The following is a 109,681-nucleotide window of genomic DNA, read 5'->3' on the forward strand; positions in this document are numbered from 1 at the left end:
GTGTACGCCCAGATCCAGTCAAAATTCAAGCCGTGAAGGAGTTTCCTCTTCCTAGGTCGTCGAAAGATGTGCGCAGCTTTGTCGGCTTGTGCTCGTATTTTCGACGTTTTATCAAAGATTTCGCCGGCATCGCTCGCCCCCTCACCGACCTTCTTAAGAACGACACCCCCTTTATCTGGGGCCCTGCTCAAGAAAACTCATTTTCCTCCCTCGTTCATTTGCTAACCTCTCCGCCCATCTTAGCCCATTTTGACCCGTCGTCTCCCACAGAGATTCGCACCGACGCCTCCGGATATGGGATCGGTGCCGTGCTAGCCCAACGTCAACAGGGCCAAGATCGCGTCATCGCTTATGCCAGCCGCCTACTTTCCGCCGCAGAGCAAAATTACTCCATTAATGAGCGCGAGTGTCTCGCCCTTATCTGGGCGGTCGCTAAATTCCGCCCGTACCTGTTCGGCCGCTCATTCACTGTCGTCACTGATCACCACGCTCTCTGTTGGCTGTCTTCACTAAAAGATCCCACCGGTCGCCTTGGTCGCTGGGCTTTGCGCCTTCAAGAGTATTCATACTCTGTCGTGTACAAGTCCGGTCGTCACCACCAGGATGCTGACTGTTTATCCCGACAAACTGTGGAGCCACCTGACCTCGACGACGCTGAGACCCTACCCTGCCTCTTAGCTATCACTGCTCTCACCGATATCGCCAACGAACAGCGCAACGACTCATCTTTACAACCTATCTTTGATGGCCTCCGCTCTGCAAACCGATCTCCGTCTCTTCAACTTTATGTGCTCCAGAATGGCATTTTATATCGCCGCTACCTACGCTCCGACGGTCCTCCGCTGCTCCTCGTCATACCCCAACATCTACGTTCTTCTGTCCTTGAGGAATTGCACGATCTGCCGACAGCCGACCACCTTGGCGTGTCCCGCACGTACGCTCGAGTGCGGCACCGCTTCTTTTGGCCTGGTCTGTATCGTTCCGTCAAGCGTTACGTTGCCGCTTGCGACCTGTGTCAACGCCGGAAAAGGCCCTCCACTTTGCCTGCCGGTCTTCTACAACCCATCGACGTACCTCCGGAACCTTTTCACCGTGTTGGCCTCGACCTTCTTGGTCCTTTTCCCACGTCCCTCTCCGGTAACAAGTGGATCGCTGTCGCAACTGATTATACGACTCGGTACGCCATCACGCGTGCTTTGCCCACCAGCTGCGCTACCGATGTCGCCGATTTTCTTCTCCAAGACGTAATTCTTCACCATGGCGCCCCTCGTCAACTGCTCACCGACCGCGGTCGTTATTTTCTGTCCAGAGTGATTGATGACATTATTCGTTCATGTGGCACGCAGCACCAGCTCGCGACAGCTTACCATCCACAAACCAACGGGCATACGGAACGGTTCAACCGCACGCTCACCGATATGTTAGCAATGTACGTCTCACCGGACCACCGCGATTGGGACGCAGCCTTGCCTTATGTGAAATTTGCGTACAACTCTTCACGGCGTGACACAACAGGCTATTCCCCTTTCTACCTTTTGTTTGGTAGGCACCCCCTATTGCCTTTGGACACACTCATGCCGCCTTCTTCAGTCCCCACCACTGCTTACGCTCAGGACGCCATCGCCCAGGCCACGCTGGCTCACCAAATAGCCCGTAGTCGGCTCCGTGCCTCTCAAGCTTCCCAGAAGTCCGCCTACAACCGCCGGCACCGGGCCGTCGAATATCACCCCGGATCACTCGTCCTTCTCTGGACGCCGTCGCGCAGCGTCGGTCTCTCCGAGAAGCTCCTTTCTCACTACCGTGGCCCTTACCGTGTGGTGCGCCGAGTCACCGACGTGAACTATGAAATTGCTCCCCTTGCGTCCTCGCCATCGTCCTCTGGCCCCTCTACCGACGTCGTCCATGTATGCCGCCTCAAACCTTATCACGACGCTCCTACGCCACTACTCTAACGCCGAGACGGCGTTTCATCAGCCGGGGTTCCTGCAGCGGGTAGACGACGACGACGACATTGAGCGAGTGAACGAGTGGACGAGGAAGAAGACGAGAACTCATCTCTGGCTGTGTTCCGAGTGCCGCCCGTAGCTGTTCATTCGTTTTTGTAAATAACTGTAAATATATTCTTTCCCGCAACAATATGAATTATGTTAGTGTTGAACTGTTGTATATGAAGGCAGTGAACTGTTAACGGCTTGCATGGCTGATTTTAAGTTATAATTGCTGTGGCTTGGAGCTCGGTCCGATGGTTTTGATAGGTTACTTAAGTGTTCCTTCATTGAATCGCTGAAAATTGGACGCTGTAATTCTTGACTCGTAGCCGGTCTTCTTTGCTTTACTCGGTTCTTATGAGTGTTGTTCTGGTTTCCCAACTCAATGTAATTTTGACATGAATAGTTCGTTATTATATTTTGGTCGTGTTATTTGCTGTTTTTGTATTTCTGTTATCATATATTTCTTTTTCCCCGTGCAAGTGTGCAGGTAGCTCACCTCATGACCGCTGAAGTTACTTTGGGGATATAGTTTAAAATTCGTGTTGTGTACCAGTGTTGTTTTGGCCTTTTTTAGAATTGTTTGCGTAGCATGTATTTCTCTAGTAGTCGTTTTTCTTATATTCTTGTTGCTCCATGATTGCAATGTCATTTTAGATTAAGCTTTACAATATATTTTCATTTTTTTTCTACTGTCTTTTTCGGATACGTCCGGCAAAAGAATAACGTGTACCGATAGTCGTCATTGCGGATACCCGAGTTGCCACATGCAGTCTTCACAGTCCTGAGCACTGTGCGGTTGGCTGCGGATTCATATGGATGTAGATTGTTTTTTCCTTCTTTTCAATGTCTCTCTAACGAAGACCTTTCATGTTTAGCGTTTTTTTCTTTCTTTGAAAGATAACTTTCCAGTAGTGACTCGTTTCATTTCACTTTACAACCATGTCATTTCGTCACTCCTGATTCAATAGTGGTATGGTGCAGGTCCTCCATCCTAGACCACATTTACAACCTCTACTGGTCCGCCATCTCTGTCAGCAGATCAGTGAACTTCCGGAAGCAAATCACATCGAGAAATTGAAATTGGTGCGTGTTAGGAAGCAATCTTTGACCGTGCACATGAAATAGCAGGCTTTATTTCACACCATCGCTCGTTAGATCTTTTATTTCCTTCTTTTTATGCGTTTTCTTTTGTGACGTACGCGGCCGGCTGTGCTTCCTCTCTTTCGTTGCCGTTAAAGCCTTAGCTGTGATTGCAGCATTATTGCAGCGCCTTGCCAGGCTGCTTGAGGTTATGGGCGCGGGTCGCTTCGCTTCTGGTTACCTGCGAGCTCTCAGAGTTGTTTATTTAGCTTGCATGACCTGGCTCTCGGAAGCTGTTTAGAGAAACAGACTGAAATTTTCAGTGTGAGCCTGGTTTTGCATAAACTCGGAATAGCGTGTCTACGATGAGTAGAGTTACAGCAAAAGGAAAAAAAGTCAGCCATCGTTAGAATTCGCAAGTCGGCGGCAGTATTCCTAAGAATTTCACACAGTGAAAGCCGCGAAGCAAGCGCTAACCCTTATTTACCATATAAAAAAGGGCGGCCTCAAAATGGAAACTGGGATGTACACCAAACCATCACGGTGAACACGATGGTACCTCAGCCCACAAACAAAGCACTATTTGCGAAAATTCCATGCGTTGCACACCTGCTTAATTGCGTAAGAAGCGCCAGGCTTCTCTCACCACATCTGCACAGTTCACATTTTAATTAAACCTCGGCGCATTGTCTCGTCTCCCGTACAGTTTTTAATTTGCAGGTAGAAAGGCCGCATAAACTTCCACGGTGGTCAAATTTTGCGACAGGCGTCCGGTACAGATGTTCGATATTTCAGCATTAACCACATGAATTTAGCTCCCGTTTGCCAATTTTCTTACCCGCTTAGATGTCTCCGACGCATTGATGTTATTCTCTTAAGATCAAATTTAGCGGTTTCAATCTTAACTTAGCAGCAATTCAATGGAGGCGAAATGCTGAGGAGTTGATCTGAAGCCCTCAAATAGAGCGCAGCTTGTAGACCACATCACCTTTGCTATCGCACGTAACAATTAATTCGCCATTAACCGCCTCTTTTTTTCCCCACATGCATAACCCCCTAATTCTTTCTTCCGCTCTGCGGTGCTGCACCTGGCTGCCGAGGCCTGCATAGCTGATGGCGCGCGCCGCGTCCTCGTCGTACAGCGGGAACGAGAAGGCGTACGGCAGCAGCGTGAAGTCGCGCTCGACGACGGCGTACAGGGAGAGCGACTCCACCGCGGACACCACGGACGCCACCTCTCGGGAAAACATGGCGGCTGGTTGCGCCTCGGCGACGCGGCGCCAGTTGTCGACCAGGGAGTCGCCCATGTCCGGGTAGCCGGCGTCGACCTCACTGCCGTTGTCAGACTTCTCGCTGCTCGTGACGTCGATGGCCTGACACGGGGAAAGTGGACAGGGGCAGATATACTTTACTTTGCAAAAAGGAACCCACTTTTTACCTTAAGATATGTATGTCGTAATTCGGGCGAAAGCATGTAGACGTCGCCGTCCGTGCTCTCCTACCTCTCACTCCTTTTTATCCTCGCCCCTCCCTCACTACGTCTCTCAAGCCCACCCACGCCGGACGCCCGCTTTATATGGATGGATAGGCGACGATGGGCGGTAGGAACATGCTCTTTGAAACGGGGCGATGGAGGGCGCCACCAGGTTTTCAGCGCTTCAATTTGATTAACCTAAAGCCCTATTCTTAACCTCCACGATCATTAATACAATTAACAGTTCCTTCAGGTACAAATCGCGATTAATTTTAGGCTACACTGATTTTGACTCCTACCCGCCGCGGTGGCTCAAAGGTTCTGGTGCTCAGCTGCTGTCCCGAAAGACGGCCGTGCCGGGCAAATTTCGATGGAGGCGAAATTCTAGAGCCAAGTGTTATGTGCGATGTCAGTGCATGGTAAACAAGCCCAGGCGGTCGAAATTTCTGGAGCGCACTAAAGCCTCAGCTGTCCATCAGTTTTCCTTCACATTCCTCATTCGTTCATCGGGCCAGATTTTACTGTGCGCTTCTCGGGCTTCAAAGGGTGTCCATCCAATCAGCCCCTGCACTACCTCATTTATGTTGTTTAACCGTGAGGGCTTTGTGCTCATCTTCCAGCTACTATCGCTTATTTCTAGCCGTGCTCACCCTTCTGACCTTACACATGTTTTAAATCTATTCTGTCCCCTCAGAGCTTCATCGCTAGGGCATGTCTCTTTCCTTTTTCTCGAGTAGACAGTTTGCGCTTATCCATGTACCTTTTTTTATCCGTAATTCGAAATATCCGTACTCTCCTCCACAAGCTATTCCATAACCTTGCATTGTGAGCGCTTTGGAGGGGTAGCGTTGAATGTCAAGCCCGATATCTTGAGGCTCAATTTAAAGCCTAGAGCTCCAACTGAGTCTTCACAAATTTTCGCGTGAGTCGGGATATTTTTGCCTGACAGCTAAAACCAGAATATTATCTGCATGGGTTAAACTCGGGAGCAGCAGCTGCGCAGCCGTTCCGCTTGGAAAAAGAGAGGCTGCAGTATCCTAACTTACTTTCTTGTAGCTTGTTTTCCATTTTTTACTACGTAAATTAGGAATAACAGCAGCACTAACATGCAAGCGTGGCTTCATCCTCTTCATCTTCACCGTGCCACCTTTGCTTACCCAATTCCATGCAAATGGAACTGCTATTATTTCGGAATCGTTTTGGCAGCCCTCATTCCCCATTCCATCTTTTAGTACCCTGCATAGGCGCTTCCTGTTTACATTGCCGTACACATGACTGATGTCCAAAAAACTATTTAGAAAACCATGGTTTCCGATCTAGGTTTTTTGTGCATTACGTGGGCGCGAACAAGCTATAATTTCTGCGCCTTTACGTTCTTAGACCCCACTCTGAAGTTTTCCCAATAACCGAAAATATTTGTGGCCATGCCTACACATTGCCACGTACATTGCACCGCGCTTAGCCGAAACGACGAAGAGGCAGTTGGCTCGGAAGGCGCGCTCGGGCTAGGCCTGGCTCTGGGATTAAAAGGATAGCCCTCATTCTTGGGTTCTCCCCTACGCCTACCTGCACGGCCCTCCTTGGGTTGCAATAATGGCTTGCACTCGCAACATTGGCTTCCAGCATTGGCTTGGCTTGCACTCGCAACAAGTAACCATGGTCGGCAGAATTTAACACTACTCGGAACTCACTGTTCTTTGTGGATCAAAATGATTTTACTGAGTCGTAGCTTTCTGGAATTTTTCTGTGCATTATGAGTTTTCTGTGTTTTATGAACCTTAATCGGGTTACACACTTCTTTCTCTTCTGTTGGGTGTGCATTTTAAGCAGATTCGTTCGTCTGGTCGTTTTTTTTTCTTTTGATAGGCTAACAACAACAACAAGAAACCTTCTTCAGAAGCACTGCGAGTATTCCGTCTGGCCCTCGTCATTGCCTCATGCCGTACAATTCCCTCGCTGTCGCACGATCTACAGGTCGGCGCTGCAGTTGGCGAGATTTGAATAAGAAGAAATGAAACTAAGTGCCACTGTTTGCTGAACCACATGCAATATGGATTAGAATGTGGAACTGGTCGTAATTTTCGTGGGGTGCTTTGCGCAAATAATACCCGCCACAAACACGCACGAGGCGCCGCAGTGCCTCGGCCGTCAAGTGCGTGCCGCAACCACTGCTTCGTTTTTCGTGGCCTCGCTGCTAATTGTTTTACGCGCTGTGGGTAAAGCGATGCAGGCAGCAAGTTCGCCGTACTCTGAAGACGACATCCGTCGCGGTCCAGTCGGCAACGAGCGTGCCGTTCTTGTCTTGGTCCGTGAGTGTCTTGCGGAACTCTCCGCGCACAGCCCTCACGAGGGCATCCGCGTGGGCTCTCGCGTCGCCGCGGAACAGTTCAGCGTTGTAGCCGGCGAACAGCGAGTACCCAGACAGGCGGTAGGCGCGCGCCAAGCAGTGAAGGCCCTGCACGATGGGGCCATGCCGGTCACACCCGTAGAAGCCCGCGACGAGCCGCCGGCTGGCGAACAGGGCGGCCACCTGCACGTCGGTTCCAGAGTAATAAGACAGACTCATTTTGAAGTCCGTGGTGTGGTTCGGTATAATAAGGCATAATATGGTGTATGGTATGGTATGGTATGGCATGATATGGCATGGTGTGCTATGGCATGGTGAGGTATGGTACGGTATGCTACGGTACGGTACGAATTGCAACGGTATGTATGGTATGCTATGTGGGGTTTTATATCCCAACGCGGTACATGAGTTATGAGGGACCCCATATTGGAGGCCTGGGGATAAACTGAAACCATTGGGATTCTTTACCAGGCGCTGACTTCGCGGCGCACACGAAAGTGTTTGCACTTTAGGGTGTAAGGCTTACTTGCTCCATGGAGGGAAAACCCGTGCGTGCATGTGTGCGTGCGCGCGTGTGTGTGTGATAACACTCGATGGTGTCTGATAGTAAAAGATGGCGTCATCATACACCTGGCAGGTGGCTTTTAAAATAATGATTTGTCACGCGAGGCTGCTCGGGACCACCTGGTTCGCGTAAAGCTCACCGGCGGCAGCAACTGCCATCCCAAGGCAGGGGCGCACTGCTTAATACTGCACATATGGGCATTAGCCCATTGGCTACTGTGTCAAACCCTTTAAGGGGCCCCGAAACACATTTTCAGTGCATTGTTTTGCGTGTTGGTTGCATAGAATGAGTTATAGTGATGCTGTTAGCATCGGTCGTACCGCGTATACTGTGGCATTTAATATTTTAATTAGCTTGCAAAAACCAATTTGTGGCGCTGACGGTGTCACTATCCAGTGGCGGTTTGAACAGCGGATATGACATCACTTTGTGCGAGCTTGATGATTGGACAAACAGTAAATATACTGCAAATTTGGTTAATAACAAGAGATACGTTTTGTCATGTTTCTGTGCTTTAAACTACATTAACAAAACCAGATTTTTTGCCCTAGATAAACTCCCTATAAATCATGTAAAACAAAAGAAAACGCCACCAGAGGCACGTGCTACTTTTTGCATCGAAGGACTTTGCGCCTCTGTAAACATCCTACGACCTAGCACAAAAACACTTATGGCTACTCTATATGTATCTGAGAGCGGCTTTGCGGAATCGATCCGATCGAGCCATTGCACTCTATAAGCGTTCGTTTCGCTCTCAAGGAGGGATGCGTTCGTTTCACATTTAGCAGGCAGTGCGCATCGTCAGTTTGTGGAGAATCACCGGGCGGTGGCGCCAGATGGCGCCACGTTCCCGTCAACCGCGCGCTCTCCTTGCTCGCCGTGGCCAACCAGCGCGCTAGCTAAATATGTCTGATATCTTGCGCCGGCGGTCACACCGTCGCAGTATCTCCCGCACGAGTTCGGATTCATAAGGGAACGTCACTGATCAGTGTTCCCTTCTGCGCCGTCGACGTGACGGTGAAGCATCTAAAACAGAACAGCGCGCACTTTGGCAGCGACTACAGGAAGACACGACACAGACGAGCGCTGACTTGCAACTGATGTTTATTGCTTGGAACGAGGCATATATACAGTTCCAACATAAAGAAGAAAACACACACCCATTCATAGATTCAAGTCATTCAAACATGCTGCACTGAACAAGGACGATAACTAAGATCATCATTCCCCCCCCCCCCCCCCCCCCCGCTAAAAATGCCAGTTTTTTGGAACCAATCGATAAAGTGGGGCTGCTGACGCAGGCGTCTTTGGCCAGGCGATGTGCGATGCTTCAATTATAATATAATAATATTATATTCAGTAAGGCACAAACCACTGTAGTGCCTTACATTTAACCGTTCTCCCAAAGATTAAAGAAGATAGCAAATAGAGCACGTGTCAAAGTCATTTTTTCGGCTCCGGAAAAGCTTGGGAAGATGTGCAAAATGATTAATACCAATTTCGTTCCTAGAGAGTGCCACATCAATCGTGAAAATCAATTCGTACCCTGTGAAGCAGGTGCAGTTTATGCCATTCCCTTGTCACGTGGCAAGCTTTACGTGGGTCAGACGGGGAGACGCCTCAATGAACGCCTGAAAGAGTACAACAACAATGCGCATAACACTGTAAAAGGGCATCTCGGCATCCACTGTAGAGACTGTTGACACCAAAACTTGCCACCCTGACTTCATTCGCACACAAGTTTTAAGCAAGCACAGTAACCAACTAACAGGTGAAATAATTGAAGCAGCGCACATCGCCTGCTAAAAAGACGCCTGCGTCAGCAGCCCCTCTTTATCGATTGGTTCCAAAGATCTGGCATTTTTAGCGGGGGGAAATGATGATCTTAGTTATCGTCCTTGTTCAGTGCAGCATGTTTGAATGACTTGAATCTATGAATGGGTGTGTGATTTCTTTTTGTTGGAACAGTATATATGCCTCGTTCCAAGCAATAAACATCATTTGCAAGTCAGCGCTCGTCTGTGTCCTGTCTTCCTGTAGTCCCTGTCAAAGTGCGCGCTGTTCTGTTTTAGAATCGCTTACCAACTCGCCCAAGCATCTGTTTTGGTGCAGCATCGCTGGGTCAGCTGGGCGTGCACATGGTTGTTGTAACCATGCAAACGGTGCTCCCAGCCTTGTCATGAACGAGTTACAGAGAACAGGCAACCATGGAGTGCAAACTTCTGCCACGTGCTAAGATAGGCTGTTTTGATTGGTCGCCCTGCGTGTCGTCATTTGCAGAGTGAAATGGGAATGGGAAGCTGCGCGAAAATCGATTTGAGGGCAGCGTTTTGTTTGCTGGTATTTTGAAATTTCTTCATTATAACTCCCGTTCCTATGCATCGATTCTCGTAATTCTTTTTGAGTCAGCATCTGCGTGACATAAAGAACCAATTTGAAGCGTAACCGGCATCTGTTCAAGTGGTGCTTCGCAGCCCCTTTAAGGCGCAGAGCGGACCGCGGTACGGCGGAGACTGGCTTCACGAAGTTAATGCGCAGACCAGGAGGGGTGCGTCGGTGTCGTGGCGGCGGCTACTTAGAGTCATGCAGAGGTAGAATTGCGAGATGGCACCGGGTTACACCACTCTGCAGCGCGTGGCGACTGTGTTCGCAAAGTGAGCGGGCGGACTTATATGCCTTCTCACACGTAAGTCGTCTTAAGTGTCTCTGGCGACAATCGAGTGACACGACTTTTTGTATGCGGATGTCATTGTAAGTTTTGTGTCCTGCCCCTTTCATGTGCCTATATATTCCGACCTGTCGGCGCTTCTAATAAACGTCAGTTGGAAGTTAGCGCCTCTTATTCGTCTTTCTTGCGTCCGTGTGTCTCTTTCTCGCTTTTCGTCTTACAATGCATTAACAACTAGCCCGCACCCACACCTTACGGAGGCAATTTTTCATTGATCGAAATACGACTGCCGAGGTCAGAGTTAGTTCCCGTATCCTTGGGCTCTGCAGCCAAACAACGCAGCCACTAATGCTCTAAAGCAAGACGCTTCTCGGAACGCAAGCAACGCTTTGCCCTGTTGGTCATTGCAAGGGGACCATTTTCTGGGTGTCCCTAGAAGGTTCATTATTATCGTAAATAAGGACAGCACAGCGAATACCTTTACATCCTGAGGTATCGAAATCCTGCCAGGCAACTAGGACTGAAGCCGAGGCACACAGGCGAAGAGCACGTAAGCAGTTTGTTTTTTATAGAAACTAACGCCCCACAATAGAGAGATATGGCTGTGGGATCGCGATACATTGTGCTCACTGGAGGCTGCCGCCAGCCAGGGGTTCGCGCGTCTTCCGGCCGCTAGCTGCAAAATCGTGCGAAGACATTCCAGATGATCCATCATAATGAAAGGCAGCATTCAGTGGCCCCTGAGGTTTGCGCGCATGTGTCTCAGTAGAATGTAAAAGGGAGCGTAGTTGACAGCGGACGAAGTTTAAGGCACGCGCTTAAAACATTGCAGAGAAAGGTGAAAAACGAAGGCCTCGAGCCCGAAGAAGTTGGAAACACGTGATTCCCCGGATTTAATGCCCTTTTTTATGAAGAGGCACCGCAAGTTCCTTTTTTGGAGACATCCTTGCTCATGTAGGCACGTATTACTTCATATTTTCGATCACGCATCAATCTGGTAATAAAGAGCGGTGCACAGTCATGTCTGAGACGGGGACGCTCCATCGTCTGCTCACTGTACGCGACGATAGTCGGCCGCAGACGTAATATCTCCATGCGTAAATCTATGTGCTAGAAATTGGTTGGTTGGTTGGTTTATGGGGTTTAACTCAGGCTATGACGGACGCCGTAGTGAAGGGCTCCGGGGATTTCGACCACCTGGGGTTCTTCAACGTGCACTGACATCACACAGTACACGGGCCTCTTAACACTTCGCGTTCATTGAAATTCGACCGCCGTGGCCGAGATCGAGCCCGCGTCTTTCGGGCCGGCAGCCGAGCGCCATAACCACTCAGCCACCGCGGCGGCTGGTTATTTCCCTTTTGAAAACAGGAGCGTTAGTAAGCGCTTAAAGGGCGGGGTAACGGCACAGCTTTTGTATTGCACCTTAAGTGATGTCCATGACATGCTTGGACATTTCGGGAGTCGAGAATTGTGTTCCCTCAACTCTATCTCTCTCTCGCAGTCACCGCGGTAACTGTGCCGCCAACCATGGCCAACACACACAGAGGATTTGCTCGATTCAGATACCCCATCCTGTATGACATCGAAAGTGACTGAGTGCAAAAATTCTGAAAGAAATCTCCATGTTCCATTTTTACGCACGAAAGTAAGGGTATGAAACAAAAATTTGACCATGCATAATAATGTATCTTGAAAAACAATATTTTTCACCAGACAGAAAGACAACAGACAGAATTACACACAAAGTCAGACAGAAAGTATTTTGACTAACTCAAACACACATGATGACACTATATAAAGCAGAAAATATTACGAAAAAAGGGTGAGACTGTGCTCATTTTGACGTGATGTAAAAGGAAACTGAAGTTCTAACACGCTCTCTAGTGTGGCGATGATTCATGAAAGAGCTGTAAGCAACTGCCAGTGGACAGATTTGCGGTCACATTTTACGACATTATAAAACCAGTCCAGAGGAGCCGCGTAGGCAACTTGAAAATATTTAATTAAACGAATCATTTGCAAGACGGGCATCGGAATACGGGAAATGTGAAAACTTCACTGGATAAGACGTGCATAGGCATGTATATGATGTAAGACTATTCTAGAGATGGAAAATTTTGGGTTTATGCAAAACCCTGGACAAGCTGGCACCTGTTTTGTAATTATACTCCGTCTCACAACATGTTTGCAGCACTACGAAAGGTACAGCTCTCTCGTCCAATCAGGATGGCGCGCACTACATTAGTGTGTTCCTACGCGCCTGTGGCTTGATCCACCTGATGTCCAGGTGGCTTCTTTCTACCTCTATCTATAGTGAGCACGCGCTGATTGGTCCCGATACGGCAGGCTTGCGCTTTGCTGCTGGGCACCTGGCGCCATCTGGCGCCCTCAGAGCGACCTGCGCCTCCACACTTAAAGCCTCCGAGATTATAAGCGCGCGCTCGCTATTCATCGGGTGATCTCGGAGGCCATAGTTTTGCCGTCGTCTTGATGAGCGCATTTGCACTCCAACTGCCCCCGCACTCGACGCGAAGCGCTTCAAGAACATTTAAAGCCACCTGCTTCGCCTGCTTGGGGAAACAGCGCACTGTCGGTGTAGAGCACACAGGAGACACAACAGACTCGTCCGACGCCATGTTGGAAAGTGGCGACGCATCACTACCTCGCAGCAGGCCTCCGCAGAGCTGTGTCCGTACGGGCTTTGTCTGGTAATTTCACCAGTGATTGAAACACTCCCTACCATTTAAATATACCTGTCCAAATCATGTTTTAGTTGCAATGCTTATTGTTTTGATTAATAGTCATACACTCCTCAAATATTCGAGGGACTATTTTCTGCGTTTCTGCAGCCCTGATTGGACGAGAGAGCTCTACCTTCCGTAGTGCTGCAAACATCTTGTGAGACGAAGTATAGAGAACGCAGACTCACAGTGCGGCGCATCGTCTACTCTTGAGATCCTGTGTGTTTCTCTGCATTTTCTAAGTGAAAAAAAATCTTCACAAATCTTCACAAAACTTGATGATTAGCAACAGAGAAAATTGTTTGAGTCCAGTATCGAGGTGAACTGCCCTTAAGAGACATCCAAAGCGCATGCATACATCGAGCCGCTTTCAAATAAGACATAACGATGGACCCTAACCTGAATCGTGCACCAGGATACGAAGAGATGCGTCTTCTCTTCGCCCTTCGCTTCCCACAGGGCGAAGAACATGCGCACGAAATCGCCATCCTCGGTGCGCAGAAGCACACGGTGCCCCCCACGTATGCCGTACCCGGCCATGGCGTCCCGCCACCGGTCCTCCAGCGCACGCCATCCCGCGAAGAGCTCGCTGCCCTGCACGGCTTCCGTGCCTCGCGAACGCTGCTCGCCAACGGTGCTGGCCAGAGGAAGTAAGAAGTCGGCGTCCAATCGCTGGACAGCGTCAAAGGTGGTGGCCTGCAATGACCAGCCCGTGTTACAAACAAGCTGGCGACAAATACCTGAGCGCTACTGGTAGGCAAAAACGTATCTCCTCACGAGCCTCGGCAGTGTCGTCACGCGTTACTGCGCGGCAATTCACTTCACGATCAAAGCGGCATCGGCATATGCTGCCCCATGTTATCAATGGCAGAATGTTTCGTCCATCAAGCAACATCCACTTGCGCGAGTAAAAAAGGCTGGGAGACGGTTATTAAAGATTATAACTGGGCCTCCTGTCTAAAATAATTATGAGGCAATGCGGCAGTGAAAGTAAAGCAGCACGGAACATCCCATTTGCATAGGACAAATGGTGAGACTGGATCCATAATATTTTTTTTTAAATTATGTCATCATCTGCAACTATTTCATTTTGAACTACCGTGCCCTTTGAAATGAAAACCATATTATTTCTTACATGTTTTCAAGAATAAGCCGAATGCTTTTATTGTGAAAAACTCATGTTTTATTTATTTTGCTTATTTCTCACTTCAGTTTGGGGTTATGGGTTTACAGGACATTAACGTCCCGAAGCGATTAAGGCTATGAGGAACGCTGTAGTTTGGTTTGGTTTGGTTTATGGGGGTTTAACGTCCCAAAGCGACTCAGGCTCTGAGAGACGCTGTAGTGAAGGGCTCCGTTAATTTCGACCACACGGGGTTCGTTGACGTGCACCGACATCGCACAGTACACGAGCCTCTAGAATTTCGCCTCCATCAAAATTTTTCTGCCGTGGAACTAGCATCTTTCGGGTCAACAGCCGAGCGCCATAACCAATTTGCCACAGCGGTGGCGTTATAGTATTAGTACCAGCGTCATTATGAAGTTTGCGTTTCTGCGTGTTATAGCTCATATCCTGCTTCTTCTAATTTGTAATAAATTTGCTTACCTTGATATCACTTTAGTTTGTATAATCTATCGAAGGTATCGGTACAGTCTTTTGACTTACTTACAATGTTTAGGATATTACAATTCATTAAACCTTGATTTCTTTAAAAATATCTACGTATCTGTATCTTTAAAGCCAGATTGATCCGCTTCCATTTTGACCAACTCTAAATACTCTTCGGGTGTCCGCTGATTTTGATTCCAGAACTGATACTAGAACATATCATTAAATCAGCGTCTTCAGGAAAATGTCAAGAAGGTAAGATGTAGACGTATGGAGTCCCATAAGGTGTTTTAATAATGAGTTTGTTGTATTCTAAGATGTGGTCACTCGTTCTGCAACGAACTCTGCATGTTGGCAACAAAATATTTACCTGTGGTCAGAAAGGTCACGTGTAGAGCTGCTGTGGTGGCTGACTGCTCTTGCGTGCATACCGCGAAAAAGTAATGCCATCGAGAAAACGCTGACGCTTGACGGATGACGCAAGGGAACGCAACGCATCTGGCTTGCTGGTAGCGACCACTGGAGGCAACGAGAGCGCAAGAATTGTACTATTCAAATTTCTACTACCTCAGCAATGAATGCTAGTGCAATGGGACAACGCCGACCGTTGGCAGCGTACATGAAATGGCGCGTGGCTAGATGCTTCTTCGTAGGTTAGATAAGCCTGGAGTCGGCTCATTATTCATTAATATGCAAGGCACGGCACCCTAAAAAAAAAAGAACTGCATCATTTACAGAAAAGCAATGTTAATATAAAACGATTCTCGGTATCAATCCTTCTAGCATGAAATAATACATAAATGTTTTCAATTAAGTGCAATTACTTCATTTAGCTGGAGCACCCACTGTACACTGACATGAAATATAGGAAAACTTACGAAACCTTTAATATTTCTCTGCACGATACCTGACAATCATGGTATTTATACGATGGTAAAAGACCGCCCTTCCTTAGTGCGAAAAATTATTGTAGGGAGTCAACGCTGTGTGTGTCCGTCTTTCTCTGTCTTGGTCTTTTTTGCGCTACGTTCTTTCTCTGGTAGAGGAAAGGCTGCTACTATGATTAACTCACATAGGGGACGGATGTATTGGCCGAGGTTCAGAATATTAATGCATTTTTTATTTAAGGTAATCATTCCCTCATAGCCTGAGCCGCTTTGGGATGCTAAACCCCTATAAACCATTAAAACTAGAACAATCAGCAGCTTAGTGAAGGTAAAACTTGTACTTAACTATTTTCGCAGAAATATTTCTTCTTCAACCGCTTACAGTTTTAACGGCCAACCATATTAACTTCTCACCAGGTCTGGTAGGTTTTAGAGTGCCTTGGAGCTGCGTGTTAGGTGTTGTGTTGCTTCCATACACATTAACGAGCTGTTTAACTGTGGGACTCCTAAGCTGTTATACAGAGCCCCCATCATTGGCATATTCAGAGCGTCGACTATCCACATTGTACACATTAAAAATCCAGTCACTTACTACCGGCCATGTGTCATCGTGGTGGCTAGCGCCCCCAACCTGACCATGCGCCCGTTGTGATGATTGCGGTGGCCACGTTTGCCACGGAGTGAGCACTTCTTAGATATAACTGTTGGTCATAGTCATTAGGAGACGACTGGCACCAGAACAGAGACACCGTTCACTGAGTTTAGCGCATTACGAAGAAGAGCATGAGCATTCGGCCATTTTTGTGGGAACCATTCCCGTTTTTAATGCCCTAGGCAACCATGGTAACAAAACAAGTAAACGAAAGAGCCATATAGCCCAGCCTTCCGCATTCACAAAACCTCCCAAAAGTGCACAAGCGCTTGACAACGTACGTACCCAGTTAAGTATGTACCCAATTAGCAGTTTGTCAGACGTCACTGGTACAGTACAGTAAGAAGCGCTGACTGCAAAAGGAGGAAATGTAGCTTTTCTCCCTGGGGCGGTAATAAATACCCAATGCAGCCACCGCGGTGGCTCAGTGGTTATAGCGCTCGGCTGCTGACACCAAAGAGCACAGGTTCGATCCCGGCCGCGGCGGTCGTATTTTAGTGGAGACGAAGTGCTTGAGGTCTGTGTACTGTGCGATGTCAGCGCGGGTTGAAGAACTCCAGGTGGTCGAAATTTCCGGAGCCCTTCACGACGGAATCGCTCACAGAATGAGTCGCTTTGGGACGTTAACTCCCATAAACAAAACCAAATACCCAATGCAAGTTGGGCTATAGTTGTGACAGCTCAAGATGAGCATTTAGTCCAGCATGAAAACCAAGTGACTAAAGACGACTCACTATAGGGCGCGCACAAACAGGAAATTTTGTTAGGAATAGGCAATCAAGCTTTTATGAAACCGTTTATGTCGTGAAAAATTTTCCAACTGGCCAGGGGATGGATCAGGAACAGTGGTATGGCATTCTTTCGTTCTCATCATTAGCCCTAGAAAATACTGCTCCGTAAAATGAAGTCACATCCGTGCTGGTCGCAAATACTCTCGAATAAACTCAAAAGTTCCCGCCATCCCCGAGGCTGAAAACCATAACTGAAATCCCTAGTGCGGCTATTGTCGAAAATCAGTCTTATTTTTTCCTGATTAATAGCTATGAGAATGCCTAATATACCGTTTTCTATCGTATTAAATTGCTCCATTCTCTTCGTGCATCCATAAACCGGTACCGCAGTCTCAAACATCTCTTGCTCTATTATTCGCAGGGTAAATAAACTTGGAAAGGTTGGGGTACCGGACGTATCGGCGAAGAGTTTCACGAAACAAGAGCAGTATTCCGAGACGTAAGGAGCACAGTGAGCTAGGTACAAACTGCAATGGCGTCTGAAAGGCTGGCTACTCACCGCAGAAGCGTCTGCACCCCCGAGTTCTCGGCTGAGCAGGTCGAAGTACGCTCTGCGTGCAGCAGGCGTAGCCTGCTGAGATACGTACTTCCTAGCCAGCATGCCGAACTCGCGGGAAGGCGTCAGCATGACGGTGTGCGACGCTGCGTTGCCGTTGGATACCTTGCTGCCACCTGAAGACGTGAGCAAACCGGCACCACCACGCCATCATCAAGAGGCCGAAAGCACGGTAATATTTAAGGGACGAGGGATCTAGGGGTGTGGCGAAAGGACGCCTAGACGTGTCTGGTACACAGCAACTCTGCGTCAGAAGGAGCGGTGGCGTGCTGCAGATAACTCAGTCGCAAATGATAGCTTCCCTGTAGACGCTGTTTCACACAGGCAGCACAGCATCGCGAAAGCACTCTTATAATAAAGCTGCGTTTGAACAGACAAAGGACTAGACAATTAATAGAACACCGGCACAACAGATACTCTCACTATGACTGTTTCTGTGGGCAGTTCTTGAAACACGGAGGCATCCTTTACCAAGCAGGTTACCACAGGAACTCAGTACGAGCACAGTGATCGTGCGGCTGCTAGCCTAAATGATAGTTTTGTTCGAGGGAAATTGTTCTACATAAGCCTTTTTTACCACCATGTATGCACTGAAGCCTCATAAATATGTCAGCGCCATGTTAGGTCGCTCAGCATCAAGCGAAAGCTCATTCTTTACGAAATAGAAGTCATATTTCGAGCCATTCAGTTGTAATGAGAGCACGAAGGGGTAGTGTTTGTATCAGAATACTGGAGGGAAGTGGGGCATATATAATAAATCCCCCAAATATTTTTTAATAGAAAAGAGACCTGAAACGAGACGTCCTTAAGAGCAAAAACTGTTACACACTGCGGGACCCTCCAAACCGTAGTGTGTCTCACTATTTTATGTTGCTTTCTTTTAAAAGTTGTTCTTGTATGATTTCCACATGAAATCTAGTCGTTTAAGAATCCCGTTTTCTTTCTTGCCATGTAGTGCGCCTAGTATTCTGTATGTACTGCACTCTACTCTTCATCTCTTGCTGAGACCGAGACAGTATGAGAATTGCTAATGAAGAGGGCCTGTAGCCTTGTAAGCTGGCTTTTCGCAGCTTTTTCTGTACGCTTCCTGTGTGGTGCTATGATGCAAAACTGCCCTGGCATTATATTCTATACAATGAATGCGGAAGTGTGCTAACGGGGATAGCCGCCAAGTCTGAGGGAGAGTCCCACAGAAGCATTCAAGGACCATGACTGACTGTCCTGTGCCTTTTTATTTCTCAGATTGTCCCATTATTTTGCGTTCAAAGGGCTCATGAACGATCTAGTTCTAACCAAAATCGAAATTTACATGGCGGCTATACATTCAAGGCCTGCTCGCAAGTAAGCACAGTTTACGGCCGGCAGCGTGGCTGCTACTTCGTCCACCTTCCGCATCGGACAGCTTCGTACGGGTGCCAGTCGATTCTGAAGTGCTGTTACGGGAGCGTGGCTCCAGTGAAGTGGGTCCACAAAGGGCTTAAAGGCAGCTGTACACGTCTGCTACAGCGAGCGGTATTTTCTTTGCGCAAAATGCGGGGGACCTTGAGGCAAAAAACAGTGTTTATGGGTTATGCTGGTGTCGGAGGAGGACGTATCGACCAAAGCTTCTGCGATGACACGAACGCAGTTAACACCACGTTGCGCTGCTCATGCAGTACGTTTCGTTATTGTCGGCCCAGTTCCACGCAGAATGACAGTCATCAGAATCTCCACAACTTAGCTAGCACAAAAGCTGAACATAAACATTGTTTCGCAATCGTCGGTTTGCATAAGGGAATAAGCATTGCGAACAGCTTAAAGTTATCCTCTTATACAAATAATCTATAGAATCTTTGTACACCTACTCAGGCCATATTATGAATACTTTATTTCATGTATAGATAACCTATAGGCAGTCTATAGACCAAAGTTTATAAATATTGCCGCGAATCTTTGCACTGTTTCTTCATGCTTCAAAGCTGTCGGCACGCCGCTTTATCTCTCTGTTTGCAATGCAAGCCGCGACTAGATTTATCTCAATTTCTTGGAGCAGGGCAGAGCTGATTCTACGTTGTTCCAGAATGTTCCAGTAACTTCGCACGCTTTATCTTCAAAGTTGGCTATCAGCTTTAACTTCAGCACGGCCGTCGGCGGCGGGCAATCGGTTTGACGACCGTCGAGCACGCTTGTCGCTTCGCCGCCGCCGAGTGATTCAGTCCATGTGGGTGCAAGTCAGCCCTTCGAACAGTACTAGATGCCATCAAGTCGTCTGGCCTAACCTTGAAAGCAGTGAAGTGCGACTTTGCCTACGAAGAGCTGTTGTTTCTAGACAACATCGTTAGCAAGGAGGGAGCACGCCCAGACTCGCAGAAAACAGCTGCTATTGAAGACTTTCCACCGCAGGCCGATAAGAAAGCAGTGCGCAGATTTCTCAGACTGCGAATATTACCGGCGATTTGTGAAAAGCTTTTAGCGCATCGCCGAGCCCCTGACCCAACTGACGAAGGCAGACGTGCCGTTTAAATGGGAAACGCCACAAGCGGAAGCCTTCAAGGAATTTCACCGTTATTTACCGTCCCCACCGTTCCGCGTGCATTTTGATGAAAACGCTGATACTGAAGTTCATACCGACGCAAGCAGCGTGGGCTTAGGCGCCGTCCTGGATCAAAACAGCGACGGGCTGGAGAAAGTGATCGCATAAGCTAGCCGTTCCCTCTCCAAGGCCGAGGCTAACTATTCGACAACTGAGAAGGAGTGCCTTGCCATCATCTGGGCTACGTCAAAATTCCGCCCCTACCTATACGGACGACCGTTCAAGGTGGTGAGCGATCACCACGCGCTATGCTGGCTTGCCAATTTGAAGGACTCCTCTGGCCACCTTGCTCGATGGAGTCTGCGCCTCCAGGAGTTTGACGTCACCGTCGTTTACAAGTCCGGACGGAAGCACTCTGTCACCGATTGCCTCTGACGAGCCCCTGCATATGGGCCGCTGCCGGACGACGATGAGGACGCCTTCCTGGGACCCATCAGGCCCACCTCTTTTGCCTAGCAGCAACGCTCGGACCCCGACCTAAAACGCCTTGTCGAGTACCTGGAAGGCTAGGTTTCTTCACCCCACCTCATTCAAGCGAGGACTGTCTTCCTTCCATGTACCGAATCATGTCCTCATGAAGAACTTCGCAGCGAACAAAACAGTTCTTCTTGTAACTGCTTGACTCCGCGAAGTTTTACAGGCTTGACACGACGAGCCAGCAGCTGGATATCTCGGGTTTACTCGCACCCTCCGCTGCATTCAAGAAAAGTATTACTGGCCCCGACTGTCCGCTGATGTCGCACATTATGAAACCTGCCATGATTGCAAGCGACGAAACACCCCTCCCACCCGACCACCCGAACCCCCTTCAAGGCCCTTTCTGCAGATCGGCATGGACTTGATTGGCCCTTTCCCAAAGTCAACATCTGGACATAAGTGGATCATCATAGCGACCAACGACCTGAACCGCTAGGCCGAGGCAAAAGCCCTACTCAACTGAACAGCAGCAGAAGTCGCCAAATTGTTCGTGGAGTGCATTCTTCTGCGACACGGCGCCCCCGATGTGCTCATCACGGACAGAGGAACAGCATTCACGGAATAACTAACGCAAGCCATCCTGCGTTACAGCCAAGCCAGCCACCGGAGGACAACTGCATGCCATCCGAAGACCAAAGGATTGACCGAGTGCCTGAACAAAACCATCGCCTTATGATTTCCATGTATGTCGATGCCGAACACAAAGCCTAGGACGTCATCCTGCCTTACGTCGTCTTCTCCTACATCACCGCAGTGCAGGAGACCACCCAGATGACGCCTTTTAAGCTCGTCCATGGCAGGGAGGCCAAGACCACGCTAGAGGCCATGCGGCCCAACGTTCCCGAAGAAGAGAAAGTCGACCTTGCCGCCTACCTTCAACACGCAGAAGAACCTCGAAGGCTTGTCCGATTACGGATCAAAGACCAGCAGCGCACCGACGCCAGACGCTACAACCTACGAAGACGCAACGCGGAATACAAGCCAGGAGACAAAGTCTGGGTTTAGACGCTCATCCGTCGCCATGCATTGAGTGAAAAGCTTTTGCGCCGCTATTTCGGCCCGTACAAGGTTCTTCGTCAGCTAGGTGAACTGGATTATGAAGTCATCCCAGACGCAATGACTGCGACCCAGCGACGCAGCGTACAACCAGAAGTTGTCCATGTCGTCCGTCTGAAGCCCTATCATGCGCGCTAAGGGACGTTGCATTTCCAAACTCTGTATTTATTTTCGCACGATCCTTTTTATTTGTTGCTATTCGCATTAATTGTTTTCACGCATCGGGTCGATGCTTCTTTGAGAGAGGAGTAGTGCCAACAAACTTTGCAGTGTTTGTTCATGCTTCAAAAGCTGCCGGCACGCCGCTTTATTGCTTTGTTGGCGATGCAAGACGCGACTACATTTATCTCGACTGCTCGCATCCATGCAGAGCTGATTCTACGTTGTTCCAGAATGTTCTAGTATCCTTGCACGCTTAATCTCGAAAGTTCGCTATCAGCTTCAAAGTGATCACGGCCGACAGCGGCGGGCATTCTGTTCGACGACCGCCGAGCGCGTTTGTCGCTTCGCCGCCGCCGAGTGATTCAGTCCATTGTGGGCACAAGTCAGACCAAATAAAGTTTTCCTTTAGAAGAAAATTTGTACGTCTTCATCCCTCCTGACTGCCGTCACCACTTCGTGACATATCTCCCAGCCAGGTGCAACATTAACAAACTTGTCGATGCTCGAACACCTAAAGTAATAATTCATAACTGCTTAACACGCACAGAAAGGGAAATGTCTGCAGTCTAACTACAGCTCTTGTTAACCGGGCAGCCTTAAACAAACGAACTCAGAAATGGTCATACAAATGTGGCTGATTCACGCACGGTATTCACCAACTGCAGTTGTAAATGACATGTTCTGAGACGCTTCATAAACACAGGAACAAACGGAGTAACTTCACACTTGTATTTAACGACAACACTCATATTCAAAATCCTTACCTTACCCGTCAGATAGCTTCGGTAAAGAAGCCACGGTGTCATTCTATAGGCGCATGTGTACAAGTGTGATATATAATGTGAGCGTCGTTGACTTCGATTATGCGAACGCAGCTAAACTTAAGCGGTGTGTCTGATGACGGATCCGGACCTCAGCAAGCCTGCTATTTCCCGCGTCTTCTCAGTTTGCGACGACGATGATCTCCTCTACCAGCAGTCAGTCGACCCTTGCTCTTAGCCTCCGTGTTGGACGCGATTCTGCCTCTCCATGTGGCCGTCTTATGCACCAGCAACTTCAAAGAGTGTTTGACGGCACATGCGAACGCGCGTGAATGCAACTCAGCCTGGCGAGTCCTGTGTCGACGTTTATTGCACCTCCATCCCTTCTTGTTGCGGTGCTTTCTACACCTCGCGTCCTCATTACGGATGCAGTAATCGATGTGTTTCCTTTCAGCGTTCTCTTTTCGAGGATACCTTTCCAATTACTAAAACTTCACATGTTGCCTGGGAAAGCTCCAAAAACTAATAGACCAGACTCGCTTTCAAAATACCGTTGAGGATAACAACCTGTTACCCCAACCTGTCGGCGCCCAGGACGCATTCCTACTCTTTAACGAAGGGATATAAACAGTAATTGCACAAGAAGGCGAACACTTATCTTTGAGCTCGATTTACAGGGTGCATTCGGCAATGTCTTGCATGGGGCGATCCTCCAAAAACCTAATACTTTAAACTGCGTGGTGTGAACCTTTTATCATGTCAAGCCATTTCTATCGCAATGCGCCGCTACAATAGGAATTGAAGAGACCCGATCTGTTAAGTTTAGCATCCCCACAAATGTGCTCCACAAGGGGCTGTTATAGCTGCGCTCCTCTTTACATTGCAATGTTTACACTTGCCGGTGACCTTAAAAACTCCCGAAAATCGGCTACACTTTGTATGGAGATGACACCATTGTTTGGGCAAGTAAGAGCTCGTTAGCATGCAAGTAACAGTCTCTTCAAACAGCCGCTGTAACGTTGGATATCTTCACAGGAAGGAGAGTACTGTTTTGTGCACCCGAAAAATGCCAACTAATTAAACTACACGGCCGTAACCACAAGTCGTCTGGCCCTATTCACCTCTATATTGAAGTCCAGAAGATCACGGAATCGGCCAAAGTTTGGTGCTAAGGCTTCGGATACAGAGCAATATGAGGGTTTTGCACAGAACTCATCCGCAAATCAGGTACCACCCAGATCGCTCGCATGATCAGGCGCATCACTCGACACAACACGGGCATGAGAGAAGAGGACACCCTTGGACTGGTTGAACCCTTAATTCTTAGAAGAGACACCTAGGTCTCCCGTACAACACCGTCAATAGAAGTGAAGAAGCTCAATCCGGCACAACCACCAAAGGAACCTATTAAATGGTGCTAGGCCTCCCCACCACCACTTCAAGCGAGGTGTTAGAAGCCCGCGGCGTTCACAACACCTATAAGAAACTCTTAGATGCGATCTTCGTCTCTCGAAAGACGGGGTTCTAATCCACGGCAGCAGAGAGAGCCATCCTTCACACCAATAGCACCCTGGGGGATTGAAGTGTTTTGGAAGCCAAACAAACATTATCGTAACACATTATCAAATTTTTAATACTTGCACAAATGCGTAAACGTATTCACCATGAACTGCAAGTGGTAAACAGCAAGACTCGAGTGGAGCATCTGCGACAGACTTGATAATGTCTTTTATGTCACACGTGGATTTTGCGGCATATCCGGATAGGTGCGTATTCCTGATAACTGCGGTAGTCCACGTATACAGTCAACTAATAACAGTTTCCATTAGGGCAGAAAGCCCTGCCATAGCTTAAGCCATAAATGGGCCCTAGCTATAGCTGTGGTCGACGTTATCACAAACTCACAGTGAGTCACCCGGGACTATACAGCCCGTAGACCACAAAAAGAGCGGCAGGACTTGCTGCTGATACCCTTTTAGACAGACATCAGCGAGTTACTTGGATACCGGGTCATGCTGGGTTAGAGGGGAACGGGACGGCTCATAACCTTGATCGAGCGCTAATTAACGGAGCGGGACCTTCGCAACCCACTCACACCAATTTCATCCGCATATAGCGGACGACTAGAAACACTACGCTTTAACCCCAGGAGTGCCCTCCACCGCACAAAACGCTAAGCACGGAAGATGCTGCAGCTTGGCGGCGAATACAGGCAAGCTTATTTGAAAACCTACATAAGCCAAATGTATTCTATTCAATACCCTGACGTCTGCCCCTGGTGTAACGCAACTGTCCCACATTTTTCACGCTTCGTGTGCGTGTGCAGACAAGCCTAAAAGATTAAGGACAACACATGCACCTTAAGAACAGTGGGAGGCCCAAGTGACCTGCGTATAGGCTACTTGGGAGATAAGTTAAAACCCATCGACCAGGTTCGTGAAGCAGGTCGGGCCACTGGAATTCCTGAATGAGGACCCCACCCATCTGTATATCAAGCAACTGTGAAAACCTGCTTCTCGATAGAGTTTATTTTCTTTTTCTTGCTGAAGTACGTGAATTTCTCTCATTGGGATAAAAGGTGTTGCTTGCTAAAAGATTCGAGATCTTTGAAGAATTCCCTGAGTTTAATTCGCTCCCCTCTGTTTGAACACCATGTCACCTCGTGCTTTCATTTTCAACTTTGTCCTCTGCACGCAGTTATCAGCACCGTGAATAGCGTAGCCATAAAACACTGGTGATTACAACCTCCACTATGGCTAAGTGTAAGATGGCTGTGAAATTGCTTGCAAACAGTTTTTTGTTCTCCCAATTCTCCTGAAACTCCGAGCTCAGCAGTCCCGGACGGACACCCATCCAGTGCATCTCCACGCATTGTGCAAAAAACAGTGTATGTACTGCTCTGGTGCACTGGCGCACCTTTCAGAAGATCTGAATCACGTTAATTTGCCAGTGGCTTGCGTTGCACGATGTATTTGAGCATTCCGCCCAACAGAGGAATGTCACACTACGGCGGCAAACTGCACGACTTACTGCATTTTATGCAATCAGGAGGCTGCGGCTCAAGACCATTAGGTAGTACTAAGACGTTTTGAAGCAATAGGAAACCTTCCTTGAGGCTGCAACCTGATCTCATGAATAAACGGCGTGCACAAAGCACGACACGACTAGCGCACTCTTTCCAAAAGCTTCAAGCCTACATTGCCCACAGCAGGCGCTGCTTCTTTACACAAAGTGCTCTGATAGAAGTTGAGGCACTGGTCCGCTGCGTTTATGGGCATGGATCACGTGGCGATGTAGCCGGTGCGCATGGATTTTCGAGCTCCCTCTTTCAGGCAGCTATTTTAAGCTTTGGGCCTTCATTTTCGGTTCTTGAGCTAGACGCGTCGTTTTCAATTCAGCCGCTACAGCAGCCCTTTGGCATGCTCGCTCCTTATACATCCACTCTTACAGGTCAGCACTAGACAACTCCGGCTGCTGTCTCAATGTGGCAGAATTTCAAGATACCTTGCCCCTCTAAACTGTGTGCGTGAATGGGGGTTTGGTTGGGTGGCTCAGTACTCTCACTCGCGGAATCGTTGCGCGCTTGGCAAATAATTGTGGTGTTATCAGGTCCAAATGCTATCAGGAGCTCCGGAAAGAGACAGGCCAAATTCGCGCACATGGGATTTGTTTATCTGCAGGAGGAGCTGTATTTTGATGTGCTACACCGCTGACAATGCTACCCTGAAAAAAAGCGATACTCTAACTCAAAAAGCCTATTTCTAAAAATTGTGTAAAGTCTTACGTGAAACGCCTTGTATATTAGCTGGCAATAAATATTTGATAGATTTATTGATCGATATATTGAATGATTCATTTATTGGTTCATTTATTGATTCATTGATTTGTTCCCCTATATGCCCTTGGAACTGTTGAAGCAGCTAGTATCCACTCCATTAACTTTTGCCAAAACCCGATGAAAGGCAGAGTGAGAGAAGCGTCTCATAGCCATCGGTTAATTAAGTGACAGGGTAATGTTTTGAGAGAATCACCCAAGGTGAAGTAGATCTGGAATATTTGTTTGCGATGATATATGCCAAATATTGGCTTGAAGATGCTTAACAAGCCATTTCCAGGGAACAGTCTAAATTCTTCATTCACCTTCCCGCAGAAAACGGAAGAAAGTGCGCAATATTTGTTTGCGATGATATAGGCCGAATATTGGCTTGCAGATGCTGAACAAGTCATTTCCAGGGAACAGTCTAAATTCTTCATTCACCTTCCCGCAGAAAACGGAAGAAAGTGCGCAATATTTGTTTGCGATGATATAGGCCAAATATTAGCTTGCAGATGCTGAACAAGCCATTTCCAGGGAACAGTCTAAATTCTTCATTCACCTTCCCGCAGAAAACGGAAGAAAGTGCGCAATATTTGTTTGCGATGATATAGGCCAAATATTGGCTTGCAGATGCTGAACAAGCCATTTCCAGGGAACGGTCTAAATTCTTCATTCACCTTTCCGCAGAAAACGGAAGAAAGTGCGCAATATTTGTTTCAGATGATATAGGCAAATATTGGCTTGCAGATGCTGAACAAGCCATTTCCAGGGAACAGTCTAAATTCTTCGTTCACCTTCCCGTAGAAAACGGAAGAAAGTGCGCAATATTTGTTTGCGATGATATAGGCCAAATATTGGCTTGCAGATGCTGAACAAGCCATTTCCAGACAACAGTCTAAATTCTTCATTCACCTTCCCGCAGAAAACGGAAGAAAGTGCGCAATATTTGTTTGCGATGATATAGGCCGAATATTGGCTTGCAGATGCTGAACAAGCCATTTCCAGACAACAGTCTAAATTCTTCATTCACCTTCCCGCAGAAAACGGAAGAAAGTGCGCAATATTTGTTTGCGATGATATAGGCAAATATTGGCTTGCAGATGCTGAACAAGACATTTCCAGGAAACATAATACATGCTTCATTCAACTTCCCGCAGACAACGGCAGAAAGTGCGGCAGAAAAATTCCAATTTTTTTTACTCCAGAAATAATCCAGGTGGGGAGATTGCGGAAGTTTTACAGCCAAAATGTGGTTCTGATTTGAACATATTTTTATCTGTTTGTTGCAAACAGATATAGCGAATTTCAGCCCTGAAGCAACATTCCGGTTTTATCAGCCGACATAATTAAGGTATGGTACAGGGTGAAATAATGGCCTTCACACTGTCACTTCATTCTGGAAGACCAATGTTTGGAGCCTTCATGGTTTCTCTTTATATTTTTTGTAAAACACTGAACGTTTTGTACGTCTTTTTAAAGTTTTCTTTTGTGCACCACCTAACCGTTTTCCTGTCTTCCTATTATAATTATATTTTCAGGGTCATATAACTTAAATTGAAATTATTTACTTGCATCTTTGAAACAAAATTAATAGAAAGCACGCGCACGAGTGTATCTTGGGGAGAGGAAGACGACGAAGCAAGCGTCGCGACGACGTATGACTGGTGAGTTTAGCAATAGTAGGCGGGCTCTCATTACAGGAGCAGGCAATGCCGGGACATCAGGCAGCTCCTGAGTCGACCACAAGCTCCGTAGAAAAGTGTATTAGGCCGCTTTCCCGGCTTGTTTCCACTTGATTCCTTGCTATAGTAACGATAACTGAAACTTCCCCAAACTTCCTACGGGTTTACAAGGCCGCGGAAACCTTGATATATTATGCGTGGCTTCGCTTATAACATTTACACTGCTAGTTCCAAAACTACGTCCTTCAATGCCAAAATTAGAAAAGTTGCTGATGACCAATGATGTTGAAATTTAGATGTTGACATGGTTACCAACAAACATGCCAGAGTTGTTTGGAGGCTGAAAAAGTTATACTTGTTCTGGGGAATTTTACCATTCCAATCTGCACCTCTCGTATTAACACCTCTCGTAGTAGTCCCCTTCACGAGAAAAGCCATCGTCCATCTGTGCCACAATAAGCAAATGACCCACCCGTCATGGTGGGCTGGTGGCAGTCCACCAACCGGCGTGTGTGCAACTCGGGAAAAGCGACCAAGATTAAGAAGCTTTGCCTGTGTCACGTTTTTTTTTTCACGCATCTCATCTGCGAATTTGTGTTGAAAGTCGTGTTGTGAACACCTAGATTATTTTTTGTTTTTAGTTTTTACAAACCCTATTTTCAATGCCGTGTCCTAAAAACGTATAACGTCTGCTACTTCTAGTTTCAATTTACATTCGTGTGTCTACATGAATTTCAAGGGCGACATACTGGTAGATTAGTTTTAACAATCCTGTCTGCGCTCCCGACCTCACAGGAAGATGTTAAACATCGTTTGATTCCTGCAAGCTTGTTTGAAGAAGCATTCCCGGTATTTAACAGAAAGGCAGCGTTAGTGAGACTGCAGATGTGAAGAAGTCTCGCGGCTGATGAGCGATGCGGAGCCACAGTCCGTTACAATGACGAAAAAGGGCAAACATGGTAACCATAACAGTGATGCTAATTCTATCTGTGATCACATGACGCAAAAGATTGCGGTAAATTCTACCTCTAATATTGTGAAAAGGGTGTGTCGCAGTTGTATGGGGGCCGGAGTGTGCATTGTACTTCGTCACAGTGCACGCAATGAAAAATTCTTGCTTAAGTAAATATTCATGTTAGAACCTTTCCTACTTGAATGATTGAAACACAGCGGAGATGGAAGGTTAATACAGAATGCTATTTAAGCTCGGCCGACTGTGTGCTCTCATCATGCGGGCCCATACAGGGAAAAGACTGTTAGAATAATTTTGCGCTACCTCAGTCGTTTCTGTGGCGTGGAAAGAGTGCAGAAATGAACACATTCATAAAAAGCTGCCCCGCTGAGCATGAAACGTTAACTCTGCACTGAATAATGGCTATGGTCATCACAGTGTTTCATAGTTGCGCTGGAGATTTCGATTTGAGCTCCACGGCTGAATAACAATAACAAACGCATTTTTGGTATTTATAGGTACCTAAGAACAAGAAATGCAGCAGTTCCAGTCCCAAAAAGTCCATTTTTGAAGTATAGTGTTTTCATTTGTTGATAATGAAGGCGTTAGTAAGCCAGGGAATGCGTGCGAGATTCTGTTCAGGGTAAGCATTTATTCGTGCTCTTGTGAACGCTCTCAGCATACGGTTCCGGCACTCGGACTCTGCATACATATCATTCGTTACGCAACAGGAAACTTTCACTATTGTGAAATGGTGCGACACCTAAGCAGAGCGCACCCAGTTTTTCACTGGACGTTAAAACTGGCCTGAACAAAGTGTTCCTCCTTCTCCGCCACCTGCTACGGCACGGTACGCAGAGAGAGGTGGAAGATACTAATGTTCCCAGGAGCGGGATCAAGCCGGTACCACCGACGCACCCCGAATGTCGACGCGCAAGATGGCCTCCCAGCCGAGGCGAAGGGCGGCGAAGAGTAGCGTGTGCAGAGCGTCTGGCTTCTGCCGCTGCGTCGTCGTACGGCCGGGCCACAACACGTGGGCCTCGTCCAGGGCGCTCCTTACGCTGAGCAGTTCCTCCCGCTCGCCCCTGCAGAGCAACCGTGCGTTGAAGACATCAGACTGGACCGCACTCTCGCTTGGTCAGTCTACTGATCAGCCTTGTGGCCAATAGCACTGCAGTCCAGAGCTCCTTGATCATACCAGGTGCTAAACTGAACCTCGAATCCCGGCTTTTGCCTGTGGCCACATACGTGTGTGCCCACTTAACTGGTTGAGATACGCTGGCGCCACCTATGAATTGAGCCGCCTGCGGTGACTACAGCCCTACGACCTGCATTTGTTTAAGCGTGTACATGTTTTGAGCAGCAATGAGCAGTTCTTCTGAACAGCCCATGTGGCGGGCATTCTTCTCACCTACTATTTTTGGCCTAAGCAGACCACCCGTATATTTAATACATGGACCCATTGGGAGTTTCGCAACTTGTAATGCCAAATAGCTCTGACTGCAGTTATTCACGAAGCATTCCAAATGAAAGTAGATTAATTTTTTTCTCTCTGTATTTCGCTGATTTGGCAGCGGAATTAAACAAGCGGTCCAAGCAAATTGAGGGGTCCGCTGTAAAGCCATCAGCACGCGTTTTCATGCTTGCCTTACGCAAGCTAAGCTAACATGAGTAATCGCGCTGGTTAAGCCTACCGCTAGACATTAATAACAAATCAATACCATCATTTGCGCAGTACAGTATTTAGTTTTACACGTTACCTCGCTTCCGCCGTACCCTTCCAATAACCGCCAAGAAAAGTAATATGTTGCAGAGTGACACGATTTTCCGTGCGCAAAACTTTCACACGTTTTCCTCCGTTGCACATCAGCAGTGAAACTGGGTAGAACACCTAAGGAGACTCGTGACTAGCAACTTTTCGCTCGGTTCTTCATACTGACCACCGTCCTGAGTGGCTGACCACGGCGGCAACGAGAGCAACGACATATGAAGGGTGTAGGTAAGGAATACAATCGTTCTGCTTTCCCCAGGCTTGGAAACATGGATTGCTTGACCGCGGCGCCGTTGCGCCAAAAATGATATGAAGGATGAGTGTAAAGTAGAGAATGACTGCTTTTAGAAATCGGCTTCCGGTTCTTGCCCCGATCATACATTCCCCTTCAATGATAAGAGATTTTACAGGCTAGCACGCAATTTGATGTGCCAAATCTGCCTAAGCAGGTGCCGTTTTAGTTCTCTGGCACTAAAAAATTGGAAATGAAAGTTTGTTTTGAGGGTAGCAAATGGCGCAGTAATTGCCTCACATATCTCGATTGACACCAACGGTGAACCGCGCCGTAAGGAAGGGATAAAGGGAGGGAGTGAAAGAAGAAAGGAAGAAAGAGGTGCCGTAGTGGAGGTCTCACGAATAATTTCGACCACCTGGGGATCTTTAACGTGCACTTGCATCGCACAGCACACGGGAGCCTTTTTGCGTTTTGCCTCCATCGATACGCGGCCGCCGCAGTCGGGTTCGAACCCGGGTACTCCGGCTCAGTAAACGAACGCTATAACCACTGAGCCACCGCGGCGGATAATAGCTCCAAAACCCCCAATCGGAGATTTCGCCGATGTTTTGAAGTGAAGAGCTTCACTACGCGGGTCAGAGCCGAGCTTCGCGTGAGCCGAACTGGTGAGCTATGCGCATGCGCGAAAACTAGTGACGTCACGCGCCGCGCAGGTGGTCGCTCCTCACCGCTGTCGCCCGACCTTGCGGCGCAGCCGCGCGCTACTGCACATGTGCGTCATGTGCATGCGCAAGGAGGCTATATAATGCGCGTGAAAGAGAATAGGCGTGCGCACTCGACATGGAAGGGAAGGAGAGTGCGGCTGCTGCTAGACTACGCAGAAAAGCTGAGAAACTAAATTCGTCCGATCCAGAAGTACTCGCTTGGGAGTTGGCTGCACTACAGCGAAAAAATGATATAGCCAAAGCTAAACGTGCAGCCGAAACGCCTGAACAACAGGAAATACCCCTTGACAAACGACGTCGGAAAGAAGCCGAAAAACGTGTCTTGGCCTCATCTTCAGCCAGCAGCAGCCAAGCGAGTGAGGAAGAGGAAACAAGAGAGTCAGAAGAGGAAAATCCCAAGACTCGCCGTTACAACGACCACGTGGTACGACTTATTGAAAGTGCGAGTGCGACTAGGGTGTTCCACTCTCGACGTCTTCCTGTGTATACAATACCAGCTAAGCAACGAAGCATAACCAGACGTCAAACCAAGCATAACTGAAGCTTTTCGCTTATATATCCAGGCTTAACCAGAGCTAAGCCACTGCTTATTTTTTTCTGTCCGAAGTCTCTCTGTGACATTGTGTTAGCTCGGGAAGAGCAACTTGAGTCTCCCACGCCTCAACGGTGGCAACACTTGCCATCCAAGGGCAGCGGTGTATAGCTAATCCACTGCGCGACTGCGTCAGGAGTGGTATGAGGACTGCCATCGATCGATGAATGTAATCAAGAAAATGACCGATTTTGGCATGTATGGGTAAAAATCCATTAGCGCTACCGCATCATACCCTTAACGCGGAGGTTTAATATAGATTTCGCCTATCTTTTTTGAAGCCATGCTTAACCTTAAAAACCAAGTTTCGAACCAAAACCGAAGTGAATCCACAAGTGGTAAGGCACCTGGCCTATTCGTATTTGCACTAACCACGCTATATAACCACATTCGCTTTGGTATTTTATAATAGCGTTCTTTGCAAAAATACATTTCGTAGAGAAAATGGCTGACTGTCGAAAAGACGAGGAGCTTATCTTGCCAGCCTTCGCGAACATAAGCAGCGCGCGAGCGAACGAATCAAAACTGATGCAGACGACAAGTCCAAAGCACTGCAACTCGAGAAAGTGGAAGTTTAGCACGCGACGCGAAAGGCTGCGGCGAAGGCTGAGAGGTCTTAAGCCAAGCGAAGCAAATCTGATCTGCTTTTGTCGCCGCCGCTTCGAATCCCTCTTCGCTGAGGCTTAGACTTTGTGTGCACCCCAGAAGCCGGTGTTTCAGAAAGGATGGAACGGCTGTTAATGCTGTAAAAGTATAATACTACTGCATACAGTCATTGCCTGTATTGCAAATATGGGCCTACTACGTATAGTGATTTGGAAAGCAAGAAAGCAATATTCCCTTCAATAATTCATTAATCACATAGTTAACATCGCCTACGCAGCGTAGGATGTCCTCTCGTTAAGTCCAGAGAGAGCAGCGTGCGTAGCTGTCAGAAGCAACCTGAACGACGATTTCCGCGGCTTCGGCGGTGCGCACCTCAGCACGGTGTCGCAGCTGCGATAAAGGGCGGCGCCGCGCTGCTCGGCGCTCTGCGGTCTCGCGGCGGCGCGGCTGACAGAGCGCGTGAGTCGGGAGAGCCGCGCCAGCGCAGTTTCCAACAGGTTCAGGTGCTTGCTAAGGATGTTCTGGTCGTTCCAGCCGGGGCACACGAATCCCTCCAGGCTGTCGCACGGGTCGACGGACAGATTGAGCGACCGCCGGAGGCGCTCGGAGTACTCCAGGCACGAGTGGCTGCGGCACACGTCCGGTGCAGGAGGGGTCGGGATGAGCATCTTTAGGACCACGATCATCGCAGTCACGATGAGCATGCCGATGACGGCCCGCAGCATTAGGCTCAGTGCTACCTTGCGGCACAAGGCATCCTGCGAAGTAAATGGCCGGTACTGGATTTGGCAATTAAAAAAAATGGCTGTAGCTTAACTCGGCTATGCCAGGATATACGTAGCGAGAGGTACGTTTCCCTGGCTGAGCTTGTTGTGGTCCCTGTATGTTTACCAATGAGAGACATTCGGTATACACACCTTTCATTCATTTTGCTCCACAGAGAAGAAAGACTGCCCGATGGTTTCCAGAAGCCAAACACAGCAGACTTCGCCATTATTCCCCGTGATCGAACGGAGATGTCTGACAGCGGTGATGCCCTGTTTCACGTACACACAGACTCCAGCATTGTTATTTGGTTCAAGCCAACTGCCAGGCGACAACCTCAAGATCGGAAGAGTTAATCTTCTCTTGCCTATACCGCCGTTTAGCAGCGGCTGGACTCTCCTTATCTGCACGCATGTCAAACGTCGTGATACAGACGCCCACTACATCTCCGCCTTTCATACGCAATGCTGCGCATGCGACGCGGGGTTCGGGCGATAGAGCGGCGTGCGGCGGGGCGGCGACGAAGAACGCGGCGCAGCTGTGGCGTCTGTCTGGTTACCATGGTGTCGGCGCATTAGCACAACTGCTCATCCGCGTGACGTCACGCTCGGCTTTGACGACGGAGCGGGCGCGCGGCCACGGCGACGGCTAAGCGCACGCCGCTATTTGCTCATCCTCATTTGCTATGGTGACGGCGCATGCACACAACTTGCCTCTCCCATGTACCGCGAAATGCTCGACTGGTAGCCCAGTGTAGCTCTCGCTACAAAAAGCTCACAGGACGGTTACGGCGGTATAACGCGCGATTCAGAAAGAGCTGTTAAGGTATTTATATTTTACCATGTACTGAGGTAGAGAATATGAGAACTACATAAATCTACAGTTATACAGCGCTCTTTTCAATTTTGCACACAAAGTCGGTGGACACGAGACTGGGCAGCTTATACACATGAGGGGCTTACTTAAGAGTCCCCCTTTCTCAGGCGACGGGTTTCGCAGAAGTCGCAGCAGATGGGCCGGGCTATATTCCTATGGTCTCGCCTTACTCTCCCTCCTCCGTCCACAGTAACAACTCTTTTGGTGTGCTTCCGGTGACAACCACCCTCAATTTTCTCATTCCTAACACTCGCCATTCCCTACTTCCCGCACTGTAATCCCTCTCTTTTCAGCGTAACTGCCCTCCGGGTTATTCCGGTGGCAAACCCTCTCCTGTTACGCATTCCTGCACACTCGCCATACCTTCTCCTTGAACGTAATCTTCCTCAGAATGGTTCCTTGGTAATCAGATTACGGTTTCGAATTCGGTGCTCTTGTCAAACCTTCTCCTTCCACGGTTACCGTCTCCTCCTCTTACCGGGGTAACTACCTCGTGTGGTCGTGGCAACCACTTTCCGTTTGCATCCTCTATACGCTCAAGCCATATCCGCCTCCTTCCACGTATAACCACTCGCTGGTTATGCATTCCTCCGCTCTCTTGATACCTTCCTCCTTTCCCGGTGACCACGCTCCTAAAGGCCCCCATTCCAACGCGCCCGCTGGCTGCGCCAAATATACTACTACTACTACTACAACGACTACAGTAACGCAAAATCCAGGAACAGCCGCGTAACAACTGTCGCTGTAATAAAAAGCAAGGCACGCAGATAGAGGAAGTCGGTTCTTTTCACACAATATTCTACATACGCGCCTGGTTGCGCCAACTATACTACTACTACTACAACGACTACAGTAACGCGAAATCCAGGAACAGCCGCGTAACAACTGTCGCTGTAATAAAAAGCAAGGCACGCAGATAGAGGAAGTCGGTTCTTTTCACACAATATTCTACATACGCGCCTGGTTGCGCCAACTATACTACTACTACTACAACGACTACAGTAACGCGAAATCCAGGAACAGCCGCGTAACAACTGTCGCTGTAATAAAAAGCACGGCACGCAGATAGAGGAAGTCGGTTCTTTTCACACAATATTCTACATACGCGCCTGGTTGCGCCAACTATACTACTACTACTACAACGACTACAGTAACGCGAAATCAAGGAACAGCCGCGTAACAACTGTCGCTGTAATAAAAAGCAAGGCACGCAGATAGAGGAAGTCGGTTCTTTTCACACAATATTCTACATACGCGCCTGGTTGCGCCAACTATACTACTACTACTACAACGACTACAGTAACGCGAAATCCAGGAACAGCCGCGTAACAACTGTCGCTGTAATAAAAAGCACGGCACGCAGATAGAGGAAGTCGGTTCTTTTCACACAATATTCTACATACGCGCCTGGTTGCGCCAACTATACTACTACTACTACAACGACTACAGTAACGCGAAATCCAGGAACAGCCGCGTAACAACTGTCGCTGTAATAAAAAGCAAGGCACGCAGATAGAGGAAGTCGGTTCTTTTCACACAATATTCTACATACGCGCCTGGTTGCGCCAACTATACTACTACTACTACAACGACTACAGTAACGCGAAATCCAGGAACAGCCGCGTAACAACTGTCGCTGTAATAAAAAGCACGGCACGCAGATAGAGGAAGTCGGTTCTTTTCACACAATATTCTACATACGCGCCTGGTTGCGCCAACTATACTACTACTACTACAACGACTACAGTAACGCGAAATCCAGGAACAGCCGCGTAACAACTGTCGCTGTAATAAAAAGCACGGCACGCAGATAGAGGAAGTCGGTTCTTTTCACACAATATTCTACATACGCGCCTGGTTGCGCCAACTATACTACTACTACTACAACGACTACAGTAACGCGAAATCCAGGAACAGCCGCGTAACAACTGTCGCTGTAATAAAAAGCACGGCACGCAGATAGAGGAAGTCGGTTCTTTTCACACAATATTCTACATACGCGCCTGGTTGCGCCAACTATACTACTACTACTACAACGACTACAGTAACGCGAAATCCAGGAACAGCCGCGTAACAACTGTCGCTGTAATAAAAAGCAAGGCACGCAGATAGAGGAAGTCGGTTCTTTTCACACAATATTCTACATACGCGCCTGGTTGCGCCAACTATACTACTACTACTACAACGACTACAGTAACGCGAAATCAAGGAACAGCCGCGTAACAACTGTCGCTGTAATAAAAAGCACGGCACGCAGATAGAGGAAGTCGGTTCTTTTCACACAATATTCTACATACGCGCCTGGTTGCGCCAACTTTACTACTACTACTACAACGACTACAGTAACGCGAAATCCAGGAACAGCCGCGTAACAACTGTCGCTGTAATAAAAAGCAAGGCACGCAGATAGAGGAAGTCGGTTCTTTTCACACAATATTCTACATACGCGCCTGGTTGCGCCAACTTTACTACTATTACTACAACGACTACAGTAACGCGAAATCCAGGAACAGCCGCGTAACAACTGTCGCTGTAATAAAAAGCAAGGCACGCAGATAGAGGAAGTCGGTTCTTTTCACACAATATTCTACATACGCGCCTGGTTGCGCCAACTATACTACTACTACTACAACGACTACAGTAACGCGAAATCCAGGAACAGCCGCGTAACAACTGTCGCTGTAATAAAAAGCAAGGCACGCAGATAGAGGAAGTCGGTTCTTTTCACACAATATTCTACATACGCGCCTGGTTGCGCCAACTATACTACTACTACTACAACGACTACAGTAACGCGAAATCCAGGAACAGCCGCGTAACAACTGTCGCTGTAATAAAAAGCACGGCACGCAGATAGAGGAAGTCGGTTCTTTTCACACAATATTCTACATACGCGCCTGGTTGCGCCAACTATACTACTACTACTACAACGACTACAGTAACGCGAAATCCAGGAACAGCCGCGTAACAACTGTCGCTGTAATAAAAAGCACGGCACGCAGATAGAGGAAGTCGGTTCTTTTCACACAATATTCTACATACGCGCCTGGTTGCGCCAACTATACTACTACTACTACAACGACTACAGTAACGCGAAATCCAGGAACAGCCGCGTAACAACTGTCGCTGTAATAAAAAGCACGGCACGCAGATAGAGGAAGTCGGTTCTTTTCACACAATATTCTACATACGCGCCTGGTTGCGCCAACTATACTACTACTACTACAACGACTACAGTAACGCGAAATCCAGGAACAGCCGCGTAACAACTGTCGCTGTAATAAAAAGCAAGGCACGCAGATAGAGGAAGTCGGTTCTTTTCACACAATATTCTACATACGCGCCTGGTTGCGCCAACTATACTACTACTACTACAACGACTACAGTAACGCGAAATCCAGGAACAGCCGCGTAACAACTGTCGCTGTAATAAAAAGCAAGGCACGCAGATAGAGGAAGTCGATTCTTTTCACACAATATTCTACATACGCGCCTGGTTGCGCCAAATATACTACTACTACTACTACAACGACTACAGTAACGCGAAATCCAGGAACAGCCGCGTAACAACTGTCGCTGTAATAAAAAGCAAGGCACGCAGATAGAGGAAGTCGGTTCTTTTCACACAATATTCTACATACGCGCCTGGTTGCGCCAACTTTACTACTACTACTACTACAACGACTACAGTAACGCGAAATCCAGGAACAGCCGCGTAACAACTGTCGCTGTAATAAAAAGCAAGGCACGCAGATAGCGGAAGTCGGTTCTTTTCACACAATATTCTACATACGCGCCTGGTTGCGCCAAATATACTACTACTACTACTACTACGACTACAGTAACGCGAAATCCAGGAACAGCCGCGTAACAACTGTCGCTGTAATAAAAAGCAAGGCACGCAGATAGAGGAAGTCGGTTCTTTTCACACAATATTCTACATACGCGCCTGGTTGCGCCAACTTTACTACTACTACTACAACGACTACAGTAACGCGAAATCCAGGAACAGCCGCGTAACAACTGTCGCTGTAATAAAAGGCAAGGCACGCAGATAGAGGAAGTCGGTTCTTTTCACACAATATTCTACATACGCGCCTGGTTGCGCCAACTTTACTACTACTACTACAACGACTACAGTAACGCGAAATCCAGGAACAGCCGCGTAACAACTGTCGCTGTAATAAAAAGCAAGGCACGCAGATAGAGGAAGTCGGTTCTTTTCACACAATATTCTACATACGCGCCTGGTTGCGCCAACTTTACTACTACTACTACAACGACTACAGTAACGCGAAATCCAGGAACAGCCGCGTAACAACTGTCGCTGTAATAAAAAGCAAGGCACGCAGATAGAGGAAGTCGGTTCTTTTCACACAATATTCTACATACGCGCCTGGTTGCGCCAACTTTACTACTACTACTACAACGACTACAGTAACGCGAAATCCAGGAACAGCCGCGTAACAACTGTCGCTGTAATAAAAAGCAAGGCACGCAGATAGAGGAAGTCGGTTCTTTTCACACAATATTCTACATACGCGCCTGGTTGCGCCAACTTTACTACTACTACTACAACGACTACAGTAACACGAAATCCAGGAACAGCCGCGTAACAACTGTCGCTGTAATAAAAAGCAAGGCACGCAGATAGAGGAAGTCGGTTCTTTTCACACAATATTCTACATACGCGCCTGGTTGCGCCAACTTTACTACTACTACTACAACGACTACAGTAACGCGAAATCCAGGAACAGCCGCGTAACAACTGTCGCTGTAATAAAAAGCAAGGCACGCAGATAGAGGAAGTCGGTTCTTTTCACACAATATTCTACATACGCGCCTGGTTGCGCCAAATATACTACTACTACTACTACAACGACTACAGTAACGCGAAATCCAGGAACAGCCGCGTAACAACTGTCGCTGTAATAAAAAGCAAGGCACGCAGATAGAGGAAGTCGGTTCTTTTCACACAATATTCTACATACGCGCCTGGTTGCGCCAAATATACTACTACTACAACGACTACAGTAACGCGAAATCCAGGAACAGCCGCGTAACAACTGTCGCTGTAATAAAAAGCAAGGCACGCAGATAGAGGAAGTCGATTCTTTTCACACAATATTCTACATACGCGCCTGGTTGCGCCAAATATACTACTACTACTACTACAACGACTACAGTAACGCGAAATCCAGGAACAGCCGCGTAACAACTGTCGCTGTAATAAAAAGCAAGGCACGCAGATAGAGGAAGTCGGTTCTTTTCACACAATATTCTACATACGCGCCTGGTTGCGCCAACTTTACTACTACTACTACTACAACGACTACAGTAACACGAAATCCAGGAACAGCCGCGTAACAACTGTCGCTGTAATAAAAAGCAAGGCACGCAGATAGCGGAAGTCGGTTCTTTTCACACAATATTCTACATACGCGCCTGGTTGCGCCAACTTTACTACTACTACTACAACGACTACAGTAACGCGAAATCCAGGAACAGCCGCGTAACAACTGTCGCTGTAATAAAAAGCAAGGCACGCAGATAGAGGAAGTCGGTTCTTTTCACACAATATTCTACATACGCGCCTGGTTGCGCCAACTTTACTACTACTACTACAACGACTACAGTAACGCGAAATCCAGGAACAGCCGCGTAACAACTGTCGCTGTAATAAAAAGCAAGGCACGCAGATAGAGGAAGTCGGTTCTTTTCACACAATATTCTACATACGCGCCTGGTTGCGCTAAATATACTACTACTACTACTACAACGACTACAGTAACGCGAAATCCAGGAACAGCCGCGTAACAACTGTCGCTGTAATAAAAAGCAAGGCACGCAGATAGAGGAAGTCGGTTCTTTTCACACAACATTCTACATACGCGCCTGGTTGCGCCATCTATACTACTACTACTACAACGACTACAGTAACGCGAAATCCAGGAACAGCCGCGTAACAACTGTCGCTGTAATAAAAAGCACGGCACACAGATAGAGGAAGTCGGTTCTTTTCACACAACATTTTACATACGCGCCTGGTTGCGCCATCTATACTACTACTACTACAACGACTACAGTAACGCGACATCCAGGAACAGCCGCGTAACAACTGTCGCTGTAATAAAAAGCAAGGCACGCAGATAGAGGAAGTCGGTTCTTTTCACACAATATTCTACATACGCGCCTGGTTGCGCCAACTTTACTACTACTACTACAACGACTACAGTAACGCGAAATCCAGGAACAGCCGCGTAACAACTGTCGCTGTAATAAAAAGCAAGGCACGCAGATAGAGGAAGTCGGTTCTTTTTACACAATATTCTACATACGCGCCTGGTTGCGCCAACTATACTACTACTACTACAACGACTACAGTAACGCGAAATCCAGGAACAGCCGCGTAACAACTGTCGCTGTAATAAAAAGCAAGGCACGCAGATAGAGGAAGTCGGTTCTTTTCACACAGTATTCTACATGCGCGCCTGGTTGCGCCAACTTTACTACTACTACTACTACAACGACTACAGTAACGCGAAATCCAGGAACAGCCGCGTAACAACTGTCGCTGTAATAAAAAGCAAGGCACGCAGATAGAGGAAGTCGGTTCTTTTCACACAATATTCTACATACGCGCCTGGTTGCGCCAACTATACTACTACTACTACGACTACAGTAACGCGAAATCCAGGAACAGCCGCGTAACAACTGTAGCTGTAATAAAAAGCAAGGCACGCAGATAGAGGAAGTCGGTTCTTTTCACACAACATTCTACATACGCGCCTGGTTGCGCCATCTATACTACTACTACTACAACGACTACAGTAACGCGAAATCCAGGAACAGCCGCGTAACAACTGTCGTTGTAATAAAAAGCAAGGCACGCAGATAGAGGAAGTCGGTTCTTTTCACACAATATTCTACATACGCGCCTGGTTGCGCCAACTTTACTACTACTACTACAACGACTACAGTAACGCGAAATCCAGGAACAGCCGCGTAACAACTGTCGCTGTAATAAAAAGCAAGGCACGCAGATAGAGGAAGTCGGTTCTTTTCACACAATATTCTACATACGCGCCTGGTTGCGCCAAATATACTACTACTACTACTACAACGACTACAGTAACGCGAAATCCAGGAACAGCCGCGTAACAACTGTCGCTGTAATAAAAAGCAAGGCACGCAGATAGAGGAAGTCGGTTCTTTTCACACAATATTCTACATACGCGCCTGGTTGCGCCAACTTTACTACTACTACTACAACGACTACAGTAACGCGAAATCCAGGAACAGCCGCGTAACAACTGTCGCTGTAATAAAAAGCAAGGCACGCAGATAGCGGAAGTCGGTTCTTTTCACACAATATTCTACATACGCGCCTGGTTGCGCCAACTATACTACTACTACTACGACTACAGTAACGCGAAATCCAGGAACAGCCGCGTAACAACTGTCGCTGTAATAAAAAGCAAGGCACGCAGATAGAGGAAGTCGGTTCTTTTCACACAACATTCTACATACGCGCCTGGTTGCGCCATCTATACTACTACTACTACAACGACTACAGTAACGCGAAATCCAGGAACAGCCGCGTAACAACTGTCGTTGCAATAAAAAGCAAGGCACGCAGATAGAGGAAGTCGGTTCTTTTCACACAATATTCTACATACGCGCCGCGAAATTCTGTCCCAAACTTAATGGCGATAACACCTGCTCTAATGCGGACCATTTGCGGCACCTTGCTCGCAATATTGTTTCCCAATCGTCGTATTTCTTTTACTTGCTGCTGCAACGCCGGCCGCCGAGATGGGTTCTTCCGGTGCCCATTTTGTAGACGTTGTGAATCCCCAATACAGTTGTGAGACTACTATCCGCATCATGCTGAGCTTGCCACAGCCCAAGCTGCCCGTGTCCAGAAGTCGGGACATTTCCGGCGGGTTCGCGACTGGGCACATGGAACGCGGTGTGCAACCCATCAAAAATTTGAGAAGTGCAAATTGACTACGCCGGATGACTTCCTCTCAGTGCGAAGGGCGCACCACACAGTCTCACTGCGTTTGCTTCAGATTCCGAGGAACTAAGGTCATCGAGGAAGCAGGACGGCTGGGAGAACCAAGCCTGGGGTCTGGGGAAGTCGTCTTTAGCCCCGAAGTTGAGAAGAATGGTAGAATTATTAGCTCTTTAGAGTTGCCAGTAAATCCTAAAACCTGGGAAAGCCCTGCGATCTGTGTCAAATAAGGGCTCGTAAGTCAGACGAAAACGCAGGACACCACACTTCGCAAACGCCTGGGGCGTAAGCCACTCAGTAGGTCCGCAATTTGTGAAATCCTTATATCAATTAGGACGCAAGCTGTTGGAGTGTGGAAGCAGCCCTTTCCGGCACTATGTCGAAGATTAACATCGTGGAAGGGTTCCTCCCGTGTTTGTAACTACACTCCAAACACAAATATGCCTCTATGGGAGTAAGAAGGGACTAAGCTGTACTCTAGCGCTCTTCTTTTTATAAAGGGGAGTGGGCTAGAGAACAGCCTACTACTGCATTTTTACTGTTTTCTGCTAAGAGTGTAACTTTGAGAAAGACGCGAAGCACCATTAGGGTGCTGGGAAAACTCTCGGGTGGCGGAACCTTCTATAACCCCGCCATACTTCCATAACCCTGCCTAACGACCAATATCCCAACCCGCAAATGCTATCCGTACCCGCTGCTTCCCATGACAGATTTGGGGAGTCTTCCCAGGAACCCTTCTCCTGCTGTGGAGCGCCGAAAGTAGCCGATTCTCAATTAAGTTATCTTTACCTTCCGGTGTTACCCGCCGCGGTTACTCAGCGGTTAAGGGGCTCGTCAACTGAGCTGAAGTACCCGGGTTGGAAACCGACCGCGGCGGCCGTGTTTCGATTGAGGCAAAACGCAAAAGGCGCCCGTGTGCATTGCGATGTCAGTGCACTTTAAAGATAACCAGGTGGTCAAATTTATTCCGGAGACCACCACTACGGCACCTCTTTATTCCATTCTTTCACTCCCTACTCTATCAAATACCTTTTGGCGCGGTTCGGGTGTCCACAGAGATAATCGAGAAAGTAAGTGCGCCACTTCCTTTCCTCAAAACGAAATGTTTACCTTCCAGTGACAAAATCCCAATCACTCGATCTCGTTACACGCATCCTTTATAATATAATTTTTGGGGTGGCTTCCTGGTCTTACGGGGTTGGGATATGAGCGCTCTCGCACATAATAATAATAATAATAATAATAATAATAATAATAATAATAATAATAATAATAATAATAATAATAATAATAATAATAATAATAATAATAATAATAATAATAATAATAATAATAATAATAATAATAAATTTTTTTTTATTTCCGCATTCCAATACAAATGCGGGCGTGCCAAAGCCTTAGAAGGCTTGAGTGGCAGCGCCCGGCAGCAGACGGCACAAAACTCGTGCACCGAGCACACAAACAAAAAACAAAAAAGGGGGGTGAGAAAACTAAAATGAATTCGAAAAGCGCGGACGCAAATATGCACACAAGCGAAGAGAAAACAAACAAAGAAAACGAAGAAAAATGTAAAATCATAGTTTCAAAGCAAAATGCTGAAGCTAAGAACGTAATTTGTCAAGGCAAGCTTTCACTATTTTTTGAGTTAGCAGGAAACATTTCTTTAGGTAACCGGTTGGGAACAGAAAGACCATGATGTTTTCGCAGACGCTGGCCGTACCGGGTTCGCAATCTAGGCACGAAAAAACGATCAGGAGTTCGCATTTCTTTGACCGGAATATATGGTGTACAAAAATCGCTTGTCCAAATGTGCTTAAAAACTACTGATTCAGAAAAAAGGCGAGAGAAGTCAGGCTTGTGTAAAAGTTCAAAAACGCTACTACCTTCATTTCGCGCCTTACCATATAAAACTGATTTAAGGATAGATTTCAGAATGCTGTCGACCTTCTTTCGCCAAAAGGCGGAACAGAAATAAAAGCAGCAAATACCATAACGTAACACACTGTAGGCTAAGACGTATACAATTTGCTTGCGTACAAACATAGGGCAAAGGGTCTTAATAGGAGGCATCCACCGATGCTGCGCTACCAGACGGCTCGAGCGTCGTCGCGGCAAGCGCGCCATGTTGGCGGTCGTTTCACGCCATGCAGCTCGCGCAGTGACGCACGGTACGCCGTGAGGTACCTGGCCTGAATTGTTAGGGATCCGTATCATCTTTGCACGTTGTTCAGTACCTTGTGGAACGCGTATTATGCATGACGCTTGAAATCAGAATTCCGTGATATAGCCAAGCTGCCTGCCGCAACTTGGCAGCAAAGCTGGCCGGCTGCACTGCAAGCAAGAGTGTACGAGACTTGCAGTTTAATATCTCTTGATAGCTGTCAGCTACTCATGCAGGACACATCGTGCACAGCACACGATCAGTTACCGAAATTTCAAGACTGGCACCGCGGAAAATTCGTACTTCCAGCACTGTAGTCCGCGAACTGCCGAAGCTTCACAGACGGTGTTTCAGCACGAAAGCAAAGCCTCATAGCTGCTTTATTTATATAACAGAACGGCCCAGAAAATACTGTCATGCACTCGCAGCACGAAGGGTAGACCTAGCGAGAAGGTTTTGCAGTTTTGGTTGCAGCAACGTAGCGCTGCTTCGAATGCGCAAAACCTAGAATCTAGGCCGGTGTGCAGCGATTCGGCTAGGTTGCAATAGAAACGCGTCATTTTCAGCAGACAGAAATGACAAGTTGAGCTAACTAAACGAACAGACACGTTTATTTACTCACCTCTCCAAAAACGGCACTTCGGTCGTCGCCTTCCTCAGCACGGCGCTTGCGCTCTCCCGCTTGTCAAGCATTTCCACCCTCGCATAGATTTGTACGCTTTAATTTCTTGGCCTATCAGCAAACTTAAGCCTCGCAAAAGTCTGGCCTCGCTATCGGTGAATTCAATGCGCGACAGCAGTCCTGCACGTCGCACACCACGCCGGCGTCTCAGCATTCCTACGGGTCCATGTTTTCCCAAAGCGGAACCTCTTCAGCCTTCCCGCCCTTTTTCAGCTGCTTTACGCAGTTCACGGCATATCCACTCAGCCTCTTGGTGTTACGGGTTGGTGAGAAATTATCTGCGGCGAGAGGCGAAATGCACTCCCATTTCACATATCATCAGCGAGTTAGATGCTGCGAGTGGCCGCGGCGGGCGCGTGCGCGACCACCAACGTGGCGAATGCCGCCCAGGCCGCTAGCGCCCCCTGCGGATGACGTTATGTAACTACGTCATGTATGTCACATTATCACTTCATTCGCTGGGCATTTTTCCCGTTCTGTTGCAGCATTATCGCATTTGCCTGCGCATGGTCTCTGAAGGGAGTGCTTTTCAATTTATTCGGAAGAGCTGGTCTGCCGCGCTATTGTGAAAACAACGTTTTTTTAGCAAAGCGCTACTATGACCCTCCGCAGCACATGCGACAGGTGTTGGCATTTGCCTGCCACAGTGCAGACTGCGTGCCTGAAGTAAAGCTTTGCCGAAAGCGAACTTTCGCATTCGCAGGCCCTACAAGCAAGACGTACTACCTTCGTTAACGGATGTAAGAACAGCGTAGAAAAATTGTTTCAACCCGACGGCTAATATCCCTGCCGTTATTTTTGTACGATAAATTTGCAGGATCGCCTTCCTTGGAAAATACCTGAAAGCACTCATAGCACAACAAACTTCTGGCTCAGACGGTGCTCATGGACCCTTTAAACGACGAAATGCGTGAAAAGAACGTCGGCACTTTTGGGGTGTTAGACCTTCGAGAGGGCAGAACCAGCGCCTATCGCGAGGCGTGTTCAGCTTTGGTGAACCCCACAGCAGCACTGTGCGGGGCTGTCCGAAGCAATGTTGTCGCAAGCTGCGAGTTGCCCTAGAGTTGCTGTAGGCACTTACACAGTAGCTCTACCTTACCCGGTCGTGTGGCGCCCCTGTCGGCCCCTCCTTGGCGGTCGTCGCCCTCAGCCGCTGCTGCTCGGAGTAGCGGCGCAGGAAGAGGTTCGAGCCAGCCCACGTGGCGGGCGACAGCGCCATCGAGGAGGAGAAGGAGGAACGGAGGGAGCGCCCCACGTCGCGGAAGCGCCGGATCGTCGACAGCCTCCGTGTCATCCGCTCGTTGGGGCCACCGTCCTGCGCAGTTCGGTTGAGGAGCAGCAGAAAAAAAGGAACGGGTCAAAGCACCAGATGGGCTCATTAAAGGTGCAGCGTATTTATGTCAATGAGTTAGACAGGCAGAGCAGACCGATGGGTCTAAAAATTAACATGCAGAAAACCAAGGTAATGTTCAACAGCCTAGCAAGGGAACAACAGTTCACAATCGGCAGCGAGAGCCTAGAAATTGTGACGGAATACGTCTACTTAGGGCAGATAGTGACAGCTGATCCGGATCATGAGAGGGAGATAACTAGAAGGATAAGAATGGGGTGGAGCGCATATGGCAAATTCTCGCAGATCAAGAGTGGCAGTTTACCAATTTCCCTCAAGAGGAAAGTGTACAACAGGATAATCTTACCGGTACTCACCTACGGGGCAGAAACGTGGAGGCTAACGAAAAGAGTTCAGCTTAAGTTAAGGACAACGCAGCGAGCCATGGAAAGAAAAATGATAGGTGCAACGTTAAGAGATTGGAAGCGGGCAGAGTGGGTGAGGGAACAAACACGGGTTAATGACATCCTAGTCGAAATCAAGAGAAAGAAATGGGCTTTGGCAGGGCATGTAATGCGAAGGCAAGATAACCGCTGGTCCTTAAGGGTAACGGAGTGGATTCCAAGAGAAAGTAAGCGGAGCAGGGGGCGGCAGAAGGTTAGGTGGGCGGATGAGATTAAGAAGTTTGCAGGCAAAGGGTGGATGCAGCTGGCAAAGGATAGGGTTAATTGGCGAGACATGGGAGAGGCCTTTGCCCTGCAGTGGGTGTAGTAAGGCTGATGATGATGATGATGATGATTTATGTCGAGCAAAAATAACCTTTTGCGAAGAATGTTCGTGTCAGCCCCTGTAGAAGTTGTGCGCATTAACAGTAGTAGCCTTACCGCATTAAAATGAATGCGAAGTGAAAATTTTCTCGCCATCTCAGGAGAAACACATTTCAAATAATATATGAGTTCTAAGAGTCTCTCTCCCTCAGTTTGCTTACGAATAATTTTAGCGTATAGGTGAAGGGATCGTGCTTTCAACATTTTAATAGTTTCACCAAAAATGGATATTCATAAAGCTCTTTCGCTTATGCTTATGGCACACGTCTTTGTGCACCCGGACTGACCTGGCCTAAATAAAGAGAGGACACGAGAATATGCTTGACCAAAGAATGAAACGAATAACTTCTTACTGGTTACTCAAATTGGCGCCAAAAGGGAAGACCAGTGGTCCGCACTAAGAATCATCCCATAGTGGCAGTGCCTGCCTTTGTGAGTGCCTCCGATAGCCGCAATCAACAAAATACAATCTTTTGTGGCAGATAATCCAGAGCCTTTCTATTAGTGACCAGCAGTTTCTTGTTTATTTTTGAATGCCGATAGGCCCCTACTGATTCCCCCAAGTCAAGTTGTACCCCAAGTACAGCACTTTTCGACAGCCCACACTTTGGTATTACCACTAACTGCCTTGAATTCTTTGGGCATTCAGTGAATAATCCTTATCATGCAGCGGTTTTATTTAACGGTAGTTTTATCATCGGTGGCATCAAGACGACAAAGATGGTAACGCTACACAAATTTTGTTTTTAGTAAAAATAAATTTTATGGCTTTCTGTTGCTGCGTCAATATTTGTGTGACAGTAAAGAGCCATTATTTACTAAAAAATTACATCTGAAAATATAAATATTTGCCCATCATTAGATTACTCCTGATGACGTCAAAACAGAAAAGAACTCCGTCAACACCGTTAGAACGCTAATGGCAGCTGAGGCTAGCTTCAGTTATCATTGCCGCGAAAATTCGGTTCCTGTCGCTGCATTTTACTTGCGAAAACGGCCGCTGGCGGCTACACCTGCAGAGCAGTTTTTGACTTTCACTACTTATAACAAGGCTGTTTTCAGTGTAAATAGATTCTATGTCATTGGCAGCCGCTAACAATCTGCACATGTCAACCTCAAATTATCCTAAGTAACCTCTAAATGTCCCTGCCATTCTTGAACTCCAGGCATAATGGAAGCGAACAGAGAGTTGAACCGTAATATTGCAGTAGTTAGCAATATAAGCCAGCTGCGCGTCACTTTTTGAGCCTCGTAGAACACGTATATTCGCTGCAAGAAATAAATCAAGAGTAATGAAAGACGTTGGACATGCTGGTACCTTGAGGATATTCATGTGACGTCGCCTTCCTCTAATGAGGCGCAGTTCTTGAGAGTGAAATAAAAATAATAATAAAACAGCGCTAATCAGGACAGCATCCAAGAACAGCTCCCACCACGAGAACTAAATACAAATCCAGTGGAGCATCTCTTTCTTACCATGCTCCGTTTTCAGAAAGTCAGAGAACAAAATTGAGATGTTCTTAACGAGGGGAAGTGCTCATTAAATTCCGCTTGCACGGTAGGCAACCGTGAGGAAAGGTATGAAGAAAAGAGTCGAAAAAAGCAGGTGGAAAGAGGTACAGTGGAGGGGTAGTAACGCCTATTGTTGGGCAAATAGGCGAAACATTTGAAGAAAAAATTAGCCAAAGAACGCGGGGCAAGGGGTTCAGAGCAACACGAACGCAATTCGTCCTTCACTCTTCTTCCCTTGTCCAATGGATTTTGCGCAACGCTTTCCTTGAATTAAAGGAACACCTCAGGTACCTCAGCGTGCACTGTCATCGAACAGCCAAACTGTCTTCTTAGCATTTCGTCTCCACCAACCGCGGCTGCCATGGCAAGGTTTACTGATCACGACATCATGGCAAGCAACACAACGCCCCTGGAAACAAAGCCGTCGCAACAAGCCGTAACTGCTGTCGTGGATATGCCTGTTGTGCCGCTTCCTGAGTTAGGGTATGTATACTCGCCTGATAACCGGCACGCAGCGCCTCTTCGGCCCCACTCATAGGCAGAGTTCTGTCAGACCGCCATGATCGGATAAGGCGACCGGCCATCGGTTCTTCCCCTGCGGTCCGAGTTCCCTCAGCGCTCGGAGGCGCTGGGGTCATCGGACCAGTGAGCTCTTCACCGGGCCCCTCTTGACGCTGCTCAAGGTCCTTGTCGGGGGCTGCATTGACGTCCTCATATGCTATCTCCAGGGAAAAAGGAGATGGCACCACGACGGGCTCTTCGACGACCAAGGCGTTTTCGTCGCTTGTGTAAGCAGTGGGCTGGCAGACGCCGTCGAACATGGCGGTGATAGGTGGGGCTGCGTCAAATAAAGTAACAAACATATTACATTGCTTCGTGTGCACGGGTTACCGCTTGTGTAGACTGATTTCCCATAGTGACCAGTACACACAGCAGTTTAAATCACGCTGTATGTTTTGTTTGTATGAGAATACATTGGCAGCTCGTCAGTTGAACTAGTACATGAGTTTGTTACGGTTGTCGCAAATTTTGAAAGCCTGCTCAGGCTTGGTGCTGAAAGCCTGCATGCAGTAATATCATTAGTCTTATCGCGTTGTTTACGGCCCTGCGCACAACACTAAGCTCCCCCGCCACCCCCCGCCTTCGAATAGCATATTCCTTTAAAAGTTCGGATGGTTGTCGCTGTCTAAAGTGATATAACCAGAGATGGTCATCCTCACGAGGGTAAACCCTCATCAGCGCGTCCTCAACCCACCTCATGAGGATTTCAGTCGGTGAGGGTGAGGGAGGACGAGGGTGAGGGAGGAAAGACATGGTGAGGTGGGGGCGAGGGAGGGAAAACATGCTGAGGTGAGGGAGGGTAAGATACACTGTCTGGGGGGGCGGGGGGGAGGGTGGCGGCGCGCACCGTGCTCCAGGCTAATGCTTTTTGTCTATGCAGCCCGTTATGAATGCCCGTTTTAAAACACTATTTTTTATGGTGAAGGTTCCTGGAAAAGACGTGTAGCTTCTGCATTCCGGAGGTACACGAGGCGAACACGAAAGGCAGGGAGCCGCACGCCATCTCCGTCGCCGCAATGTACTACTCCGCTGTCATTGCTGTGCCGAAAAAAGCTTTCTTCTTACTCAAAAGGCCTTTTTTTAGCAACTGTGTAAAGGCTTAGGTAAAACACTTTTCACAGTGCGCTCACAAGAGGGCACTAGCCGGCCCGTGAGGGTGGCTGCCAGTCCAATGGGAACCGTGGTACCGCAGCCAACATTTTCATTAACCGCCCCGAGTCTGTCAGATGATCAGAGTGTAGAGTAAAACATGTAAAAATTATAGCTAGCAAGACCATTGAAATCCCAAGTTCTAAGCCTTGTTTCCCGGAACTAAGCCCGATTTCAGCTCAGTGAGGTTTCAAGGAATTGACAGCAGCGCAAAAAATGCTTCTACGAAATTTCACTCTCAAATCGAAGCCAGTTGGCAGCGTTGGTGTAGATTTTTTTCATTCACACTACGAGTAGTTAAGCATAGTCGTATCTCCTTTCTATTTTCGCGGGAATTTCGGTATAGGAAAGCGGTGCTCAATGGGATGGGCAAAGCCAACCACTGTAGTGTTACCATGGAAATAAAGCAGAAGCTTAACAACCTTGGTCTCAGTCATCGCTCACTTCGCCTTGCATTGTGCGATGAGCTAAAAATGAAAACGTTGTACGGCGCTCCAAATAACTGGAACATCTCTTTGTTTATTTCTGTCCCTCCATGGTGAGACGTGTGACCACGTAATCGCGCTTCTGAGTTTATGAGCCAAATTTCTTGCAGGCATGGTACGGAATTGACACTTCAGCGTTTGGGTGATGTGTAGAAGTGCAAGCAAAAAAATCATAGGCGGTTTAACCTGGGGTTAACCACGAATTATCGTGCCCTAGCAGAATCAGATCAGGTATTTCAAGGTTTATCTTGACTTTCTATGCTTCTGCATGACCTGAACATGCTTACTTTTGTTGATATATCATATGACGTAAGCCTGCGTGATATTGCATCATTTTAGACATGCACTGCGGTAGAATTGGTCAATCTATACATTCACATATCTTTGGGAGTCCTGATTCCGATCCTGAGCAGAGGTGTAAAGGGCCACTGCCCTGCGATGGCAGGTGCTGCCATTGGTGGGGCTTGTGAGACCCATGTGGACCCTGAGCAATATCTCGCGACTAATCACTAATTGAACTGCCACGGTGGGCAGCTTGCTCGCAAACCGATGGGCAGCTTGTGATGACGCCACGTCACGTGACCAAGGTGGCCCACGTAGTAGAAGCAGGCTTTGGACATAATGACAACCACCTTTCGACGGAGTGGAAGCGCTAGGACACTAAAATGGCAACCACAGGAATCGTTTACTCCATACTCGCTGAGTTAGTGATTACCATTATTCGACCCAAATGCTGCATTTTAGCGACCCGTTTGATTTTCAAGTGGCCTCAATAATGTTTTATTTTAAGCAGCAGCATAAGAGCTTCCCAGCAGCGGAAAGCCGGCATAGCATTGGGGGAAGAACTAAATAAATTAAAAAACTAATAGCTTAGCAAGCGGGATACGAACCCGCGGTGCCGCTGAAAAAAATCACTTCCGCTGGCCGCTCCTTCTGACCACTATGCCATCGCCACAGCTTTCTTAAAGCACGGTATTTAATACATTGAAAATATAATATATTTACATTAACTAAATTACAAAGGCTTTAGGAAAGTACACGATACACATCGCTGTGACATTCCTTGTGTGTGCTGCGAGGTTCCGCGTTCCACGGCGCGGCGTAGACGGAGACCCAGATGACAGCGGCATCATCAATTACCCAGCCATGCACTTTGAGTGACGACCAGAACGAAGGGACCCGCCGCCGTGACAGCGGCATCATCAATTACCCAGCCATGCTCTTTGAGTGACGACCAGAACAACCGGACCCGCCGCCGCCGCCGCGGGGAAACAGGCTTTATCCTCCCCAATTTGCGTGGCCGTTCCAGGTGCGGCCCTCCCGGGCACATTCCAGGACAAGGGAGCTGTCAGCGGGCCAGAGCGCGCCGTACCACAGCCGACGCTATGCGCTACCGCGAAGACAACATTCTTTCCCTCCTTCCCCTTTCGACGTGGGCTATCGCCGGGAAGGCACCCACAGCTTCCCGCCGTGCCTCGTGAACAAAAGCGCATTCCCAGAAGGGCCGTGACGGACACCTGTCATGGCGGACAGGCAGTACTCGCCAAGAATGTGGAAAGACAGGCGCTAGTGAATTAGCTCCGAAGAGAGAGCCTGTGTATAGTCTCACTTGAGAGAGAGTGGTGGCGTTTTTGTTGTTTATTTAGTTTGTATTGTTAACAGACTCTGGGGTCGAGGCTAAGCCCAACCCAAGGGGTTGTCCCCATCTCGCATGTTATTTTGGATTGAAGAATTGATGCTTTGGGCGGGCCACTGGAAATGACCGCCCTTAGTCCTTTGTTAATCAAGTGCTTAAAAGCACATGTAAACGGATGCAGTCCAGTCTGAGCTGGGGCTCCATGCTTAGCATGTAATGTGATGCTACTTAGGCACTATCCTGCCCGGTCGATGAGTAAAGTAGTGCAAAGTTTGTTCTTTTGTAAATTCAGTTCTGCTTTTTCCAGTTTAACTCTCTGTATATGTATGTTGTAAAATTATGCTCTGCTGTCATCATCTACAACCTCGCCTCCTGTTCATCTTCCAAGCCGAACGACACTAGAGGAAGGGTTTGTGAACCATCCTCGAAGAAACGGACGACTATTGAAATTCTACTGCATAAACGCTCAGGACGACATCGTTCGCCAAGGGGGCCTTCAGCGCCGAAGCCCGACGGCGTGCAGCTTCTGCCAGCAACCGCTCGAGCCCAACTCCGGAGCCACTCCATCGCCCCCATGAAGTCGTCGGCACGTAAGCTCGGACGCCCCAGCCTCTGATGTATAATTTTAATCATGTGTAATTATTGAATATACCTGTTTGTTTAAACTGAGCCATACGGTGTCTCTTTGCCTCTCCGTCCCGTGTGGACCTGCGCATTATGGGGGTCATCACACTGGTGTCAGAAGTGGGGTCTCAAAAGCAAATGTCCTCTGAATGCTGCGACATTCATGACTTCAAAATTGTAATCAAAAGGGAATCACGGGACTGATTGTGGGACTTTTACCCCCATTTGAGAGGCTTGAGGCACCGGAGGGCTTGAAAAAAAAAATGTCTTTATCTGAGGGAGCTCCCACTCCACAGCCGTCGCTCGGAGCAAGCATGCTGGCATTAGGAAGCGTCATTCCGACGTTTACGGGAGATAAGACAGGGGTTCCAATCTGCGATTTCTTTTCCATGCTAGAAGAGATTGGGAAAATGGGGGGATGGTCCGATGCTCAAATGCTGGGAATGGCGAGGTGTAAGATGGCAGGAGCTGCTCATGATTTTGCATGGCGAGACGAAAAAGTAAAATCCACAAAATCATTTGCGGAATTTAAGAAGCTCGCGTTTGAGCATTTTGACACTGAACCACGTCACGTGCGAGTACAGAGGTTCCGTGACGCCGGACAGATGGTAGGGGAGGACGTGCGAACGTTTGCGTCGCGGCTTCAGCGCTTAGCGCGCGATACGTTAAGCAGGGAGGAAGAAGGAGACCAGCTTAAGAAGAAATACGCGGAGGATATACTTAAAGAGGAAATGACCGCTTTGTTCGTGGCTGGTCTGCAAGACCCCGTGCGCCGGTTCGTGCTCTCGCGCAAGCCGAGCAATTTCGACCAAGCCGTGGAGGCCGCATTGGATGAGGAACAAAATGAGGCGTTAACGACAGCCGCAGCGAGAGTACGCGTCATAGAGAGAGCGGTGCTCAACCCTGAGGTTGCTCTCTTGACAGAGCGGTTAGATCGCTTAGAACAGCTGCTATCTCAGCAGGTAGAATGCCAGGTTGAAGCGCGCGCTCAACAGCGCCCATTCGCTGGAAACCGGAGACCGCCACAAAGCTACAGGCGCGGTATGCGAGATTTTCAAGAAATCGTATGCTTTGCTTGCCAGGGTCGCGGACACATCGCCAGGTTCTGCCAAAACGTGCGCCGTGGGGAGCCACAAAGAGAAGCAGGCGAGACACGCCCTAAGCAAGCCTACAGCGGGGCTCCAGATACCGAGACAAAAAACTAGTTAGTACTCCCCAGCCTGAGGAGCGTGGGGAGGGAGCAGTAGATGATGAGGTGGTGGTAGTTTGTGTGGCCGACGAGGCATGCCCTGTTGTGCGTTGCAAGTTAAATGGTTGTTGTATGGAATTGTTGATAGATACGGGGTCAAAGGTGACATTGCTTAAGGAGAGCAGTTTTAACACGCTTCGAAGGAAGGGGGACCGCGAGGTGTTGGAAGCGTCTGGTGGTATGGCAACCAAATTTGTAGGCATAACGGGGGATCCTCTTGGCATAAGTGGACTCTACCGGTTACACTTCTCTCTCGGCGGAATTGCATCGGAGCACCCCTGCTACGTATGCCCGGACACGGTGTCTCTGCCAAACGGAGTGTCAGGTATATTAGGGCAGGATTTTTTGAGAAAAGGGAAGGTAGTAGTCTCATTCTCTGAGGAAGAGGTTAATGCGGGCGGCTCAAAAGTTCCGTTTTTGAACAGGAGAGGGGCTGAGAATCGCATTACCGATATTGACACCCGTCAAACAGTGGGATCATTGGAGAAGGTATATTCGCGGGTTGCCGTCCGGCTGGTCGAGGAGGCGGTCGTCCTTCCTTGGTCGGAGCACATTTTGTACGCGTTTGTGCCTTCAGATGTAGAGAGCGGCGCCGTGGGAGTGCTTGAGCCGGTCGACTCTCTCAGCAATGGCCTGAAGGCAGCCGCGTGCCTCGTGACAGTTAATGACGCCCACAGAGTGCCCCTACGGGTGGTTAACTGTAGCCAGCAGCCACTGAGCCTTCCCAAGAACAAAACATTGGCTTTCTTCACCTCTGCGATAGAGCAACGTGAGCCCACCGATACGGTACTCGCAACTGTAGAGCATGCTAGTCCTTCGGCTGCTCCAAAGGTGTCGTTCGATCTTTCTCACGTAAAATCCAGGGAGAGGGAGGCTCTGGCTGGTTTGCTGAACGACTACTCGGAGGTATTCGCCGCGTCCAACCTGGATTTGGGCTGCTGTGGCGTTATAAAGCACAGGATAGAAACCGGCACTTCATCGCCCGTTTACCAGCGTGCGTACAGGATTCCTTACTCCCAACGTGAGGAGATGGAGCGGCAGGTGCAGGACCTGATTGATCGCGGCATTGTCGAACACTCAAAGTCACCCTGGGGAGCACCAGCACTATTGGTGGAAAAGCCAGATGGCTCGTATCGATTGGTAGTGGACTACCGCAAACTAAATGCCGTAACTCGCATCGATCCATACCCCATCCCCAATATACAGGAGACGCTTTCTCAGCTGGGCTCTGCCAAGTACTTCACGGTAGTGGACATGGCGGCGGGATTCTGGCAGATAGCAATGGATCCGGCAGATGCCGAGAAAACGGCATTCAACACGCCCTCAGGGCACTATGAATGGAAAAAAATGCCGATGGGTCTGGCCAACAGCCCTGCTGTCTGGCAGAGAACCGCTGATGTTATCCTGGCAGGTCTTCTGGGGAGGCTGTGCTTCGTGTATATGGATGACATTATCACATACAGTGACAGTTTTGAGAACCATTTGCGCGATATTGAGCAGGGTTTGGTGCGACTAAGAGGAGCGGGTCTCAAGCTGAAGCCCTCTAAGTGCCAATTCCTCAAAAACGAGGTGAAATACCTCGGGCACGTTGTTTCAGCTGACGGCGTGCGACCGGACCCTGAGAAACTAAGGTGTGTCTCGGATTTTCCATCCCCGACTAGCGTCCGCCAGGTCCGGCAGTTTCTCGGCCTGATCGGTTACTACCGAAGGCACATAGAGGAGTTCGCCAAGCTCGCTAAGCCGCTCACCGCCTTAACAGCCAAAAATGTCGCCTTTCGCTGGGACGAAAACGCGGAGAATGCTTTTGGGGCCCTGAAAAGGAAGCTAATGAGTGCACCGCTGTTGCGCCACCCGGATTTTAGTTTGCCCTTCGTTATGGCCACAGATGCGTCAAAGTTCGCAGTTGGTGCCGTGCTATCTCAGGTTATCGAGGGCAAAGAACATCCCGTTGCTTTTGCTAGCCGACAGCTGAGCCCCACAGAGCAAAAGTACGGAGCTACGGAAAGGGAGTGCCTCGCCGTTGTCTGGGCAGTAAAGCACTTCAGATGCTACCTTTACGGCCGCAAATTCAAGCTGGTCACAGACTGCCATCCTCTGAAATGGGTGATGAGTGTCAGGTGCCCTAGCTCGCGACTCGCTAGATGGAATCTACACCTGCAGGAATACTGCTTTGAAGTTGAGCACAAGTCAGGAAAGACACATCTGAATGCTGATGCACTCAGCTGCACAGCTGCCGTGGCAGCTATAGATGAGTTTGTCCCCGTAGTCGACCCCGCCGAATTACGCACAGAGCAGTGCAAAGATCCTGACCTGAAGCGAATAATCGAAAGCTTAGAGGGCGCACCGTCTCACCCCGAACAGCTAGGTTATTTCATTGGCAAAGACGGCACCCTGTGTCGGCGCACGAGGCCAACCAGGAAAGGGAGACCAGAGAAAACCGCTTGGGAGAGAGTCGTCATACCTCGGTCGTGGACAGAAAGGGTTCTTCGCGCGTTTCACGATGCGCCATGCGCCGGTCATTTTGGCGTAGCGAAGACACGCAGGCGTGTGGAGCGTTTGTACTTTTGGAGTAGCATGCGACAGGATGTTAGAGACTACTGTGCGAAGTGTCATTCCTGTCTCGAAAGAAAAACACCCAAGGGACGAAGACCAGCTCCAATTCAGCCGTTCCCTGAGGTTTCGGCTCCCTTCGAGCGGACAGGTATGGACATAATGGGCCCCTTGCCCACGACCACTTCCGGAAACAAGTACATTTTAGTATTTGTCGATCACCTTTCAAAATACGCGGAAGCGGTAGCACTCCCAGATCAGAAGGCAGACACGGTTGCAAGAGCATTTGTCGAACAGATCGTGCTCCGACATGGACCCCCGAGGCAACTCTTGACAGATCGGGGAACGAACTTCGTGTCGCAGCTAATGAGGAGAGTTTGCGAGCTGCTTAAGATCGCTGAGAAGCAGACAACACCGTACCATCCGGCTTGCAACGGCGCGGTGGAGCGACTGAACCAAACCGTGGCCGGGTTCCTGTCGCATTTTGTTTCGCGCGACCAGCGGGACTGGGACTTGTGGCTCCCGTATGCAATGTTTGCCTACAATTCCGCAGCACACGAGAGCACGGGCGAATCGCCATTCTTTCTTCTCTACGGCCGAGACCCGGACCAGCCTAGTGAAGTGCCAGAGGGCCCCCGTCGTGTCCCATACGCTTCACTGGACGACTATAAGGTTGAGCTAGAATCGCGCTTGCAAGTGGCGAGGGACATCGCAAAGGAGTCCTTAAAGAAAGCGGCGAAGCGCAGGAAGGAGGTGCACGATCGCAGTGCTCGAGACGCGCCGGTTGATGTGGGGGACAGCGTGTACATTGAAAACAGCCAAAGGCAGATTGGGCTAGCTCGTAAGTTCCAGACGAAGTGGAGAGGACCGTGCGAGGTTGTCGAGAAGCTTTCTCCGGTAAACTTCAGAGTCCGAGACGTGAACCGGCGTTTGATAAGGATACACGCAAATCGCCTCAAGTCGGCACCGGTTCAGTATTCACGAAATGAGGAAAGGGAAAGCGCGGATTTTGATGGGGACAGAAGTGAAGCGGAGCGCGCAGATAGTTCGCAAGAAACGCCCTCTCCTGCATTTATTCGGCAGGCGCCCGAGGTGACGGCCGGAATGCCACCGGATTTACTTCATGCATTGCTAGAAGAAGAAGCGCGCGAGGTTGCCGCGCAGATAACGCCAGGAGAGGCTCCTGCCACGAGCCCTCGCGAGTCCCAAAGCAGACAAAGGGGCACAGACTTACTTAGTATGACTCATGAAGGCCGATATCCGCTGCGAAATCGGAAAGCTAAGTCGGACTAATGGCGTAAACAGAGCGGAGTTGTGAACTGGTTAGAATTGTGTAATGCCGCAGCTCATAACATTGCGATGTGCTTATGTGTTAAGTTATCGGAGTTGGTAGTTAAACCTTTCTGTCATTAAGTAACACCTTCACAGGAGAGCATGCGGAGCGCATGCAGAACCTGCCCTACTTCCTTTCGTTATCTATATTTTTGTCTGTGCCGTGATCGTGCTAGAAGTGGGAGCTCCTTTGTAACTGTGGTAAATTTATTTCGTCCAGTTTGGACTAGAAAGGAGAGGCTTGGGTGCTGAGTTTCATGTTTATCTGTAAAAGAAGATCAGTGCTGCCCCTGGAGACGCCAGTATTGACAGCGGAGGCATATGGTGTTGTGCAGTGGTGTTGAGTGCAGCGAAAAGTGTTTTGTCGGACGCACTGTGCGAGGCGATTCAGAAAGACAAGGGGAGTTGCAGGGACTCAAATGTTCGGAGAACATTCTTCTGGAGGGTGAGCGAGTGTGACATTCCTTGTGTGTGCTGCGAGGTTCCGCGTTCCACGGCGCGGCGTAGACGGAGACCCAGATGACAGCGGCATCATCAATTACCCAGCCATGCACTTTGAGTGACGACCAGAACGAAGGGACCCGCCGCCGTGACAGCGGCATTATCAATTACCCAGCCATGCTCTTTGAGTGACGACCAGAACAACCGGACCCGCCGCCGCCGCCGCGGGGAAACAGGCTTTATCCTCCCCAATTTGCGTGGCCGTTCCAGGTGCGGCCCTCCCGGGCACATTCCAGGACAAGGGAGCTGTCAGCGGGCCAGAGCGCGCCGTACCACAGCCGACGCTATGCGCTACCGCGAAGACAACATTCTTTCCCTCCTTCCCCTTTCGACGTGGGCTATCGCCGGGAAGGCACCCACAGCTTCCCGCCGTGCCTCGTGAACAAAAGCGCATTCCCAGAAGGGCCGTGACGGACACCTGTCATGGCGGACAGGCAGTACTCGCCAAGAATGTGGAAAGACAGGCGCTAGCGAATTAGCTCCGAAGAGAGAGCCTGTGTATACTCTCACTTGAGAGAGAGTGGTGGCGTTTTTGTTGTTTATTTAGTTTGTATTGTTAACAGACTCTGGGGTCGAGGCTAAGCCCAACCCCAGGGGTTGTCCCCATCTCGCATGTTATTTTGGATTGGAGAATTGATGCTTTGGGCGGGCCACTGGAAATGACCGCCCTTAGTCCTTTGTTAATCAAGTGCTTAAAAGCACATGTAAACGGATGCAGTCCAGTCTGAGCTGGGGCTCCATGCTTAGCATGTAATGTGATGCTACTTAGGCACTATCCTGCCCGGTCGATGAGTAAAGTAGTGCAAAGTTTGTTCTTTTGTAAATTCAGTTCTGCTTTTTCCAGTTTAACTCTCTGTATATGTATGTTGTAAAATTATGCTCTGCTGTCATCATCTACAAGCTCGCCTCCTGTTCATCTTCCAAGCCGAACGACACTAGAGGAAGGGTTTGTGAACCATCCTCGAAGAAACGGACGACTATTGAAATTCTACTGCATAAACGCTCAGGACGACATCGTTCGCCAAGTGGGCCTTCAGCGCCGAAGCCCGACGGCGTGCAGCTTCTGCCAGCAACCGCTCGAGCCCAACTCCGGAGCCACTCCATCGCCCCCATGAAGTCGTCGGCACGTAAGCTCGGACGCCCCAGCCTCTGATGTATAATTTTAATCATGTGTAATTATTGAATATACCGGTTTGTTTAAACTGAGCCATACGGTGTCTCTTTGCCTCTCCGTCCCGTGTGGACCTGCGCATTATGGGGGTCATCACATCGCAAAAAAAAATGAACCGACGCTGAGGCGGCGATCAAACATCGTGCGTTAACACACCTAACATAGGTCGCCGGTTATAATCGTGTGCCACCATCCCAAACACTCTGTGACAAACGGTTGAGCCGCAATGTGCATATGAAGATTCGTAAAGACGTGCAATTGGGAGTACCTATGTCGCCAATTCGAATCCCTGCCGCTAGCTTGGTTCTAACTAAAATAGTCAGTTTATGTTGCAGAACACGCTCAATGGGATGACGCCAACCGGAACATTCTGCGGCAAACGGTTGGCCCACAAATATTGCACGAATCTTGGGACCAAGTGGCCCGACTTTGACGCATATATTTACATATCTCACAGCGCAACAAAAACGGCACGAAGGACGAACGAAAAGACAAACGGGGTATAAATAGCGGATCGACATAGTTTAGCTTTCAGTTGGAAAGGTGGGCGAATATTCAGAAATTTCGAATACCGAATCGAATATCCTCGTATTCGATTATTCGAAACTAATCAAATATATCCTCAAGTTTTCGAATACATTTCGAATAATTGGAGCGAAGGTCGAGTAAGGCCAGCTGTATTTTTCTCGGGTGACTGCTGCGAATACAGGGACCATACACGCCGCATTATCATGTTGCCGCGATCGGTATGCTCGGGATGGAGGGTTCAGCTCCGCGGTGCGGTCAATTCGCGTGGCGGTGCTCGTAATCCTCAAAGATGGCCTCAGAGATTGGACGACGCAGCAGTGCCCAGATAGGTTCAGCAAACCCAGCCTTAATGTCTGACCTCGGAGGCGAAGCCTAATACGTAAGCCCTCTTCCACCTCATGCACGTAGATGTTGTGCTAGTTTATTATCTTCCGTTATCAAGAGTAAAAGGTACTTTTTCTATGCGCATAAACATTTCAGTGTAAAAGTTAATACACTTTGTGCTGCGGACCCCCCGACCGAGATGGATGTTGCCTGTTTTAAAAGATACGGCTATAACCGCGAGGGCAGCGCGTCGCTGTTCCTCAGGATTGCTCATTGAATATTCGCACAAGTAGCGAATATTCGTTAAAATCTTCGTATTGCATTCGGTTCCTTCATTATTCGATTCGTATTCGATTCGGTTTTCCCAAAGAAGAGTGAAGGACGAATTGAGTTTCTATCTGGCTGAGTTTCTAGCAGTGGTTCTGGCTCTGCGCAAGGTACTCATTTCTTTATGAGCGGTAATAATACTTACGGACTCTTTATCTTTATCCTTATGCACTTCCCTGTCTGCGTGCACTGAATCGTAGCTCTTTTAGAAACTAAAATTCCTGATCCCTCAACATATCAAATCAATTCGATTTATTTGGGTTTCCGGGCCCAGGGGTCTTCTATTAAATGAATCAGCTGATGCTCTAGCGAAGGCAACCCTGAGTGGACCGATTGTTGACCCCCTTCCAACAACTGCTTACATCACGGCGGCACGATTTCGAATGTACACTGTAATGAAAGAATTTGGCGCATCAGCGCTTGCTTCATTGGACGACTTCCAACACCTCCTGTTCCCTTGGAGAAGCACAGCATGGCGATGGCGCAAACTTGAAGTTTCCTTCACGCGTCTTCGTTGCCGGGTGCCGCAACTAAATTGTTACCTCTACAGGCCTGGCCTGGCGATCTCCCCATGGCGTCCGTATTGTGCTGAGCCGGAAACAATAGAGCACTTTGTTCTCTTTTGTCCTCGCTACTGATCGATCCGGAGGCGACTATTAGAGGTCTCAATGCAGAATCTCAATTTGCGTCTGTCTTCTGCGGTGGTTCTGTCCCTTGGCGCTTCTATGCTTGGCCATACCAATGGGAATGTTTGCTCTGCCGTTCAAAATTATCTCCTAGAATCAAAACGTCTACCATCATAAGCTTTCGTACTGCCCATACCATCATAAGCTTTCGTATGTGGGTAACTACTTTTTGCAATTCCTACTTTCTCTCTCAATATCTCTTTTTTTTTTTACAGATTCCCTTACCTAATTTTCACTTTGTTAGGTCGCCCTAACCTCCTGCAGCCTCCACTGCTACGGAAACTGAGTTACACAATTTTTATTAGGTCATCCCACGCTTGCCACCTGCAATCTGCAATTTAAATAGTCACCGCCTGGTTATGGCCAATCCCCCTTATGGGTATGCGCCATTTGTGAGGGGAACAACAACAGCTATAGCTATCGTGTCACTCAAGGTTTAACCAAAGCTAAACCACCGCCAATTTTTTTTGTTACTGGTGCCCAACCGCTGCTGTTTCAGTGAGGACGCTCGATAACCAAAGGTGCACCTTACGTGTTTTAGTCGCAGGTGTCCCGTCAGGCGTCGCGGAGAGCTGAACGGAGGCTGCTGAGGCCGATGGGACGGCTGCATCGGCGTCGGGAATGGCTGCGAGAGAAAGTTTCGTTTTAGGCTAGAGTCTGCTGTTCCTATCAGGACGCTGGATCAGCCGAAAGCTTCAGCTTACGTGTTTCCGCCGCTGCTGTCATGACAGGTGCGGGGAAAAGCTGAGCGGAGATTGCTGAGGTCGACGAGACGGTCGCGTCGCGAATGCCTCCTGGTGTGGGCTTCGCCTGAGAACTTTCTTCGTCGGCTGTGGACAGACGCGATGACGTGGACGAAGGGGTGCCGTGTCTCTTGTGAGAACGGCGCGACGTCTTCTTCGACTTGTGTTTCGTCGTCGCAGCTTGCTCCGCAGGCTCCATGGCCCCATAGGATGAATGGTCGGGAGGGAGCAGGCGACAACAGCTTTCTTGTGAAGAGAATCGTTCCGCCGGTCAATGTAAGACAGAAAGCCAACAGAACGCTGGTCAACCCGATGTCTTCCTTGTTCTTCTGTGAGAGCGGCGCGTGCGTTTGCAGCTGATGATGATGATTACCTCAGGCTTAATGGCACATGCCCACGGCGGGGGATTTTCCAGGGTGCATTGCTGATACACACTCATGAGCAAGGAATGGAGTAATTGGATAATTTTGTGGCATAGACTCGAATTTGGATTTTTAAAAATTAGGAAAATGAAATGAAAAAGCATTCAATTCTCATTCTAGCGGAGTAATCTACTTGATGCAATGAAATATGCGTCAATATCTTAAAATCTTCGTCTCTTTAGTTCGCCACGGCGAATCGCCTGCGCACAGCGGTCGATTTTCGAGGTTTGAAGTTAAGAATTGGTATCATTTTAGGTACATAAATAACTATGAAGAGATTCGTACGGGGAGCATGAAAGGGGTGATTGGAGGCATGGAGGTGACGCATTTGTCCCACATCGCCATGGGCGTGTCATTTGATAGGTTTAGAAGATAAAACAGCCCTGCTATGAACATTACAGAGAACGAAACCCGGCTAATAATGACGTGGATGAAAAAAATATCTTTCCAAACATTGACATAAATAGACTTCACATATGTGGCGGATAGGAATTTATTCAGGGCGTACTCAAGTCTACCAATCGTCGGCTGAGTATTTCCCTTTCACTTCTTCAAATTAAAGCTTATTATACTCGAACCTTTTTCTAGGTAATAGTTATCCTGCATTGACGATTTGTAACTGGTCCAGAGTTGCCGTGTGAGCTTGATTTAAAAGGACAGACAAGCTTACAGATCCGATGGCGTCAGTTCTACAAAATCTCAGAAAAAAATGCAATGTAGGGCACTAATCACACCCATATACTCTTCTTGAAAAGTAATTTTCGTGGCGGCTTGAGAAAGACAAATTTTCTTCGGTGAATGAAAGTAAAAGATTCAATCCCTGAAGGAGTACAGTCCCAAGATAAATTTCACGTAGAAAACATAATATTCAACCAATCTTAGTCAAGAGCACATAAGCGCACAAACATGCCGCACAGTCGGCAAGTGTTTTCGCAGTGCTTAGAATCCAGTGTTGAATATTGAAATAGATACCAGCACTCTAACTTCGCATTTCCAACACATGTAGTTCTACCCTAAATGACCATTCTTGTAATAAACGTAAAAAACTACGCCATTCAGGCTTAGTTTGCGTCAGTGTCAGGCAGCACAGCTGTTGAGGCTATTTCAGGAATAATGTAGAACAAATTGGAGGCGACACTTAGCTCGGCCTTAAGGTTATGACGCGCTAGCGTAATGGGCTAATTTCCATGTATGCGAAGGCCGTTCTCTACTTTACCTTATTTACATTATAGATCCCTGGGAGTCCTCATACCTTTCCTGGCGCAGTAGTGCAGTGGTTAAGCGATGCGCCACTGCCCTGCGATGGCAGATGTTCCCTGCGGTGGACGTTGTGCGTCCAAAGCTGCTCTCAGCGAGTGACCAATCATAAATTTAACTGCCACCTTCCACGGTCGGCAGTTTGCTCACTGTCTGCTGGGCAGGTTGTGATGACGTCGCCAGGTCACGTGGCTATGAAGCTCACCTGCCTACTAGGTTGCTCTCTGGAGACCAACTACCACCGCCATGGCCGTGATTTTTCGCTGACAGTGTCGACACCGGATTTTCAGCGGAACGGGGTGTTCAACGCCACCGTGTTAATATTGAAGTTTTTAACGTTGTGAAGTGCATATTAGAGATCTATTAGGAGACCATTAACGAAACCGAAAGCATTCAACCAATATACACAAAGTATGCATAAACCTTTGAGAAGTGTAAATGAGGTGCAGTCTTTATCAAAAGTATACAGCCCGAGGTGTCGGCTCCTGAGCCTTGCATGCTGCGCGGCTCCTCTTGCATGCTCAGGAAACATAATCTCACGAAGGTGGGAGGAACTGAAGCCCTTAAACCTTCCAAGCTTAGGACTGTCAAATATGCTTAAGATCTCCGCTACCCTACTTGGAAGCAAACCTCTTGTGCTCTATAGTTTTTACAAAGACTGTACGTATTCAGGGCAGGTTGAATAATGTTTGTGCAGTCTGTGCGGCCTCTTCTTGGCAAAAGGTGCCGTAAGGAAAGTTGCGGCCGCTTCCTGGGTTCATGTCAGCACCCTTTGCTGTTGGGCTCGACGTCCCTCACAGAGGAGATGTTCATCATGTTAACATCTGCTAAAACACCATGTCGTCAAAATAGTGCAGGCTGGGCAGTAGTTCTAGTGAACTATAACATTTGTGACGAAGAAGAAGGTGTGGGCGGGTACTCGTGGCATAGAAAGAGGGGCGATTGTGTAAAAAGTACGTTTCCGTCGCGAACAAGGTCAGAAGTGATGGGCACAAGAACAGAAGAACAGGCAGGCAGTTCAGTGTCTTCGGCAACGAAGGCTTGGCAGGAGCAGCACAAGGGGCATCGGGTGACAAGGAATGGCTGAGCGCAAAGAACTTGAGTTCAGCACGAGCACAATCGATGGCTGCGTTATGGTGCGACAGGAAATCCAACCCAAGATGATTTCGTGAGAAGAGGTTGGCAAATAGATTAATTCTATCACGTAGAGGATCTCCTGAATAACGACGCGAGCCGTGCACGTCGCTAACGGCGCAATAGCCTGCGCGCTTGCAGGACGCAGCGAGAATCAAGAATGTGGGGTCGTCACTTTTTGCAAGGAGCGGAAAAAGGTGGCGGCCATGGCAGAAACAGCAGCACCAGTGTCGACAAGCACCAGAACAGAAACACCCTCTACGGAAACGGCGATCAGATTTGCGGGTGGCTGAGTGGTTACGGCGCTCGGCTGCCGGCCCGAAAGACGCGGGTTCGATCCCGGCCGCGGCGGTCGAATTTCGATGGAGGCGAAATTCTAGAGGCCCGTGTACTGTGCGATGTCAGTGCACGTTAAAGAACCCCAGGTGGTCGAAATTTCCGGAGCCCTTCACTACGGCGTCTCTCATAGCCTGAGTCGCTTTGGGACGTTAAACCCCCATAAACCATAAACAAACCAGATCTGCGGGAGATAATTGAGACCTTGGACATTTCGCTGGTGGCGCAGTTCTTGCCCCAGGAACTGCGGCGTCTAGTTTTCCTCTTGCGAAAGATTTGGGCGCCGCCGCATGGGAGAAAGGGAGCGGCGACGAGGAGAAAGTGAGCGCCGGGTTGAGGAGGTAGTGCTATCAGGTGAAAGCGGGAGACTCTGTGGCGGCTCGGCTGGCGGTGAATATTCACTGGGAGGAGGCCAGTAAGCGGCAACTTGCGAGATTGCCGCAAGACGACGGCAAATCCGAGCCACATCACCAGGCAGAACGCAAGAGTAACAAAAAGGTCAATTGCCACTAGTACGCCAGGGATTGCCAAAATATCGAATAGGTCGGAAAAGGGAAAAAAAGGCTTCGGAGCCTGAGGAACTTGAGACACAGACGCTTGGGGTGGAGCATAGGTTGGGCGGTAGTCAGGCGGCCGCGGCGGTGCGATGGCGGCAGCGTCGGTCAGGGGTGCAGCGACAGGTGCGGGCGGCTGTGCTGGGGCGGGCGGAGGGACCGGAGGAAGGGCCTCAGCTACTTGTTCGCTGATGGCAGCGTGAAGATCGGGCGCCAGGTACGGAGAATGAATGGAGGGGGATGGCAGAAGCGATAGCTGACGTGTATTTTCCTCACGCACAAATCTTTGATGTGCGCCAATAGTTGCGAGTGGTCGGGTGCAGCCGACAGGCCAGCAAGTGATTCGACAGGCGCTACGTGCTGGCCTCTGCTTGCGCAGCTGGTTGTAGCTCTATCAGAGACTGACGACTTTGGCAACGGTGCGGAGATCTCGCGATAGCAGCATCTGAAAGGCGTCATCCCCGATGCCCTTCGGAATATGCTTGAGCTTGTCAGGCTCGGCCATCGGGTCGTTAACGCGAGCCTAGGTTTACCACATCTTCAACGTAGCTTATGAACGTCTCACCCGACTGCTGAGAGCGCTCGCGCAAGCGGTGTCCGGCGCGCAGCTTGCGCACAGCATGACGTCCGAACACTTCAGTGAGGTTCGTCTTGAAAGCAGTCCATGTGAAGAAGTCTGCTTCGTGGTTACGAAACCACAGGCCAAGGCAACGCCGGTCAAGTAAAATATGACGTTGTTGAATTTAGTAGTGTCTTCCCACTTGTTATATGTGCTCACTCTATACGTGTTATATGTGTTATATGTGCTCGCTCGTATGATGTGAGCCAGTCTTCAGCGTCATGATCGTCAGCACCGCTGAAGAGGGCGGGGTCCCGCTGCATGCCGGAAGGAGCCGGAACAGAGGACTGGGGAGCCCACCTGCACGACTTGGTGGTTGGAGTCTTCCTACGCTGTCGCCTAATAAGCCCTATGGGTAACAAATAAATTAAAATTAACTGCAGCCACTGCAAGTATCAATGCTTGCGATGCTATCCCCACGCTGACGCTGCAAGCCACATTGATGGAGACAAGCCTACTGTCTCCCAAATACCTAAAAACTACTTTACGACTGTCGCCATCGGGACGCTCGCTGCTCTCCGGATTCCGTAGTCTTTCTCTGGCTACCGTTTCATCGTTTTGGCCAGTGTGAAGAGCGTCTGACTCTTTACATTCGCTATTATCCTGTTTTGCTCCCATGACCGAGCCGAAGTACGAAGTCGCACCTTTGTACTCCAAATACACGTGCTTTGGTCAAGCTACCGCTAGCATGAGTACTGCATGCGTATGCAGCCTGTCATGCTCTGGTCCGTGCGCTTTTTCTATTTGTTGTTCTCACTTTCCTTGATTTTGGTTTTAAACATATTTGGAAGAACTGGTGCAGCACTTTTGTTCGGCGCTTTACCAATAGTGCGCATTTTTGCGCCACCTGGACACCGGCGTTGGTACAGCCATCGCCATCTGCCAAACGGACGTGAACACCAGAAGACGAAAGTGCTGCACTGAAGGTTGCAGATACGCACGCTGAGCCCGTCTTCTATTATGACCATATTTTCCCGTCCCATGCGAAACATATTCCCGCAAATATCCTAAATGGTCTCCTTTCTGAACACCTACGGAATGTTTTTCTTCATACTGTTATCTCCACTAATGCCTCGGGCAGCTGTGAGAAGGAGGGGGTTGGGATATATTCGCAGGAGCTGGCTTGGAGCTATTCCGTTATGTATCCCAGATTATACTCCTACATTTTTCGCAGTTTCTGGCCATTGGTTTGGTTCTTCTCAAACTTCCTAGGCATGTAGCACGGGTTCTTATTCCTGCAGACTGCCTTTCAGTTCTAGTCTCTCTCCAAAATTCGGGAAAATCTTTATTGAATCGTTCGCTTAGGTTTTTTGTTCCACGCACAGTGCGTGAGATCCGCTTTGTCTGAGTACCTGGGCATCTGGGCGTCTATTTTACCGAGGTGGCTGATTTATTGGCAAGGTCAGCTCTCAGCGCTCCTGTAATCTATCCCGTCCCTCACGTCATTCTATTAGAAACTTCACGTTTCCAGCGCTTCCAACATATTTCAGCCAACCTGAGTGATTCATTGCTCAATACTGTAGATTTTAGCCACTTAAAGTTCCCATGGTATATCCGGTGGTGTAAATCAAGGCTTTGTGAGGTGTCAATGACGCTTCTGCGATGCAGAATTCCTCACTTAAATTTGTACATATGCAAATGTGGGTTCGCTGCGACAAACCTTTGTGTATCATGTGGGCAAGTTGAAACAATAGATCATTTTCTCTTCTCTTGCCGGCGGGTCGCATTTCAGAGAAAATAGTATTTGAGGTCCCTCTTTCGTGGTTGGGACTTTCACTGTCTTTTCTAGTTATTCTTTCGTTCCGTGCGAGTGCAATGGGATTCCCGTTAAGCAGTGTCTGCGGCTACCTTCATGATTACATACGTGCAACTGATCGATTACCTTGTTAGCTGTATACAAAATTTTGCCGCATGTCCAAAAATGCTCGATTCTATTCCTGTTGATTCATATTTCTTTAATTCTTTTGACTGTTCCAATTTTTATATTGATTTAGTCTTCTCACGCCTATTTTTATCCGCGCAAATACCTTTTAAACTACAAAACAGCGCAACTAACACGAAGTACCAGAAAAAGAAGAATACACGGACACGCGCTGACCAACTTCATGCAAAGCACGACTTCATAATAGCCGCTCCCAGGCACGCCATGGCGATCCCATTCTTGACCAGCTTGGAATGATTGGAGTCAAAATCGAGAAGTGGCTTTTGCGTTCTTGGGGCGTAGTGCCAACAAACATGGTTCCTTTGAAACTTGAAGTTCAAGTCCAAAAACTGCAGGCGGTCCTCAGAAGGCATCTCATAAGTGAACCTTAGTTTAGGCGCCGTGCTTGAAAATACTTTCATGATGTCATTCACAACTTAAGGGCTGGCTTCCGTCGGTAGTGCCACAAGAAAGTCATCTACACATCTAAGGATGCTCGAAGTACAATCCTTTAGTTCTTTTTCCAGTGCCCTGTATACTGCGCTTAAATATATATTGCTCAGAACAGGTGCAACGCTTGAGCCTATGCATATGCCGGACCGCTGGACGTATGTGCCACCTCGCCACGCCACCAACGTATACTCTGCAGATACACACTTAATAGCTCCAGGAATGAATGTACTTAAATTCCGCATTGCATCACAAACCAACTCTCGTCGTTGTCTCCTGTGACTATCATGTGGCACTACCGACGGAAGCCAGCCCTCAAGTGGTGAAGGACATCATGAAAGTATTTTCAAGCACGGCGCCTGAACTAAGGTTCACTTATGAGATGCCTTCTGAGGACCGCCTGCAGTTTTTGGACTTCAATTTCAAGTTTCAAAGGAACCATGTTTGTTGGCGCTACGCCCCAAGAACGCAAAAGCCACTTCTCGATTTTGACTCCAATCATTCCAAGCTGGTCAAGAATGGGATCACCATGGCGTGCCTGGGAGCGGCTATTAGGAAGTCGTGCTTGCATGAAGTTGGTCAGCGCGTGTCCGTGTATTCTTTTTCTGGTCCTTCGTGTTAGTTGCGCTGTTTAGTACCTTATGATGCAATACCATCTCGCCCACTTTGCTGTGTTGCTACAAGTTATTTCTCGTACACAGGGCTCTTTTATGTCTAATAACCTTGATCTTTCTAATCCCGCCGTACTGACTCCGCTCATCGCTGTCTACATGTATAGAGCCCGGACTATGTCTTCGTATGCTCGAAGTTCACTGTGCCCTACGGACATCCAGACTATCTGCGCACTTCTTATATCTTCTTCTGGATACCTCAGGCGGATGTGCAAAATTATTTCTGCGGAATGCTGGAGACAAGCAAGATATCTCAAGGACTGCCTCTGGGTATATTGCGGCATCAGGGAAGGGAAGAGTAGGCAAGTGAATGTGTACAGAGATTGGAGTGCGATGGCTGAACAGCTTACTGAATGCATCTGTAAAGTGACACTGCGTACCCTGCCGAAGAAAGAGAAGAAGAGGACGAAAAAAAGGGACGTCCTGCTGCTTGGAGGTGCAAGATTGGACAAAAAATATGAAAAGTTGCTTAGCCTTGGACCAAAGTTCTCAGTTGATCCAGGACTGAGCATGCTAGAAAAAAAAGCTCTTACGAGAGCTATCTCCCGACAAGTGAAGAAGTTTGGTTCCGGTGCGCCGCCAACTGTGTGGATACAATTGACACTTCAAAGGACCATAGGAGGCATAGACCTATATGAAAGGTAGTGGAACACCTGCTAGCCAACAACTTTCGAGCTATACTAGCTGACAAAGAAGGCAAGTTTGTAGTTTCACCTGATAGCTTATTTGGGGGAAAGCAGAGGCAGCAGTTAAACACTTCAAGCAAGTGCAAGTTAGCCCGAAGAAGTGCAAAACACAGGCAGTCGCCCTGCTCCAAGAGCTAAACTTAGAGGGTCTTCAAAAAGCTCTGCGTAGTACAAAAGGCCTTCAGCTCGAAGTGTTTTTCTCCGCGAAAAGCCAAAGTAGATGTCCCTTTCAGAGCAATAGTAAATGAACACGGAACATGGCAGTACTTGGTGTCAGGATTCCTGAAAAGGTACCTATCTTCTTTGGACATAAAGGACTCGTTCTCGGTGGAAAATTCTGTCAAGGTTGTCAACCTATTATCCAATACTGAACTGGGCGTTGTATCCGCGTTCAGCATCGATATAAAAGATCCATATTACTCGCTGCCACATTCAAATCTCATGAAACATGTCAAGGAATGTATCACAGGAGACAACGACGATAGTCGGTTTGTGATGCAATGCGGAATTTCAGTAGATTCATTCCTGGAGCTATTAAGTGTGTATCTTCAGAGTACGTTGGTGGCGTGGCGAGGTGGAACATACGTCCAGTGGTCCGGCATATGCATAGGCTCAAGCGTAGCACATCTTCTGAGCAATATATACTTAGGAGCAGTAGACAGGGCACTGGAAAAAGAATTCAAGGATTGTACTTCGAGCATCCTTAGATATGTGGATGACTATCTTGTGGCACTACCGACGGAAGCCAGCCCTCAAGTGGTGAATGGAATCATGAAAGTATCTTCAAGCACGGCGCCTGAACTAAGGTTCACTTATGAGATGCCTTCTGAGGACCGCCTGCAGTTTTTGGACTTGAACTTCAAGTTTCAAAGGAACCATGTTTGTTGGCGCTACGCCCTAAGAACGCAAAAGCCACTTCTCGATTTTGACTCCAATCATTCCAAGCTGGTCAAGAATGGGATCGCCATGGCGTGCCTGGGAGCGGCTATTAGGAAGTCGTGCTTGCATGACATTAATCAGCGCGTGTCCGTGTATTCTTCTTTTTCGGGTCCTTCGTGTTAGTTGCGCTGTTTCATACCTTAAGATGCAATACCAAATCGCCTACTTTGCTGTGTAGCTGCAAATACCTCATTGGGATTATCCACTGAACCTTGGCCAATCCCCCTGCGTGGGTATGTGCCATGCTTACTAAGGAGAAGAAGAAGAAGGTGAAGAAGAAGGTGGGCCATACACCTGGGGTGAAGAAGAAGAAGGTGACGAAGAATAACAAGAAGCTGCTGCTGTCTTGAGCGCGCGCACTTCTAGGATAACCTGCGGTAGAATAGATGAAGGATTGGTGCGAGGATCGCACAGAAGGCTCTTCAGTGACCGGAGACAGTCCTGCAAGCAGCGAGGCGGAGATTCCCGAAAACAATGGCAAGTCCTTCGTATTGGCCTTCGCGTACACCTGGTTCGCCCTGGGCATCATGGGGACGGCGACGTTCCTCATGTTTTTCTTCCTGTCCATGTCCGTCCACTTCGCCATGCATCCGGACCCGTACTGGCAGCTTTCTCACCGGTGCCACCTCAGCGCTAGCGAGTGCCCCCAGCTGCGCCGGAAGAGCCCCTTTGGCGTCGCACCCGAACGAACGCTGGTGTGCACGCTCGGTCCTTACGCGCTACAGCGGCACGCCTACCCCATCGACGGCGTCTGTAGCGTCATAATCTTCACCCACGTGCGCTACGACTCCAAGGGCGACTCCCTCGTTCCAGTCGCCAGTGACTCCATGGCAAAGAAGAGCTGGCGGATCTTCCAGAGGCGTGCACTTCTCTACAACGTCACTTCCTTCATGCCGTCCTTTGAATGGAAAGCACTTCTCTCCACCCTCACAGTGCGTCGAGCCCGCAAGATTAACGCTACTCTGGTGCAGATCCACATGCTGGGACTGGCGCTGCTGGGCGTGCGCCTTCCGGTCGACGGCCTGCCCTACCTGACGTCGGCACTTGTCCTCATGGAACATGCCAACCCGGGCATGTTTCTGTCCCTGGGTGTGTCCTTCGATGGAATGACCGACGTCAACTCCGCGTCACAGATACCTGCGGAGGCACTGGACGCCATGGTTACGCCACTGAGACTCTTCGTGCTGGAGACGCACATTCCGGTGCCTGGCAACGCCTGCGTAGCGGGATACGCGACGCCCGTTGAACCGTACGACGCCGTGCCACGACTTACGTTACGGGGAGCCGGGTCGCTGCTCTCCCACCGTGCCCTCACGCTGGTGCGACCAGGTGTGCTCACCCGCTGCTTCTCCGTTTTCGCCGGAGCCATAGTATTCAGGGCGGAGAACGCGGCCTCGAAGCAGCTGCTGCGGCCCGGTGGCCCATGCTCTTCGTGGCACTTGGCGAGTCTCGGCGACTTCTGCAACAGCAGCCGCGTTCAAGTGGACGTCGGAGTTCGGGCCGCCTTTGGAGACATTCCCGGTGGGTTTGTCACTTTCGAGAGCGTGTACGAAGTGGACCGCAAGGCAATCCCGATGATGCAAAGGTTCCTGGACGCCGACAGCCCGATCTGCCTGGCTGTCTACGGCCTCGACCTCGACACCATGCCACCAACTAATCTCCACAAAATGGCGTGCAGCGAACGATACTCGTGGTGCACGCTCGCCGAGTGCCTACGCGATGCCATCAAGGTTGTGAGGAAAGCAAAACTTCAGCCAAGCGTGACATAAGGAAACAGTATCTATATTCTACTGCAGTGAATTTCACTCAGCCTCTAATCCCTCTTCGAAGAGACTTCGTTACGAGAATGATGTTCTGTGCCATTCTGAGAACCGACGCTCCGCGTGTGTTGGCTAAAACAAAGTACGCACGATAACATCATGTGACATTGTTTAAAGCAAGCCTCAGTGAGCAGATGTCTTTTCTTTGATCTTCCGAACGAGCTGAGTTTAACTTCTTTCATTCGTCCTCAATGTGAACTGTTATTGCAAGCCTCACGCCACCTGTAGCCCACATTTGTAATCTCCTGTTTCGTTTTAAGATATTTTTCATGCATGATTGGGCTTGTGAATGTTGTTAATCGTTTAATTAATGCGACAGCACCCTTCTCTAATCCCAGAAGAGGGTTCAGTGGATTGCTCGTATCTTCTTAACCTTTACGTCAAGAAACTTCAACATCCTTAATGTATGCCGCTAGTTCGCCTTTAAGCCTCTTACTCTGTAAATGATGGTTACGTCACAATACTTTTGCCACCCAGAATAAAACTAGGCAGACACACTTAGGACCGCTTCTGAGAACGCGGAAGTAGTGATGCTTCCCCGAGCACACATACAACCGGTCGCATTGAAATACAGGGCCGTAATGTGAGCGTATGACAACACCTAGAATGCTGCATACAAATGGTTGCATCACAATTTGGTGCATATGTCGTCGGTTCAAATCCCTGTCGACAGCTAGCCTCTAACTTCACTAGCACATGTAACCGATATGGAACGCCAAATAGTGTGACCCAATTAACAGGAAAGCTGTGCGACGAACGGTTGCTCACAATTTTCGTACGAATGTCCGGAAAAGTGGTGCCACATGCCGGTTGGCCAGTGGCGAGCATATAGAGAACTACACGTGTAGTATTGTCTGAAGTAGCGGTACTATGCTTGCTGTGAGCGTCATTTGGCCGCTTGATGTCGTCACCGTATTTTTCCGTCATGCGCCAGCTGCGAGTGCACACACACGCGTGCACACACACACACACACATGCACACACACACTCCACTGCAGTGCATTTCAGTCAGCGACATCTGGCCTGCCTGTCTGCCTCGTATTAGTGATGGAGAACTGAAGATGCATTCTACTCAGGTCGAAGCGTTCGGCAGCCCTCCTGATGTGCAGGCGACAGCTGTTGCGACCTGTGACTTTCAGTGCGTTTGTCATTGTTTGTCGTGCCAGATACAGACCACACTGCTCTTCTTATTCTTTTACGCCCCCCACATTCAGGGTAGCGAACGGGAACAGTTTACTGGTTAATCTCCCTGCCTTTCCTCTATCACTTCTCTCTCTCTCTCTCACACACACACACACACACACACACACACACACACACACACACAAACACAAACACACACACACACACACACACACACACACACACACACACACACACACACACACACACACACACATCACCGGCTATTCTCACAATGAGACTAGCAATGCTTAAGGATTAAAAACTCCTTGTCCCTCATAATCTTCAAGGTACAACTTTCGTATTGAAGAAAAAGTGGGAAGTCTGGTATAGTCAGCTGCAACTCTTGGTATTCTTCCAGAACTTAGGCATAATTTTTAATTGGTATTTAGGGAAAGGAAACGGCGCAGTACCTGTCTCACATATCGGAGGACACCTGAACCGCGCCGTAAGGGAAGGGATAAAAGAGGGAGAGAAAGAAGAAAGGAATAGAGAGGTGCCGTAGTGGAGGGCTCCGGAATAATTGCGACCACCTGAGGATCTTTAACGCGCACTGACATCGCACAGCACACGGGCGCTTTAGCGTTTTGCCTCCATAAAAGCGCAGCCGCCGCGGTCGGGTTCGGACCCGGGAACTCCGGATCAGTAGCCGAGCGCCCTAACCACTGAGCCACCGCGGCTGGTTAGGCATAAATGCAGGTGTACATTTCATCCATCCGGATTGAGCTCACAGTGGCATGCACGGAATTGTGGTTGTGCAGATTAAAACGGTAGCCTTGGTCCTTGTAAGGTAGCTCTAGTTAATGCTGGGCGTTTCCGGCGTGCCCACCAAAGAGAGACTGAGGTGAGCCTCGAGTCATTTCGAAAGCTCGCGTGCCCGCGAGCGCGGCACTGTAGGGAGGAACTGGGGAGGGAGACGCAGCTTGGAGTGGGCTGCAGCACCTACTGCTTCTGGCACAGCTGTTCGCTCCTTTAAATTTCTCGTCGTTACAAAAGAGCGCGTAGTGCGTTTGTATGCGCTTTTTTGTGAAGCTTCGAGTAGCGAAGTTGACAGCCCCGCCTTACGGGAAGTCCTGATTTCAGCTTTGGTAGGTATGTGTGAAGCTGTTGTTACTTTTCTGCGTATGTGGTGCTGAAGTCTTGTAAATTTTTTCCCTGTATCGCTTGTTCACCATCTGGCTGTCTCCTACACGTCATGTGCCAAATGACGTGAGCCTCAAAAGGGCGAGGTGAAGAAGAACCTTATTTTACTGTCATCTCTACCGCTTTCCTCATTTCGTACTTTTTTCTGTTAGCTGATTCCGCAACTCCGGTCTTCCACACATTCGAAACGGTATAGTCTACAGATCGGGCATTGCTCCAAGGCGATAAAAACAATCTATATCCGGGTTTAAGTATCGGCGAATTCAGTCTCGGCGAATTCAATAGTCTCATATATGAATGTTACAGCTTGATGCAAAGCGGACAGTAGCCGCTGAGGTGACTCGGAGGTTATAGCGCTACGCTACTGACCCGTAAGACGCGGGTTCAATCCCGGCTGTGGCGGTTGAATCTCTACTTAGGCGAAATGCTAGAGATCAGTGTACTGTGCAACGTCAGTGCACGTTAAAGAGCCCCAGGTGGTCGAAATTTCCGCAGCCCATCACTACGGCGTTCCTCATAGCCTGAGTCGTTCTCAGACGTTAATTCCACAAAACGAAACTAATAAAAGCAAAGCGGACACTCTGGAATATTGTTTAAAGATTTACTGCTGCAGATCTAGGAACCATATATTTAATTTTTTCTCTCTTTTTGCTTATTCTTTTTTACTGTACATACATCTAGGGCCCTTTCGTTTCGGGTTTGGTTGTTTTTTCCAGAAATGGGAAATCTGGGCATTCGAGATAAAGCTTTATAATATGCGTTTCATCACGCGATATTTTGCAACAGGTCTTGTTTTTGTGCAGGTGTTAAAATGCACCATTTTTACCCAATATTTTGTAAACGATATAAAAGTAGCACGTTGCGCAGCAAAAATTTTTGCCCTAATATATATTTCTGTGCTTTATCATTTATTGTGTTTACTTCGTCGCGTACATTAGCATCCGATAAGCAACACTACCGCGTACGTGCAGGGCTGGCCTGCATTTTTGTGCACTTCGAACACACTCCCTCAACGCCACAGCGATCATTTTAAGCGCAAAAATTATTGGAGCAAGATGTCGTTAGCGTGAGGTACGCCTAAATATCAACTGCAGAGTTTTGAGGGGTCGAGCGGGCGAAACTTGCACGTAAAGCGTGCGGAGCCCTTGTGGGGCAGCGCTTAAATTTTTGACGTAATCGCCGATTAAAACAACAACCGCCTTGAAGTTTCACAACAACGCACAGCGCCAGCTGAGGGATGTATGATGATGTAATCTACGGTACCAGTACATATCCAACGCATAAACGCTTGCTTTGAAGGAAGGAAACCAACGCCACCCAAGGCAAATGGCGCCGAGCGTTGTTTGGAACATTCCAACAATGCCTGGCAGAATGTGATTAATTTGGAATTTTACCGCCCGTGATACCCGCCGCTGTGCTCCGTGGTTTGCGCGCTCTGCTACTGAGCCCGAGTTCCCGGGTTCGAACCCAGCCGTGGCGGTCGATGGGTTTCAATGGAGGCGAAACACAAAGGCTCCCGCGTGCTCTGAAGTGTCAGTGCACGTTTGCTCGAAATTATTCTGCGGCCCTCCACTACGGCACCTCTCTCTCTTTCTGCTTTCCCTCCCACCTTCCTTTCCTTACGGCGCGGTTCGGGTGTGCACCGAGATGTGAGACAAAATAGAGTTATAGCACTGCGCGATCCACTACCGTGATCCACTACCGAGGGGCACCGCTGGAAACACGCTGATTGGTCCCGACGCGGCTGGCGCGCACGCAGCTGAAGGGCACGTGGCGCCATCTGGCGTCCCTAAGGCCATCTGCGCATGCGCAGTGGCGCCTCGCGGGTGCGGATGACGGTAGCGGATCGCGCAATGCTATAACTCTCTAATTACTGTGTCATTCTTTCCTCAAAGGATACGCGACGAGGTGGCTGCTGCGAGCGGACGCTCTACACATGCGCTCCTCCTTCAAAGTCCACTGCGGCCGGATATTTTGACATGACGTTCTAGATAATACCATCATGGCATCCAGGAAGGTGAGCCGCCCATTTTGACCCCATCCGCTTATCGATAGCCCACCCGGGCCGGATTTTTCAACTCTTTTATTTATTTAATTATGTATTTATTTATTTATTTATTTATATATTCAAATACCCTCAGGGCCTGAAGGCATTAAAAAGGGGAGTGGCAAAGACATGCATTGAGTAACATACAGTGCAGTAAAAAAACAAATATAAGAAATGACAACGCGGCGAAAAATGAACAAAACAAAACAAAGAGTAAGGCAAAAGAAAACAAAGGGGGAAAAAGTAACAAATCCCCCCAGAAAAGGAAAACATTTCCGGCATACAGCAATAGGACAGCGAAAATGAACGCAAAATAAAACTGAATAAAATCTACAAATAGAGATTAGATAGGGCTGTCTTAAAAGAACTTGGGTTAGTAATGACGACAATGTGCCTGGGAAGGTGGTTCCAACTGCCACAAGTGTTTGGGACAAAAGAAGAAAAAGCGTGTTTAGTATGGCATGACGGAACACCTACTTTGCGAAGATGATAAATGCGGCCTGAAACATATGTAGGGGTAGTTAGAAGCTGACTCTTGTTAGATGCGGGCCCCTGGTTCGCCTGTGCCGTCTCTCGCCAAGGTCGGTGTCCCCGGGTTCCGGATCGGGAGACTGCTGTTGTGGGGGTGACGAAGAGATGAGAGGGTCTTCGAGGTGAAGAAGAGACTGAAAGGGTTTATTTACATTTTTACAAAGTTCGAAAGAGTGAATCGGGAGCTGGGTGATCACAGGCCAGATCGTTGCTTAAATAGGGTCCGCTGTACCCAGGTCCCTAGTTGGGGAATCTAGTTCATTAAAAATGCGTCGAATCACTGTGATGTAGATCACGTGTCTAGTCTTCAGGGTCCGCCTTCCAGGACGCCCCCAGCAACACACTCTTGCCACTTCTGCCAGATTACGGTCCGCGCTGTCCAGGCTACAGTGATGAATAGCCCGAAGGGGGTCCCATGGCAGCGTCGAAAGTCAGTCACCTGCACTTCACAGCGGTAGCGTGGGAACTAAAGGTTGCCACTGCAGTTTGCAGAAGGTTCCACGTATAAGGAAAAGCACAGTCTAAGACGAGGTTGTTTTCGAAGCACGAGGATTCCGGCGTCGTTGGCTTAGTCAAACACGGCCGCATTTGCCACGGCTCATTTGCAGTCCCGCCGCTCGCCGGCTACCCCGTCGTCCCCTCCGGGAGAAACATGTCCCGGGTGGGTCCGGCTTTGAGAACAAAAGACAGGTTCACCAAAGCCGTTCTCAGACAGTGGAGGGCCGTTTCACCCCATAAACAGCAGGGGTGGGGGGGTGGGGGGGAGGTCCCTTGTAGACGCCACCACCTGCACTCGTGGCGCTGCAACCACGTGGACGGAACTTTGAAGCCTGTCGATTTAGGCTTCTCAGTGGCTTGAATATTCTTGTCATGTTGGGGTCTCCAAACGTAACACTCTTAAGGACAGGATTACAATAATAGATCTTATGAAATAGGCATAAGCGAGAAATTTTTCTGCGCAGTGAAAGCAGTGGCAATGATAAGGTAGTTTTCATAACGGGAAGACTGGAGTTACGGTGATAATTGGAAAGTATAAAACGTGACGCACGGTTTTGAACAGATTCGATTTCAGTAGCTAATGATTTAATTTTAATTTTTTTAATTGGTTTTTTGGGGAAAGGAAATGGCGCAGTATCTGTCTCATATATCGTTGGACACCTGAACCGCGCCGTAAGGGAAGGGATAAGAGAGGGAGTGAAAGAAGAAAGGAAGAATTAGGTGCCGTAGTGGAGGGCTCCGGAATAATTTCGACCACCTGGGGATCTTTAACGTGCACTGACATCGCACAGCACACAGGCGCCTTAGCGTTTTTCCTCCATAAAAACGCAGCCGCCGCGGTCGGGATCGAACCCGGGAACTCCGGATCAGTAGTCGGGGAAGCTGCGTCTCGCATGAGAATTATTTACGAAACCCGTGTTGGCAATGACTGAAAAAAGATTTTGACTCAAGAAAATTGGCAAGGTGAGAGTAGATGACATGTTCCATGATCTTACAAGGGATGCTAAGAAGTGAAATGGGCCGATAATAATTAGGAGAATGTTTGACCCCAGCCTTGTGCAGGGGAACCACTTTGCCCACTTTCCAGTTCTGTCTCTCTCTTTCTCCCGATTGCATGCCGGAGTTAGGCAATATGTTTGGCCTAGCGTCTGTGGCCCGTAGCCCACTCAGCCATGGAGTATCAAGTATATGGTACTGACATCGACCACGCCGAGGTCCAAACTGGTGAATGGTAGGCCGTCATGCGTCTCCGCAACGAGTAACGCCCGGCAACTGCTACGTAACGCAATGGCGGCGACGGCTGCCCAACCGGCGGGAAATCCCGAGCTGCGACGCCGCCAGCTACGTCGCGCCAACCGCACTTACGGCGCGCTCCCCTTCCGCGGCTGCCGCGCGATAATATCAAGATCGCAGTCATACCACGCGGCGGTTTGGACGTGACCAAGGAAACTATTCGCGCAGTGATCACAGTTATGCGCACTGTGAAGAAAATCCCCTCGCAAGCAGAGCACGCCCAACACCAGGTGCGGCTCCATCCGGCCAACAATACTTTCATAGTCAGCACTGCAGTGGATGTTCGAGCTCGGGCTTATGCCCAAATCACGTCCATCCCCATCGATACGAGCTTAACTGCGGCCACTACCTACCTCGCTCAGCCCGATGATGCGGTGAGGGGCGTCCTTCATATGGCTCACAGTGGTGAATCGCACGCTGACATCTTAGACATGTCCTGTTCAATCCTGAGCTACCAATCATCGACGCTCGACTCTTTGGAAAAAAGCGGGCCATCATCATCACTTTCGCCACTGGCCTTCTGCCAAAAGGTCTCCACTGTTGGGTGGGCATTCACATATTCTTTTCACAACGACAAAAACTGCCGCCTATTGGACACCTCCAGGATGTTTGTCCCGCCCCAGCCAGCGGATACTGCCACAATTGCGGTGACAGGTACACGCCGACAGAGCCCCCGACCTGTCTGCCCAAGTGCATCATCTGTGGCGGAGGGCATCATACCGGCAACGTAAAGTGCAAGTACCTGTACGCCCGCCCGCCGCACCGCACTGCACCGCCAGTCGACGGACACCAGTCAAGAACCAGGGAGCAGTATCCAGGTCTTCGAAAGTCATTTCGCAGTGCAAGCAGCAACCGGTCCGCCTCACTTGACAAGAGCGGCAAAGCCAGGAAGGAGCTCTCCTGGGCCGACCGTGTGCAGAGATCGCCGCTCGCCCCCGTGGAGCTCCGGGCTCTGCGTAGAGATGGGTCGCTCAGGAGTGAGCCGGATATTCTGAGCCGCTCTTTTAAAAAAGCGGGTGAGCCGTGGCTCAGTAAAAGAGAGCGGCGGTTCTTTTGGAGATCCGGCTCACTGATCCATAGGACCGTAGTCCCGCGTAGTGATCCGTGCCGAACGGCGAACTGTCTGTTCCGTCAGAGCTGGGTCGCTGGGTCTTCTGCCTGGTACGATTTGCGCGCCATCAGTTAGCAGTGCGAGAAAGCTGGTTTGTCGTTCAGTTAGCCGTGTCGAACCGTCCGTCAGAGCTGCTGGGTGCGATTTGCGCGCCATCTATTAGCAGTGCGAGAAAGCTGGTTGAGTGAACGGGTCGCCCTCTAGCTGAACGAGAGATCCGGATCTCCAAAGGAGCCAAACGGCTCACTGAGCCAAAGACCCGGCTCTTCAAAAGATCCGGATCTTTTGAAGAGCCGGGTCTTTGGCTCAGTGAGCCGTTTGGCTCCTTTGGAGATCCGGATCTTTTGAAGAGCCGGGTCTTTGGCTCAATGAGCCGTTTGGCTCCTTTGGAGATCCGGTTCTTTTGAAGAGCCGGGTCTTTGGCTCAGTGAGCCGTTTGGCTCTTTTGGAGAGCCGCACTTCTGGTGAACCGATTCTCTCGTTCAGTGAGCCATTTGGCTCTTTTGGAGAGTCGCTCTTTTGGTGAACTGCTTCTGTCGTGCAGTGAGCCGTGCGGCTTTTTGGAGAGGCGCTTCTCTCGTTCAGTGAGCCGTGCGGCTCTTTTGGAGATCCGCTTCTCTCTCGTTCAGTGAGCCGTGCGGCTGTTTTGGAGGGCCGCTTCTCTCTCGTTCAGTGAGCCGTTCGAAGAACCGTTCAATCAGAGCCGGGTCTTCTGGCAAAGTGCGTATTTCTGGGCGAGTTGGTTGAGATACATTCCGAGCAAAAGAGCGCTCGCAGAGCTTGTCCTCGCTTTGTGTTGTCCTGCGGTGTTGTGTCTTCCTTGTTGTCGTCCGTTGTCTGCGAGCGCTGTTTCGCTCAGAACGTGCCTTCTGGCAAATCATTGGCAAAGGATGGCGCCGTTGACAGCTGTTGTTCGAGCGGTGTCTCACGACTCCCACCGATCGTGCATCGTGAGATGGTGCAACATTTCGAAGGTATTAGTAAAAATACCTATAACACGGTTATTCTACTAATGCACATATCGTTTTTTTTTAAAGCCAAATAACTAAACTCTATAGCAGAGGTTACAGTGTAACCTGCTAGTTATTTGGCTTTCATGAAAACAAAACGATATATGCATCAGTAAAATAGCCGTGTAGTAAATTCCGGCATGGTCTCTTCCTTTCCTTAAGAGAGGAACAGGGCCTCTCCAGGCAGTGTTTGAAGATGGGGACGATTGTCGAATGCAGATGATGAAGAGAGGAAATATATCTACATAAATGTACAAAGGCAAACTGAGTTACACAAGCAGATCTCACACAGACGGCCGAAGTAACAGTAACTAAAAAAAGGTAATCCTCACACAGAGAACATACACTACAAGACCTTACTTATCGACCCACGTGTTAAAGCCTAGGTATATTTGCAGAATTACAAGCCACTGCACGGAGCCTCTAGCTAAACTAGGCAATACCGACTTGTGATTTGTAATGTATTTGCTTGCGTTTTTGTACGTTTTATAAACAAAGAAGTTAGAGCGGCCGTATTTCGAGGCCCGTCCTAAGTTTCGATAACCAATGAAGGTAGCCACGTACAGCCCTGAAGTTTGACACAACCTCGAGCCCAGGGCTTGGATAAGAGAAAAACACATAACGAAAATTTCCGAAAAACCTATTATTACGGGAGCCCTTACCCTTATTGCGTGATGCTCTTTTCCTTCCCCGCCCCACCTGCGCGTCGCCTCTCGAAGGATGAGAAGTTTTCTTTCTTTTTTTCTCAGCTAACTGGCGGTAAAGGAGTTGCTCAAAAGACCCGGCTCTTTCCTGAGCGACCCAGGTGAGCGGGTGAGCCGTTCAAATGGTCCGGCTCACTTCAGTGAGCGGAGCCGTTCTGAGCCGCTCACTGAAGTGAGCCGTTTTGCCCATCTCTAGCTCTGCGGGAGGAGGTAAGCCGCCTCTCCGCCCTCACTCAGTTCCCTTCTGTCTCCTGCCCTTTCTCTCGTAACCTCACATTCTCCTCCGACAACACAAACCAACAGCACTCCTCCTCAATCACCCTGCTCGAAAACAACTACGTACCCCCCCCCCTCCCCCCGCCAACCGATGGGAACTCTAAGCTGAAAGATCTCTCTGACCAATCTGACAAAAGACTCCGAGGCCTTGATGTTCGCCTCGAAACTAAATTCAACACCCTTGTCGCTGGCCTCACGACAAAATGGACCTTTTCACAAATTCCGCCGCGCAACAAAGCGGCCGCGCAAAGCACTCTGGCAGAACGGAGCGCCGCGCTCGCGTCTGCTCGCGTCTTTCCGTCCGCCTCACCGACTGCGCCCGGACACCGGAAAGCCTTTTTCTGCCATCTCGTCGTCATCGCTGTTTCTTGGTCTTCCTGTTGTGTCTGCTGTTCCTTTGCATCGCGTGACACAGTTGGATGTTGCGTTCTACGGCCATGGATCACCAGCCGAGCACGGTAAGTAGACGCAAAGATCGGCGTTCGCCCACTGCATGTATACGTCGAGCCCTCGCCGCCCGCACACGTACGCATTTCTCCGCGTCCCGCTGCTGTGCACGGAGCAGAACTTCGATATGGGTATGCCCTTTTCGTTTGGTGTGTGTTACAGCTTCTGTTGACAAGTCATCAGACAGCTTGGTCTTGTACTGATCGTTCGCGGTCGTGTTGTTTCCACTTCAGCAGCAACTGAAAAACCGTGCAACGTTTCTGCCATGTATTCGGAATGCAATAGTACCTTTTTCGGACGCGAATAAGTGTCCGTGCAAGAGGAGGCCGAAGGTTTCGCCGCCAACGCTTCAGCCGCCACATGGGCGTGTGATACGATGTAGCATCAGGTCGCGCTCATATGCATGTTACGTACGATGAAAGTAGAATGTTAGGAAGGTTGGCTGGACATTTTCGGAACATGCAAATACTCTGTGTGCTTCTCTCCAGGCTCGTGATACCGCGCTGCGATTATACAAGTACGATGCTTGCATCAAAAGTGTCACTGTCGAGACAATGGCTCTTGAAATGCTATCGTGAGCTGAGCACGATGTGGACTTTCAAACCAAGAACGAGCGCAGAAACCAATTTTTAGTGAAAATCTTCAGACCCCAGTTTTGCATTAACTTATAGAAGTTACTTTCCACTACGAAGAACAATATTAAATTGTTAAACTTCTCGTTCCTTAAATGTACAGATAGTTTTCTTCACGCTTGGTGTCTGCAGGGTAGTGAAGTAAAACGTTTCTTTACAAGTGCAGAAGCATTGAAAGTAAGTGAACTACTGACGAAATTTTGTGTTAACCTCGCAGGTTTTGAACGGCACTCAGCATTTCTTCACTTCACAGATTTTCTAGAGTGCACATATTAATGCCTCCCGACGTAGAGCTTTTCCAGAAATTTTTGTTGCTCATCAGTGACTTATTTTAGTTGTAAAAAACCTTCATATCTACGTTTACATTAATGAAATAGGTACAGCTAGAAGGTATCATTGATTTGTGTATGTTCCAGGCACCACTGCAAGCCGTCGAAAATGTTCTGCCACTTCCATTGAGTCTCCCGAAAGGACCGTGGACCAAGGAGCTGAAAGTCCGGTACAGACGTTTTGCGGAGGACTCCATTTTGCAGCACGAGAGGGCTCTATCTGCTTCCAAACATTGTGTTGCCGGCTATAGGATGTTTAAAGCTGAGAAGGTTCACGACGCACTGCTCTGCGAAGCTGGTGGGCAGGTGCACCTTAAAGCCACTTTCGAGGCATCATTTTCTGTGTCAAAACGGTACAAGGTAGATGCAGCAATTACATCTGACGGGCTCGTGAAGGAAGGCTGTCGCGACTGCCGTGCAGGAGCATCAAAAGTGTGCAAACATGTGACAGCCCTATTGTGGTCTGTTCTGGACATGAAGCGCTCTGGACAAGTTTATATCCAGGACACTGCTTCGTGAACTGGAAAGCCAAGAGCCTGGGCGACTGGGACAAAGGATGGGAACATGCACACGTTAAAGTTTTCCAATTTGAACTTTGTGAAGCATGTGCCCAACAATGCAAAACAAAGCGAGCGTGCAAAGACAATGCGCGCGTTCAGTTGACTGAAGGAGACATACAAGGATTGCATAAAACACTGTGCGAGGAAGGCATGCTTCGTATTTTGCGTGATACATTGCGGGACAACTCTTTTCTTCCAGTGCCAGTCATTCAGCAGGATGCAGTGCCAGCGAAGCTAATGCTTAGACTCCCCACCAAGGTGCTGTGAAGCGAGAATGTGCCAGCAGGCTGCAATTTTGAAGACTGCTCTTTGACACTCGAAGAAGCGTTCGCGCTTGAATAAAGCACGGGAGACCAGAGCAGTTCTGCAACATGGTCCTTTGAGAGAGCAGAGCGCCCGACTGCGTCCCACTTGGCGACAATGTTAGCCGCCAGAAGCCAGCAGATGAATAGTTTTTGAAGCGAGTTTTTGGATCAAGCACCGTGCAAACCAACTATATGAGGGACGGCTTGCTTAATGAGGAGAGTGCTGTGCGGCGGCATGTTAAGAATGGTGCTTCGATTGAAGTGTACCACTGCGGCCTGTGCGTCAAGCCTGGTGTAGCAGTACTTGGTGCCACACCAGACAGAGCAGTGAAAGATGGTGACAGCTTTGTCCTTCTGGAAGTGAAGACTCTTTCAGCTGCTAGAGACCGAGGAGAACTTCTGAGCAATGCCATTCAAACTGCATCATACCTGAAAGACAGCTTGCTTCGTACCTCGCACAAGTACTATTATCAGGTGCAAGGGCAAATGGCACTGACGGGACTTTCCTGGCGCGAATTTTAGTTGACAATGGCGTTGAGTGTACAGTCCAGGGGATTCAATTTGACAGTTTTCTCTGGACCAACAAAATTATGTCCCGACTCCTGTAGTTTTACAGAGACTATAAGCAGTGCCAAGTTCTTTCAGATTGAAATTAACACAAAGTGCACGCAGTCATGTCTTTGTTTTCATTAACCTCCTCGTTCCCACAGTATTTACTTCTCGGCCTGTTCAAACACATGAGAAGAAAATAGTTAGCAGTTGAGTTTAATACTCCCAAAGTGGCAATATTAGCAATGAGGGACAGCTTAGTGGAGGGCTCCAGATTAGTTCAGACCAACTATGGCTTCTTTAACATGCGCTCACATCGCACTGTAGGAGACTTGTTAACACACGGAAGTCACCCTGCTTCTCTAATGCATGTGCACAATGCCGGTCTAGCTATGGCGGTGAGCAGATTTCTTGATCTCTGGATCTCAATCATTCTGATTTTCTGATGAAACCATGTAAATGGCCAAATGACAGTATTTTTGCAGTTGGAATAAGGCAAACAAGAGTTGTGTGTGCATTTTGTTTTTAATTTTTCCAGAGAGGTAATATAGTAGCGCTTACACTTCTGCACGTATCCTTCATTTGCAAAGTCTTTTTTTGACAATTTTTTCACTGCATTAATTGTTCTCCACTTGTACCATATAGTTTTTATTGCATATTTTTACAGTGCTCTACAGGAACGCGTTGTGTAACAATTTACAAAACTAGAGATAGTAAAGGACAAAAAGTGCAATCTCTTTTTGCTAATCATTTTAGAGGTGTGATAAGCACATAACTTTCATCAAATTACGTGCACTATGTAGTTATGTTCAGCGCTCCGAATCCTTATTTATTTGCAACACATAGCGATAACATTTATTTAATTGCAATGTTCTTGACAACTACCCACATATGCTCCATTTTAATATTTTTTTCATACTGTTTCAGTACAGCACAAAAGCGCTCCCACAATAACAGTGGGCAGATTGAGGTGGTTGTGGGGCACTTTAGTTTTTTAGTCATTTTATACCTGTAATAGGCGTGCAACTGTTACCAAACATCAGCAGTATTCATGCAATGTGTCAGTTATACTAAGTGTTCAGAGTCCTTGTTCTTTCCAATGCTGTATTGATAATTAAAGCTTTCTTTAACAAATACTGCACTGCAGTACCTGTTCATTTCCCTTGTAGTAGAACATGCAAACTGACACACATCTTCTGTAACATATTGTGACATTCCGTGTGTGCTACGAGGATCCACGTTCGACGGCGCGGCGTAGACGGAGACCCGTGACAGCGGCATCATCAATTACCCAGCCATGCTCTTTGAGTGACGACCAGAAAAACCGGACCCGCCGCCGCCCCGGGGAAACAGGCTTTATCCTCCCCAATTTCCGGTTACATTCCAGGACAAGGGAGCTGTCAGCGGGCCAGAGCGCGCCGTACCACAGCCGACGCTATGCGATACCGCGAAGACGACATTCTTTCCCTCCCCCCCTTTGTCGTGGGCTATCGCCGGGAAGGCACCCACAGCTTCCCAGAAGGGCCGCGACGGACACCTGTCATGGCGGACAGGCAGTACTCGCCAAGAATGTGGAAAGACAGGCGCTAGTGAATTAGCTCCGAAGAGAGAGCCTGTGTATACTCTCACTTGAGAGAGAGTGGTGGCGTTTTTGTTGTTTATTTAGTTTGTATTGTTAACAGACTCTGGGTTCGAGGCTAAGCCCAACCCAAAGGGGTGGTCCCCATCTCGCATGTTATTTTGGATTGGAGAATTGATGCTTTGGGCGGGCCACTGGAAATGACCGCCCTTAGTCCTTTGTTAATCAAGTGCTTAAAAGCACATGTAAACGGATGCAGTCCAGTCTGAGCTGGGGCTCCATGCTTAGCATGTAATGTGATGCTACTTAGGCACTAACCTGCCCGGTCGATGAGTAAAGTAGTGCAAAGTTTGTTCTTTTGTAAATTCAGTTCTGCTTTTTCCAGTTTAACTCTCTGTATATGTATGTTGTAAAATTATGCTCTGCTGTCATCATCTACAAGCTCGCCTCCTGTTCATCTTCCAAGCCGAACGACACTAGAGGAAGGGTTTGTGAACCATCCTCGAAGAAACGGACGACTATTGAAATTCTACTGCATACACGCTGAGGACGACATCGTTCGCCAAGAGAGCCTTCAGTGCCGAAGCCCGACGGCGTGCAGCTTCTGCCAGCAACCGCTCGAGCCCAACTCCGGAGCCACTCCATCGCCCCCATGAAGTCGTCGGCACGTAAGCTCGGACGCCCCAGCCTCTGATGTATAACCTTAACCATGTGTAATTATTGAATATACCTGTTTGTTTAAACTGAGCCATACGGTGTCTCTTTGCCTCTCCGTCCCGTGTGGACCTGCGCATTATGGGGGTCATCACACTGGTGCCAGAAGTGGGGTCTCAAAAGCAAATGTCCTCTGAATGCTGTGACATTCATGACTTCAAAATTGTAATCAAAAGGGAATCACGAGACTGATTGTGGGACTTTTACCCCCATTTGAGAGGCTTGAGGCACTGGAGGGCTTGAAAAAAAAAATGACTGTATCTGAGGGAGCTCCCACTCCACAGCCGTCGCTCGGAGCAAGCATGCTGGCATTAGGAAGCGTCATTCCGACGTTTACGGGAGATAAGACAGGGGTTCCAATCTGCGATTTCTTTTCCATGCTAGAAAGATTGGGAAAATGGGGGGATGGTCCGATGCTCAAATGCTGGGAATGGCGAGGTGTAAGATGGCAGGAGCTGCTCATGATTTTGCATGGCGAGACGAAAAAGTAAAATCCACAAAATCATTTGCGGAATTTAAGAAGCTCGCGTTTGAGCATTTTGACACTGAACCACGTCACGTGCGAGTACAGAGGTTCCGTGACGCCGGACAGATGGTAGGGGAGGACGTGCGAACGTTTGCGTCGCGGCTTCAGCGCTTAGCGCGCGATACGTTAAGCAGGGAGGAGGAAGGAGACCAGCTTAAGAAGAAATACGCGGAGGATATACTTAAAGAGGAAATGACCGCTTTGTTCGTGGCTGGTCTGCAAGACCCCGTGCGCCGGTTCGTGCTCTCGCGCAAGCCGAGCAATTTCGACCAAGCCGTGGAGGCCGCATTGGATGAGGAACAAAATGAGGCGTTAACGACAGCCGCAGCGAGAGTACGCGTCATAGAGAGAGCGGTGCTCAACCCTGAGGTTGCTCTCTTGACAGAGCGGTTAGATCGCTTAGAACAGCTGCTATCTCAGCAGGTAGAATGCCAGGTTGAAGCGCGCGCTCAACAGCGCCCATTCGCTGGAAACCGGAGACCGCCACAAAGCTACAGGCGCGGTATGCGAGATTTTCAAGAAATCGTATGCTTCGCTTGCCAGGGTCGCGGACACATCGCCAGGTTCTGCCAAAACGTGCGCCGTGGGGAGCCACAAAGAGAAGCAGGCGAGACACGCCCTAAGCAAGCCTACAGCGGGGCTCCAGATACCGAGTCAAAAAACTAGTTAGTCCTCCCCAGCCTGAGGAGCGTGGGGAGGGAGCAGTAGATGATGAGGAGGTGGTAGTTTGTGTGGCCGACGAGGCATGCCCTGTTGTGCGTTGCAAGTTAAATGGTTGTTGTATGGAATTGTTGATAGATACGGGGTCAAAGGTGACATTGCTTAAGGAGAGCAGTTTTAACACGCTTCGAAGGAAGGGGGACCGCGAGGTGTTGGAAGCGTCTGGTGGTATGGCAACCAAATTTGTAGGCATAACGGGGGATCCTCTTGGCATAAGTGGACTCTACCGGTTACACTTCTCTCTCGGCGGAATTGCATTGGAGCACCCCTGCTACGTATGCCCGGACACGGTGTCTCTGCCAAACGGAGTGTCAGGTATATTAGGGCAGGATTTTTTGAGAAAAGGGAAGGTAGTAGTCTCATTCTCTGAGGAAGAGGTTAATGCGGGCGGCTCAAAAGTTCCGTTTTTGAACAGGAGAGGGGCTGAGATTCGCATTACCGATATTGACACCCGTCAAACAGTGGGATCATTGGAGAAGGTATATTCGCGGGTTGCCGTCCGGCTGGTCGAGGAGGCGGTCGTCCTTCCTTGGTCGGAGCACATTTTGTACGCGTTTGTGCCTTCAGATGTAGAGAGCGGCGCCGTGGGAGTGCTTGAGCCGGTCGACTCTCTCAGCAATGGCCTGAAGGCAGCCGCGTGCCTCGTGACAGTTAATGACGCCCACAGAGTGCCCCTACGGGTGGTTAACTGTAGCCAGCAGCCACTGAGCCTTCCCAAGAACAAAACATTGGCTTTCTTCACCTCTGCGATAGAGCAACGTGAGCCCACCGATACGGTACTCGCAACTGTAGAGCATGCTAGTCCTTCGGCTGCTCCAAAGGTGTCGTTCGATCTTTCTCACGTAAAATCCAGGGAGAGGGAGGCTCTGGCTGGTTTGCTGAACGACTACTCGGAGGTATTCGCCGCGTCCAACCTGGATTTGGGCTGCTGTGGCGTTATAAAGCACAGGATAGAAACCGGCACTTCATCGCCCGTTTACCAGCGTGCGTACAGGATTCCTTACTCCCAACGTGAGGAGATGGAGCGGCAGGTGCAGGACCTGATTGATCGCGGCATTGTCGAACACTCAAAGTCACCCTAGGGAGCACCAGCACTATTGGTGGAAAAGCCAGATGGCTCGTATCGATTGGTAGTGGACTACCGCAAACTAAATGCCGTAACTCGCATCGATCCATACCCAATCCCCAATATACAGGAGACGCTTTCTCAGCTGGGCTCTGCCAGGTACTTCACGGTAGTGGACATGGCGGCGGGATTCTGGCAGATAGCAATGGATCCGGCAGATGCCGAGAAAACGGCATTCAACACGCCCTCAGGGCACTATGAATGGAAAAGAATGCCGATGGGTCTGGCCAACAGCCCTGCTGTCTGGCAGAGAACCGCTGATGTTATCCTGGCAGGTCTTCTGGGGAGGCTGTGCTTCGTGTATATGGATGACATTATCATATACAGTGGCAGTTTTGATAACCATTTGCGCGATATTGAGCAGGTTTTGGTGCGACTAAGAGCAGCGGGTCTCAAACTGAAGCCCTCTAAGTGCCAATTCCTCAAAAACGAGGTGAAATACCTCGGGCACGTTGTTTCAGCTGACGGCGTGCGACCGGACCCTGAGAAACTAAGGTGTGTCTCGGATTTTCCATCCCCGACTAGCGTCCGCCAGGTCCGGCAGTTTCTCGGCCTGATCGGTTACTACCGAAGGCACATAGAGGAGTTCGCCAAGCTCGCTAAGCCGCTCACCGCCTTAACAGCCAAAAATGTCGCCTTTCGTTGGGACGAAAACGCGGAGAATGCTTTTGGGGCCCTGAAAAGGAAGCTAATGAGTGCACCGCTGTTACGCCACCCGGATTTTAGTTTGCCCTTCGTTATGGCCACAGATGCGTCAAAGTTCGCAGTTGGTGCCGTGCTATCTCAGGTTATCGAGGGCAAAGAACATCCCGTTGCTTTTGCTAGCCGACAGTTGAGCCCCACAGAGCAAAAGTACGGAGCTACGGAAAGGGAGTGCCTCGCCGTTGTCTGGGCAGTAAAGCACTTCAGATGCTACCTTTACGGCCGCAAATTCAAGCTAGTCACAGACTGCCATCCTCTGAAATGGGTGATGAGTGTCAGGGACCCTAGCTCGCGACTCGCTAGATGGAATCTACACCTGCAGGAATACTGCTTTGAAGTTGAGCACAAGTCAGGAAAGACACATCTGAATGCTGATGCACTCAGCCGCACAGCTGCCGTGGCAGCTATAGAAGAGTTTGTCCCCGTAGTCGACCCCGCCGAATTACGCACAGAGCAGTGCAAAGATCCTGACCTGAAGCGAATAATCGAAAGCTTAGAGGGCGCACCGTCTCATCCCGAACAGCTAGGTTATTTCATTGACAAAGACGGCACCCTGTGTCGGCGCACGAGGCCAACCAGGTAAGGGAGACCAGAGAAAACCGCTTGGGAGAGAGTCGTCATACCTCGGTCGTGGACAGAAAGGGTTCTTCGCGCGTTTCACGATGCGCCATGCGCCGGTCATTTTGGCGTAGCGAAGACACGCAGGCGTGTGGAGCGTTTGTACTTTTGGAGTGGCATGCGACAGGATGTTAGAGACTACTGTGCGAAGTGTCATTCCTGTCTCGAAAGAAAAACACCCAAGGGACGAAGACCAGCTCCAATTCAGCCGTTCCCTGAGGTTTCGGCTCCCTTCGAGCGGACAGGTATGGACATAATGGGCCCCATTGCCCACGACCACTTCCGGAAACAAGTACATTTTAGTATTTGTCGACCACCTTTCAAAATACGCGGAAGCGGTAGCACTCCCAGATCAGAAGGCAGACACGGTTGCAAGAGCATTTGTCGAACAGATCGTGCTCCGACATGGACCCCCGAGGCAACTCTTGACAGATCGGGGAACGAACTTCGTGTCGCAGCTAATGAGGAGAGTTTGCGAGCTGCTTAAGATCGCTAAGAAGCAGACAACACCGTACCATCCGGCTTGCAACGGCGCGGTGGAGCGACTGAACCAAACCGTGGCCGGGTTCCTGTCGCATTTTGTTTCGCGCGACCAGCGGGACTGGGACTTGTGGCTCCCGTATGCAATGTTTGCCTACAATTCCACAGCACACGAGAGCACGGGCGAATCGCCATTCTTTCTTCTCTACGGCCGAGACCCGGACCAGCCTAGTGAAGTGCCAGAGGGCCCCCGTCGTGTCCCATACGCTTCACTGGACGACTATAAGGTTGAGCTAGAATCGCGCTTGCAAGTGGCGAGGGACATCGCAAAGGAGTCCTTGAAGAAAGCGGCGAAGCGCAGGAAGGAGGTGCACGATCGCAGTGCTAGAGACGCGCCGTTTGATGTGGGGGACAGCGTGTACATTGAAAACTGCCAAAGGCAGATTGGGCTAGCTCGTAAGTTCCAGACGAAGTGGAGAGGACCGTGCGAGGTTGTCGAGAAGCTTTCTCCGGTAAACTTCAGAGTCCGAGACGTGAACCGGCGTTTGATAAGGATACACGCAAATCGCCTCAAGTCGGCACCGGTTCAGTATTCACGAAATGAGGAAAGGGAAAGCGCGGATTTTGATGGGGACAGAAGTGAAGCGGAGCGCGCAGATAGTTCGCAAGAAACGCCCTCTCCTGCATCTGTTCGGCAGGCGCCAGAGGTGACGGCCAGAATGCCACCGGATTTACTTCATGCATTGCTAGAAGAAGAAGCGCGCGAGGTTGCCGCGCAGATAACGCCAGGAGAGGCTCCTGCCACGAGCCCTCGCGAGTCCCAAAGCAGACAAAGGGGCACAGACTTACTTAGTATGACTCATGAAGGCCGATATCCGCTGCGAAATCGGAAAGCTAAGTCGGACTAATGGCGTAAACAGAGCGGAGTTTTGAACTGGTTAGAATTGTGTAATGCCACAGCTCATAACATTGCTATGTGCTTATGTGTTAAGTTATCGGAGTTGGTAGTTAAACCTTTCTGTCATTAAGTAACACCTTCACAGGAGAGCATGCGGAGCGCATGCAGAACCTGCCCTACTTCCTTTCGTTATCTATATTTTTGTCTGTGCCGTGATCGTGCTAGAAGTGGGAGCTCCTTTGTAACTGTGGTAAATTTATTTCGTCCAGTTTGGACTAGAAAGGAGAGGCTTGGGTGCTGAGTTTCATGTTTATCTGTAAAAGAAGATCAGTGCTGCCCCTGGAGACGCCAGTATTGACAGCGGAGGCATATGGTGTTGTGCAGTGGTGTTGAGTGCAGCGAAAAGTGTTTTGTCGGACGCACTGTGCGAGGCGATTCAGAAAGACAAGGGGAGCTGCGTGGACTCAAATGTTCGGAGAACATTCTTCTGGAGGGTGAGCGAGTGTGACATTCCGTGTGTGCTACGAGGATCCACGTTCGACGGCGCGGCGTAGACGGAGACCCGTGACAGCGGCATCATCAATTACCCAGCCATGCTCTTTGAGTGACGACCAGAAAAACTGGACCCGCCGCCGCCCCGGGGAAACAGGCTTTATCCTCCCCAATTTCCGGTTACATTCCAGGACAAGGGAGCTGTCAGCGGGCCAGAGCGCGCCGTACCACAGCCGACGCTATGCGATACCGCGAAGACGACATTCTTTCCCTCCCCCCCCTTTGTCGTGGGCTATCGCCGGGAAGGCACCCAGAGCTTCCCAGAAGGGCCGCGACGGACACCTGTCATGGCGGACAGGCAGTACTCGCCAAGAATGTGGAAAGACAGGCGCTAGTGAATTAGCTCCGAAGAGAGAGCCTGTGTATACTCTCACTTGAGAGAGAGTGGTGGCGTTTTTGTTGTTTATTTAGTTTGTATTGTTAACAGACTCTGGGTTCGAGGCTAAGCCCAACCCAAAGGGGTGGTCCCCATCTCGCATGTTATTTTGGATTGGAGAATTGATGCTTTGGGCGGGCCACTGGAAATGACCGCCCTTAGTCCTTTGTTAATCAAGTGCTTAAAAGCACATGTAAACGGATGCAGTCCAGTCTGAGCTGGGGCTCCATGCTTAGCATGTAATGTGATGCTACTTAGGCACTAACCTGCCCGGTCGATGAGTAAAGTAGTGCAAAGTTTGTTCTTTTGTAAATTCAGTTCTGCTTTTTCCAGTTTAACTCTCTGTATATGTATGTTGTAAAATTATGCTCTGCTGTCATCATCTACAAGCTCGCCTCCTGTTCATCTTCCAAGCCGAACGACACTAGAGGAAGGGTTTGTGAACCATCCTCGAAGAAACGGACGACTATTGAAATTCTACTGCATACACGCTGAGGACGACATCGTTCGCCAAGAGAGCCTTCAGTGCCGAAGCCCGACGGCGTGCAGCTTCTGCCAGCAACCGCTCGAGCCCAACTCCGGAGCCACTCCATCGCCCCCATGAAGTCGTCGGCACGTAAGCTCGGACGCCCCAGCCTCTGATGTATAACCTTAACCATGTGTAATTATTGAATATACCTGTTTGTTTAAACTGAGCCATACGGTGTCTCTTTGCCTCTCCGTCCCGTGTGGACCTGCGCATTATGGGGGTCATCACAATATCGTGCCTTTTTTTTCTTTATTTGAACACTTTGGATTTTTTTAAATGTAGTATTGAAGTGTAATAACGTGAAATGGACAACTTTGGGATGACAGGCCTTTCAGAGCCAATTTTTTTTTATTTGCTGCTTGCTAATGTCGTCTTCTGGTACACATTCTGGGTACGATTCTCAACAATCAGCTGGTTTGTATGCTCATGAAGACCAAGTGATGGTCAAACTTATTAAATGACTACGCCCATGAACTTGTTTGAAACAGCATCACCAGCTAACCTTTGCTGCTTTGATGACCATTCTGTCGACATACATGTGGGCCATATTCAGGCCTTGAAATAGATGATATTCATAATGATGTGATAATGTTCTGTTAAGTGTCACTGACTGAAGCAACAAATAGATAAGGAAAAAAAGGGGGGCCTTTTTTCAGCTATGCTTCTGTGAAATGCAAGCAAAAGTAAGACACAAATTAATATAAAGAGCTTAAGAAATCACGAAAAATGTGGTGGGAGGAAGTATTGTGGGTATGGACCGTGTCAAACAGATTTAATTCTGCAAAATGCGCATATTGTTTGCGTACAGCATATGGTTTATCTATTGTATCACTATTTTCGAAACTCTTTGTAAACTCGCACTTTGGTCTTGTCAGTTTTATTATGAAGGCCCCCTTAAGTCTACTCCGCATAATATGAAACAATTTTGTTCTCTGTCAATGCAAATTGTCGGGTGTGTGACTGTGGTATTCATCAACTGCACTACAAGCACTGGATATATTCTGAAAACTGTAATTGCTAAATACTGCAGAGAAAAACTTGTGTTACTTTCTTAGGTAGCTGCAGTACTCCGTTCTCTATTAAGTAAGGGCTCAATGGTGAAATTGTTTAGATGACAGCAAATCTTCCACAATTTGTTCAGTTTATGAGCCATAACATTGAGAAAAATGCTCTTCAGTATGCGAAACTTCTTTACTTCTCTGATGACGCGTTCAACTTGTGCTCTCAGATTAGCAATCTCTCTTGTTTTGGTCTTTTCAGCAACGACAACTGCTGCTTTCCATTCAGCATGGGTGGCATATTTAGGTTAACCCAAATTTCATTTAGATCATCACTGATCAGAAACCCTCTTTTTGCCATCACACTATATCTCCGGGTTCAAGGAGATTGTATAAATCACTTTTCCTTGTAATTTCTTTGATATCCTGCGAGGAGACAGGTCAGAGAAAAATGCGATAAATCCATTAGGTGTTATCCCCAGCAGGCCTTTTGCTGTATTGTGACTTTTGTAGGCACTGAAGGTGTCACTCTGCACGGTGTATTCAGATGGGGTCTCAAAAAAAAAAGTTCTGTGTAGTCCAGTATCCCACGAGTAGAAGGATAGAGAGCCCAGAAAGACTGCGGCATGTACGATGACACAGTTACACGTGAATACATGATGGCCACACTGGGACCTGAACTATCACATCACTAAGGAAATCTACCCAGTAGGACAATATGCCTCTTATCAATGACGTGCTTATGGCAAAACGGAATGCTATACCCTGCTCTAGGAGACCGATCCTTAACCTGCACAAGCAAATAATCAGCTGCTCTCTCGCACTAACCATAGGTCGTCGGCCATCTGGCGAGTTCGTTGTTCTGTGCTTGGAACTGATAAATTCAACGAAGCATTCAAAGCGCTTCAGTGAGGAGAAGCCAGTATAAAACCTAAGCTGCTTCTCATCCTTGGCTAAGTCTTCAAGATGAGAACTTTGCTTAGTTATCTGTTTATTCCTAGCCCATTCAGTCGTTTCCTTGTGCAGCAAAGAACGCAGCTTTGCTACTTCTTCATGGAAACTGCTATTCTGTCTCAGCTTTTCATTTTCTTGCTGTAGTTGATGACATGTAGTTACAGGCTCTGCAGCCCTTGCTTAGTAACGATGTGCTGCCTCTGATGCTGGTCCCATGGAATACGTATGGTCGTTGTCTGGAATAAAGCAATTTAAAACAAATATGGTAGGCTGCATTTAGCTAACAGTTTTAATATGATAGCAAGGTCAGGTGAGAAAAGCGAAGCCATATTTATATGAAATTATTTATAGTAAAAATAAACATGCAAAATAAAATATCAACAAGCCATAGGGGAGAACTTAACAGCAGGTGCAAAACACAATGCCAGGATTATATCTTCGTGGTATCATCTCCAATTCCTCAATCTATTCCATTTTAGTTGCATTTTCAATAGGTCTTGCTTTGATTATACACAATGAGGGGCATTGCCAAGAGGGGCATTGCCAAGTTATGCTTCACAAATGCCATAAAAAAATCCTGCCCTCAGCTAATGACCGAAAGTTTTGCTCAACAAGTAAAGAGGCTAATTGAAGCAGGTTTTCCTATGCATGTCCTTGTAAGTGCTGCCGAAAGGCTCCTAAAGCAGATCTGTTACCCTCATGCTCTACCACCGTCCCATTCACTAAACAAACAGAAACTTGCTGTGATTCCGTACACTCACGACTTGTCCCACCGCTTGAAGAAGATTGGACAACGGGCAAAAGTGAAAGTCATTTTTTCAGCTCCAGAGAAGCTGCAGAAACTTTGCAGATTGACAAGACCAGGCCCTGCTACAAAGAGTGGTTGCAAGATAAATCATCAAACTAAGTTCGTTAAATGTACCGAATCTATTGTGTACAGCATACCATTGACATGTGGAAAGAAGTATGTAGGTCAAAGTGGAAGGTGCTTAAACGAGCGCCTTCGTGAACATCGCTACAATGTTAAAGAAAAGAAAGGTGGTTTTTTAGATGTGCACTGCAGAAAATGTGAATCCAAGTGTAAACCTCTTTTTCAAGCATGCACGGTCATTGCCAAAAACACTTGTAAACTCACGCGAGAAATAATCGAAGCTGAAATGATAGATAGCTTAGGTGATAACTGCATAGCGAAACCCTCTGTTGGGCTATCTCGTAAGGAATTAGATTACCTCAGAAGCCACTAAACAATTGACTGTCTGCCGCGCTTGCACAATGTATCGCCATGTCATATATATCTACAGGCTCTGTTCCGCAATAAACTGTTGCAAGTTAGCGCTCGTGTGTGTAATTTCATGTCCTTGTCTAATGTTCCGCTATTTTATACGTCATGCACTACCAACAAGCCCAAACCGCCACCTTGTTGGATTATACACAGCATTTCTCTGCGAGGTTACCTGCTGATAGCTGGAAATCGTTGCTTGACGGAGAAGCAGTTAGAAGCAACACAAGTGAAGTAGCTCAGAGGTTGTCCTCAAAGGTAAATAATTTCAAAATACTTTATAATAGCGCGGCTGTAGCAGCAAGACAGCACAGGCGCAGCCAGAATAATACGGAGCACGCGACAGGCGACGCATCAAGGAGAAACTGCATCTAAGCGCCACCTATCAACGACAGAAAGAAACGCTTGAGTACCCGCCACCGAGCGCCACTCTTTGCTTCAAGCATGTCGTTATCCCTGCTCGAAAGATGCTGAACTGTTCCGAGCAATTCCGCCAGGGAATGCCTTCCTCCAAACGGGCTGAGTTTATCGTCGATGTCGCGCGCCGAGCGCCAAGCTGTGTTGCGCTACGAAGCGCGAAGCTATTCATTTGCTGCAGGCGTGCAGACTATACGTTAAGCAGTGATGCCGATAGGCTTGCAGTAAAAAAAGTGGGTCCGTGCCCCGGCGCCTCTCTGCGCGTGCCGACATGCATTCTTCCGGACGCTCATGCTAGGCAGCGCACATAAACAGTTCTCCGCAGTTCTGCGAATGTTCCTGTGCTCCGCATTATTGTGGCCGCGCCTGTACCTGAATTTAACCTGAATGAGCGGAATAACATTATCTGGAAAACTCTCTCTCTGGAATTCTCTGGAACTTGTTAGTAACAGCTGTAGCAGAGCCAACTCAACAAGAGATGTATAAATGTACAATCACTCATAACGAGAAAGCCTACTGCCACACTCGCCTCCCCCCCACGAAAAAAAAGTAGTCATTGCCTCTGCTCGTCACGGCAGAATGAATACAAACAAAAAGACAATGACCAGACAGCCCCCCGTTTGTAATGTCGACCAAATCCCATCTCTGCGTGTCTCCCTTTTCGCTTGTGCATTTTATGCTGTGGCAAGATTCAACAAGTCAGTCAACTTACCGGCCCTTAAACCCGCTCCCTTCCTTCCAGCGAAAGAAAATAAAGCACTATGGCAGCGACTGATTCGCTTTCCACATTTGAAGCATATTAAACTTAAATGTGAAAGAAAAAAGGCTGTTACGCAGGTCGCTGAGGTTCCACTTCAACCGTGCCGCAGGTGCAGAGTTCGTCTTGGACATCGGCCTCCTGCGACATCGCCACGACGCGCTTTATACGGAGTGTTCCTCAGCGCCTGGTAAACATAAGGAAGCATTAGCAGCAGACAACCATCTCCTCTCAAAGTGGCAGTCTTACCCGTAATCACAGCTGGTATCCGTTCCGCATACACTCGGTGCGGAAAAATCGTGGGGAGACGATCCTTGTATCCCATGCGCCCGTTAGTGTTGAAATGCGCATCACATATTTTGCGGTGCTTTGAAGGCTTCCACAAGGTAAACCGCCCCTGCGAGCCTTGCCGATTTATCCTGCGCACCCATTCTTGCTTCAGCTTGTTGTCCTTAGGGAATCCGTGCAATGAAATGTTTTCCGTGCTACGCAATCCGTGCTATGCAACATACAATGTAGATGAAACATGTTTTTCCTAAAGCATTTAGTGCAAATTTCAGTAGCCGATCCACGGAACTTTAGACTCGGACCTGCCTTAATGCCTCCCATAAAGCGCTATGGTTATAACTTGCGACCACGCCTCGCTATTTCCTATATAGGTGCTTACTTGTAAACATTTATTTTTCCTTTTATTTAATTTACGTTCTTCATAACTACAACCAGTATGAATGAAGCAGTGATACAAATTCCGGAATAAGCAATTAAGAGCGAGTGCTGTTTCATATAGATTTCTTGCTTTGTTGTTGTTTTTTACTACGAACGCCTCATTCCACATCTGCCTTTAAGGTTGCTCATACAGTATTTTGTAGTTCTCATTCTGCTTTTATTCTGGTTTTATAGCAACTGGTATTGATAACTTATCAATATAATCAAGCAATTCTTCTTCATGGCCGAGGCCATCATTAATAAGGTAAACTAAGTCAGAACCGTTTCCAATGTCAAAGATGAAGAAAGTGGAGACAATAGTTTTATTTATGAGAGTGCATATTGCAACCGCGCAAAACGACAAGGGACGAAGAGAAGAATTCACAAGACACAACGAGGTCTTGTGCATGCTGCTTGTGCAATGCGGTCTTGTGCTGCCAACCATGCGGTCGGCAGGCTCTAAAAGAATATCATCGAAGAGCACAGCCAGTGTGTCAACCACAAAAATACAAAACTTACAGTACTCTTGCTTATATGCAATGAAAAATTGCACACAAGATTGTCACGAAATAAAATTCGTAACTTACATGAGTTGGAGAAGTCGCTTTCTTGCAGTCAATATCTTAGAACTTGAGGAGCAACTTTGGTGCTTCACCTTTGACTGACGCTCTTTTCGGAGGCTATACCAAGTTTTTGACACTCAGCATACGATAGATAAAAAAGAACTGCTGGACAGTTGGTTGACCTCCATCTCCAGCCCCATGTCTAGCTATGCCAAGAATCGCTAGAAAAAGAGGACATAAACATGCATTGATTCGTCGCAAGATACTTTATAAGCATTAAATATCTAATAGCTATAAGAATATGGCAGCGAGCACAACAGGCAATCTAAATAGGACATTGCGTTTTCTGCCAGGCATACCCTTCTGGCTTACCTCTAAGAGATCCTGTCCAATATTTCCTACGAGAACGTAGTGGATGCCAGCAGCGAGGAGATGTTCTATAAGGAACACAGTGCTATGCAATGTTCTTCTGAGAGCCGCACAAGTTGGCTTGCTGAGGAAGAAAATTTGTCGCTGTCTTGGCAAAGATTTGATGCAAGGAGACCAAGCACCAAGCCATGCAATGTTGTCTTTCATAGTCTGAAAACAAAGGGTTTTTTTCTTTGCATAATGAACAAAATTTTTACTAACTGTAGCCTATTACTAATAGCAAAGAACCCTAACTATACTACTCACTGCAACATGTTCAGTTTCTTTGAACAGAACCTGCTCTGTGCGTTTAGCATTCAGGCATCGAAATAAATTGTTCATGCGCCTTGTGAAATCAGCAGTTTCGATCGGTGGATCCATGAAGCTTCCTGTAGTTCTCTTGTTTGCTGTAGAATTCCATGGATGAAGGTGTACTTTCACTCAGCAACTGAAAAGTAAGAAATATACTATAAGGCTCATTAACCACTAATGAAAGCCTCGAGTAACCAGCACGTAAGCATAGCTGCACTGCAAGCTTCACGCTCATTTTCAGAAATAGATTTGGAAATATATGAGCTTTTGTGAGTTTTGGGACAGCACGTAGCCCAGACTGCTGCTCCTCATATTCCAGCAAGGCCGAGTAGTAAAAATGATAGACTTCTTTGTCACCAGGCAGCTGTTCAAAAAAAGAAGGTAAATGCATCAAATAAACCATTAACCTTTTTTAATGCCAATAAGAACTTACCAAAAATTTTCCAACTTTCACCAGATTGTTCCGTATGCATTTAAATATGTGTGGCGGATCAATCGCAGCATACATGGTCCTCCCAGGATCACATGGATGTTGAAAACAGGTCTGCAGTCCATTCATTTCTCCACTGACACCTTTAGAAAATTGCCATGGTATGAGTGACGTACAGTTCGCAAATTTAATAGCACTAATACATGTTATACAGTAAAATATTTGCCTAGTGAGCCCAAAGCTGACCTATTAGATGCGGAATTGCCACAAGTGCCTGCATCTATAACCACTCCAGAGTTACAAAGTTGAACAATACACTCCAACAAGAGTTTTGCAAGGACTGTGCCTGGAGCAGCACCAGACGCACAGAACACTCCTACGGTCTGTGACCAACTGCCCAGGAATGGCCGAAACAAACACCAAAACGTGATCGCCATCCTTGAAGTGATCAGATTCCCTTGCGTATTCACCGAAATCAACTTTACCCAGAAGCCTCAGGTCACTTTCTCGTAGGTGAACACTCCTCACGCTCATTTCATCAAACATCAAAACTCCTGAAAGTGAAGAAAATGTACAGAGTGAATTGTCAGGAAATACAAATTAGTCACCATTTTAAACCTTAATTAATAAAAACACTCCTCGACGTTCTCTTTCAGGCAAGACTTGGAGCTTTTTCCTCAAAATATGAAACAAAATTTTTGTCAAATCCAAACTCTGCTTATAGATTCTTCAAATAAGTGTACAACGTGCAAGGATGTTGCAGGGGAAGAAACCCATTTTCATAAAGAAATGTGTGCACCGATGTCAATTTTATCTTCAGCAGCATGCAGTCATGAAGCCATTCCTTCTTGTACCTATTGGCAAATATTTTTTTTTTCGTAGCGAAGCAGGAAAAATGTGCAAATCTCAATAAATAAAACGCTGAGCAATGGGCCTATCTATTGGAAGCTTACCGCAGTGCATTCAGTGACTTCACGTTCAGTTTAATTAAACACTGATCAAAATTTACCTTTTTACGCTTTGACAGCTTGCGCAAATTTTGTTCAGTTTTTCGGTGTTCCGCCTCTTGAGCTGTCACCCTGGCGAGCTTAAGTTGGCAGCGCCGAAGTCGTTGCTCTTAGCCTTCAATTTTTTAAGCTGGGAGAAGCTGCATACAGCTCCCTCCGTTTGACAGGCAGTGTCTGCACGTCCGCTTCCGTTCACCTCAGTGCCTACGTAAAAGAAAGAAGCGAAAAGCCGTACATGCAATCAGCACGCAAGCAACAAGGCACACGCATGGCTACTTTCATTACCTGCGCCAGTCTCTGTTGCATATCCCCCCGCTGAACTCGAGCAAATCGTCGCTGCAGCGCCGGAGCTATCAGCTGACGGTTCCCGGCGACGCTTGATAACCTTTGGCTGTCGAGGCGAGGGAGTTCTGCGCTTTTTCGGATTTGACAAATACGCAGGGAGGCCTTCCAAAATCCTCGGCACGGCATCCGGAGAAAGTTTCGGCTCATTGCGCTGCGACGTCACAACCACGCCATCCACTACCCATTGATCTGCACGCACAATGTCACTCGCATCGAAGTACTTTTCACAGTCACGCACATGCGGGGAGCCGAAACTGAAGCCAGAAGTTTCTTGGCATGGTATGGCGCGCTTCCATTTCTCACGCCGGTCGCTGTCAGTGGGCAGGCAGAACATCGACACTTTGTCTTCATTTCCCCTGCACCCGGAGCGGCATCCAGGTACGCAACAAGTACGCGGCATCCTGACCTGACTTTCAGGCACACCCAGGGCACATTTTCATGAGACACAGCACTGGGAGAAGCCGAAAACTGCGAGCTCATATGCCACGCTACTCCGCACCGACAGCAAACTGCCGCCTTCGGTCGCCTCCGCTAGGGTGGCTACCTTCGCGATGCCCCTCCGCTACACGCAGCGCCGCACTGCGGCCGCCGCTGGCAGCGCACAATGCTCTCCCATAGCGTGACAGCGAAGTTTCATGACCAGTAAAAGTATTGAGGGAATCTGTCCCAACTATCGTTCGGCTGAAGAAAGCGAAGCAGCATATAAGCAGAAAATAATTTATAAATTCTCTAGCGGTCATGCGCGAAGACTATGTGGTAATCCATGTATATAATATCTTACGCGTCTTTAAAAAGAAGAAAAGGGGCTGCTATAAATTTGGTGTCTACACTTCGCTAGGATTTGCTAGGTTTGGACAGGTCGCCATTTAAAACTGATTCGGAATGATTGGCGCAAGAACGTAATCCTAACAGAGTTGGGCAAGTCTAGCTGTGAGGTTTGAGCAGCTTTTAGGGACTAAACTGAATGGCAAGCATCTACTGAACTGTTGTGGCTCTGCAGAGAAGAGAGACCATGTTGGATGATAGTTGGTCAACAAAGATGTAGCTGACAGTATCGACAAATGTTCAACATTAACAAGGTGATGACATAATTATCACTAAGCGTAACTAAAACGCATGCAACCATATCCAGATACAGGTATGAGGTCGCCGGAACATTCTTTTGAGATTTCCAGCCAAGTATAAATAAATTAAAATTTACTGCAGTGTACCGGTTCGACTTAAGTTGCAACGTGCGAAAAAGGCAGGGAGGCTAGCATGCAGGGCAAAACTGTCTGACACACTCCCTTCGAACTCCTTTTGGACCACACTATTTGTGCCCTTCCAAAGCTTAGCATTTAAGGGCTACTCCACAGGTATTGCTGTTCATCTTAATGTAAGCCTCGCTGATGCTGCAAGCCACACTGCTCGAGACAAACCCTTGGCAGCACATAAACAGGTTAACGACTTTCACCGCCTAACTTTGTCGTCTTTCTCTGGGTGCCGTTTCATCGCTTTGGTTCAGAGCGTCTGCCTCGTTACATTCGCCGTTATCTTGTTGCATGCCCATTGAGCGAGCCGAAGTATGAGGTCGCACATTTGTACCCCAAGTACCCGTCCTTGGATGACCTACCGTCATCATGAATATTGCAGATGTGAAGCCAGGCCAGATGTGGTCCATGTGCATTTGTTTATTTTGATACTCTCTCTTTCCTAACTTTCAGATTTTCCCATATTAAAGATGAACTGGTGCTGCACTTTTTGTTCTGACGCTTTACCAACGCTAGTGTGTACTGCAGCACATTGGAAAAGGAGGACAACGCACAGTCGACAACCGTGCTCAGAGAACAGCCAGTGAGTGAAGGCGCACACTGATGCCTCCGCCGCCCTCCGTGAGGACCCCTTCTTGGAACGAATGGCTCTTTCGGGTGGCTGGTTGTGGTGTCTTCTCTCTGCGTCTTTACTCTTCTCGTTTTGTGGGCATAACGCACGCGGTAAGGATGTAAGCCTGGGGTATGTCGGCCCAGTCTCCCGGCCAGGGGAGCTCCTCCTGGTAGGCTTCCCAATCACCTGATCTCCTGCCTTTTGAAACTTTTTTTGCGCAGCGGCGCCCGCAGCATCCCTGTTGCGCCGGTGCCTAAGGATGGTGGCGCAATAAATATGACCAACCATGGAGCTGTTTGGGCTGCGCTCCAGTCAGCTATTTCTCATTACGAGTCCATCTCTGAGGTACGCCAGGTAAGACGCTGCGGAATTGTGTGCAGATCGTCAGATCTCGCTAGTGTAAGAGTTCAGCATAAATCCTCAACCTTTCCCTCGCTTCGGGCTAGGTCATTTATCCATTCCCATCAGGCTTGCGACGAAAGGTGCTGTTCGAGGCGCAGATTATTTCCTGACTCCAGCTGAGTCTGTTCAACTTCTTTCCGCCGCAAATGTCGTAGCTGTGTACTGCTGTAGCCGGGATGTTGACAACGTGCCGGCGCCTACTGATTCTGGGATTGCCTCTATTGCCGGCACTTCGTGCCCGTCTGAAATCAAGGCATGGCCTCTGCAGTGAAAAAACTGCTCGCGTTATGGTCATAGCGCCAACTTGCGGTGTTGCAACTATGGGACGCTCATGCAGTGAGCGTATGCACTGAGCAGAACGAGAAGTGTTACCTTTGCGGTGCGGCCCATGCTTCAAACTCCGCAAACTGTCGCTCTCGAGCGCAGGAAACTCAAATCCTTTATATCATTGACCGGAAAGGCTGTTCGCGCCGAGAATCTATATAAGAAGTAAGATAATGGGCCTACGGTCATGCAGGTATGACTGCTCGTCAAGGAGTCATGTTAGACTCGACGCTGTCACAGACAATTGTGCCTGCTGTCGAAGCTTCTATGGCTAAAATGGCTGAGCGGATTGCCACAAGTGTCTCTGAATGCCTTATTAAGGTTCTGGCGACTCAGCTTACCCATGCCGTGCAGGCTTGTTTGTGCCCTCTCTACAACTATTCCCTCTCCGCTTAATCGGTCTACAATACCTGGAGCATCTCAGATCCAGGAACGAATTACTGCCTCTACCGCTGTACTTAGCTCGGGTATTTCAAGTGATGTTGGAATCACCTATGATTCTGAGATAATGGAACCTTATGCGCGAATTCTCAAGCGCAGTGGGTCCCACTCGTCTTATTTGTCTTCTTCTCCGCGTCCCCAGCCCAACTCAAAGCAGCAGCAGCTTGGTACTAAGCCTAAGGACAACATTTTGGATCTGGCAGTTGCTGCTGCTAGGCTTTCGCAACCATAGCGTCGTTGCGAGCTCTACAGTGAAACTGTCGCTGTAAGCTTTCAGCTTCAAATGATTTCAACTATATTTCTTCCCCGCTTTGTCCAGATATCATAATTCTACAAGAAACATGGCTTTCAACCGAAAAACATTTTCATTTTAAAATTTATTGCTCATTTCATCTACATCGCCAGGAGGGGGCTTACCAACTTATGTCTCTCCAAAATTTTGCCACGGGGCTAAGGTATCCTTCTGTAAATGTCTCCCGTCTCTCAGATATTGGAATTAGACATTGTTTTTCCTGTGTGCTCTCAATTTTTTTAGTAAATGTTTATTTCCGTAGTGGAGTACAGGATACTAGACCTTTGGACTTGCTACTCGCTAACTGTAAAAAAAAACAGTTCTCGTGGCTGACGATTTCAATTAACACCATAAGTCATGGGGCTTTAGGACAAATCTATGCGGCGAGTGCCTTTGGGACTAAGCTTCAGATAACACCCTTATGTGTATAAATTCAGGATCGGCAACTTACCCTCGCGCACAGACAACTTACCCTCGCGCACGGATTTAATCTATTTTAGATCTCAAATTCACCGTTCCTGGCATTAGTGTTACGAATCGGTCGAATGTAGACTGCGGCACCTCTAGTGACCATATACCTATACGCTTCGATATCATATGTTGTGTAACTCGTGCGTCTTGTCAAATGCGGTCACATGTAAATTAAAAAGATTTAATGTGATGTAGTGCTCTGCCCTTGCGTCAGTTTGTAACATCGTCCAGGACCACCAGTCAAAACAAGCATATGCCTAGCTACAGGGAAATGCCGTAAAATGTAGGAGTTTCTGGTGCCGCCATCAAAAGAGAATTCTTCTAATTGCTGGTGGAATGCGGAGTGTACGAGAGATTTCAGGTAATGGAAGGCGGCATGGAAAAAGCTTCTTCGTAACTGATGCCCAAATAACTGAAAACCTTATAAACTCATTGGATCCATCTTTAAACACAGTTTCAAATGCGAAAGACAAATATGACTGGAACATTTCGATTATCTTTCAAAGTCGGGAAACGGAAGTGTGCTATTCGGCTTTCTGCAGTCTAGAAAACAGCTCGCGACCTCTCGTATCTCTCAGTAACGAGTCATGTCACCTAAAGAAGCTATTGAGGCGATTGTATCAGTTGCCAAGGGCCTGCAAAACGGTTCTCGTCTCTTCTATCTCTGTGACCAATGTTGTTTGCGCCAGTCATGCCAAATAGTTATGTCTCTCAAGTTAAGTTATCGGAGCTTTCACAAGTTTTTCAGAGACTGCCAGTTGCTGCTCCTGGACCTGATGACGTAACTTCAAAGAGGCCAAAGATTCAATTTGAGGAGTCTCCTGACTCCTTACTAAACCTCGTAAACCATTCAATCAAACACGCTTGGATTTTTTCTGAGTGGTAGCTGTCCAAGATGATCCCTTTACATAAATATCAAGGTGCAGGTTATGATTTAAACAGTATTAGGCCTATTTCTTCAACATCAATCGTGACAAATTAATAAAAAAGGTGTTATTAATTCAGATGTCCGATTTCGTGGACAGCAGAACTATTCCCAGCCCGTGTAGGCTCGGTTTTCGGCCATCATGTTCGATATGGAATGCACATGCTGATCTTCAGTGTCGAATTCTCCTTGCTCGACGTCAACGCCTGCATGCTGCTTCGGTTACGCTAGACGTCGCGAAAGCTTACGGCACTGTAGGACACTCCATCCTAATACATAGGTTACAGTCTCTTCAGTTCCCAGATTTTTTAGTTGCTTGAATATCTGCATTTCTCAATGAGAGGGAATTTTTTGCCTCCATAATGGTGTGCATTCACAGATCGAAGTACAAACAAACGAGAGGTGTTCCGCAAGAAGCTGTCCTTTCCTCTGTGCTGTTTAATATTCTGCTGAGCTCCACTCCTCTCCATCGCCATGTTCGCACTTATGTCTTTGCCGAACACATTGCGTTTTTTGCGGCTGCGCCTCATATACATTCCCTCTATGATCAGTTGCAATCAAAGATGATTACTCTTGAAGACTAGTTGAGCCCCTTAATGCCTTACAGCTGGCGTTAAATGTTCACAAGTGCGCCGTCGTTGTTTTTCCTCTCCGGAATCCTGTTGTGCTCTCTCTTACATGTCAATTACAACCAATACCTCAGGTTCAAACCCCAAAATGTCTAGGCATTATTTACGACGACAAACTCACCTGGCGACCCAAATTGACTATGTCGCGGTGGAAGGGGCTCGACATGTTGCCTGCGTTGTGCAGCAACCGGTCCGTAATGCAGAGAGATCCGGCATTAATGGTTTACAGAAAGTATGTAGACCCGTCTTAGAATTCTGATTTGTGTCGTCTCAAGGCTCTGCTGCTTACAAACTTCGTCCCCTCGTCCTTTTGGAGAGGGAAGCACTCCGGATGTGCCTTTTCCTTCCCAAATTTGTGGCTACAAATGTGCTCTACCTTAAAGCCCTCGTTCCCCCTTTTTTTATCTGGCTTTCACTTTTTAACTGTGCAGACTTACGTCAGGATCTATGAATCACATTTTCACCATTCGCAAAGCATTTTCTGTTGTCAGCCAACCTCCTTTGTTGGTACCAAGCCTACTGGCCTCGTTTTCATACCCCACAAGTCGTCTTTGCGCAAAGACTACTTGAGCCTAGAACATCCTTCCAGCGCTAAGCAGTGGGCCCTTTGTTCACATTGTTTTCAACATTTTCCCCCAAAATGCAAAACATTTATCACCCCATATTCTAAATGAACTATCAGATCATTTGAGAACCCTCAGTCCTACAAAACTTTGCAATACCAGCCACCGCGGTGACTGAGTGGTTATTGCACACGGCTGCTGGCCTGAAAGACGCGGGTTCGATCCCGGCTGCGGCGGCTGAATTTCGATGGAGGCGAAATTCTAGAGGCCCGTGTGCTGTGCGATGTCAGTACACGTTAAAGAACCCCAGGTGGCCGAGATTTCCGGAGCCCATCACTACGGCGTCTCTCGTAGCCTGAGTCGCTTTGGGACGTTAAACCCCCCTAGACCATAGACCAGACATTGCTATAGCAACCGAAGCCTCGCTATCCAACGAAAAGACAGACGTGGGAATAGTCTGCCCGCGTTTAGACTGGCAATTTTCAATGCGCCTTTCGAATTTAACCCCTTGTTTTCAAGCAGAGTTTCTGGCAGTAGAGCTT

General features: G+C 48.4%; 1 protein-coding gene and 2 pseudogenes across 1 annotated transcript; 1 reads left to right on the top strand and 2 right to left on the bottom strand.

The window, feature by feature from the left end:
• Positions 1–4,027: 4,027 nt before the first annotated feature.
• On the bottom strand, positions 4,028–63,066 carry LOC144098112 (uncharacterized). The gene is made up of 10 exons (XM_077630659.1): positions 62,770–63,066; positions 62,598–62,690; positions 49,440–49,780; positions 46,373–46,588; positions 33,145–33,530; positions 29,762–29,928; positions 17,308–17,480; positions 13,269–13,565; positions 6,794–7,075; positions 4,028–4,444 (listed from the first exon to the last, which is right to left on the bottom strand). Exons 1-10 carry the CDS (start codon positions 63,005–63,007, stop codon positions 4,028–4,030), a joined length of 2,610 nt encoding a protein of 869 aa, XP_077486785.1. The 5' UTR covers positions 63,008–63,066.
• Positions 63,067–80,190: 17,124 nt separating this feature from the next.
• Positions 80,191–85,647, top strand: LOC144098113 (uncharacterized; annotated as a pseudogene).
• A 15,140-nt stretch (positions 85,648–100,787) lies between these two features.
• LOC144098114 (uncharacterized) lies at positions 100,788–103,629 on the bottom strand (annotated as a pseudogene).
• Between the last annotated feature and the right edge of the window lie 6,052 nt (positions 103,630–109,681).

The sequence above is a fragment of the Amblyomma americanum genome, chromosome 7 (assembly GCF_052857255.1).
Source record: "Amblyomma americanum isolate KBUSLIRL-KWMA chromosome 7, ASM5285725v1, whole genome shotgun sequence".
Classification (NCBI taxonomy): domain Eukaryota; kingdom Metazoa; phylum Arthropoda; class Arachnida; order Ixodida; family Ixodidae; genus Amblyomma; species Amblyomma americanum.

Bases quoted from the DNA above. Each gene is read 5' to 3' on its own strand.
- LOC144098112 (XM_077630659.1), bottom strand. From the start codon at position 63,007: ATGGAGCCTGCGGAGCAAGCTGCGACGACGAAACACAAGTCGAAGAAG. The intron at 33,531-46,372 runs GTAAGGTAGAGC...TTTACTTCGCAG, and splicing joins CAGGGGCGCCACACGACCGG to GATGCCTTGTGCCGCAAGGT. The intron at 4,445-6,793 runs GTACGGCGAACT...TCCCCGTGTCAG, and splicing joins CGACGGATGTCGTCTTCAGA to GCCATCGACGTCACGAGCAG.